This window comes from Rhodamnia argentea, chromosome 8 (genome assembly GCF_020921035.1).
Source record: "Rhodamnia argentea isolate NSW1041297 chromosome 8, ASM2092103v1, whole genome shotgun sequence".
Lineage (NCBI taxonomy): Eukaryota > Viridiplantae > Streptophyta > Magnoliopsida > Myrtales > Myrtaceae > Rhodamnia > Rhodamnia argentea.
Genome location: NC_063157.1, coordinates 21,116,905 through 21,225,444, shown reverse-complemented (window position 1 = coordinate 21,225,444; position 108,540 = coordinate 21,116,905). Strand labels below are relative to the sequence as shown.

General features: G+C 40.2%; 9 protein-coding genes, 1 long non-coding RNA gene and 1 pseudogene across 18 annotated transcripts; 2 read left to right on the top strand and 9 right to left on the bottom strand.

Moving 5' to 3' along the window:
• The first annotated feature begins 221 nt into the window (after positions 1-221).
• Positions 222-4,082, top strand: LOC115748192 (hydroxyacylglutathione hydrolase cytoplasmic). Its single transcript, XM_030684642.2, has 7 exons — positions 222-339; positions 452-574; positions 1,045-1,206; positions 1,831-1,909; positions 2,286-2,399; positions 3,430-3,606; positions 3,772-4,082. Exons 1-7 carry the CDS (start codon positions 293-295, stop codon positions 3,844-3,846), a joined length of 777 nt encoding a protein of 258 aa, XP_030540502.1. The 5' UTR covers positions 222-292; the 3' UTR covers positions 3,847-4,082.
• On the bottom strand, positions 1,969-2,279 carry LOC125316252. Its single transcript, XR_007199561.1, has 2 exons — positions 2,128-2,279; positions 1,969-2,085 (listed from the first exon to the last, which is right to left on the bottom strand). It is a non-coding gene; the product is annotated as an uncharacterized LOC125316252 (long non-coding RNA).
• Positions 4,083-16,898: 12,816 nt separating the features above from the next.
• On the top strand, positions 16,899-21,676 carry LOC115748210 (autophagy-related protein 18c). Of its 2 annotated transcripts, none has more exons than XM_030684666.2 (5): positions 16,899-17,066; positions 18,461-19,292; positions 19,598-19,856; positions 20,273-20,396; positions 21,500-21,676. In XM_030684666.2, exons 2-5 carry the CDS (start codon positions 18,513-18,515, stop codon positions 21,591-21,593), a joined length of 1,257 nt encoding a protein of 418 aa, XP_030540526.1. In that variant the 5' UTR covers positions 16,899-17,066; positions 18,461-18,512; the 3' UTR covers positions 21,594-21,676. The 2 variants fall into 2 exon arrangements, with proteins under 2 accessions (XP_030540526.1, XP_048140605.1); XM_048284648.1 differs by lacking the exon at positions 16,899-17,066 and adding an exon at positions 17,302-17,540.
• Positions 21,677-25,405: 3,729 nt separating this feature from the next.
• On the bottom strand, positions 25,406-27,613 carry LOC115748211. Its single transcript, XM_048284649.1, has 3 exons — positions 26,841-27,613; positions 26,183-26,239; positions 25,406-26,107 (listed from the first exon to the last, which is right to left on the bottom strand). The coding sequence occupies exons 1-3, from the start codon at positions 27,307-27,309 to the stop codon at positions 25,620-25,622; spliced, it is 1,014 nt and encodes a 337-aa protein (XP_048140606.1). The 5' UTR covers positions 27,310-27,613; the 3' UTR covers positions 25,406-25,619.
• A 749-nt stretch (positions 27,614-28,362) lies between these two features.
• LOC115748209 (cytochrome P450 714A1-like) lies at positions 28,363-33,046 on the bottom strand. Of its 2 annotated transcripts, XR_007199623.1 has the most exons (6): positions 32,560-33,046; positions 29,998-30,221; positions 29,656-29,906; positions 29,203-29,572; positions 28,536-29,069; positions 28,363-28,494 (listed from the first exon to the last, which is right to left on the bottom strand). XR_007199623.1 is itself a non-coding variant. In XM_030684665.2 (5 exons), the coding sequence occupies exons 1-5, from the start codon at positions 32,867-32,869 to the stop codon at positions 28,644-28,646; spliced, it is 1,581 nt and encodes a 526-aa protein (XP_030540525.1). In that variant the 5' UTR covers positions 32,870-33,046; the 3' UTR covers positions 28,363-28,643. The 2 variants fall into 2 exon arrangements, 1 of the variants encoding a protein (XP_030540525.1); XM_030684665.2 differs by having other exon boundaries at positions 28,363-29,069.
• Positions 33,047-37,342: 4,296 nt separating this feature from the next.
• On the bottom strand, positions 37,343-42,189 carry LOC115748208 (histone-lysine N-methyltransferase, H3 lysine-9 specific SUVH1-like). Of its 2 annotated transcripts, none has more exons than XM_030684662.2 (3): positions 41,874-42,189; positions 39,335-41,631; positions 37,343-37,697 (listed from the first exon to the last, which is right to left on the bottom strand). In XM_030684662.2, exon 2 carries the CDS (start codon positions 41,430-41,432, stop codon positions 39,390-39,392), a length of 2,043 nt encoding a protein of 680 aa, XP_030540522.1. In that variant the 5' UTR covers positions 41,433-41,631; positions 41,874-42,189; the 3' UTR covers positions 37,343-37,697; positions 39,335-39,389. The 2 variants fall into 2 exon arrangements, with proteins under 2 accessions (XP_030540522.1, XP_030540523.1); XM_030684663.2 differs by lacking the exon at positions 37,343-37,697 and adding an exon at positions 37,754-38,448.
• Positions 42,190-45,830: 3,641 nt separating this feature from the next.
• LOC115748213 lies at positions 45,831-46,482 on the bottom strand (annotated as a pseudogene).
• Positions 46,483-50,484: 4,002 nt separating this feature from the next.
• Positions 50,485-54,915, bottom strand: LOC115748100 (probable serine/threonine-protein kinase PBL5). Its single transcript, XM_048284335.1, has 11 exons — positions 54,765-54,915; positions 54,501-54,578; positions 54,331-54,398; positions 54,125-54,238; positions 53,943-54,040; positions 52,877-53,379; positions 52,615-52,763; positions 51,863-52,117; positions 51,463-51,612; positions 50,927-51,105; positions 50,485-50,644 (listed from the first exon to the last, which is right to left on the bottom strand). The coding sequence occupies exons 1-11, from the start codon at positions 54,913-54,915 to the stop codon at positions 50,485-50,487; spliced, it is 1,905 nt and encodes a 634-aa protein (XP_048140292.1).
• Positions 54,916-57,485: 2,570 nt separating this feature from the next.
• Positions 57,486-62,509, bottom strand: LOC115748101 (probable serine/threonine-protein kinase PBL5). The gene is made up of 8 exons (XM_030684501.2): positions 61,746-62,509; positions 61,437-61,579; positions 60,896-60,993; positions 59,745-60,364; positions 59,480-59,628; positions 58,828-59,046; positions 58,447-58,596; positions 57,486-57,893 (listed from the first exon to the last, which is right to left on the bottom strand). The coding sequence occupies exons 1-8, from the start codon at positions 61,894-61,896 to the stop codon at positions 57,675-57,677; spliced, it is 1,749 nt and encodes a 582-aa protein (XP_030540361.1). The 5' UTR covers positions 61,897-62,509; the 3' UTR covers positions 57,486-57,674.
• A 2,682-nt stretch (positions 62,510-65,191) lies between these two features.
• On the bottom strand, positions 65,192-68,995 carry LOC115748207 (pentatricopeptide repeat-containing protein At2g15630, mitochondrial). Its single transcript, XM_048284108.1, is given in 3 exon segments — positions 65,192-65,896; positions 66,980-67,103; positions 67,105-68,995. Coding segments are annotated over 2 exon segments (1,896 nt in total). The 5' UTR covers positions 68,971-68,995; the 3' UTR covers positions 65,192-65,896; positions 66,980-67,073.
• Positions 68,996-70,394: 1,399 nt separating this feature from the next.
• LOC115748206 (mediator of RNA polymerase II transcription subunit 15a) lies at positions 70,395-108,108 on the bottom strand. 6 transcript variants are annotated; one of them, XM_048284106.1, is made up of 12 exons: positions 107,752-108,108; positions 105,998-106,109; positions 105,508-105,616; positions 96,578-96,702; positions 77,115-78,336; positions 76,929-76,999; positions 74,579-74,653; positions 72,970-74,376; positions 72,508-72,852; positions 71,293-71,493; positions 71,119-71,207; positions 70,395-70,995 (listed from the first exon to the last, which is right to left on the bottom strand). In XM_048284106.1, exons 1-12 carry the CDS (start codon positions 107,883-107,885, stop codon positions 70,788-70,790), a joined length of 4,098 nt encoding a protein of 1,365 aa, XP_048140063.1. In that variant the 5' UTR covers positions 107,886-108,108; the 3' UTR covers positions 70,395-70,787. The 6 variants fall into 6 exon arrangements, with proteins under 6 accessions (XP_048140063.1, XP_048140062.1, XP_030540515.2 ...); XM_048284105.1 differs by lacking the exons at positions 96,578-96,702; positions 105,508-105,616; positions 105,998-106,109; positions 107,752-108,108 and adding exons at positions 79,623-79,731; positions 80,112-80,223; positions 81,880-82,324 and having other exon boundaries at positions 77,115-78,461; XM_030684655.2 differs by lacking the exons at positions 96,578-96,702; positions 105,508-105,616; positions 105,998-106,109; positions 107,752-108,108 and adding exons at positions 79,623-79,731; positions 80,112-80,223; positions 81,880-82,042 and having other exon boundaries at positions 72,970-74,370; positions 77,115-78,461.
• Between the last annotated feature and the right edge of the window lie 432 nt (positions 108,109-108,540).

Here is a 108,540-nt window from a genome sequence, read left to right as displayed (position 1 = left end):
TGTCTAAGAACTACTTTTAAGTTAAGAATTTTTTTTTAACTTTTTAAATTGGAAAAAAAATAACTTTAGAAGTGAAAATTTACTTTAAAAGTAAAAATTTCTTTTAGAAATAAAAGTTTTTATCGTATGAATTTTTTTTTCTCCCTTATCGTATGAATTTGAGAAATTACATTATCAAAAGAATTTATAATCTAAAAGTATTTTTAAAAGTATTTCTGAAGCATAAATTCATTTCCGTACGCGGAGGCACTACAACAAACAACCGATTTCGATCGAGAAGCACATCATCGCCATGAAGATCCACCACATACCTTGCTTGGACGACAACTACGCGTACCTGTAATCAACCCTCCCCCCCTCCCAATCGGATTTCCCTCACGGACGATTCTTTCCCTCCTAATTGCTCTTCGTCTTTCTTGTTTTCTGGTGGTTTCGCGGATTGAATCGACAGGATCATCGACGAGAGCACCCGAGAAGCGGCGGTCGTGGATCCCGCGGAGCCCGAGAAGGTCGTGAAAGCAGCTCGGGAACACGGCGTCGACTTGAAGCTCGTGCTCACCACTCACCATCACTGGTCGGTCGGTCGGTCGCGAGGTTTCGATTCTTCGGTTTTCGGATTTTGGATATTGCAGCGTAGACTGAAAACGAACTGAAATTCACTTCACTTGATGAGTTATCTTGCTTACGAAAGCATCAATTGCACTTCTTTTGTTTATGCTATTTTTTGCGGCCATAATTAGATTGGGTAGAAGGTTAATACACTGTCTATTTTACTTCGTCTCGTCCACAAGAAAGTCTTAGCTCAGTCCTTTTCGGTTTAGCACATCTCAGGAGAATCTCGCTTCTCAACGATTGTTCTTACTTGGACTGATATGGCAAAGATTAAGAATTCGCTGAGAGGATATTTTTGTGGACTCTGTGAAAACGATGTTTGCCTCGTTTTCGACTGTGACAGACTAGTTATGCGAAATGAAGGAGCAAGGTCCACTTCTTTAGCTGATTGCGTAAGTTAACGGGTCAACTTGCACATATTGATTCTGCTAGGGACCATGCTGGGGGAAATGAGAAGATAAAGCAGTTGATACCCGAGATCAAGGTGTATGGTGGATCGATCGACAATGTAAAGGCTTGCACTGATAAGGTGGAAAATGGTGATAAGCTGTCTCTTGGGAAGGATACCGACATACTATGTCTTCACACTGCTTGGTAATGCTTTTCAATTTCTTCGTGCCTAAATCATCACTCGCTATGCAAATGTATTGGCAGACTGATACCTCTGATAAATGGGGACATTGAAGTCTCTCTGCATTGTGAGAGAAAATGAGAGAATTTTTACCGCTCTCTGCATTTGAATAGCTTGTCTGGTATTCATTCCGTAAGCTCTGCATTTTGAAGTGTGTCTGACTGCTCCATCCACTAAGATGAGCTTTCGGTTCTCTTTTAATCTTGGAAGTTGAAGATTGTTGTGCTATTACATGTAGTAAGTTTTTATTTTAACTTGTGGGGTGTGATATATAGTCCGATGCATTTTGACTCATTGTCATGCACAGTAAAAGTAAGCCATTCCTTAGGATTTGGGTCTCTAATGATCTCATTATCATTCTTATCTCGGTGCCTTTTTCCCCTTAAAATAAGGAACATCTATATGTTGATGCTCATGGGAAGATTAGCTCGTTAGCTGGTCTTCCAACCATAATCTGACATATTATCCCATGTCAATTTCTTGTTGCGAATTAAATGACTTACCTATAAGAAAGGGAGATACAAACTTTGCGTTGGAGCTTGGTGCTATCGTCCCCATATCTTTAATTTCTCTTATGCTGTTGCCAGCCATACCAAAGGGCACATAAGTTACTATGTGACTGGGAAAGGGGACGAAGATCCTGCTGTTTTCACAGGCGACACACTGGTGAGTTGATGGTTTGTCTCATTACTGGCACCAGTGATAAATGATGCGGTCATTTTTTATCCACCAATTAGTCACGTAACTTGAAGAGCAAGATCTAGTATGTGTGAAATGCGTTTCTTGAAATTAGGAGTTAATTTTTAAAATTATTTGGACATGGTTGCTGCTTCAAGCAGAAACTTCATGTGTTAGACCCAAAAAAAAAAAAAAAAAGCAGAAACTTCGTGAGGGCTATATGCTTTGTTGACCTTATGTTTTAATGTGTCTACACTTTGGCATTATTGCGGCCCTCTGTTGTGGCTGGACCAAGGTCTGTTTATTAAAAGTTCGACAAGTTCTGTATTCATCTTTAATCAAATACGCTTATCTTCATATGCAGTTCGTTGCTGGGTGTGGAAAATTTTTCGAAGGCACAGCAGAGCAGATGTACCAATCGCTCTGTGTAACACTGGGGTCATTGCCAAAACCAACTCGAGTCTACTGCGGCCATGAGGTAAGATACAGATGTTGCTTACTCCTTCAGTTATTTCTGCTTTCAGCTTTATGGGAGTAGCCTGCATAGTTTCGCTGGATTAAATAAAGCTAAGTAGCCGTAGTTGCTCTACAGAGTATACCTAGGCTGATTATCTATTCAGATATTCTATGCACAAATTATAGATAGTGCTGACATGTGGTTTTTCTCCTTCCCTTGGCCAACTGTTGTGAGAGAGAATACGCACATTTTCCTTATGCTGTGTTATTCCTAACTATTTCCTTGTTAGATGGGTTAACTTGATTGCTAAAGAAAAACCTTAATTTTTTATTATTTTGGATGCAAGCAATATGGCTTTTATGTAGAGAAGAGAGATCGTATTGTATGAAGGAGTTTAACCGAATCTTCTTAGCAGTTTATTTGGACAAGCATGAGGCTTGAGTGAAAATAATATTGTAATTTAAACTTCGTTTGTTTTGCGGAAAATCAACAATTGGAAAATACATTCCTAACTTTAATCATTGTTGTCTCTTAAAAAAAATGAGTCGATGAAAAGTATCTTCATTATTAACAATAATTGACGCTTAAGTATCTTAGATGATAATAAAAACATTTTCCGTTACCTCTTTTCCTAAGAGATATATAAATGATTAAAATTAGCAAAATCTTTTCCAAATATTTGATTTTCCCGAAACAAACGGGGCTAAACAAATATTGCACTTTTGCATGGTCATTATCTATAGGATCAAGAGGTAAGGACATTCTCAACAATCATACACACCTCCCAAGCTTTTTGAATTGTAGATGTTCTTCGGCGTGTTGCTGCGCACTCTGGATATTGCACTATGTGAGATAAAATATGAGATAGAGAAGTGACAACGGCGACTGGCTCCTTAGCAACAGAAATATTCTAGTTTATACAGATTTTTCTTACATTCAAATACTCAATGTCAGAAAGCAAGCGTCATTTTCCTTTTATTGTTATGTGGTGTTTCTCACATTATTTCCCTTGCTAAAATGGTGAACAACGTTCCCAAATTGTATTTTCTAGTACACAGTGAAGAACTTGCTGTTTGCTCTCACCATTGAACAAGAGAACCTGAAGATAAAGCAAAAGCTATCATGGGCTCAGCAACAACGGGAAAAAGGCCTCCCAACCGTTCCATCCACCATTGAGGAAGAAATGGAGACCAACCCTTTTATGCGGGTTGATTTACCGGAGCTGCAGGTGAAGTTAATTCTTTATGAGAACCTCCTTTGCTATCAACTTCATGAATGCACAAACCGGAACTTGCATTGGGTGTTTAATTCCTCTTTTCTTAGCTCCTTTCTACCCAACAGAGTGATGCTCTAATGCTTCTTGTCTTGTGCAAATTCTTCTGCGACTTTACAGGAGATTGTAGGCTGCAACTCACCCGTCAAATGTCTGAGGGAGATCAGGCAGCGCAAAGACAAGTGGAGGGGTTGAACAATGGTGTTCTCAACCGAGCATTTCCAATCAAAGATGCAACCAAATCAAATTTCCACACATGTACCTTGAATAAGAATGCGTGCATTGCTTGGACCAGCGTGATCATGTCAAATTTTCAGTCACTGTTTGTAAAAGCTATGGTTCTTTCAAAAGGCGGGATTGTTGTAGATAGAACATGCTGTGTATGAGATCCAATGAATGAATGGCCAAATCAGGACATGTCTGCTTCTGCTCCCGGAGATGTTTTCTGGCCCTCTTTCTGTTGCTTTCAGGGGAGAATGAGTCATATTCACTATGAATTGATCAGAGGAAGATCTCCAGCTCAAATTTGCTATACCCAACTGCATTTGAGATCAAAATATTTGACCCATTCTGAAACATGGTAGTGGAAATAGGAAAAATTAACCAATTTATCCTGAATCTATTGTTAGGGGTGTCAACAGTTTGGGTCTTGAGTTTCCTCGTCTTTTTTTTTTTTAACCCGACTGAAAGATATGTACTCGTGTTCAAAACAAATGTTTGATATTAGGCGATAAAAGCGAACAAGGGGAAATCGCTCCTCATTCTCCTCAAGCTTCTACTTGGTTTGTTGACCAAGCAGTCCGACGATTTCTTCTTGAAAAGTAAACGGAGAACGAGGAAGACGAAACCAACGAGGTGATTCCCATGGCAAAGCGAGAGCTCTTGCTTGCCCTCTCTCGCGCACCGGTTCTTTTAACTGCTGTTTTGGGTGCCGTCCCCCACTGCCGTTGGTCATTTTGGAACCAAGCGCATGCTTCATTTGGAAAAAATTGCTAAAAAAGTCATAAATTTATTGTGTGGGAGTCAATTCAATTCTAAAATTTAGTCCTAAATTTTTTTATGATTTGCCAATTTAATCTTAAACCTTTTAATTGTGTCAGTTTAGTCCAAAACCTTCTGAAGTTTTACCAATTTAATCTTAAATCTTTTCAAGTTTTTTCAATTTAGTCATAAACCTATATTAGCAAAAAGGATAACATTGACAAATGGCAAATTATCAAATGATTTAGGACTAAATTCACACAATTGAAAAGTTTAGGAATGAATTAGTAAATTGTCAAAAGGTTTATGATTACATTGGCATAATTGAAAGGTATAGAATTGAATTGACCGCTGTACAATTGATTTTGGACTTTTTAGAACATTTATCCCCACCCATTTGTCCTAATGCAGTGCGTCTCTGTTCGGTTCTCCTGCGAGCCATGGGGACAATGACTGAGGGCCATCGATCATTTAGAGGCGGATCACGAGGCAGACGAAGCTTTGGTACGCGGTGGACAATGAGGTCGGGTTGGTCTAAGTGAGCAACTTCTCACGGTCGACGCCGATAAAAGAAGACAAAACAAATAATTAATAAAAGAGGAAACCCAAAACCCATCTCAAATCGTCAAACTACCCAAATCCTACACTTATTACCTCAATCGAGAAAATCCGGAATTTTCGATTCAGTTCGTATATTTTTGACACCTTGAATATCAATTCAGTTTTTTTAATTTTGCAAATTTTGGTCCTAAATGTTCGTTCAAAATTTCAATATAGTCATTTCAAATAATTTTCGTCGAAAATTGATGACAAGGCGGTCCAATCATCGCCGACTGTCTTATGTGTCAACGATTTTCAGCAAAAATTGTCCGGAAGGACTACATTGAAATTTCGTGCAAAAACTTAGGACTAAATTAATAAAAATAAAAAGTTTACGATGGAATTGTCATCGTACAATATATTTGGAATTACTTGGGCAATTTCTCCGGCAAAAACATGTCTATGCTTGTAAGGACAAAAGAAAATATGGAGCCAGTACACCGCACTAGAGGTCCTTTGTTCTTTTGTCGGAGAGAGAAACAACTTACTAGGGTTGAACACGTGATTGAACGAGGGTTCTAGGGTTTCATTGCAAAGACGAAGAACAACTTACTAGTCCCCAACAAGTGTCAACGGAGCAAACATACGGAAAGAGCACATTCAGCTGACCACTAGGGTTTCTCCTAAAACTCATCCCAAACCAACCTCGCCGTTGAAACGTGGTTAACATTTATAATATATGGAAAAAAAAAAAAAAAACAGGCTCATAACCCATTGCATGGAAGTTGATTCAATCCCGTCCCAAACCTTCGACGGCTTGCCAATTTAGTTAGTAGCTTTTTAATTGTGCCAGTTAAGTCCTAAACATTTTAATAATTCGCCTATTTAGTCATAAACCTTTTGACGATTTGCTAGTGTAGTCTTAGGGTCTGTATGGTAACGTTTATATTCTTGAGAACACATTTGGAATAGAAATATTTTTTTGTGTTTACGCTCATGGCTACGATTTTCAGAAATAGAAACGCGTTTGGCAAGTAAAAAAAAAAACATTTTTTTCACCAAAAGGAAGGATTTACAATCGGCGGTGGCCGGCGACCGCTTCAACTCCTCGCCGACGATGGTGAGCGGTGGTGGCTTGCACAAGCTCACACTCAAATTGTTTCCAAAAAGTGGTCCAAAACCCAGAAACAAGTTTTTGTTATTTCTCATTTTTGCTCCAAAAGTGTTTCCGGAACAATTTTGGAATAATTTTTTACCATACACATTTCTGTTCTTAAAGTATTCTGGGAACACTTTAGGAACAAAAACACTTTTTCTGGAGTGTTACCATACATATCCTTACCGGCCAAATATTCAAAAGGTTTAAAACTAAATTGACACAAAAAATGTTTATAGCTAAATTGACGAATCGTGAAAAATGTTTCAGGATTAAATTGGCATAATCGAAAGGTACGGGATTCAAATGGCTACCATATAATAAATTTACGACCTTTTCGACAATTATCCCATAGGATTCAACTTGGTAACATCGGATGTCAAATTTGATGAAACGATGTAGGAGTCCTAAATCATGTCCTGGCGTGGTCTCAATGACAAACCAAAAAGCAAGTCGTTTGGTCATGCCAAAACATAAAAATGGTGATCCTGCGTCATTGGCAATGTTATAGTTAAACAACTTAGGATATTGATTCCGCTAGACAGAACAAAAACCTGAAGGGTGGTGGCTCTTCTTAGAATTCCGGAAATACATGAGATTCTTAAGAGTTCGAAAACATAAAGAAAATCGATGAGTTTTAATTTCTATCATTTGCGAGGTGACGGATTATTCTCCACATTAAAAAAATCACATTTCTATAAACTTAATGGATATGTATTTTTTGGGCGAAAAGTGAATTTGAGCAGTCCAGAGATATAGGAAACTTATGGAGATAACAAAAACACAACATAATTTTCTGTAGATGTTCTTTTAGCTTCATCACTTTTGAAGGATGAGTAACAGTGACGAAGAGGAGGGCATTACTGGGAAATGGATTATTAATACACAAGGAGGATCCTTACCACTCTCAATCATTATTTTGCTGGATTTCTGAATATTTAGACATCACGGTTGGTCATTAAGACTGAAATATTCTCCTTCCAAGGTAAGATTTTGGGTACCCTTTTGTTTGTATCATGAAATTAAAATTGCTGACCTAATATTCTCGTCAAGCCTCGTTGGTATGTCCGAGTCAGAATCTCCAGTTGAATGTCTTCTTTTTCGGTAAGGAGGGTCGAAAGTCTTGTTAACAAGTAGGCGCACCAGCTCTTGTGCTTTGTATAAATGAATTCGAAGATGTTACAGGTGCCATCTTCAAACCTTATGGTAAGTACCAAATGGAATACTAAAGTATACCTTGGAATTACTTTGTTGTGTGTAGGAACAAACGTTCGTAAGATGAATACAAGGAAGTACATTGATTGTCAAATTTACGTTGTGTTAGTGTGAAAAAAGTCAATGAAGATCAAACTGTGTAGAAAAGTGCGAATATACTGTTGATTTTTTTTCCTTTCTTTTATTATTTTTGGCTAAAATTGTCAATTAGCATATCAATTTTCGTTGTTGTATTAAGAGATGATTTGAATCCAACACAAACTTGTTGAAAGAACTCCGAAATTAAATCTGACCCAATACGACATAATTCGACATACACGAAGTAATGAATTTTGCTCATTTTTAATTAGAATACTTTGTGGAGATTTTTTCTGGAATGACACAAATATGCTAGACAAACTCGAATTTAATAGTATATTGGGACTTTTCCATATCATTCAAAGAGTAAGAGACTGAAAAATTAAGTAATGATAACGAAGTATTCCCCATTTGAGATGAAACTTGATCCTTGATTCTAATCAGTATTATTCTTATTAGGAATAAGAGACTGAAAAATTAAGTAATGATAAGTCCTTCTCCAACTTTTGGTTAAATCAACTGCCCTATTTATTCTTATCAATTTAATCAGCTCAAAATAAGTTCAAAACTCCACCTGTTTTTGTCTGGTAACTGCTGTAAATAAACAACAGTTGATAAATAAAAAAGGGCAAAGAAAGACCATTCGAGACTGTCATTGAGATTAGCCAAGGACATGTCTAACTCAAAAGAAGGAGGAGGAGGAGGAGGAGGAGGAGGAAAGTCTGGGGTCTAGCTGTTCCTTTTGCCCAAGATTTATGCGTGTTTTTAGCTGGAATTTCCGAGAAGAAAATCTGAAGACCCCATCAAGCAACCAACAGTTCAATTGCAAAATCACAGGATGTAATGAAAAAGACCAGAAACTCTGGAATTCTGTCCAAAGATGTGGAGGATTTTCATACTGTTTTTTTTTTTTTTCAAATGCTCATCTCAAACTGAATCTTTCTTCTTCTTCTTTTTTTTCTTTCGGTGCTCGTGAATCATGATCACGATAATTCATCTAACTTTTTAGTTGGCAAGACTAATGATTCCCTGAACTGAACGCCCATTGTTTCTGCAAGACTTTCTTTCTCTTTTTCTAACAACTGCTATAATTTTATTTTGTCTGTGGAAAAAATTGAGTTTCTTTATGAGGGGATAAGTATTATTTTACGTCTGACTCGAGCTATCTTGTCCAAGAACTGTATGGCACAGCCTGGGTTATTCCGCATATTCAGGTTTGGTAGGAGAAAGCAAGAAAAGACTCTTTTGCCAGCATGACCAGTTCTAGGGTTACAGTGATGACCAGAGAGAGAGAGAGAGGTTTGATTCCTTTCTTTCTAGTCACAGGGCGCACACAACCTCTACCATTTCTCTTATAAGTCATGGTCTAGCATCATTCATTTTGATTCTTGGCTAAAGACAGACCTGTCTTTTTGCTTTTTGAAGCAAAAATGGAGTAGCGATGGCTTCATCATACTGTGACAGTCCCTTCAAACATTTCATTTCCTGTGTCTGCATTATCATATTCGACACTCAAGACGCTTCTGGGCGTGTCTGCAAAAGAAAAGCCTCTCTCTCTCTATCTCTTTCATAGTCATCTTAATCTCCAGTGTGTTGGATTTTCTGAGATCTTGTGTCACTTTCCTGTCTCTGACTCTCATGAGGACTAGGACCCATCATCATCTCTCTCTCCCTCTCTCATGAAGACTGTGACCCATCATCTTCCTTATTTTCTGCAAGTTCCTCTTTTATAGTCTCCCTCCTGTTGCCCTTCTTTTTCATACTCACTACCTCTCTATCTCTATGTCACAACTCACAATAGGCACACACACCGCTCCCACCACGACCACCCATACACCCCCCCCGATCTGCTTCTCTCATTATGCTTTCAGTAGTGTTCTTAGCTAGCTCTTGTGGTGATAGGATGCCGGCACATGCTATTCCAATATATGTGTTTGTGTGTGCGTATATAGGTCTGCAAAGGATGATCACACCAACCACTGGGATGAAGATTTTTATTAGGGTTTAATCAACAGCTGGAAACCAGCCACACACACGGACTGTGAACTTTACGAAGCATCAGTGGAGTTGACCCGTTCTGCTTTGAGCTGTGCTCTGTCAATTATTTTAATCTGATTTTTCTTCCCCTTTGGCCCTGAAATTCCTTTTTTTGTAGGATAATAGCTTCTTATTGCTAGTTATAGCTCTAGGTCTTCACTGCTTTGCACCTCACCTAGTCCACAATGTAAAGTTATTGATTAGGGCATTAGTCTCTGCAGATAAGTTTCTTTCTTCAAATTTATATTTTCAGCTCACTCCTTGCTTTTGCCTGGAGGGGAATAGAATGTGCTTAGTCATAAAGTTTGTACCCTCCGTCCAACCCTGCCCAAAGAAGCAAGTTCTTCATTGAGGCTCCCTTTTGGTGTTTCTCATATGTTGTGTGTATTTACGTCTGTTCAACCACAATCTGAGCTTGTGACTGGCGGTGGTTTTCGGCTTGCAAAGAGGTTTGTCGATTACCCATTTGTCTCTTGCTCATGATGCGATGATCTCTCCTTTTATCATTTTAGGGCTCACTCTTGTACTTGTTCTTTGCATCTACTCTTCTTGAGCCTGTAACCATATTGTAGCTAGGGTTTTCTTTGGTTAAAAGAGTTGGTACCAGAAGAGTTGGATGTAAGAGCACTGAAGATCATTAGGTTCACTTTTAATACCCTCTCGACTGTTATGTAGCTTCGTAGCAGTCGAGTTCAAATTGCTTAGCATCTGATGATTGATACTTGTAGGATAAGGTGAGATTAACGATGGTTCTTGATGTCACCGTTTTGCTAAAGTTCATTCCATTTTAATGTTGTCATTTATTTCCTCTGTTTGCTTGCACAACCGATTTTGGAAGCATGGTCTTCGAAGATTATGCTTATTATGGATGGGATCAACCAAAATAATACCCACAATTGTCTCTAATTCTCTTTTGCTTTAAGCATTATATGTGTTCCATAAAGATTCTGTTCATTTGGTTGTCACCATTGATGTCAAGTGGAGAAACTTTGAATCTTTCAATTCTGGCTGGTCGCGTGCACAATGCAGAAAGGAGCCTTTGAGAGAAAATTCTTCTGGTAAGCTTCAGTTGATTAACTCCCATTTGTATGAATCAGGAGAACTAGCTAGTAGAATTTGGTTGCAAATATATGTTCGTGAGATTGCTTTCATTTCACGTGCTGCAAAGTGACACTCTCGTTCCGCATTGTTTCCTGAAGAATTTGATCCTTTCTGAGTTCTATGCAATTTTGCATTGGAGAAATTGCGGGAGAGAGAGCTTCCTTCAGTCCACTCACGGAGGGATTGGGTTTGAATTGGCTGCCGACTCATTCATTTGATCAATCAGTAGAAATCACGCCGATCTACTGTTGACCGTGTGAATGATGCGGGAGATAATTTCGCTCTCCTCTTTGCCTTGCTTGGACTGAAGGGAGCTCCTTCACCCCTTTTTCTCGGCTCTCTTTCATCCTTTCCGATACACTTCATTGTCTCTTGGATGATTTCTATTCGATTGTTTTCAATCTGATATGCGAGCCTTAGCATATGCTAGTAACATTGAGTGTGCATCACGGTTTTGAAATGCATATGTTTAATGACCAAATAGTATCAGCTCTGCAACTTAGGGTGTTTGAGAGTTGCCTTGGCTCATAAACTACCGCCTTCCTCGTACAATCATCTTATGAGCAAGCTCTTTACTCCACTCGAGTCAAGCACAGAACTATATTCATTGAATAAGTGACGATCTGATGGTTCTGGAAGGGAAGGAAGTCTCTGAAATGTTGAAGAGGAATTCCTTACCTTGGGACTAAATTGGTCATTGGGCAGGGAGTATCCCCATTGATAGGTCCGAGATCAGGTTTGCATTTTTACCCAATATGGAAAGCAGAAAGTGGCATCTGTTGATAAATGGTTATACAACGGCGGTCCTTATGAGCTAATTGTTCTATGCTTCTTACTCGGTGTAGCTTGTTACATGGGTCGCGAGCAGGAAGAGTGAAAAGATGGCGGTCTGCTGTATCAACTACTGCTTCTCCTTTTCCGCCATAAGAACGCCTTTCAAATTTGGGCGGTGTGTAAGCCCTTCATCTGCAAAGAGGGAGTCTTCTTCCTGCAGCTGCGATAAGAGTGCTTGTTAAGACCACCATACTTAGCATCTGTTGCAGAGAAATGTGGCTGATTTCTTTGCAAATGCTTATTAAAGTACGTGTGACAATAACACACGACGATGACAATCTTGAATTCTTCTAATAACATATCAAAGTTAGACTGGTACGAATCACCCTTAATGTCCTCCTTTACTTTGAAGGAAATTTTTGATCGGATGTGCTGCGACATAAGCGTAGCTTTTGGATACACGGAGTCTGTAATTCGAAGGAAAGGGTTTCTCGTGAAAGACCCAATAGGAAATTCCTTTGGTTTTTTACCTTTGCCTTGAATCTCCATAACACCTGCATTGATTGCTCATTTTCCCATGCAACTCGCCAACTCTCCTCCAATACTCAGAAGAAAAACCAGCTTTTTATTTCTCTAGTGGGCCTATGATGTGTTGGAACTTGGAGCTAACTGGGGTAGGGATTTCATAGTTTGAAGCAAACGATAACTTCTTGGAAATTAAAGTAAATTAATCCCCCTCTAAAAAAAAAAAAAAAGTTGAAGAATTTATTGCTAATGCGTCAAGCACCATGCGGCCTCTCCTTCCACCTCGAAAGAGATGATGAATCTACAGGCGCATTAAAGCTTTTTTTTATTAGGGTTTCTGATGTGGAACTGGGTTTCTTTAATACTAGTTGCAGTCGCAAGTACGAGTCTTGTTTGTGCTTTTTCGTTTCGAAAATCCTCAGTTCGTTGAGTTCATCGATACAATGAAGTACAAATGTGTTTAATTTCTGCATTTCTTTAATAGATTCCCCATGAGGGACTGTGCCATGTGGTCTTTGGCGTTATCTTCTGCCAATGGTGTAGGGTTCTTGTTTCATTCTTGTAAATATTTGATGGCTCTTTTTAGCTTTCTCAACTCGAAATCGTTTATAATAAGTGGCGGTTGAATATAGAGATCTGTTCGAAAATAAACAATCTGAACTCCTCGTTCTCAGTTCTAGTTGAGGTAATATATTGTTGTTGCTTCACCTCACTTTTTGTTTTGTTTTTTCTTTTTATAGCTTTTTCCCTCCTGCAATTTGTTGAAGATTCTTTGTCATACTTATATGGCGTACAGGTGGTGTTGCGCAGATGGGTATTCTGCATTTCGGTGTTGCACTTGCAGCTGTGGGTTGTGCAGAGATTAGATAGCAGCTTTTGCTCTTGCCATTCTCATATCTCTCTCTCTCTCTCTCTCTCTCTCTCTCTCTCTCTCTCTCTCCTAGGGTTCTCTCTGTCTCTGTCTCTAGTTTTGCCCTAGCAGAAGAGAAGAAAGGTGAGAGGTGTTTCTTGAGATGGCAGAAAAATTATGTTAAAAGAACCACAAAAAGATGAAGGAAATAACTGCCGAATGGAAGAGAAAGAAAACTTTTAAGCCGATGTGGTGGCTAACTTGATATGCATTTCTGCCTTGTGAGCTGTGAGGCTAATGAAAATTATAGTCCTTAATGGGTGGGTTTTTAGCATGTCCTTAGAACATGGAAGTAATCATCTTTAGTTCGATCGGCCTGTAGGCGTGAAACCTGAAATTGATTCGATTGTGTAAGTGAAGTTACAATACACAGATTTAATTTCTTGCATCATCGAATGCGAATATCTAAGTTATCCGTTTGGGTTGTCTCGCATTTTAATTGATTTTGAGGCTGGCGGCGATTGTTCGGATCCATGGTTGTTTATCCAAATGTAAGCTTTTTCATTGTCAAATGAAAAAGACTAATGATTTGTAAGAACATATCATTGCTCATCTCTTAAAATAGGAGACGGTAAAGTTGTCACTTATATTATTTACTGTCGAGTCTCAAATGACAACAAAGAGATCCATGGTTACCCCGTCTAAGCATTCTTACAGTCTATACGACCTAGAGTCCAGACTGATGGATTCTTGATTCTTAAAAGGATCATAAGAACCATTTATACCCAAAGGACTCCATCTTTTTCTTGACCTATGTGGTCAAAATTGACGTTTCAATGCATCTTCAACATGGTATTTCAATAATCAATTCTTTTTTCGACTTCTATTTTGTGGTTGGTGTCGTTCATCTGGGGCTAACCCACTCTAACCACAAGAACAAACCTAGTATTGATCACACAATTTGTTCAACTATGATCATAACTACTCTTAACCACAAGAACTAACCTAGTATTGCTTCAATGTTGGACTTAAGCCGCTTCTGTATCATGCATTTTCCGACACATAGACCCCAATTAGGAGAAAGTTACATCTTCTCTGCGATGGAATGTCGTACAGTATCAGTGCATGCAAACTACTTTAGGTCGTGGTATCATCTGCTAAAGGCCGGAGGATTGGACTTACCAGTTCATGAGGCTTTTAGGGTGTTTCAAGAGCTTTTAGATAGTCGGATCTCCGTGCACGTGTGCTTGTGCTATAAATGAAGTGTCTGCCATGGGGAGTTTAGTTGTCGAATTAAGAGTGATGGAATGGTATGGATTTTAACCTAATTAGGTTAAAAAGAAGAAGAAATGGGCGGTTCTTTCACTCTATAACATACGGTGATATGCAATTTCAAGGTTTTCAGGGAGTCCATGCTTGGAATTGAATGAATGTTTGTGTTTGTCGAACTTGTACATATGTTGGAATCTGAATAATATTAAGTAAGATTGTTAGTGACATTGGGTTGAGTATAAATGGATTTTAAGTATGTAAAAAAACAAAAATTACTTTATGCCGCAACTTGCATATTTCCTTGATTGTTGAAATTCAGAGTCGGTCGGACATAGAAAATCAAATGAATACTTATTACACCAACAAATATATATATATATATATATATATATATATATATATATATATATATATATTTGAGAGAATCGCTGGCTAAATCTATATAGTTTTTTCAAATTTATCCAATTCCTTTCTATTTAGATTACAGTTTTGGTGCCGAAATGTACTTCAACTACATATGTTATCGGGAATCTGTCTACTAGAAAATGTAAACGAGAATGTTTTTTGTTCTAAAATATGAGACTTCGGTGATAGATTTCTCTCTATTTATCTGATTTAAAATCCGAGCGCATGGAAATGACTATGCATAGAAATTCAACTTATGAGTTTCTTTGTTTCTTTTTTTTTTGCGCGGGGCATTCGATTCAAGAAAAATAGGGCATATATGGCTGGTTTGAATAACATTTTACACGGCCGACCTTATCCATCAGTAATTTGAGGATTACGACTATCCGTTCTCTCAAATCAATAGTAGATAAGACTGCTCGTGCATTTTCTTTTTCACATTGTCGACACATACTATAATTGCTCATCAAATCAATAGTCAAAACCTTCAAAGTAGTGCAATGCCACCCTTCCATGCATTAATTTATTTTTATTGTTATTTTCGATTAGGCGTGCGCTGGTGGCACATTAGGCCTAAAGAACAACAATTAACATTAATTACCAATCTTTATTATTTCGGACGAGAGGGGCTAATTTGGCTGCGGCACCGTACTATGGATACTTTTAGTTTTATGTTTTGATTGGACACCATACTACTGGTGCTTTGTTACAATCTTGAATGAAGTGTAGACGAACACTTTAAAGTTGATGGATTTGTATTCGTGCTCAAGTTGGGTCCCCCAAGAATGCCTCGTGCATTTGTCCGTCCAAGAGGTTATTCTTCTTTTGTGTGTTTCTTGAATATGATTTAAATTAGAGGAGGTTTAGGGCATGTATGGTAGTCATTCTGTTTATGGAATTAATTTCTGACCAGAAATATTTCTTTTTCTAGCTTCTAAACGAATCAATCGATTGATTGATGGTGGCCAGTGATCGACGAGAGGGATGTGAGAGAGAGAGAGGGGGGGGGGAAGGAGGGATGAGAAGAACTCTTATTTCTCATTTATGTTCTAAAAACAGAAAAAGCTGAAAATTTTAACTTCTCATTTATGTTTCAAACCTATATCTGGAGCAAAATTTTGTTCCATAAATAGAAAGATGAAATCATTTTACCAAATAGATTTCTAATCCAAGCATGTTCTAGAAACAATTTTGGAATAGAAATAGAAAAACAAAATAGTTATCATTCGTGCCCTTCATGTATATGTACTCCGAGTTATTCTTTTGAGGGTTTCTCCTCTCAATCGATTTTGCCACATCGTGAAAATTTGGGGAAAAGTGTCCGAAATGTCTTAAATCTATTGTAGTGGTGTCAATTTAGTCATAAACCTTTTAATTGTATCGGTTTAAGATGCGGTTGCACCAATTGAAAAAGATTTAGGAGTCAATTGCATCGTATATTATTGTCAAGAACTCTGGTGCAATTTTTTTTATATCATAATCTTTAGTTAATATATGTGGTATGTATATTCTTCGAGGAGGTAATTAGAATAAATATATTAACCCTACCTTTTTTCTTTTCAAAAGTGAGTATATCAGAGCTTTGCATAAGATGATGAAAGCATGTCTTGTATCATGGTCTGGTAGATTGTTTAATTTTGAGGTAAATCGAGTGAATTTTGATTCGTGTTGCATTGCCCAACCCTAGACAAATACCAAGTCACAATTCACTGAAATGATAAGAAGTAGCACATTGTGTGGTTTGCAATATATAGATATATAGTGCTAGTGGAAATCAATTTAAATATGAGTAGAAAGCTTTTATCTACGCCGGAGCTCCTAAGTTTTCGGGCGTTAAATAAATAATTTTCCTTACAAGAAATCCGATAAAACATGCATCAAGTCATTGATGTATCATAAACTCATCTTACATTATACGGCTTTCGATAAATCGATCGTGATCTCACGAAACCGAAACTTCCGGAGCTCGTTTCAAGACCACTTGGTGCAGATTTTCTAATTTTTTTTTTTTTGGGTATCTCTCTCGACTTTAATAACTCAACATAGAATTCACATTTCAAGAAAAAAAAAAATGGCTTATCGTGAAGTACATGCGAAGCTTGACCTTGAACCGTATCACCACAGGACCTCACAAATAGCTTCCCAAAATGTACCGTCTTTTTTGGGCCGTGAAAGAGTATTGGGCCCGAAAGACTACGGCCCAAAAGAATAATAGGGGGAAAAAAGTTAAGAAAATATTTACTAAAAGGAAATATCGAGGAAAATCTTCACAAAATATATCTACGAAAAAACCTGAGGACAACCTGAAAAAGAAAAGCAATGATAGAATTGCCTGGACAACTATGAACTAACTCAAAACAATTGAAAAATAAGAAAATATCGTTGTTGTCTTTTACTTCATCGTCTCTGTCTCGCGATTCTGCCCGACCTGTTCTCTGCAAATCTCCGATCGGCAACGAGACAGATCACGATCCGGAAAGGGTAAACTCGATCTCCCCGGCGGCCAAATTTTTTTTTTTTTTTTTGCAATTGCTGTTTCTGAATTCGTGGGGCTTGTCTTGTTGTTTGTTCCTTCTTCTTCTTCCTCGTTGGCAAATTCGTCTTCAACGACGCATCTTCCGTACGTTGTTCTGTGTCCGCCAAAGATTCGATCCCCGTAAGCTGATTCATCGCGAATTATGTGCATTTTCCAGTTCGTGTACTATCTGGAGAGCTGAGCTCTGTTTTGTTGTTGTTGTTGCTGTTGTTGTTGATGATGTGATTGGAGTTGGTGTGTTTCGGAGTTTGGTTTGGAAATGGTCCGGAGTGTATCCCGTCGTTTGGAGTTCAAATTCGATCGATAAGAGCTGGTGTTTCGGGTCTATGGATTAACTTGCAGTGATGATGGCGTGGCTCTCGCTTTCTTATCTGCTTTCCTTCTTAACCCTCAACCAGAACTGACTCCCAAGAGCTTAGGTAGAGAGAGCGTGAAAATTTTTGTCACTGCTAAAGTTTTTCTTGTGTGACTGACGAATGAATTTTCACACGGTAACTCACCAAGCTTCCGCAACTGCTCTCGCTTTCAGTGGCATCACTCTTGTAAATTTTGGCTCGACTTTGAGGTCTCACCTTTGAAGTCTACCAGGAATCCTAATCTAGCATCTTTCCTGATGCGTTGGGAACTTTGTCGGCCTTTATCATCACAAAAGTCTCACTTATGAAGTCTACTGGTGATTTTGCTCTTGCCTGTGTGTAGCCTTTTCTTTGGTTGGCTGCATTGTATTGACACTGGCCTGGCATATGGTTCTCCAATTGGAAATCTATTGATGATCGAAACCTGCCTCCTTGCTAATCTTTTCTCAGGTGCCCCACTATCTGGGATCTAGATGAGAAGCACGGTTTTGGCTATGAGACTGATTGATTTGACACTTACAAGAATTTATTCCTAAAGCTAGCTATCAGGTGATAGAGCAATAGAGTTTCATCCATGACCAATGTGCCGCGTAATAGCGATTCTCTTTTGATATATAGTCTTCTTGTCCAATGCCAAATACTATTTTGCTTAGTTTATTTGAGAGATGCAGCCCTGACAGTGCTCTTGGTTTTTTCCATCCTCTGTTTCTTTCATGCTTTCTGCTTGATAATCATAATGCAGCAGTTTCAAAATGTTAGTAGATGAAGGTGTTGGGGTCTTAGAAATGCTTGCACTTATTTGTACTGTCACTTCACGTAAGTTCCATGGAGGTACCACACGTTTTTCTTAAGTTGCATCGACCTTTAAATGTTTGACTCTGTGTGCAGCATATTCCTATGTTTGATAATGGACAGTATCCTTAGTTATTTGCAAGGATGCTTGAGATAGTACAACTTATTGATATGATATTTTTTGATGGCAGAACCTTATCTGTGGTAGTCTTACTTCCCATATCCTTGCTAAATATACTATTGATGACTGTTCCCTCCTCCCCCATGAGCTCTACCACTTCAACGCCACATGGAATGTTGCCACCGGCAAGGCTTGGTAGTTATGATTCTCCTATTTCTGGGGCTTCCGGGTCATTTGCACAGCCTGAACAAGAATTTAATGACAGTGATGAAACGGAGCTACTATCTGTGTCTTGGAATCAGGACTATGGTTGCTTTGCTGCAGGCACGAACCGAGGCTTCCGTATCTATAATTGTGAGCCCTTTAAGGAGACTTTTAGGCGAGATTTGAAAAGCGGGGGATTTAAAATTGTTGAGATGCTCTTCCGTTGCAACATTCTAGCTCTCGTTGGTGGTGCTGCTAATTCCCAGTACCCGCCAAATAAAGTTCTAATCTGGGATGACCATCAAAGCCGGTGCATTGGTGAATTTGCATTTAGGTCAGAAGTACGTGGTGTGAAACTAAGACGGGATCGAATTGTTGTTGTCCTTGAGCACAAGATATATGTACACAATTTTATGGACTTGAAGCTGCTCCATCAAATTGAAACTGTGGCAAATCCTAGGGGACTCTGTTGCCTCTCTCAGAATGTGAATGCAATTGTTTTAGCTTGCCCTGGTCTTCGTCGAGGACAGATTCGGATCGAGCATTTTGGACTTCGTATGACGAAATTCATCACTGCACATGATTCTCAGGTGGCATGCTTTACCTTGACAATGGATGGGCTGCTTCTTGCAACAGCAAGTGCTAAGGGTACTTTGATAAGAATATTTAACACGATGGATGGAACTCGGTTGCAAGAGGTAATGGGCCATGTAAAAATTCACCTGCTAAGTTTATTCTCCTTCTTAAATTATTGCATTAAGATAGGCTGGTGGAGAAATCATTTTGTTTGCTAGGTAAATGAAGGAATCAAATGAAAAAGGCAAAGGCAGTTTTTTGACAACGTTACCACCTAGGTTATAAGGAGCCAAATTTTTGTTTTGGAGTCGATTACCATGTGAATGGAAAATGTATTACAGTGAATGATCATCTATTGGGTCTTGTTAGGTTTGGATTCACATTCAAACTAAGTGTTCTCTTATTCATTTCTCATGCTATTCAATAGGTACGTAGAGGAGTGGACAGAGCTGAAATTTACAGCATTGCCCTCTCGCCTAATGTTCAGTGGTTGGCTGTGTCTAGTGATAAAGGTACTGTCCATCTATTTAGTCTCAGAGTCAGAGTAGCAGGCGAGGACTCTCCTGCACATTCAGAAGTTTCTCAAAGTCCAGCACTAGCGTACCAGAATTCTTCAACTTCGCTTGATGCCCTCATTTCTACAAGCACCGGTGCCAATCCAGGTTCATCATTGTCTTTTATGAGAGGTACAGTTCGAAATATCTTCGAGTAGGAATAGTAGTAATGGAGCCAATATGCCTGATGGCCTCTTTTGATGTCCGATTGAATTTCTAGCCTAATTTGTAGGGAAACAATAGGATAACTTTACATGATCTGGTTTGATTTTTGAGAAAATAACTTAATGAGAGTATGGATGTTGCCAAATGCATTATGTCTGGAATAATCCAATGGGTTGGACATTTTTATCTGTAGCTTCTTGGAACTTAGATGAAACACGCATTTTGGACTTTTAAGAAATGCATCTGTTCGTTTCAGTCTCCTCATCAAAGCATCGGAATTTGATATGCTGGATAAATATCTATCTTGACTCTTGAGACAGAATTATCTACACTTTTTAGGAACTTTCTCTCTGATGTCTTTGTGATTCTGCCCTCTTTTCCAGGGGTTTTACCAAAATATTTTAGCTCAGAATGGTCATTTGCCCAGTTCCACTTACCTGAAGAGACTCAATTTGTTGCTGCTTTTGGATCCCAAAATACTGTAATAGTAGTTGGCATGGATGGGAGGTAAAGGTTTTCCTGGTGTTGTTATAGTTAGTTTTGTAGTTTTTCTTTTCCCTCTTTCAGGCCGCTTCTCCAAAGCTGACCTCTGGATCTTCTGTTTCATTCCTAAGCAATGAAACGGCTATATTATCTGAAACGATGCTGCCCCTCTAGCTATTTCTGTGATATAACATTTTTATTTGGCTTTTCTTTTTCTTTTTTTCCGCAAAATGCTAGCTGTCTTCTAACCGTCCTCATGTGTTTTTTTCCCTGTTGGTTTGGAAGAGAACCATATGATGGTGGTCTTTTCTCTTATCATCTTCTGATCAACTTTTTCTGATACTTGATTAAAGGAAGCAGTTGGTGTAGCCTATCACTTTTTCATTTTCTCAATTAAGAACTGGATATGAGCACTTGGGAGCTGGGATTTGGATGCGGGAATAGCTATGATATGAGTTTCCCTAGTTCAACGTCAATATAGAACTTGTGAGGGTTGAGGGAAAGCATTTTAAAGCAAGTCGTAGCACTGAATGGAAGTCCAAGGGTTTATCCAGACATGGCCTACTTTATAGATTTTCCAGATGAAACTGTGGAACTTTATTTGCACAACTGGGGAAGATGACTACACTGTCAGTGGATAATTACCACGAGTCACTGCTAAACCCATGGGAAATAGCAAGCTATTGCATGTGTTACCTCAAAGAAATAGTTGACGAGGGAAAAAATGGTGAAGGTTAAGAAATGCCTAATGGAAATAGCGGGCCGCTTCACTTCCTAGCAATCATCCCACTTACTCCTGAAAGTGATTTTAATACTTTGGTTCCATAACCTCTTTTCTTCTCACTGTTCACCCTTTTCCCGTCCTTCGAAAGGTGAAGACTCGATATGTGGTGATGTAACATTTGGATTTTAAAACATCCAGTTCCTTCACATTGTCAGGAAAACTTGTTCCTGATTTTTAAAAAGCATACTTGTTGTGCTTTTCGATTACAGTGGTGATGTTTTTCTTTTCCTTGACAACATAAGAGATTTGACTCTGATTGATCATTTTGAGAGATTTTACCCCTCTCTCTCTCTCTCTCTCTCTCTCTCTCTCTAACACATGTTTTTTCTCCATGTATTTTCAGTTTCTACAGGTGCAGTTTTGATCCAGTTAATGGAGGACAAATGGTGCAGCGGGAGTATAATCGTTTTCTTTCAAGTGATAGTAAGCCTAGATAGGTTTGTCAACAACATTTGAACACGCTCTCTCTATTTTTGAATTTTATGTCTACAATGTATAAAGTGTACATATATATATGCAAGCTGCCTTAATGATTGCCCTACTTATTTTGTATAAACATATTAAATGCATCTACTTGTGATCGCGGTGCATTAGTATTTATTGGCCATTGGCATATGTACATGAAGTAAAATCAGTGGAAAGTGTAACTTTAAATGGAAGTTGTTGAACTTGTAAATGTGGTTACTCTTTGGCTTTTGAGCATCATGTTTTGCCTACCATGTTTTGCCTATCATGACAGATCAATCTTTAAAGACTTCGTATTAGAACACAAAATCATGCTAGGATAGTATTAATGGCTGGTTCCTACTAGAAAAGTGAAGATTCGTGGCCACTCTCTTGTGGATTATCGCAAAGAGTATCAATGGCTTCAAGCAGTGGTGGACCGGGGAGACCTGGTGGTGACCCAACTGACCTGTTTAGTGGTCGATGAAACTTATATTAGATAGAATTACTATCTCCATCCCAATGATAGTTCCGATAACTTCTTCCCAAAACCTAAAATACTACCACCTCATTAGGTCACCCTATTGTCCAAGTGCATTGTGTGCAAAATTACCCCACTGTCATGAATCTTGCTCACTTCCCTGTGAATTGGGCTGCTTCAATTCGGGACCTGAATACCTCTTGCTGCAATGAGTTTTCTTCGGGCTAATTTGAACTATGGTCATGAACTCATCATCGTAGATGACCATAGTGGAGGTTCAATTTTACAGATTCCATGATAGTCATAGCCGGAATTTGATGTTAACTCATTGGTTGAAGAAGCTGAAAGCATTTTATCCCCAGAGAGGAAGAGAAAAGGAATGAGGAAAGAACACCACACGATGAAAACAAGAAACTGTAGCAGTGACTGCTGCAACAATCTTACTATATGCCAAGAAAACAATGTCTGAAAACCAAACGTGGTAGCTAGGTAACTCCTACTTGCATGTAGACGCCAATGCTGCCCACGGGTGCTTAACATCTGTTTGATGATAAAAGAGGATCCAGGGAGGCGGTGAGACTAGGATCCTGCATCCTGACAGGAACATCAAACCCCACGTAAAACCCTTGCTATACATTATGGCTGGATGTGAAAAATGCTTCTCTTTGTGGAGGTGGATTGAGAAATATACATTATGCAGGGGGGGAAACAAAACGTGATAGAAACAACAAAGTTCACCAGTGACTGCTGCAACAAACTTACTTTGTACTAGGAAATTATAGTATGAAAACAGAACTTGGTATCTTAGTCACTCCTACTTAAATGGTAGACACCCAAACAGCCTGCAGGAGCTTAATAACTGGTTGATTAGAAAGAGGATCCAAGGAGATGGTGAGACTAGGATCCTGCATCTTGACAGGAACGTCAACTCCCCACAAAAGACTGGCCATACATGACAGGCCCAGCTGTCGCCGCCGCTCTGCGATTCTAAAACCACGCCCTCCCAAGCTGCGTCCTATTGCTCCTCCAGAAGACGCCATGTATGTGTTACTCCCCTGGTTATAATATGTTCTCGCTAGGGAAGCTGGCAAATAAAGGGTCCGTTGAGGTGGGCCCAATGGAGGAGGATGAGGAGGAGGAATTTGGCCTCGATAACTCGGACTGCTTGCCAGTGTGTAGCTTGGTCCGATGTGGTGTCGGCATAGCAGATGGAAGAGGGGTGGGGTGAGTGTAGGGTTGTTCCGGTTTCTATCGGTTTTGCTGCTCGTGAGCAGCAAGGGGCAAGGGCGTTGGCCCTGTTGGGCAAGCTGGAGCCCGGAGCTAATGCATTCTCACTGGCCAAGTCTATAACATGTGGTGGTCGTTCTTGTCCATGAGCACTATCCTCCTTCATTACCTGCAAAAACCAATCATACCATTTAAATAACATAAAACTCGAATTTTGTTTTTTGGCAGATTGTTGTTGTCCATGAGCACTAAATCCAGATATGATCAATTGATCCAACCAATTGACCGATACATTCCACAAATGCATTGAAAGGATGGTTTAGTATTCTGTCATTTCAAGACATCTCAGCTATTCTGCATCAAGTACTTCTCTATTCTAGCACTATAATGTTTCACTTACGTAAAGATATATTAAGCAGCTAATGAAACATGAAAGAAGATGTGAGGAACCTGCATAAAAACTTGGTTCGTCTCCATCCTCGGACGGCATAAATTGAAACATCCACAATCCTCCCTTAGATGAGAGTCTTAGCTTCACTACATATCAGCAAAAGAATGGGAAAGATTCTACCCCAAGAAAGAGAAAAAAAAGAAGAGGAACAAGAAAAAGGGAAAGTACACAAGATGATGGAAAGGAGAAAGTTCAGCTCAGTTGGCGAGATCTTCCTCTGAGAATTGGGAGATGCGGGCTTCGATCCTCACTCCGTACTTTGCCTGACAGGTTGATATGCGGGTGATGGTGCTGCTTCGATCCCACCTTTGGGTGCCTAGTTCGAACCCATCCTTGTGTTCTCACCTCGGGCTTACCCAGGTGCAGTGGTCGGGGCCCTGCTGCACCCCCATGGCAGAGTCTTACGTGCCTCAACTGGCATAAGCAAGGACGGGGCAGATTTGCCTGACGGTCATTAAAGAAAACCTTACCATATACAAAGAAACCACCGTATCTAGGTAACTCCTGCTTGCACAACAGATACAAATACAACCTCCAGGAGCTTAATAACTGGTTGATAAAGCAAAAAGGATCCAGGCAAATGGTGAGACTAGGATCCTGCATCCCAGCAGGAACATCGAATCCCCGAGATGTACAAGAAAGCTGGATGTTAAGAATGTTTTTCTACGTGGAGAGCTGGATTGAGACATATACATGGAGCAAGCAAGAGGTTCCAGAGTAGGTCACATCCAGGTTTTGGTGCAAGCAGTGTAAAGCTTTGTCTGCATTGAAGCTGGCTCCAGGAGCATGGTATGGCAAGATTTGAGAGTTCCTTGCGCAAAACAGATGTTAGGTAAGGAGCCTAAACTACCTACATTAGCCAAACCTGACTTGTGCTATGCTGTTGGGAGTTGCTAGTAGATTCATGCAAAATCCGAAGTAGTCGCACTTGGAAGCTATCCACAGAATATTGAGATACATACGGAAAATGATCAATTTTGGCATTTGATATGAGGAGCGAACGATGTGAGTTGGTTGGCTATTACAATGCCGATTATGCTGGCATGTTCTGTGTGTATAACTCAACCGGGTGCAATATCATCATGTAGCAAGAGCCAACCAAAAGCTTCGCGACTTAACAACTGAAGCTGAATAAAAGACCAAACACTCGGACAACCTTTGTTCCCGTCTGTAGCATAGGTTCTTGCTCAGGCAACACTGAACAATAACATGCGTGAAATCATTCGCTTCAAGTGATTGCCCCAGCTTCAAAATCTCACCTTGGATGCGTATTCAACAACCTAGGAGCTTGCCCCTTTCTTCAAACTCACCTTGTATGCGAATAACCAGAAACCAAAAGACTTGACAGAACTAAGACTCTTTTCTACACATGTTCCATACGCGTGCTTGCCCATACCCGCCAAGCAATCGAATGGCCGAATCATTTACATTACCAGGAACCCATTGGATACCATGGTATCCTTGTGGCACTTTATTGGCTCAGGCTCAGCCGGAGAGTCTACTGCCAAGAGCAATTTGAGATTTTCAGAAAAGGAAAAACAGGGTACGGGCCCTTTGAGGATCACATGATAGGGCATTGGAAGGAGAGCTTGGAGAGGCCACACAAGGTATTGTTTCTCAAGTATGAGGACTTGAATAAGGTGATGTCGAGTCTAACCCTTACCTCTTTATGTACCAAGAACAGAAGAAGCAGCTGTTGGTACCTCTAATGTGGAAACAAGAAACTTCAGCGGTAACTGCCGCAACAACCTTACTATATACAAACAAATCAATCTAAGAAAACAAAACTTGGTATGCAGGCAACTCCTACTACCAGGGTAAATACAGATACAGCCCACAGGAGCTTAATTTACTGGTTGATCAGAAAAGAGGATCCAGGGAGATGGCGAGGCTGGGATCCTGCATCCCCACAGGGACATCGAGTCCTGAGAAAAGACTGTCACCATACATGATGGCCCCACCTGCTGCCGCCGCTCCAGCTCCTATTCCCAGTCCAAAACCGCGTCCAACCCCGCCACGCCCTATCGCTCCTCCAGAAGATGGCATGTTTATGTAGCTCCCTGAGTTATAATCCGGTCTTGCAAGGGTGGCAGGCAAATAACCAGCCCTTTGAGGTGCGCCCAATGCAGGAGGATGAGGAGTTAGAAAAGGGCCTCGATAGCTCGGGCCACTTGCCGGAGTGTAGCTTGGCCCTCCAACGCGGTGGTCAGCATAGTTCATGGGGAAAGGAGTGGGGTGCGTGTACGGTTGTTCCGGTTTCTGTCGGTTTTGTTGCTTGTGAGCGGCAAGAGGCAACGGTGTTGGCCCAGTTGGGAAAGCTGGAGCTAATGCATTCTCACTGCCCAAGTCTATAAGGTGGTTGTGAGCAGCAAGAGGCAACGGTGTTGGCCCAGTTGGGAAAGCTGGAGCTAATGCATTCTCACTGCCCAAGTCTATAAGGTGGTTGTTATTGCCCATGAGCACTATTCCTCCTTCATTACCTGCAAACCCCAACCATATGAAACTACTCAAATAATATGAGCTTGAGTCTTGATTTTCTGAGATTGTTGCGTACGACAGAACAATTGATCACCGCATCATTTAAAGACCAAGGAACTTCGGCATAGATAGAGGGTCTGTTTATACACTTTTTTTTATTTCTGCCGATTGAATACAGTGATCAATACAACTCAAAATAATCAAGTGGAATGAGATGGATTCTAATGCAATGACAGAATTTTCAATTGAAAAGTGAATACATAATTGGGAGGAAAGATACAAAATCAATAAGAGAAAATTTTCATTTCCATTCCCACAAAAATAAACTCTATGATTCCTATTTCAAACAAGCATCCATCAACATCGACAGAATAACTTCCATCTTAAAAGCTCTCTGGTTGCAGAGCATATTGTCACTGTCCATGAACAGAATATCCAAGTAACCCCCGACACAAAATCCATAGAGGGAATTAATGGATCTTCTGACATTCTCCTACTTAAAGACTTCCCAGGTATTTTGCATCAAGTATTTCTCTATTCCAGCACAACAAAGTTTCACTTATATAATAATATGAAAAACAGCTAAAGAAGAATGTAAGGAACCTGTATAAAAACTGGGTTCATCTCCTTCCTTGGACACACGAATGGAAACATCCACAAATCCCCAGGGCTTGCCTGAACTTTTCTTCCTCAACTGATAACTCCCCACTTCACCATTCACTGACCTTGAAGCTTCACTCTTTCTGTGAAACGTCACCAGAAACTCTCTCAAAGCGATATTAGCTGTCCCCTGAAGCTTCTCTGTCAAGAAAACGGGGTCTCTGCTGTAAACTTCAACCTGCAATACCAGATCTTGAAGAGCTGGCGTTTGCGAGCTGTTGTCACTGCCAAGTAAAGTCGAGAACTTGGTCTTCCAAACTGGGTTTGAAGTCCCTGAAGTGTCTATCTTCGTGCAGTACTTGTTTTTCGGATCTGTCCATCCCACGGCAAACCAATGGCGGTTCCACAAGATTGTGGACTGCTTTAGCCCGCGAGCTGAAATCAGGCAAACTTCAAGGCAGATCTTTCCCATTCTGGGTTGGTGAAAGAAAAATCTTTTCTTGCTAAACCCCAGTGAAAGAAACTTGATCCGGGATGGTGAGAGCTTGTTCTTCTTTCTGCTTTTACATGGATGAAGATGATGCAGAGCCAGAAAGGAGAGAGAAAAGAAGGGTTTTGTTACTGTACTGAGCTACTTTACTAATTGCTAGAACTAATATCAAAATGATTTAGATATAATCATATATCATATTTTATAACGTCCACGCTCGTATTAAGCTTGAGGTTACCTTAGCCATTTCACTAAAGAAGCATAATCTAGTACTTGTGAGTAGGGTAATTAGCGCCTCATTGAGATTGATTAAGCCGAAAAAATTTAGATAAAGGTACGGGAAAAGGATCCGGAGGGGATGGTGTCTACCTTTCATACAACAAACTTCACTACAGTCCAATGTTTCTTGGCCACCGATGTTTATGTGTGAAGTTGGAATCAGTAAGGCCTACAATCTAACAAGATCATTTGACCAGCGTTTTGAGCGGAATGGCTTTATTAAGTATATTCATTGTTGTCAGTCATATAAAAACATAATATTTAAGCTAATTATTAAAAAGTACATTTCACTTTTAAATATTCACACACACACACACTAGTGAAAATAAAATTAAAAAAAGAAGAATTAACCGATATTCACCTCAAGGCTATTGTGAATTGAGCATCTACAATTTTATGGCGTGATTTTTATGAAATGACAGTTTTACGATTACGCTTTAATGAGAATAGAATCTTAAGACAATTATAAAATAAGTACCAAGAAAAAAAAATACTACAATTCTTAAGTGGTTCAGGACTGCCAATCCGAAGATCAAGTTGCTTGATCTTGATGGTCCTAGCATCAAATATTTGGAACTACTTTCTTGGACTATTTAGATTGCATAATGCGAGCGTTTATATTGTAGTTGGAATGGGACGCGATGCGATTTATTGTGTCGACGTTCAGAATGAATGGCGCAAAAAGAAGCTCCTAATTCAAGAGTTTGTGCTAATCAAGGAGTTTCAAAAGTAATAAGCCTGGTATATGCCATTGACCAGGACATTAGTATTTCATTTCTTCAAGGAGCTTATACTAATCAGGGTTTGGCTACATACATTCATTTTTGTGGGATGGCGACTATATCTGGACTTAGAGCTCTCACATTCATCAAGCCACGTTCTAGAAATAGGCGTGGGCGAGACTGCGAACCAGATTTGACGATCTTTCGCGACTCAGAAGCCGATTTCAAGTGGACGAGTCAGGCGACTCGTTAAGAAGAAGAATCAGATCAACATGCTTGAGCTGATTTTGTTAGTTATAGACTGCTAGGACTCGGTCAGATCTTCTGAATCGTGATGCGTACGCCGTGTTTGGGTGCCACGATCATTTGATAAGTCGGAGAATGCTGGTACTTGGGAGAGAGGGAGAAATTATATCTCGACACGATGAGCGAGAGGACGATCTTCAGCTGAACCATTGCAAAGTTCTTGCCCAAGCAGAGCCGTGGCCCGAGGCCAAACGGGAGATACGCTTGGGGATAGTTGCAAGCTTTGGATATGCCGTCTGCGAATCTCTGCGGCTTGAACTCGTTGGCGTCTGCCCCCCAGATCTCGGGATCACGGTGTAGTGTCGGGATCAGAGTCCATATGCATACGTTTTTCGGGACGTTCACATTCCCGATTTTCGTGTCTTCCAGTGCCTCCCTGGAGACGAATGCTGCCGGTGGGTATAGACGGAGTGTTTCCTGGATGACCATAGTCACCTGTTCATAGAACGGAATTAGTCTGACGGCACACGGATAAGAAATCAAATCCAGGGTAGGAGCTCCTTTGTCGCTCAGAAGTTCGGTTTGTTACGACGAAAAGAAAACTAGACAGTCGCAATGCATTGCTTACCGCCTTCGATTGTAGGAGCGCATCGGCATTGACCGTGTTACCATCACAGACTTGAGCCACCTCTTCTCGTATCTGCGACTGCCACTTGGGATGCAGGGCGAGCAGCATCAAGCACCAGGACGCAGCGACTGCAGTAGTTTCATGGCCGGCGAAGTATATGTTCTTGCAGTTATCGACGATGAACTGCTTCGACGATTCCTTGTCGAGATTGTGATCATTGATTGCCCCTTCCAGGATCAGTTGCATTAAATCCTTCCCTGAAGTCCTCTCGGCGCATTCTCTTCGGCGTTCTTGTATCGCCTTCCATATCAGCAACTCTATTTCCTTTTCTAGATTCCTCACTTCCTTCCCGTCCTTCGACGGAAGAAACCTGCGAAAAAAACGTTGACTTCTGATTGGCATTGAAGGTGTCGAAAGATTTAATAAATCGTCGGTCCGTTGGTTGGCACATACCCGAAGAGGCTGTTTCCGAACAGGAAGCTTTGCTTGGACATGATATTTTGGAGGCTCCTGAGCTTGGAGAACACCTCTTTGCCCTTGACGTAGGAGCTTCCAAAGCAAGCCCTTGAGATCACATCTGCCGACAGGCTCCTCAAGTCCTCATCCACTGTGATATCTGCCGTCTTACCACCTTCAGCTTCAATCCTGCCGTCCCATGTCCCCAGCAGAGTTTGCACCGACTCGACCATCAGCCCCACCATTCCCTGCAAATTCAAATCACATTTCTCAGTATTCATCCTGACTCGAGGGTCTAATCGAAGGCTAGCCAAAGATTTGATTGAGGGTCATGTAGACCTTGACTTTGTCCATGAAGAACTCAGGGGCAATGATCTTTCTCTGCTGAGTCCAGCAATGGCCATTGGACCTGATGATGCCATTGCCAAGCATGGGTTTGAGTCTCTTGGAGACGTAAGAAGGCTTGCCCAGCAAAGTCACACACTGGTTCATCTCCTTCACTAGCTCTGCTTGATTGATGTACAAGTGTTGCCTCAGTCCATTTGAGTAAGTGTACATCAGCCCTGCATTTTCCAGGCTCAAAACACATTAATAACAACTCTTGCCAAATCAAGAGACAAGTGTTGCCACCAACATTTTCCTGGTCGCTTTGACCCTACAATAAATGTCAGAACTTGCGAACACGGGTCGTTTTAATGGGCCACGTAACTTCCATTTCTTTTGGTAATGGAGAAAGTGGAGCCAACTTATCTTTTCGGCCCAACCCACATCTGCCTCTAGCCCTAGCTCACTCAATAATGCCTATTATCAAGACAAAAGACTGAACTTCTGTTCTCACCTTTTGTTTCCACCAACTTTTTCCATTGTAGTCTATGTTATCCTTTGCTTGAAGAGGATAAACTAGAGTAGCTATGACATAGGTAAGAAGACTCAACTCTCTTTCGATAAGAGGGAAATCAAGTGCTCATGGGAACGACAACCTTTTCCGTTCTCACCATCCGAATGTGAAAGCAGGGAATGATACTTGAATGTGCGTATTAAACTTAAAGAACTCTTTGTGGGAAAAATTGGAAAAAAAAAAATGACGCTTGTGTATTGGGTATATGGAATTAGCCCTCAGCAAACTTCAAGGCCAAGAGAAAAGTTAAAAAGGGAGGGGAAAAAAAACAGTAAAGGAGCTGAAAGGAACTCTTTCATGATCAAAACCCACCAAGATAAGTAGCAATCAAGCAATTAAAATAATATTGGCATTGAATCCCACATCAAATATACCCATATCACAGGCCCCAATCATTCATAGATCTTGTGTGCACAGCTAAGGAACAACCTTATTCTTTAAATGCAGATGATGTGTGTACAGTCACTGTCAACACCATCCAATATTAAAATAAGACGGAGGGGGACATTATTATGCTAATATGAATGGACAAATCTAATGCAAATTGCCAACTTGGATCCTTTTCTTTTTGGCTGTGGGGGACTGCAAAAAGCCTACTTTTAATACAGTTGAAGTCATTGCAGTGGATTGATCTTATTGCACTTATGATTAGTCAAAATCAAGAAGCAATCAAAACCCACTTCCTAATTAATGTTTGTTTAGGCCTTGATTGGTCCGGATTGCGAGGTACCAAATAGATAAATGTGGAAGCTTTAGTTGACTTCTATGCGAAACCCTAGTCCAGACACCACTTTCACAAAAAAAAAAAAAAAAAAAGAGAAGAAAAGAAAAAAGAGGTCAATAAATCATAATAAAAAGCATATGAGCTGTTATTAATTGATTTATTTTTGTTGTTCAAATATTATTTTTTTGTAATCAAATTATGTGAACTTTTCCTGCATCAGAGGAAGGCATTTGGTGACTTCCAACATCATTAAAGAACAAATTCTTAGTACAGTTGTCTTCATAGCATAGGCCTGATGATGGACAAAAGCAGTGATGTTGCAGCAGCAAATAATTTCATGCTTTTCTTTTCTTTTCTTTTGCTGAACTCACTGAGCTCATTTTAATTTTTCATCAGACGTACTTTTTGTCAATTTCTTCACATGATTCACACTTATGACATCTGAAAAATTAAATAAGTGTGAAATTAAAAATGACATTAGAGAGATAGATAGTGCGTTAGACCTTGTTGTTTTTTGGTCGAAGTTAGACATTATCTTTGAAAACAAGTGATCATGATATTTTCAAAGATGTAATAAGGTATTCGTGACGAACGAACGACAGATAAAATAGTCACACCGATCTCATTTACATATATTTTTAGAACATCAATAAATTCATCACATGAAATTTGACATTTGTCCGATTGCCTTGAGCACGTACGGTGAGATATGTTTTCCTAAATATTAAATACTTGTGATGGTTTTGGAGATATGAGCCTTTTGGTGGCAATTGAAGGACAGATGCTTCTGACCAAAAAAAGGACAGATGCAGCAGTGATATTTCATCAATTATAAACTAATGTCCTCATGACATTGGTCTGATTTCATTCATATAAAGAAAAAAGGTTCAAAAATGAGAATATAACCTCGGAAAACTTTGAACATCTTGTATTTAAAAACTCTTAACAGTTCTTATCTAGTAAAAGCAATCCTAAAGGCCAACAAATTACAGCGGGCACCCTTGGAGAAATGCACCAGGTGCCGTAGCTAATCTTTCGCAAATTGTTGACATTAACTATCGATAACTAACCACCTGTATTCATTTTTTTTTTTACGCTTACAACTTATTAATGCACCGATCGATGAACAAAGTCGTATGAAATAGTGTAACTGCTAAGTTTTACATGCACAAATGTGCATATGCAAATCAAATCAAATCAAATCAAATCAGCTCCCTAGACTGTTAATTCCTTAAAAAACAAATTTCTAGGAAAACCGAAAAATTAAGAGGTACCATACCATATTCTTTCCTCCACTGCTCAAAGTATGGGAAGACAGATGAAGTGTAGTCATGGGCAATGAACTCTCCATGAGGAAGAGCTGCTCCATCGATGGCCGCTTTTGCCTTCATCTGTATCCTCTGCATCTCAGGAAGGTTGCCATACAAGAAGGAAGGCGCTGGCCCTCTTATGCCTTGCCTTCTCAGCTTCTTCCTCAGCCTCTCGCACTTCAACCACGTCGTGGCGTACAGACGAACCGCATAGCTCGCCATGGCGGCAACGGCTAGCGAACCAATCACTCTTATCAGTGTGAACACTGAAACCTCCATGGCTCTCTCTTCTCTCCTTCTTCTATGCTTTCTCAGAAATGCCGGCTTTCACAAGACCAACTCGGTCTCTTCCTCTTATATATACCACCCTTGGATCTCTCTTGAGCCACTTGCCAGTCAATATCAAACAACGTTTTGTAAAGAAAGACCCATTTAACAGACATGTCAACAAAGTCACGAATTTTTTACCGAAGGAACCGCAAACGAATGAGGTCAGATTTAGGTGAAAACCCATATCGACGTGCAACGGTCGCCGTCTCTATTTTATTTTGCGGATATATATCTGATACCTTTTCACTGTCCCCATACGAAATAACATGGTCCAATTATATGTGGGGGAGGGCAGAACCTTAACTGATTGCGACGCAGATGCGAATAATTGAAATGAAGGTAGATAGTAATCTTCGAATAAGAAGCCGCATGACGCGATGCACTAATTGCGATTAACTTTCAAAGATTTTTTTCTTTTCTCCTCTTTGTTTTGTCTTGTTGTGCTTGTGTGCATCAGATGCTGAGATGATTGGACATAATGGACGGACCTTGTCTTACGATACCTTAAGGTGTTCGTTCATCGGTAGATAGGAGGTGGGAGATAGAGATTACAACTAATTACTATTTATTGGGTGCTCCATCAAGAGCATCTTTCCTTAAAAAATTTTGGATTTGGATTTGGATTTTACTTTTGTTAACCCTATGATCTTCGGAACTATCGACATTGTACACTTGTCGGCACCCAAAAAAAAGAAAAAAAGAAATAGACTCGCTGTTACTTTATTCTGATTAGACCGTGTCCTGTATTTGAAAACCCTTGTCCACATTATGCTTCCATCATGGGGTTCTTATTACATTGTAGAACATAATTGGTGGTATACTATAATTCCATTTTCTCTCTCTCCATGCCTATCAATTTGTTGCCCCGCTATTTCTTACTTTATATTTTGTCTTGTGAGATGGTCCATCGCAAATTATTTAAATCAGACGTCAAGTCCCTCACATCAATTGGTATGCTGAAACGATGTGATGATAATGAGTCCGATCGTAAACTCCTGGTGATCATTCGTACGCACAGGTCGAGCCGTGGCATCATCACAACATAAATTGAACTATCCTACATTGGATTGTCGATTTTCACATTGAACACAAAGAGCGAGCACGATGATCACGTGTCGAACACGAAGCGGACGGATTCTTTTTTATCTGCTAAGCGACTTTGTTATTTTGTTTCGGCATGTGCTTATGCGGAAGAGTGGAGGTTGCACCACATTTTGATGCTGAGGTAACTAGGGATGGAGTTAGGTGCATGAAATAATATTGCCTTTTATAATATAGTTACGCATGCAACATTTCTACTTCTGACAAGGAGGGAAGGAAAAAAAAAAAATCTTTGGCCCATTCTTCTTAGCAACTTCGACATCACACAGATTTAACCCTAGCTAGTTGTTGTAACACGATGAATGATCAATGACTTAATAAAAAAAATGTATTGTTCCCACAAGTTGCACTATACAATGACTTCACTCGATGGAGTCCACCCCCAACACGTGAAATCTTGGACTCTACATCGTGTCGTTTTCAGATTTGAAAATGCTTGGTGGGTTTTATTTCGAATACTTAGAATTCTAAGTTTGGATGTTGTGCTTCCCGGAAAGATGATTATCGATGCGTCACGAATATATCTACTCGCGACAGTACAAAAGCGGATCCATCTCATCTCAAGAGATTAAATGAGTAACGCAACTTTACTCCCCACAAAAAAGCACGAGATTAGGACACAAGGAAGTAGTTTTTTCGGCGACTTGTGCTGATCCGGACATGAATAACCTCAATCGACCCCTAATCGAGGATGTGGATTCACTTAGGAATGCTGATCCGATTCGCGAAAAACCTGACTTGAAACAAAAAGGAGTGAAAGCATCTAGTCAAGAAGGGGAAAAATTGGGATGATACCCATCTTGTAAGAAGAAAAATAACTAGGGCCCAGAGAAGGACTTGGAAGCCAGTGAAGAGGAAGTACATTGAACGTGAATGACGAGCACGAACTCAACAATCACTTCCCACTCACATGGCGCCGATGATTTGATGCCGACAAATTTGGGTCCATGTGGTTGACAGTGTCAGCTCCAAGAACTCAGCCACCTCCGCGTGTGTGCGTTCCTGTTCCTGCTTCTGCTTCTTCTTAGGGTTTCGGGTGATGGGGTCGCCATTTAATTTTTGCTGGGGGAAATTTTGGTGGCCCTGATTCCTGGAGCAACGAATAATGGTTTGGTTGAGGAATTAACAAGAGGGTTTAGATCTTCAAGAAGAGCTGCTTGAGGGGTGGCTGATCTCAATGGAGGACCACGTAAAGAGAATACTTCTGCGTCATATCTTAAAGTTTTGATGCGATTGTTGCTGAAGTCTGTAAGGACCACCTCGTCGTGAATCATCAGTCTTCAAATGTCAGGGATGATCACATGCTGGTTTGGCCCCAGTCGTCGGGGCTTTTGCTTTTCTTTGCCTACATTGCCTTGGTCATGAGAGTTGTTGATCAAAGACGACTCATTCAAACCGGCCACATTACACGCGTTAAGGAGGGAAACAGATAAGCCAGTGATGAAAGAACCGGGACGACGTCATTTGTGCATCGAATGCACCGTTGGATCTACTCCACCGTCTAGAAATTGATTATACCTTCTCGTAAATTGAGGTATCCGGTTTCGACCAAATTGGTAGAATAAATTTCAATTTGATGCGTCCGAGATCGTTGATTTGGTTTTTTTTCTTTTCTTTTCTTTTCCTTTCTTTCTTAGCAGATCCTCAAAGTTGGATGCACTAGGAGGCTCAGCGGAAGGGAAGTTGATGGTGGACAAGAGATGGTTTCTTATGCTTTGTGAATGATGTGTTGAAGTTGGCAAATACTTCGAGAATCCTTATTTCTCATACCGGACACGCACATGTGAGCTTAGAGCAATCGAAATATAAACCGACGACATGTGACTCCTGCGCACGAAATCTCGGGGGTCCCGCCGCTCGAATTGTTGGCGGGGGCTTGGGAGCAGCGTCCCTAAAACAATATCGGGTTTTAGGCTTGTGTTTTAAGTTGGCCCGTTTGTTGTGGAATCAAAAGGATTCGGATAGGCTTGGGTTTTGAATCCATTTTAAGTCTTATTTATTGTATTCGTATGAGAGATCATTGTAACGAGTTGTTGCGGTTGTAAACCTAAATATCATAGTTGAATCCCTTTGCAGGATGTAGCTCTATTTCTAAAGTGAATCTGGGCAAACTCGTGTATCATCTATTTTTTTATTTTCTGTATGATTATTTTGATTCGGTTTATGAAATAACCTATCATGGTGAACCCTCCTCCCTTTTGTCCTCCCTTCAAACTTAGGACAGCCACGTGGCAGTGGGCTGCTTTAATAATCCATCCTCCTATAAAGCTTCCTGTTGGACTGAGGGATCATCTGAAGGATATACACTGCACCTTCTACCATTAGACGTCCTCTGGATATATTGGCACGATTCCGAGTAGCATTCAGCATGTGCTAATGTCAGAACAGTGACCGGTGAGGATGTCGATACGTCAAATGACGTAAACGTTACATAACATGCACTTGAAAATGCTCAAGAGCGGGACAAATTGCGAGATAATTGAGTAGGGTACGGAAAAGTCGGATCGAAACACAAGCATCACACAAGCCAAAGGAAATAGAGAAGCATAGGACACACCACTTAGACAAGGAAATGCTTTTGGGTCCCCATTTTCTAATCTCGGGGTTTGATTCAATTGAATCTAGTCACGATAGAACTGCGCTATCTGGTGTCGATCCTTGGTTTCGTCCAGCATATTTCTTAGGAGCAATGAGAATTTTCATGGTGGGGGGGAGACGAAAGTCAATAAAAGGTATGAAAGCTGGGGACTCATGGAGGGTTGCGTGGCAGCCGCGCATGCATCTTGAGGGTCGGACAATGGTGAGTTGGTGTCAATAATTTTCCCTTCTCTTTTCACGGCACAATCATTGGTCCTTCAATTTCACCACTTAGTGGTCTTCATGGTAATGCTCTCGCTCGAGGCGGCAAACTAAAACAGTTCGGACGTGACTCGAAGCGTTTAGGTTGCTTCCTTAGTTAGGCAGGTCATCGTTCACTAGGCGAAACCTTCTCTTAGTTTGCTTCCTCACCAGACTTATTCCCTCTGTTTCTTTTCTAAAGCAGAGAGCAACGGGATTAGTTTGATATAGACGACCCCCTTCTCCAAATACCATAGTGCATTTCAAAATATTCGGATAATTCGAATAAGGCGAAATTTCGTGAGCATCATGGGTTTTCGAATAGCGAGCTATCATCGCCATTGCTTGTTACCTTTCAATCATTCACCTACTTGGTTCGCTGGAGGTATCTCAGTGACTTGTCACTCCGGATTGGACGTCAAAGGCACGCACGCTACACCACGATGGAATTGGTATAGTGTTAAGCCTTCTTGGAACGTTATCTGATGCTATTCAAAAGCTTTTAATCCAACCACAACAGAGAACAAAGCGAAAGCAAGTAAACTAATTTGTCATTGGGAATGTGCTACCCAAAAAGGAAGGAAAAGGAAATTTGATGAGCAAATGTGCATTAGTGATCCTAAAACTGAAGGTGCCAACCAATTAAGTCCTACTAACATACTGGATCCACTTATTTACTAAGATCGCCAAAGCTGGAAAGAGCAACAGACCAGGCATTGAAGCTGCTTCCGCATCTGACCTGGCCTTAGATTTAGATTGACCACAACAGCTTGCCTTACCCAGCTAAGCTTCATCAAACCATGCGGACTTTCCAAGGTCGCGTATCAGAAGAACAACCCTGCAGCCATATGCAATTTCTTCTTTTTAATTTTAGCATGGATGATGGTGTATTGGCCACAGGAAAAATATGCCATATAAAGTGAAGGATGATGAATTTTGGAGTTTTGAAGCACGTAAAAGCTACAAAAAATAATACAACAAGTCAAACCAAGTTTACATTCTCAGATTGCACAGCGGCGAACTCTATTGTGCAAAGAATATTAAAAGGAGAAAGACAGCTTTCTGATAGCTTTATAAAAGGCAGTCCTGCTCCATTAGTTTTGGCCAACCCTATGGCACTTCATCATCCAAAATGATCAAAGAAATCTGATTTTAGACGTTCTTGTCTAAAGCCCACATCCACGACAATTTATCATCCAACTAGAATTATGAGGCCACTCATCATATCTCCAATAGGAACTCTCACCAGATTATCGGGGAATAATCATGGTAAATGTCTACAGGTTGCTGAGTATTACTTGCCTGCACGTACTTCTCTCCGAGATATGAAAATGTTATTTGTACTTGCGCCCCTCTACCTAGACCAACTAACTCGTGAGATTCCACCTTCCCATGCCATCAGCATCCGCTAATCCCAGCAATCTCACCTCCCACATAACCAATCCTTCACCCATGGGCACAGCTCCATCAGCATCTATCTTTCCATCTACTTATCACACGATAACTTCTCCTGATTACATTGAAAGCATTAAAGCCAACAGCTACCGTGCAATTTCCACTTTCTTCCTACTTCCGCAGAGTGCCCCTCATTGCAGATGAATAAATTTCAGCTTAGACGAACATAGATACACCATGGATCGTACATCCCACAGATTATGAAATTAATCCCATCTTCAAACAATCCTATATAAATTTATGTTCAGTGCTTGTGAGTTGTGATGCACCACATCTAGAACTCTTTATCCTAACCAATCTTGTTCCACAGTTGTTCAGCTCTCTCGACTTAAATCGACACACAAATAGTCAATCTCAACTGTCTTACAAGCCAAAACAAATATCTGTGCCACAATATCTCGGATGAAGACACCAAGACACCATCATAATAGATTTTCCAGTTTGTCAAAGTCAAAACTACTGAGATACTACAGGAGAAAGAACTTGAAGGCCATAGCCAAGTGTTAGTCTCATATGAATAACAAAAAGTTTTAGACTAGCTGTAAACCCATTATGTGCAATTTTAATAACTATTAATGGAGATACTGTGGAGACTAGCTGTAAACCCATTATGTGCAATTTTAATAACTATTAATGGAGATACTGTTCCACCTTAAGTATTCAACTTATGCCTACAAAAACAGTGCTAACTCATCAGCCATGGCCAACTGAAACAGTAAATCAAAGATACATCTAAGCATCGTTTTAGATGACTCTGGCCACTGGCTTTTACCTGTCCAAAATAGATACAGCAAGAAAGCTACTTGAAAGTCCTGAAAAAACTAGTCGAGCATGAAAGCCAGAAATTGATTGGAGGATTTACTCCCTTAAAGTCCAAGAACATATTAAAGAGATGTTCCAACTTCCAATAACACGTAATGGTGCAGAAAAAAAAATGACATACGAAACTAAGAGTTGAACATACTATGGGTATAAAACAGCAGGGATTAAGCAAGAGATAGGCAAGAAGAATTTCCTAACCTTCTAAGTCCACGATTTACCACCCCTATGCTTCTCTCCCATTTCGCACATCACACTACAAGCCAAAATAACCCCGGCACTCTGAAGTTCCACATAAGCATTGCTTCTTCCTATACCTTGTGGTGTAAATATCACGATCATCAGGCAGAAACCCATAGTCATAAGTTAACTCTGTCATTGGAGGAACGTGCCTTTTGGCGTAAAAGGCAATACGGATATAGCACTCTTTATTGTGCTGATAAAAGACTGGTTGCCAGAAGACATTTGGATAACAACTATGGTTCATAAATCGGGCCACATTTCCAAAGTTCTTAGCACTAATAATCAAGGGGTGTGGCATACTGTACTCCTCTGAAGAGTCATTTGAACGTTCTTCTCCCAACAATCCAGATTCATAATTCCATTTGAATGACTCGTAAACACGGCTTGTGTCGAAAACATGTTCATCACTTTCACCTTGCTCTAATTTATGCTTCAGTCTAGTTCCGTCTATGACATCACCTGCATAGTGACATATAAAACTTCCGGCTCGAATAGGATCCCAAGATCGGAGGCCCCAACCCCGATCCTTTGTCCTGAACACCTCTAGGTGGAGTTTCAGACCACTTTGTGAGACTCGGTTTTTGCAGTTCGGAGAGCACCGGCAAGATGGACCACATTCATGTATAAGTGGCTTCCGACTTACGAGAACCCCAGTTCCAGTATACGGAAACTCACCCCCATTTTTCTGAATGCAGGAGCAGTTGAGATCACCAGGTTTACATGCATCGCTGCAGTTGCAGCCATGAGAAGTATCAGATAAGTTGTAAGGTTTGAAGTATCTTAGGTCATAGAAGTAATTAAAATAAGCAGGTCCTCTCTCATTGTCAACTTCATTCACAAGGGAAACGGGCACGTGCTCAGACCCAGAAGTCAAATCAGAAAGTATCAGTCCGGGGCGAGTAGAGATAACTTCCTTACACCTTTCAATCGATTTCCAAACAGCAAATGCATCTGGTTGCCCAGGAATCCTCATCAACTTGTATTTGAAAATGCTAGCACCAGATTTACCCTTGTCCATCCACGATTCTTGTACTCTGTAAAGCCCATCATATACATACACCTTGCTATTGGGACTTGTAACATCTTTCATTCCGCGAATGACTCTAACCTCGTTGGCACGACGCAAGCTTCTCTCAAGAGCAAGATTACCCCGCTCAAGCTTCTGATCGGAAACTTCCTTATCTTTCTTGGTAGATGCCCCACCCTGCCCACTATAAATCAAAACATCCTTGTCACCTACATCATCTTCATAGGACCCAGAGGAAACAATGCTTAATGCTACTGATTCTTCTTGATGATCACTTTTTACATTCAAGTAATCAATCCCAGCCATCGATGGAGCATGTAGTCCCACGACACACATTTCCATCCGGAAAAAGAAAATGTCACCAACTTTAACACCAGGGATGGCCCCAATTCTCCTCCTCATATTGGTCCTAAACCCTTTGCTCATCAACATATTCCCAGCTTTCAGATCAGCACGCTTGATCCCTCCAGTCTGCCCTTCCTTTGAGTCTTCTAATTGGCTAAGCCTCCTCCGAATCCCATCAAATGTCATGAGCACGTAGTCAACCACATTCCCGTCACCATCCTCGCGTTGGATCGAATTGATAGGAACGACATAATTAGGTGCACCATTACCTTCGCCGTCTGCTACCCAAAACTCCGACTCTTTGCTCTTCTTCCCTGTCTTTCGGGAAGATCTCGAACGACGCAGATCGAAATTGCCATAATTTGGACTATCACCAGCCCCGTCTTCTCTCGGCTCCTCGCCATTTATCCTAGGTCCGGGAGTCCTGAATGACCTGAGCGGAATCGGAGCAACTGGAGCTTGCCTTTGGGGGTTTTGCTGTGAGGTCTGAAATTCTTGCGGAACACTGAATGGGTAAGTTGGCAATGTTCCAGTGCCGCCGGGAGGGATGGAGAAAGAGGGAGGGTTTTCATTGGAAGCGGTAAAGAAAGGTTTCAGAACCCGGAGAGGCTTCACATCCAATACCCTTGTTTTGTCAAATGATGCGGCTTCAGGAAACGAGTGACTACCTCCCCCTCCTTGCATTTCTTAAACCCTCTAAAGGCAAAAGCTCACTGCCGATCTGTTTCCCTCGCCACACAATGGGAAAATGCCCGTGCGCGTAACCACTTCCTATCTCCTTTTCGCCACCGGAGTGCTTTTCTTGTGTAAAAAGCTACCAACTTCCCCACAAAGCAACACAGCTACGACTACAGAACTTTCAAAACACAGAGATATAGCGAACCTGTCTATCCAAGCAAAAATAGGAATAAAGAACTCGAAAAACCATCGGTCGACGCCAAAAGATTGAATGAAAACTGAAGTTGGCTGGTTCAGGAAATGAAGAACTCCATAACAGACCTAAACCGACTTCTAGTTCAAATTGAACGGTTCGGAAAATCGAAGCTCAAAACTACGAGCACCAATCAAAGATGCTCACTCCGCGCTCAACAATTAACACAAGAACCGCAAAGGATCGGGCGGTACCTTAACCTTCAGAGCGTTCCCGAGATGAAGCAAATGGAAGCGAGGAGAGAGAAAGGGAGAGAGAAGTGACCAGTGAAAAGTGCAAGTGATGATGTAAATTGTAAATGAACTCTCTCTCTCTCTCTCTCTCTCTCTCTCTCTCTCAACTAAAAGCTTTTGCAGTGACTTTCTGACTGATTTTTGGCGATATGCATTCGCATTTTGCTCCGTCTTCGGGCGGTGGACTGACGGGTTGAAATCACGCGCCGCCGCTTATGCCACTGCACTACGCGGCGGTGACTCGGTTGAGTTGGACTCATCTCGATATGTATAAAAAAGTTTGAGGTCGCTCCCTACGCATAAACTCGTTCATTTTGTTTATATAGTAACTAGCATTGGTGGTTGAATTTTGTTACGTGACAATTTTAAGTGCAATCGAATCCTCTAACTCACTCGATCTGAATTAGGGAACAAATCTAAGTAAGGCTTTATTTTTGCTATAGAAATTTGTAAATTGTAACAAATGCTCTTAACAAAGATAGACAATTAACGTAATGAATACATTAATAAATTATCAATTAATGTTATAGCATGTACTACCGGGTCCCCTAACGGTCCTTGAGAAAGCTATCAACTCATGAGGATAAGTGTACTTATAATCCTAAAACTTGATCACAAAAATACAATTGAACTCTAAAACTTACAAAATGTACGATCAAGTAATAAAATTTATTAGATTGGTACAACCGAGCTCTTCTGTTAACTCTATCTAACCCGATGAAAAATGTTGACATTTTTTTTAATATGTAAACTTGATTTTTAATGCAAATTTAATTTAATTTAAATTAAAAATAATCTTTTTTATACAAAAAGGTGAGTAACCAAGCGAATGACTGTCGCCGCCGCATCGTCATCGAAAAGGGCCAATGAGGGTGATGGATGATCGCCTGAGGGTCATTGGGTCCCAACCAATGGCCGACAACCCTCTCTCAAATCTGACCCGATTTAACTTTATTTTTTATTTTAATTTAAATATAATTTTTGTTAGAAATCGGGTTTAGACTAAAATAATATCCTTTCAGCCACATCATTGTCGGATAGGATATAGAAAATAATTAAAAAAATCACGTCAACATTTTTCGTCAATCAAGTTTAATGAAGTTAATGGAAGGACTTAATTGTACTAATTTAATAAGTTTTATGACTTGATTGCACTTTCGTGATAAGTTTTAGGATTTCCGATACACTTATGCGGCAATGCTTAACTCATGAGTTAAACATCTTTGATACATTCAGAAGTATCGGGAGCATGTTTATGTGAATTTATCATATGTAAGGAAATTAACTACATGGAAGCTATTAAAGATCATCGGTAATCGAATCTATCAAATACTTATTGCTAACATGGATGGATAAAATTCAGTAAAATAATAATAATTTTCCTTTTCAGTGTTTCCATTTCATATTGTTGAAATCTCGTTGTGATGGCTTGTAGAACACAGGCCAAAAGGGTGGTGGGAGTTTCAAATTTGGGTACAGCAGCAACTGAGCATGAAGCAAGAAATGCGACCTCTACTGACCAAGTGTTTTTGGGGAAACAAGGCGATTGATCAGTCTTGCCTTTACTGCCTTTGCTTGGGGAAATAGCAATCTTTCTCGTGAGTGATCCAATCGATTTCTATGTATTCTCTATTGGGAGACACGTAACATGCATAAGCAGATTAAAACATAAAACGCAGCGATAATAAAAATCCATACATGTATCTGCAAATACGTTGTTCATGCGTTTCAATCAAAAATCAAGTTAAACAAAGAGGGTTAAATAGGTTGCCGCTTGTAGCGTGTTTGAAACCAGTCGGTTCGGATGTTCTTCAGTTCAAGCCTCACAAACGTCGGATCTCTAGTTTAGACACACCACAAATCGCACGTCTAACCGAAGAAAGAACTCGCGGAAATCACCGCCTTAATTGTGCTAGCAATCTCGTGGCGATAACTATCCGCTATTAATCTTTTGGTCACAAGAGCAAGGTCAAAGAAAATAATTTTATGCTCTCTTGCTCACAAAATGCACGCACTTCAGAGAGAACCTTTCTTCTTAAGTATGCAAAAATAGCACACACTACCCTTGCACTAGCAATTTCTACGTTGCTTCTTCACCAAGCTTCCACATTGCTTCTTCACTAAGATAAGAAGATTGCTTCTTCACTAAGCTAAGGAGTTTGCTTTTGCCCAAGATAATGAATTGGGTTCTTACCCTATATATATATCAGCGTGTGCATTATATGCCCGTGCGCCCATAACAAAAAATAATAACTAAATTAAATCTCATTTAATTTAATTTCAATCCGACCGGTTCTATAGTCGTGATTGCAAACATATTTGCAGTATTGTCTTTGACGTTCAACGTCATCATGTATTAGTTAAGGTGCGTGATATCTCTATGTTCATCATTGAGCTGTTAGTAAGACATGTACTAAGAGAAGTGATCGTCCCGATCAATCTCCAGCTCCTACAAGCGATGAGTAACATCTAGTAATATGTCATGACTACTCAAATAGTGTGAATGGTTTAAGAATATAATAAACATGTCGGCTTTGGCTACATTGTAATTCAATCTCTCTACTTACTATGTCTAAATCAAACAAAGATCATGGAATATTTGTAAAGCCACTAATTCGATCATATGTACAAATCTTTTTTTTTTTTTGGTCAACACAAATCGAATTGACATTCATTTTATACGAGTCATAAATATTTCATTCTCGATTACAACCCCGACAGAGGATTTCAATGTAGTGTTACGATTAGATCGCATTAGACATAATTATTGTACCTTGCATGTAACAAGGAGACAGATTCCATTTTGCACACAAGTGTAATTTTGTATGTGAACAAACTATGACCATTAAGTACAGAGACGGATCAACGAATTGGCAATACGTGTACTCATGAACTATAACTATCCAACACACAAGTCATGACTATACCTTAGATCTAAGGATTATTTACACAAGACCAGAGCATGAACATTATACATTGACAATGCTAAAAGCTTTTATGTTGTTAATCGTTCAATGCGTGTCACGTTTAGTGAACTTTTTTGGTACAAGCATCTATGACTCGTCATTCCCTTAAGTATCTAATACTAAATGATGAAGTTAAGAATACATCGGTCTTAACAGGATCATTACTATCCACTCAATGATTCATTGACCCAGGAACAATTTAAAAATTCAGTCTAATTGTGAACCCATCACAATATTATTGACATCTCAAGAATAGATTAAGACACAACCGATCTTACAAAATCATTCACATATATAAATAATTGGACAAATGAATGAACACGCCTTTACTATTAATTAAATAAAAAATTAAAAATACAACTGAAATCCCTAATATGCAACTATTACATAGTTGCATTAATGCATACATCTAACATTCTCTTCGTGCCGCTCGCCATGGCACTCTTATTCCTCATCTCAAAACATCACCGAAGCACGATCCACATGCAAGAATATGCTTATCTGTCTCTTCCTCATCGTATCAATGGCAATCACACTGCTCATTCTCCAAAAGAGAGGAGAAGAAGAAGCATTTGATCTCATCAATCCAACTGAAATATTTACAAAACTCGAGCATCAAGACTATTGTATACCATGTAGACATCTATGACTGTAAAATGTGTTGGTTCCAATCAAGCTCCAGGAGCAGCAGTTCTTTATTCTGTCACCAGCAATTACCAATGGTCTCGGAAGACTTCTACAACATGTTAAAGCCAAAACTCACGTAGATCTGAAAGATACGAGTTACCCTACCATAGAGCCAGTTCCAGCAAAGTATTCAGATGAATGCAACTTGAATGCCATCTGGCATTTCTGAGTTCCAACGTACGGCTGTAATTTGTCAGGAACATCTCAACAAAGTCGAAAGCTCATTCATGCGAGTTATTTTATCCATATAGCTCTCGATTGCTATTCCGGGTTGGAGCTCTCATTCCATCACTGCAACTCCTCCACAAGCCTGTAGTTTCTCTATTATGTCATTTGCCTCTTCCTTGGTGACACCCAGTTTAAGCAAAACAGGGACCTTCTCGACAAGGTCCTTAGCCTCCAACCCCAAATTGGTGAATGCCCTGACTTCTTTAATCACTTTAATCTTTGCAGCCAAGTTGAATTTCTCCAACTTCACATTGAATGCTGTTTTCTCTGCCTTCTTTTCCTCAGCCTTGTCGGATCCTGCTTTTCCTTGTGGGCCTAGATCCATGCCTTATTTGGCAGAGATAGACTGCATCTTGGGATGCCTTAGTCTGTCTCGAAGAGCAAGTCCAATTTGAGAGCGTTCTTCAGGTGGCATTCCTGCTATATGTTCAGCAGGCTGAATGATTTTAAACGAGGGTGGAGGTCTTGGGCCATATGGATCATAAAAAGCTGGGTATTTGTACCTCTTAGGCTTGGCTTTGGGATCTCTGGGGATAAAATCATGTTGGAGTGAGCGGGATTGCAATGGTCCTGTAATTCCCATGAGATAAAGCCGAATATATGCAGATCTGAGAAGTGAATGAAGCTTCATCCTTTGCAGTCTTAGTGAAGATGACAATTCATGTGAACACAGCTGAAGAGAAAGCAGTTCGCTATCGTGAATTCCAGCCTTATGGTAATACTATTCTCAATTTGGTATACATTTTTCGCCTCTGCCGGATATAATTTTTGCCTCTGATGCTCTCCTCAGATATAGGAGATAACATGCATGCAAAACAAGCTAAGTGGACACCGACATTTAATAGTCAAATGCTTGAAAATGAAAATCTGGATCAAATAACAGAATTAAGTGAATCCACAATCATTCTTCAAAATTTCTGTCTACCAAAACCAACATACTCACCGAGTTAAGGAGATCACCACTATCCAACTACATTTTCTGGCTACCAGCATTTTATGGATAATACCGATTTCAGAGTGGGTAGGTTCCAAACCAAGAACCTGCAACCTACCCTATCAGAGCCGATTCCCAATTTTTGGAATAGGAGCCAAACCGGTGGACCCCGGACCCAGGAACTGGCCTACATTTTTGTTTTTTTTTTTCCAAAAAATTTCATACTTACCTTTTTAGGAAGACAATATACGGATGTTTCATCCTTCACAAGAGACCCAAGTATTCCCTCTAGAAAAATCCCATGCGTCCAGTACGGTTTAGAATGCTTAGAATGCTGTAGACTATTGTTCTCTCCAGCTATCAATTTATCTAAAAAATCCCAAGATATCATGATAATTCCATTTGCCTCAAGTAGCGGATCATTCAACGATTTCAAAAAACATAGATCCAAAACACATAGGCTGAAGGATTCTAAAAAGTCATTAAATGCACTTGTATAAGTACAAGAATAAGTTCCTTGAACGTCATATCACAACTTCAAGTATAGGGAATAGCATTCAAGATTCCAAACTGTTCATACCCGGAGCGAAAGAACAAAAAACAACATTTCCTTCTGCTTTGCATATCCCACTTGATGCTGATTGCAAAGAGAAACCTCTGTGAAGTTTATTTTGGCCAAAAAAAGAAGAAGACACTATTAGCTGTAACAGCCAAAGAACAACACATCCAACTCACAATCATTGTCAAAACACTACCAAGTTCCATATATACCACATTGTTTCCACTTTTGGTGGATCACAGATCTAAATTTCACAAAACCACTCCAAATTAGCATCCTCTACCAACACTAACACACAGGCTCAGATTCTCAATACTCACAGAAGCAAGCCTTCAGTAAAATGACACCAAATCCCAATTTGCTCACCCCTACTGGTGACCCACCTCACATAAAAAATGTAGAAAAGACAAAGAAAAGAGAGAGAAACGAGAGGTAAGAAAAGCAAATTTTCACTACTCAAAAGTCAATTCTCTCGAAAAGCCAGTGTCCAAGTGGCAAGAGTTCTTCAGATTAAATACTGCAGTCCAAAAAACCTTTCGACATATGACATGAACCCTATCGGAACAAAATCTTGACCTTACCCCTCCGCGTTAGTGCATCAGTTCCAGGGTTGTAGGCTCCAGACCAGGAACTTGAATCTACCTTGTTAGAGCTGATTTCCAGTTTTTGATGCCGGGAACTGCACTGCGGACTCTAGAACTGGCTTGAATCGAACCTGCTAATTACGAGGTAAAAATGAGAAGCAGCCAACGCTTTTTTTTTTTCTGATACATTTTTTTATTTAATTGATCCAAGACCTTTAGACTCTGAAGTAGCAATTTTTCATCTTGGGTAGGTTTCGGGTTCCAAAATATGAAAAACCTGTTTCGATGGGTAGGTTCTAGGTAGAACCTGTATGGAACCCGGGAACCACTCACCCCTAGTAGCAAACTTTAAATATAATACATCATAGCTAAGCATGACACATCTGCGCCTTAGCCTTAATAGATTTACAACCAATCAATCTAAGTCGATAATCAGCCACAACATCGGGAAAAAGGATGTTGACGTCAGGAATGAAACCAGCTTCATGCAATCTCCTTTTCCTAGCTTTCCACAAGTGAGAAATACTGCACACCAGTTGAGGACTTTATCTAGGAAAAATGAGAAGCAACAGCAGATCACCCAGCAACCGAGCACCAACATCATCGCTAAACCACAAGAGAACTATGAAGACTAGGAGACTAACCAACAGTTGAAGTTGGCAAATTAACCAAAGAATACAAAGAGCATTACTTGATCTAGTTCTTAAGAATACAAAGAGAACGCAAAATGGCTTGATCAGAGGGCTAAGCTTGTAAACACTGAAATGAATCCACTTCTCATGCTTCGAAAGCAGAACCAATTAAGGGCCCTTTTGACTTGAATGAAAATTGTCTCCAGGAAATCGTTTTCCGACCTTCCGGTGTTTAAATGATGGAAACAAACCGATTTAAGGAAAACGTTTTACATTGACTGAAAACAACGAGCTTAAATTGGGGGAAAACGACTTCCCCTTTTCGTTCCCCTTTTGGCTAGAAAGAAATCACTTTCTCTAAACCACCAAACCAACGAACCATTTTCCTTAAAAATAATTTCTATGAAATATTTTCCTTTATCATGAAGTTTTCAGTGAAACAAATGAGCCTACAGACTTCACTTGATGCCAACTGAAAAGAGATACCTCTGTAAAGTTTATTAAGGGCAAAAAAAGAGAGGAAAAAGAAAAACACCATTACCGAAATAGCCAAAGAACAACACATCCAACTGACAATTATGGTCAAAACACCATAGACCACATTATTTCCACTGTAGATAGATCAAATTTCACACCAGAAAACCAGAAAGAATCAGATTTCTGGCAAACCCATGCATTTTGAAGGATTGACGGCATTGTAAAGTTTATACGTGGTTGCATAGCATGTCATTGAAGTGATATTAATTCCATATTATCGAGTACTCACAGTTAAAATCAAACTGAACTTCCATTCACGCAAGGCACAAATTCTAAACTAAACAAAGATTTTGTTAATGGAGAAAAGTGGAACAGACAGATAAAAACTGGAGAGATTCCTCACCAACACAGGGAGAATGGCGAATCGCGAAAGAAGTAGAGATCGAATCGCCCGAGGAGGCGCAATCGCACGCCGTCAGAGATTCAAAGAAGACCTGACCGAATCTGAGAAGTGGAATCGGTTCACTGCATTTTTTTTTTGTTTGGTCAAACGGTTCACTGCTTCAAAAATCAAAAGAATCAAAACAGGCTCTATTCTAGAGCCGGCCTCGTAAGGCCGGTGTCCGAATCGAACCGATCAGTTCACGGCAAAATATCGAAAGTGAACCGGTCAGGCCGATTCCTTTTTTATTTGGAAACCGCATTGGTTTTCTATTTTTTTTTTTTTTCGAAAAAGAGATTTCATTCATTAATTACGATAACATTCAAGAGGTACATAGAATACAAGCAAATAACAGAAAATAAACAACAAAGCATACTCTGCAACTAAAAGCATACCCTTATCTTTCAAGAATATATGTGCTATCACAACCGTTGCTCCCCTATTAATAATTATTGTATTTGGATTGAAAAAACTCCCTCATTCGTAAACGAGTAATGCTATAACATAAGGGGGAATTTTTTCATTATGATGAACTTTAGCGATCCAATTTGTAGTTTTTTTTTTTTATCAAAAGTAATATTTCATTTTATTTACTTTCTCGGGATACAAGAGAGAAATATCGTAATTTAACCGCAAACCAAAATACATTCCGGACAACTTCAAAATAAAACAAGTTTCAAATAACAAGAGAAATCATCAGAACAAGATTATTGGTTATACGCTCAAAGTGCATATCTATGACTTCTTCACACCATAATCGACGGTTGATCACCGAATCCGTCTTCGATAATGAGCACATATTAAGAACTCCATCTGTTGATATAGCTTTATCTTTTGGTGATGCGTGCATAAGTTTGACATCCTCTAACACTATCGCTAAGTAGATTAAAAATGCCTTTTTTTATTTATTAAAAGTTAAAAAGGTTGAACAAGCATGGATCCTAGTACTCTTCGGTTGTACCACGTAAGGCTCATGGGCTTTCGGATTGGCCCGTGATAAACTCCACAGGTGGAGAAAATATTGGGTGCTCTTGTTTTGCCATGTCAGCAACGAGACATCCCATTAGGGGGTCGACACGTGTCCATCGGTCAGCATATTTTCAAGCTCCCTCCCTCCTCCCACCAGATCATAACCTGATAAGCTGCCAGTGGCGCCATCAGTGCGCAGATCAGTTCCTTCTGACAGAGTAACAAGCACAAGCACGCGCCTCTCACAGCTAGGGCTTCAGCGAACGGAGCAGAAGGAGCGTGAACACCTTTCGCTAATCCGGCCACCACAGTACCGCTCGAATGGCGACAACTTCCAGCAACCGATCCTTCCGAAGCTCCGCCGAGCCACGAGCCGTCGGTGGCCGGATTAGCCCAGAGAGTTCCTCGTCTCATTGGACGACCGGCTTCCGGGTCGATTGAAGGCTTGAATTTCCTTGCAGCGGTGTCGTGGGTGTCACGCGCAAAGATGTATTGCCGATGTTCGTGTAGCGAAGAAATTATCATCAGAGAGAAACCCGGAGGAGGAGGAGGAGGAGGAGGAGGAGGAGGAGAAGTCCTGAATGCCACTTCGAGAATCTGATTGTGCCGGCGAGAAGCTCCTCATAACAGGCCCGGTGTTGCCGTCTACTATTCGATTCAACGCTTTAACCACCTGTAATTCACTTCCGTTGATTAGTACCACTGACTCTTTTGACTGAAAATGCAGAGAGAAAGTGAAGTTGCCTCCCAATCACGGAAGACGTTCCTGACGAATAGAAGCAGCCGAAATGTAAAAAGCCCGCCGGCAGGAAGCTTTGTATCGCGCCACAAGAGCACGGATCTCCACATTTCGATTAAATGTAAAGGAGGGTGCATATTATTTGCGAAATTGCAGAAATGGTGAGTTTCTTGACACTTCAGAAGTAGCTTCTCTATTTGCTAAGATGATTTACAACAAATAAGATAATGTCGAAGACTGCCTGTAGGACACTTGTTTATCATACTCAATGTGGAGTAAACCAATTTCCAGGCGGTGATTATACAGAATATGAGAAAATTTAGCCACACTGACCTGGTCCATGGACATCCTCCTGCAAGGATTCTTGCTCAGGCATTTTTCTGCCACTTGAATCAGCCCAGAGAGTTGGTCGAAATCATAAGAGTCAACCATGCTGTGTTCGATCAATTTGCTGTAGTTCTTTTCTTTTAACAATGGTTTTGCCTGCAAAACTGCAAGCTCTCAAAAAGAGAAGAAGAGCAATCTAATAAGTGCTAAAGTTTTCCCATCTTGACCTGAGTTCCTTGCAGTGTGGTCAATAAAGCAATCTTTCACAGAATAAATCATGCAGAGCATCTTTACTGGGTTCCCTTTTTTGTCCTTCATTAAATGGTAAAAGAGGAAAAATTCGAATGACGTGCATTTTTAGCGAAATGTTTCAGGCCTAGTTTGATCAGTAGAAGTCGCACCATACAGGCAGAGACTGTATAAGAAGCGTTGAGGCGGTTACCCATTCTACAATAGTTTGGTCTTCAAGTAACGGGTCTGTACTTCCTAGTCCTGTGATCAGATGTAGAAGTATGACCCCAAAGGAATAGCAGTCGCTCTTTTGACCCACTTCGCCGGAATCTTCGTATTCTGGAGCCAAGTATGGCAAAGTTCCGATCTTTGTCTCAGAAGAGATATCAGAGTCTTCATACAGAGTCATTTCAAGGCCAAAATCTCCTAGCTGTTACACAAGTGATACAGCATATCAGATGATTTGATGCTGCAAATTGCTTTGGTGGTCAAATTGCAATCTCTACATGGAACGAGTGATCTTTACTTATTTTGATCGGCTTTGCACTTGTCATTACTCTCTACTAAGTTATTCCCCTGCTAGAGCTAATGAAACCAGTGACTCCTTTTCATCTATTATTTGCTGCCACAAGGATGAAATGAATTTTTTGGGGTATATGTCTTCTCAGTTTTCTGAACATGTCTATTCACGTGTTCACTAAACTTGTAATGAGGACTCTAAATTATACATTCGCTTGTGTTGAAATATACAAAAGATCATATGAAGTAAATGAAATGTCCAATTGGTATTATGCTATGACTATACGCAAAATATGCTGCATAAATTTTGGAGCAAAAAGAGATCAACTGTTTCGTCCACAAACCAATTATGTAACAAGTTTCATTGCTTTCATAAGAGTCATTACGAAAATTATGAGGCGCACTTACCAGCGGTTCGTAATCATGAGTTAAGAGGATGTTGTCAGGCCTCAAATTTCGGTGGATGATGTTGTTTACATGGAGATATTCCAAGCCTCTAGCAGCTCCTAAGGCGATTTTCATCCTTTGATCCAACCTCAGAAGTCTACCCGGATTTCCTGCATTATTAAGACATACATCGTACTCATTAGACTCTACATTCCATTGTGCGCACGGATGACAAATTTGTGCATGACATCAAAAGGTACGTGGTATTAACTTCTTTCTTTACTGGACAGATGATTGTCCAGCGAACCATTGCAGACATATTCAGAAACAAGCAGCCTGTGATTTCCTTCTGAACATGAACCTAGCAGCATGGCCAGATTTTCATGTCTCACTTCACTGAGCTTGGGAACTTTGGATTGGAAGCATGCGTTGTTGTGCTGCTTAACAGTAATTTTCAGTCCATTAAGCTCGCCCCTGCAGGCTACTCCAGAGTCCAAAGCGATTTTCTGAGAAATACCCTTAATAGCAGCCATAATCTCTGCAAAAGCGAAGTCTCTCTTCCATCCCATACTTGGACGTCTGTTGTGGCAAACGGAACAAATGTAGTGCCTGCTCATTGGATCTGGTTCATCACTTCCTGTTGAGTTGCTAGAGTTGCGTCTATGTTGCATCTGCAGATTCCACGCACTTGGCTGTCTCAGCTCTTGAATGGTATGATCGCGTTTTACTATTGAAATTCCACATGAGAGTCTTTCCATGAGATAATCCTTGTCTTTTTCCATTTTCCTGTTGCAAGGGTACTTCCAGAATGTCATAAAAATGAGAACTAGGGCATGCTCATGTCGGAAAATTTTAGTAGCTTTCGGGTCTATTTGATAGGTTACCAGCTCAAAAACGGCAGTTAAGTGATGAAAACGTGTCATTTACCCTGACCTTTGAAGCTACTTATTTCAAAATCACCGTTTAAATCGCCCTGTAATGCAGAGTGTTCAATCTATCATCCAATCAGAATAGGTGATGGACTTTGTTAGCTTTACATGTGATCATTGCCAGTCAATTTATTCCATTTAGCTCCTATTGCCTTAAAGCTGTTGTGGACTGTTAAGGATGATCTAAAATCTCTTTCCCGCTTTTGTTAACAGTGAGATATGTATCTGCTCAACGCATTCACTAATTCATTTGGGTTGGAAAGTATCTTGGTCTGCGAATTTTCTGGTAAGTTATAGACTATTTAGTGTACTCTGAAACGAAGTATAAGGTATACATGGAAAGATAACTCTAGCAGTAGATACACCAATTAATACTCAAAGCAACATGCGTTGGTCTCATGACCGAAAAGTTTGACTAACCTGTCGAGTATTATCCATGTTGCCCTAAAAGTCTCAGCAGCTTTTAGGATTTCTTCTTTTGGAGAAGCTCCTCCTTGTACATCTATATCCAGAGCAATCTGCAGTTTGACGAGCAAAGAGCCATTTAACTAACAGTCACATTGGGGCACATCACTCCTACAATAGAACATTTTGCGGCATACAGTTGTGGACTTGCGCAAATTCTGGAACTGAGCTTGAATATTAGCAGCTAAACCGGGCAGTCTCCTCATGCTAGAAGGATGCACGTACTTATAACGTAGACACAGTTCTGTTGACTGGTTAGATCAGTAACTTTAGATTGACGGCAGTCGTCGAACATAGAATGACAATTTAGTATTCAGATATTGGACAGCGTAAAGCTTTTTACCACACGTCTACAATATATCTTTCCATCTACTTGCTCAATTGGATGTTTCACTTCAACTGAAAATTTACCTATTTACAATTACTGAAGACTATAATGCAGAAAGGCATTGCCTGACCTTCATAGAGTTGCATTGCCGTGAAACCTTTAAAACTTCACTGTTGTTGATGTACTCTTCTCGCTTCCATGCAACTTGTTCCCTGACAATATCCTGGCGTAGTCCGGGCCAGGAACTTGAACCCATCTTGATCCTGTAACCCACTAGGAAAAAGTGATAAGGGCAAGTCAAAAGAGTGGAGTTCACAGAAAAAAGTCGTAGAGCGAGATCAATATCGCTGTATTTTTCTTCCATTCCCTTCTATGAGTTCTAACATGCGGGTGCATTAACTCATTATCATGTTCTCACAAGAGTTCATGCATCTTCCTCGCTTACTTACGTGGGTGTCTAAAGTCGCGGAGAACTCCCAGGAGCTTCAGCTTGTCTCCAGGAAAAATCCTAGAGCCATGTAAGACGTATTTGATAGCGTTCGGGCTGTTTCCTGGTGAAGCGTCTTCAATCACCAATACCCTCTGAGCTTCTGCAGACATGATTGCTTATCAAGTCAAAGTGTCGAAGGCTAGGGAGCATGGCAAGTGGGAAAAGTTCTCAAACTCAGTTTTTATGGTAGAATATGCAATGAGTTTTAATTGGCCAAGGCAAATAGACCTTGGCGAGTCCATTCACCATTGTCCGGGCATGTTTTGCCTTGTAATTTCTTTGGGATCCCATTGATCCAGCGGAATAAACTGCTAGGGCTGGGGCCCGCGAGGTTTTAAGTAAGGTAAATTCGTTGTTCTTCGCCGGAAAAGACAAAAAGTGAACAATGATTGGATTGATGATGACATAGAATTCAAGGTCGCGAACACTGAAGGGTCCGACAAAGAGAGGGGCAAAATTGAAGTTAGCCGTTTATGCGATATGAATGGTTTAAACTTTTCTATGTAGCTACTTTTATTTGTCGAACTCTCATCCATCAAATATGGGTCCAAACACCTTGAAAAAAATTTGTGGGGGAATAACAAGGATCGTCATCCAACTTATCTAGTAAGACATAGTTTCTCACCATAACATGACCATTCGATGCGTAATTCTTGTACGAACTTGGTTTAAAAAGTTCATAAATATTAAATCGGAGCTTCGTATGACAACTTAAGCTTTTAGAATGGGACCACTTGAATTGGACATCAGTATCACCATCATGCCTGTTTTGGAGCTCCGGTTGTAGCAAGAATAAAGTCAGCATCTTTACAATGAAGAAGTGCCGCCCTCATACCCATCAAGTTACGAACCCCAAGCTCATCCAAAAGGGTCACGTTTTTAACAAAGAGAAATTCCTGTACGATAGATGGAGAATTGCGCCAAGAGTGGTACTAGTACTACTCAGGTTCAACACCTAGTTGACGTGTTTGCCTTAGGAAATTAGAACAGCTAAGAAATTCCGGGATCCAACCGGTACACCTACTTGGAAGCAATAGTACTGCCGAAAATCATTAAATTCCCGTAAATAGTTGGTGAGTATAATAAGAAGCAAAAATACGGGCTCGAATGCGCTAATGACCACGTAGATTACGGAGACACAATGGTTCGCTTCAGAGCCATGTTGATTCAAGCAAAGCACTAGTGATCAACCTCAATTTGTAATCTGCGAGAGACTAGATAAAAATAAGATGCTGAAGCTTCATAAAACAAGATCCAGTTTTTAAACATTCCCCGGCATGCATACAATATATTCTTGCCGAGATGTTGGTTTCATGCAGATACTTTAAGCCTCAGGCAGCTCCTTCAGAATTTCAACGGTTCATAAAGTTGAATGCACCAAATTATGGTGATGCTGTTGTCAATCTACTGTTTTTTCTTCCTTCCTTGTGGTCAACTTCTTCACCAATGATTTCCTGGTTTGCTATCCAAACAAGAGTATTTGGACCTTTGGAATTTGGAGTGGGAATATCCCATTGTGTTCCTAGGATTGCTTCTTTGGAGGACGAAGTTAATTTGGCTTTACAGGACCGCGCTGTTACTTCCTAAGCTTAATTTCTTGTTCCATTAGCGCATTTGCTGAACAACAGACCTTGGCATGGCAGGATAAGTTCCTCTCATCGAACCAAACCTCGTAAAAAATGTTTTTCTTGTTTAATTTATCGACTTAAAGGTGTCATAAACCAACAAAGATCAACCGTGGAAGATCAGATTTATGTGGTGAATAATATGCGTCTTCTGTCGTGGGTGTTTTACCTGCAATAAACCTGGAAATGGATCAAAGAGCTAAGAAGAGTGTCATAAATGTTGAAGTTTGTTTGTTAAAACAAAAAGCTGCCTTTTCAATCCCACATAGGATAAAAAGAAGAGTGCAAGTCTTTTTATTAGTTAGAAGGCCACAATAATCTTTTAGAATAAAGAAATGGGCAAGTGGGCTAGACCCCACTATACCCATGTGCAGGTGCGCGATTATTAGACGCACTTAGCACGCTTGCGCGCCGCGGACGGAAATAAACCTTAATTATTATTTTTTTTTTTTCTTTTTCGAAATCAATTCTTTTTTATATTTATATTCTATATTAGTAATTATGACCGTTCATACATGAACAGTTGCGTCCGAATGGTGATTGTCACTTACGAACCGTTGTGTCCGAATGATTGTTATCACTCACGAACAGTCATGTCCGAATTGTAATGTTTCGGACATGAATTGGTGCGATATTTCGGACATGAATAAGTGCGATGTTTCGAACATGAATAGGTGCATTCGTACATGGGCGGTTTGGACACCAAGGTGTGTTCTATAAGTCTTACATAAATGACAATTCTGTTCAATTTCTGCAGTCAACTTTTATTCTTTCGTTTTCCTTCAAAAGAGAGACAGCCAATCTTCATTATTTCGTAGAGAGTTTTATGAGATTTACTGGAATTGCTATCCAATAGTCTCGTCGCGACTTTGTTGTATCCTGAAGGGAATTTGCCAGAAACCTATAGCAACTTTATGGGGCAAATTGATCCTAAAAGAGAGTGACTACACATCTCAAAATCCGACCATATTGTTACTCCATTCCATTAATTTTTTCCAACAATAAAAACAGCAAAGATCAAAGAAAATGGTCAAAATCTCCTTTCTTTCAAATCACTTCATCATTGTTCGTTGTACAGATTTTGTTTTCGTCGGGGACGATTGCTTTTATGTGTGGACGTGGAAAACGTCATTGGAGCTGATCTTTGGGAAGCAATAGTAAAGCAATGTATCATCAAAACAATTTCTGGTAAGGACGTACTCTTATTTTGAGTATCTCAACAGCTGAGAATCTCTAAGGTACAATTAAATGGCAATTGTGGTCCTGTAGTATTCTTTTGCAGTAATTGATGGTACCAATCCTGTTGTCAGATCATCCATTCCACCTGGGGATGATGGTTGTTGCATGAAGCTTTCATAGTTGTGCGGTGAAACAGCGGAGGGCTCATTTGGTTCCGGTCGGGGTCGCTCCCTCATAACTGGAAGAGTTTTTCCTTCTACTATGTAACTTAATGCATGAATTACCTGCGTTTAAGTCGAATAACAATCAGACTGCCAACATCTGGGTAGAAGAAAATTTGAACCAGTGGAAGGCTTGGAAGATATAAAGCTCTAGGTGACATGTGAGCATGTTGTTCGCGCTAATGTGAAAGTAGTGGCATTTGAGGAAATGAGAACAGTCACTCGATACTTATTAGTTTCACGATTCACTATGCAAATATTAAAAAATCAAAGGTTTAGAAGTCGAATGCGGAGATATTGGTCAAGAACGGTTCGACAAAAACAATATGATAGTGTTTCACAACCGGTCGTAAGCTCCAACTGCATTAAAAGAGGTGCTTCACAACCGGTCGTAAGCATTGGATAATCCTTCACAGAGTACGAGAAAAACAAAATGACTTTTATTTATTCTGATAACAAGAGAGAACCATGCCTGGTGTGATATCAGATTGCTGATGAATGGACTATTAAGTAGTGTTTCTGCACTTCAATCATGGAAGATAAGCATAAAAAGGAGAGGAGAATGCATCCGTGCACAGTTAGTATATTAACGGCACTTATGACTGGCGACTCTGACCTGGTCCATAGATATTCTCCTGTTGGGGTCCTTTTTCAGGCACTTAACTGCAACTCGAATCACCCAAGCGAGTTGGTGGACATCGTAAGAGTCGGTCAGGCTGTGTTCAATCAATTCTGGGTAGTTTTTTTCTCTTAGCAATTGCCTTGCCTGTAACATTTCTAGCAGAGCAATGTAAGTACTAGAGCTTTCAGACCCGAAACTAAAGCACTCAGTTCACAAAGTGAAGCATGCAACATATCTCATTCGATAGTAATATCCTACTTACACCGCTAAATGTAAAATTAACGGGAAGCACTAATCATTAATTGTGTCTTTCTTTGCTAGATCAATAGAATCACTCATGCAAGCAGACTAGGTATGAAGCATTGAGACATTTACCCATCCTACAATGCTACGATTGCCAAATGATGGATCTGTGCTCCTCAATCCAGTTATCAGCTGTAACAGTATAACACCAAAGGAATAACAGTCGGTCTTTTGAGACACTTCACCAGAATCTGCATATTCTGGAGCCAAGTATGGTATAGTTGCAATTCTCGTCTCAGATGAGAGATCAGAGTCTTCACGTAGAGTCATTTCCAGCCCAAAATCTCCAAGCTGTTACATAAGAAGTACAGCATGTCATATGATTCGTGATTATCATAAATAAAGTGGTGATCAGATCAGGATTAATTCACGAGTGCGTAGTCTTCACTTCGCTTGACCTACTAGTTTCTTACCTAGGTTGTTAGTCCATCAAGAGTATAAACCTTCTGAAAATTGTTCTGATCTTATTCTTTCAGGTATTGATTTGAACAGAAATGAATTTTCCATTTGCTGATGTTGAGATGTCAAAGATCTTAGTGCGCTCACGACTAGCATTTTCTTTTCAATTGCCAATAGATAAAAATAATATATGCCCATTTTGTATATAGTTTTGCATTCCCTTGGCTATAAAAATGCTTTCACTAATATGCTAAGGGGTCACAAAACAACTGTAGTCCGCATCTTTCATATAGAATCATAAAGAAACGTATTACGTAACTCTTACCAGAGGTTTGTAATCATGAGTTAAGAGGATGTTGTTGGATCTCAAATTTCGGTGAACAATGTTGTTGTCATGCAGATACTTTAAGCCCTTGGCAGCTCCCATGGCAATTTTTATCCTTTGATCCCATGTGAGCATTTTACCAGGAACTCCTGCATTAGTTAAACCAAATATCTCATTGATTAGGTTCATGCTCTGAATGTATACACGAGGCAAAATTTCAACAAGCAAGCTTATTGAGAGACGTTAACAGTTATGAGCTCTTAACTGTGGTTTTTACTTGACAGATGTTGGTCCAACGAACCGTTGCACACAAATTCATAAACAAGCAACCTGTGGTTTCCGTCTGAACAGGAACCCAATAAGGTGACCAAATGTTCGTGTCTAACTTCACTGAGCATGTGAACTGCGGATTGGAATTCCTTATCATCTCCCTGAAAGCTCGCACTTTTCTGCTGCTTAACAGTAATCTTCAGTCCATTCATCTCTCCCCTGAAGACTACTTCGAACCAATTTTCTGATTGGTAGTTGTTAGTGGAAAATCCATCAGTAGCAGCATGAAGCTCTGCATGAGTGAACTCTCTCTTCCATCCGTTCTTTGGACGTCTGTTACTGCAGATTGAACAAATGTAATTTCTTATCTCTGGCTCCTGTTCGATGCCGCCGGGCAAATCACTCGAGTCGTGTGTTTGTTGTTTCTGAGGACTCTGTTTTTCTGTCTGTTTAACTTCATCTCCTCCTATCAAGTCGCCTGAAATGTTTATGTGCCGTTTCTGAGGATTTTGAGTTTTTGGCGCTCTCAACTTTCCCAAGGTGTTGTTTTGTTTCACTATCGAAACCCCGCATGAGAGTCCTGCAATGAGATAGTCCGTGTCTTTTTTCATTTTCCTGCAAAAGGATACTTTAGAATTACAATATACGATCTCCTAGCGTGCTCATGTTGGATACCTTTATACTCTCCCTCGTGTTCGCTCTCTGAAAAGGTAACAAACTATATGAAATTATGACCTCAGACAGATATCCTTGTATAAATTGTTACCATGCAATCATTCTAGTCATCTTTTACTACAGCAATCTTAACCTCACACACAGTTTGTGTTTTGCTCTTACTGTGAGTCCAGAAGCATAGATAACCAAATTGTTCCCTATTCGCTCGTCACCTTAAAACTGTACAGTCGAGTAAGAATAGATGCACCGTCTCTTTTCTGATTGGTTCAATCATAAGGGATGAATCTCCCGGATTTATTATCTTGTTGTATTTCATTTTAGTCTGTGATTTTATTTGGTAAGTTTTAGACACCGTAGTGTCATATAGGATGCAATCTAAGATTAGATACAAGAACTATCCTTACATTAGAAAACACTAACCAGCACTCAAAACATCATGAAATGGTCTCATGACCAAAAGGTTGGACTAACCCGTCTAGTATCACCCATGTTGGCTTAAAAGTTCCAGCAGCTTTTAGGACAGCTTCCTTTAGGGAGACTTCTCCACGGACATCTATGTCCAACTCAATCTGAAATTAGACAAACAGGAGACTTGTATCAGCCATTTAATGAACAGAATCGAATAGGGGCACATCTCGGCTAGGACGGAATATTCTCTTGAATACCGTTGCGGCATTGGCATAGTTGCTGAAATATTAACAGCCAAACAAGGAAAAATCATAGAATCTTACATTGTAGAAGAAAACAAATCAAGAACCCTGCTTTCTGTAGTTCTGCGCTTCATGTACAAGAAGGAAGCATGGATATCAGCTCTTGACCGTTAAGACATGGCATTGTTACTGAACACAGAGTTGGGACTAGGTAAACTTCCTATTGCTACATCCTTAGCATGTACTTTCCAGGTATCTATCAGATGGATCTTTCACTTCAACAGAAAACTTATCTACTTACAACTACTGAAGTACATGATGCAGAAAAATATCGACGACATTGGACATGATTCGTAATTGACCTTCATAGACTCGCATTGCTTGGAAACTTCCATAGCCTCATCAGCATGAGTGTATTCTTCCTTCCTCCGTTCCACTTGTTTCTGAACAAATTTCTGGCTCGATCCCATCCATGCACTTGAATCCGCTTTGATCTGGTAACCCACTGGAAGCAAAGAAACGGACATGCAGTGAGATCAACTAATGATATTTTCTGCTACTTCCCTCGCATGCGGATACGATTCTAAATTGTGCGCGCATTTGTGCACTATCATGTTCTTTTGGACCCAAAATGTCTTGCAACTCTGGTGCATGTTGCTTGCTCTACTTACATGGGTGGTAAACTTTTCGGAGAACCGCTAGGAGCAAAATCTTATCTCCAGGGTGAAGCGGAAATCTCTGAAGACTGCATTTGATCGCACCCAGGCTAATCCTGCACCAGGCATCTTCGACCACCAACACCCTTTGAGACTCCGACGACATCGCTTTCTCTTCACGAGTCCAAAGGACAGACAAGAAGAGCTCTCAAAAACAGCTTCCTAACATTTATACTGCGCGGACCGGAACCGCCAAGGCAGGTGGACTTAGGATGACAAGATTAAGAAATATCGGGACACAAACTATAGGTTGAATTCGGATAACTCATGCCGAGCTCAGAGGATACTTCATTGCTTAGTCGAATATTGGCATCAGGACAGGAGGGTGGTTTTTGTCTTCCTAGGAATAATTGCCTCGAGATGTCTGTCTTCTTGTCCGGTCTACTAGATGAGTTTCGGGTTTTGGACGTGGCTTAGAACCAAATGGAACTAAACAGAAGAATATAGTGAAAAGGCCGATGAACATAGGGATTGCTGTGCTCCTTCTTGTCATTTTTCAGGTTGTTTTGGCTGCGCAACGATGAACCTGAAAACATTGCTTTGGTTTTGTAAAAGGTATTTGCTCAGCATCCGGACAGCCGAATAGGTGATTAATTAGGCAATTGCAAGTGCTCTTCCCTAAAGATAATTTAAACAGGAGTGGGACTGCTTTTGCCAAAGCGCGCCATGTCGTTTTCATAGCTTCTCAACTGCGAGGCAATTGCGCTTAGTTCGCAAATGGCCGGTGAAATTGGCAAAATTATGCTTAGCTTCTCTTCTCCGAACTTGTGATGTCGCCTCACCACTGGTGTCATAACTGTTTATGGCGCTCACTTAGAGCTATAAATGCTTCTTTTGTGCATCGTTTGAGTGCCACGACTTTTAAAAATGGGTTTACTTGAATGTCATAACTTTCAATAGCTTATGATTGATCACTTAAGTGCCATAAGTTTTGAAAAAGATCACCATAAGTTACATGCCACGTCGGATTTATGGCACTTGTGATGAATAGTTATGACACTAAGGTAAATTTAATTTTCCTAGAATCATGGCACTCAAGTAATAAAAAAAAATATAATACTCAAGGGAACGTTTTTAATTATCATGGCACTCAAGTGATCGAAAAAGAAAATTATGACGCTCAAGTGAGCATTGTCCTTATAAAAAAGTTAGCTCCTCCAACATTACTCTGTACATTGCCTTCTAAGCTCTCCTTGATGGTAACGCACACGTATAACCTGTCACTTTACAACATTATCCATCACCACGCAAATATATTTGCCGTAAAGCATTTTCGTTCTGACGAGGCTTAGATCTCATCCATCTTCAAATTCTTCTCGGCTTAAGTTTTGTTTGTTTAGCGAAAAATGAATATTTTAAAAAATACTTTCCTAAATATCATTGCTTGTATCGCTTACAAAAATAAATAAAGTTGTCGATAATGAAGTTATTTTCTATTGACTAGCTATTACAAGCAACTATTTTTTAAAAAAAATATATATTTCAAATCATTTATTTTCCGCAAAACAAACGAAACATAAAAATTTGTTTGCTTGTTGGACGACCTTTGCTTCATGCTGGGTTTTCATGTTCCAAAACCACAAGAGATAAATTTAACACCGATCGGGAATAGTTCGTGGTACGCATACTTAGCTCCAGGAAATAACTAGAGGCATCCGTTATTTAACTAAATTTCACATACCAAAAAATTTCTAAACATATTGTATTGATACTAATCCAATCCTAAACCTTTTTATATTAGTATCAATTGAGTCCTTCCGGTCAATTTTGACTAGAAATCACTCATAAGAATGTCGATCTTCCTATGTGGCACATTCAAGATCGATGTAGACATTTTAATATTATTTTAATGTCTTAAATTTTTAATACTTTTTTCTTTTCTGAACTTTTTTTTTGTGTTGGCCGGCAAGGGCCGCAGGTCGACCCTTGCCGACCATGAGCGGCCATCAAGGCGAGGACCGCAAATCCCACACCCCCGATTTGAGCGTTGTAGCCTCGCCCAAACCAAGCGATGGCCACAATGCCCTCGACGAGTTTGGGCAAGGGGCCGTGTGAGCCCTCGCCCTAGTGGCCAGCAAGTGCTTTGCAGCCCTCACCGGCCCTTGCGGGTGGCCAACGAGGGTTGGCCGGTGGCCTTGTCGACCAATAACAAAACCCTCACCAGCCAATTATAAAAAGAAGAAGTGAAGCCCAGAAAAGGGGGGTAAAAAAAACCAAACAAATATGAAAGATTTCAAAATATTATTAAAATGCTATTAAAATTTGTCCATATCGGCGTCGGCCATGCCACGTCGAACGCCGATGTCCGAACATGGCCATGGGCCGGTTTGGGCTCGGAACTAGCCCGTAGAATAACCGAAACCGGCCTATTGACCGGAACCGCCAGTTTCGAACCGGAATCGGCCCGGCCCCTAAGGGGCCAGTTATAGTTTTAAAAAGTTCGAAACTTGCCTAGAACCGGCTGTTCTAAACTGATTCCAAACAGCCAAAAAAAAAAAAAAACAAACAAAAGGGGAAAAGAGCCGTTGGGCCTAACTCGAACCGGCCCGAAATCGAGACTGCCCCTTCAAGGGCTGGTTCTGATTCAAGCATGGCCACGAACCGGAATCGGCGGTTCACGGCCCGTGGCCGTGTCTATCGGTGTTTATGTTAGCAATTTCCAATCAAAATTGATTAGATGGACTCAATTATTATCAATATAAAAAGGTTTATGACTAAATTGATCCAATTAAAAAGCTTGTAACTAAATTAGTGAATTGGTACCAACGCAACAGACTTATGATTTTTATTTTTATTTTTATTTGTAATTTTCCCTTCAGTTTCGCTATATGTCCAGGAAGATCACACGTGACGTATACAATGACTATGTAAGAGGGCCTCGGGTGGATGTTTCTGCATGTCAGATTATGTCCTTTCGTTCGTGTTTCGAAGACAAAATCAGTAAATCATTTGTTGGGCAGAGGTGAGCTGTATCATTGCTGCTCCTAACAATGTAGATTTGACCCTCCAAAAGCCTGGAAAATTGACTTGTTTCTTGACAAGCAGCATATCTTGCAGGACATAAAAAGCTTTAGTAGTCAGCAATGACCATCAAACTTTCAACAGTTCCTTCGTCAAGAACATGGCCCGTCTTCTTCTTATGAATGCTTTCTTCTCTTCCGTTCTCCTCAGTATTCTATAGATATCTTCTAGACTAGTGCCAAGGCAAGAAGATGACGTGCCCAATCGTTCTCTTCTTCCTAGGTTTGTCCACATGGTCGGCGTATGGTCACGAGATACAGCTTGCTTAGAAAATTATGCCCTTCTGCAGCTGGAGTTCTCACCGCCTTCTCGAACTGTAGCAAAGAAGTATAAAAACGTTCAGTTCCTCATTTGGAGAATTCTCATCACTAGTGGATCAAAACATCTTTTGAAGAAGGAGCCTTGTTTGGGGATATAACTTGTTCATCATCAAACTCATCTATTTAGGCATACATTTCTCTCTTTAACATGACAAATGCTCGAATGATTCTTCTTTGGACTTATGTGGTCTCCATATCACCGTCTGTGCCTGTTTTGCAGCTGCTCTTATAGCAAGAAGAAGGGCAGCAGAAACTTGTGGTTGCGGTCGTATATAAAGGAAGAAGTGCTGCCCATTGATAATCTCTCCTGAATGGGATCCGTCACACATTTTAAAAGAGAAATACCCCATGGGTAGCAAGGAGAATAACCACGAAATCAACAAGCAACATTCCTTAAGTTCAACAACCCATTACCTAATCTATGCAGAGTATGTTCTCTGTTCGGCTATACAAGATGCCATAGCACAACTTGTTGCAGTATTTCCCATACGCTGGGTCCGTGTTCCCAAATGCTACTCTTAGCACTCCCATGTTGGAAGTAAGATGTATAACCAGTCCATGAGTTATGAAAGTCTGAAAAAGCTATATTGCTATTTCCCCTGGTGATCCAGATCATGTAATGGAAGGGAGTGTCCTACGAAATGGCAGAATGACTCGAATTGTTGACCCATTTGTCAAGCAAAGTCTCACCCTCTTTGCCTTAATTACATCCGGAAATAACTTGTAAACCCCATCATGACTATCCCTCACTGGTTGAGGAATTTCCAGTAGCAAAGAAATTCAACCTCCAATCAGTTAACCTAATTAGCACCACAATCCACCCAACGAGGCCATCACAAATGATTCGTGCGACAGCGGCGGAGGCAGGTTCGGGATAATCCATTCAATCTTCTTTTTTTCTTTCTCTTTTCTCTCTTTTTTTGAATTTTCCTCTTCCCATGGAAATCCTTGTTGAAACATTTCCAGAAACTCAAGTCTTATTTTCTCTTCTTCTTTCGGTGGAGCTTCCTCTCGTTGTTCTTCCTGCAGCCAACTCCCTTTTATTCAAAATTATTCTTCCCTTAGGATCGCCTCTGGAAGCCGGAACGTAGGGGTCATGATGATCCGGATCTTACTCACAAAGAAGGAATGATGTTTCTGAAAATCAATATATTTGTAGTGAATGTATGTAAAGGGAAGCAGCAAGCAAGAAATGTATTAAACGCAATAACAAATAAACGGATGCTAAAGCAACAAGGATCCATTTAGGTGCATTAGTGCCAAGAGCCTTGTCCCCTAAACAGAACAATGACAAATAAGATCAGACGATGGAGGTACACGAAAATACCATCTTTTTGTACACAGTTCACCACAGGCATATATCCTTACCAAAGTGAATGGCATGCACAGATTGCTGGATGAAGTAATTAGTTGCATGGTAAACCAATTGCAGCAAAGTGGTGCACTCCACTCTTGAGATGACAATTTTATAACCCTTTGCACTATAGACAATTTCGGAGAGCAAAACAGAAATTGCAAAATGGTCCACACTACTCTGCCAGTGGATGAAGCATTCGTTCTGTACTTGTGCGCCTGGAAGCAGTTTGTTCTGCGCCATGGACCTAGTTAAAATTTCAGAGGAAAAACAGAAGCACCTAATTACAGTTTATACATATCAGATCAGCCACATGATTCGGCATGAACTATTCGAACAATTCATACAATTTTGGAGAATCACTATGGTATAAACATGAATTAACTGAGTGACAAGTATTATTTTCTGGAAAACCATCTTCCATGTGCATAATTTTTCGACAGATATTTATATGATCTGTCATTTACACTTACAGAAGTGGATTGATGAATAACCTTTCCCCGACACCTGGTGGCAAAAAGAGCACTCTCAACCAGACTTCTTCCCAAACACCTCTCTGCTATCACCAGATAGGATAATTTCTTGTGCTCAGTACTCAAGAGTCACCATTTCCTTCAGATCTATGAACTTCCCCCATTCCCTCAATCAGGGAAATATAAGTGCCATCATCTGGAGTGATGCCTTTATTAACCATTTCCTTGAGGAGTTCTTCTGCATAATCTCCTTCCTTATTCTTGCATAAACCTTGAATAAGGGCATTGTAAGTGAGACGTGTGGGATTGAATCCAACACTCAACATCTCATCCCGTGTCCTAAAAGCATCATTCATGTCGCCACGTCTACTATAACCACTGATCAGAGTATTGTAACTGATGTGATCAGGCTTTATCCCTCTTCTTTTCATCACGCCTAGAAGCTCACGTGCTTGTTCAACTTTACCCTCCTTGCAAAGTCCTTGCATTAGCGTATTGTAGGTGACTTCATCAGGACTAATCTTGAATCGATCCATTTTCTCCAAAAGTGAAAACGCAAGCTCCATGCTCCCATTAGTACAGTGTCCATCGATCATTGCATTAAACATCACAACATCTGGACTAATACGCTCACCTATTATTTTCTCAAATAAATCATCTGCTTCTTTCATTCTGTTCCGTCTACCCAGAACATAAATAAGTGAGGTATAAGTTACTTGGGTGGGCTGGATCCCTTTAACCAACATCTCGTCACGAAGAGAAAAGGCCTTTTTAGCATCGCCACACTGGCAATACCCATTAATGAGTATATTGTAAGTGAAGGCATCGGGAGCCATCCCTTTTTCACCCATTTCTCTCATCATGTTATCAACTTCAAGAGTGTTTCCTTCCATTAACATAACATGAATAAGCAAATTAAATGTCGAAATAGTGGGCTGCACACCCCTCCTAACCATCTCATCTCTATAACTAAGAGCTGTCTGTAAATCCCCTTTGCTGCAGTACCCATCAATCAAAGCATTATACACCACAGCACTGGGGACTAACCCAATTTCCAACATTTTACCCAGAAATTTGGATGCCTCATCAAGTCTCCCCTCCTTACACATCCCATTAATGATTGGTCCATAGGAATAGGAATCCGGTTCGATGCCTTTAGCTTTCATTTCATTACAAATCATTAGAGCACCTTGAACCCTCCCTTTCGAGCAATACCCATGCACTAATGTGTTGTATGTGACCACATTAGGCTTTATACCCAAACCCTCCATCCAACCAACAAACTCCTTTGCCTTCTTCAACTTTCCCTCCTTGCACAACAAATTAATCATTATGTTGTAAGTGTGGACGCTCGATTTTATCCTCAACTTGAACATCTCAGCATACAAAACCCAAGCAGTCTCCCTCCTGTCCAACTTCAGTAACAAACTCAACATGCTATTACAAGTCTCGGTCTTTGGCAAGATGCCCTTCTCTTTCATCATGTCAAAGCACTCCAATGCCTCATGACACATCTTCATTTCACAACAAGCCCTTATCAAGAAATCAAATGCAATGCTACTTTTCGTGCCCAATTGGCGGCGTAAGCTGACCAGTTCATCAAAGGCCTCTTTTACAGTGGCATCAACGCTGCCAATGATCTTCTTCACGAGTTGCAACGCGGGCTTCGGATCCGGGAGACGCGAAACGATGGCAAGCGCGAGACAGGAGGTTCTCGTATCTAAGCACCTAGTGTCGATGCGGGTCACGAACTCAAGAGCAAGTTCGGGCCTTTTCTCGAGAGCTGAGAGAGTGGTCGAGATTAGGGAGGGAGTGAGGCGGTCGGAGACCTGTTTGACGAAATGCCACTGCGAAGACTGGACCGAACTCAGCAGCATCTGCGGGGTGATTGCAAGTTGGGATTGGTCGCAGGCGCTTTGCAGAGCAGATGAAGAGAAGCGAAGGGAGAAGAGAGCGTTGACGGTAGAAGGAAGAGCGTCGAGGCATTGGTGTTTGAGGTTGCGGGATTTCATTTTTGCCAAAGATCTTCTCTGGGTCGGTCGGTCAATCAAGCACCGGAGAGTGAATACTACGAACTCGTCGCCTCGGATGGGGCTGGAAGAATTTGTAAATTGAGTGGGCTTAGGCAAGCATTACAACACGGCGTTTCTCGAGCCCGCTCGGGTGCGCTCCGTTCCGACCAAACTTCTACGAAGTGTCCGATCTTTTCTGAATCGCAAATGTAAATGGCTCTAGAATGGCATTTTCAAATGGAAGATTTCAAGCACGAGCCTTAAATGCATTCATTTTCGCAAATAAAAATAAATAAATTTTATTTCAAATAAGGATCTGCAATAGCCATGATAATTTCAAATAAAGGCCTAACCTTGCCGATCTGCTAAATATTTCATCCAATTAAGAATATTTTCGTCCAAAAAAATTAACTTAAATTTTAGTTAAATTAAATTAAAAATTAAGAAAATTACAAGAAAAAAGCACATGCGAGAAGATCGGTCCTACGTATGGCCAACCGCCCATCGTTGGTGGAGTGTCGGCCATGGCCGATGCCGGCCCTTGTCAACCAGAGGTGAGGGCCAATAGACCCTCACAAGAACCGGGAGAGGGCGGCAACCCTCTCCCCGACCGGGGCAAGTGTTGGGGCGAGCTCTCCCCCACTTTTGGCAGGGGCTAATGGCCCTCGCAGAAGTGCCGACGACCCTAGTGGCTATTGTCGACACCCCACTAGCAATGGGGTGGAGGGCCTGAATTTTTTTCTGTTTTTGTGTTTTCTTTAGGCCTTTTATTCTCTCTTTTGAGTTCAGTTAATATGGAATTATTTTTTTTTTTGCTTTCTTTAACCTAATTTAATTTAGATTTTGTGTAAAAATTAGGATTTGGGATCGAAACCACGTCTAAGCACGGCCGGCCCTCTCTGGGCATCGTCGGTAACCAGAAAAGGAAAAGAAAAAAGCCAAAAAAATAAAAAGACGAAAATGCCCTTGACAAATCGGTAAAGTCACGTCTTTCTTTGAAATTGACATGGCTACTTCAAATCCTTATTCGAAAAAATAAGAACACTTCAATCCTTTATTTAAAATAAAATACACTTCATGCTTGTATTTTGAAATTTTTTTCCGTAGCTCTCTGAGATGGCAGTTTGCTCCTGCAAGCCGATTAACCAATTTTCCCTCCACAATCACCAAAACTTCTTCTGAGCACTTCATTCAAAAGTTGGCAACTTCAATTTTAAGGGTCGAGACCTAAAAAGGTTTGAACTTGAATTTACGTTTTCTCGTGCAACCCCATTCCTGGTAATGTGAATGCACGGGTTCGTACCTACATGTTCTTTTATAAGTACTGTTGAGATGTTCCAAGCACTATTTGAACTCTAATACCTTTTCTTACACCATGGAAAGAAACGAGCGTGGGAGGATCAGACGGAACCAATTTCTAGCCCCAAAGGCAAAAGGAGAATTTACAGATTAAGAAGGAAGGATCTAAAACTAACATCACAAATATGTGTGAGAGGAAGAACAGCATACAATAGACATAAAACCACAGCAGCGAGTGTTCAAATACGACATACATGCAGCAACAAATTCATACTTTCGCTTAAACAACATGCATAATATACATAATCCCGGCTGCCAAATGTTACAATCTAGCACACATCCCGATGGCCCCTGAAGAAATTTTGAAAATGCAGGCTCTGTTTCCGTACCTTCCAAGCTATATAATCCGTCTTAAAACAGCTTCATGTTGACGACACCCTCCACCAGCAAGATATTTTTTTCTGCTAAGAACTCCCAAAGCAGCTATCCCTCAATATTTCCACAGGTGGCAAAAAGAATCACGCAGCGCTCAAACAGTTCTCCCAAGTCCCATACTTCGAGCTGAAGCTGCCTCCCCCTCTCTGCTGAGCATATTCCAAGATAACTGCACGGGCACAATCATCCCAAGTTCTTGCTATCTCCCTAAGCGACATCGGTTGTGAAAGGCTTCGGAGGGATATGCTGAACCTTGACTTCGCCTTCACCGAAAGATCTTCAAATTCTTTACTGAGAAGTCATAGCAGATGTAAGTCTCTCTAAGAGAGAGTATTTGATGTTCACATACCTCCCATACTTGATAATGATTTTAACTGGGGTGCAAAAGGAAAAGGACAATGCCCCTTGCCTTACCTCACTTCAACGGGAAATTTGTCCAATAGCACAGGGGAGCAACTGGGGTAATTTGTGGGTACAAGCAACCGTAAAGGTTGAATCGGTGACTGTTACAAAAATAGAACAGAATTGGTCAGCACCATGAGCATCTCATTCACAATGAAATCAAACTGTACAGGGTACAAAACCTACCATTTGCGCTGAAGCATACTGTGACTTTAAATTTGGGCTCAGAGCAACAGCATTGAAAGAGCACTTAACAATGACTCCCTCCCCTCCCTCCGCGACAGAAACTATTGCACTTGGATTAACATCTTCATCACTAATATCTACCACAGTATCTATAAGACGCTGATTTATTTCTCTTATTTCTTCCAGCAGGACGTGATTTGCCTGAAAAACGTAAAAAAAATAAATAAATATTCCATGTCCAATCAATTTTGATAACTGAATTTGAGAAGGAAAACCAAAACGCAACTCAATGGACAAGGAGAAGGGTGAAAGAATATCATTGGTCATCGTGCAATGTCAAGAAGGCACAAGATATCACTCTAAATGTTAGATCATTCTTGCAATTTTACCCAAGACAACTCTAGTGTTTGTGCTTTACTCTGAAGTCAAAACAATATAGATTAGTATATCTCGTGTCCCTTTGCTTATTTTATTCGTGATCCAATTGCACAAACACGAGGCCTTTGGGTTTCTTCAGTAAAATGCTAATGCAGCCTCTAGTGTAGAGAACCCCCAACAGGAAGCACGATCATAGGACATATTGTATCTAACTATATGCTCATATGTACCTAGAGATAATTTCTTTCGCTTGAAAAGACATTTTTGATCCATCATGTTCTCTTTCTAAATGAAGTTGTGTGAATTTAACTACCACATTTCTGTTGAAAAGCATGATGCAATTCTAAATTTTGAATGTCAACAATTAAAAGCAACTACTCTGAAACAAAAGACATTTAGCATACTGCCAGATATATTTTTCTTTGCTTAAGACTCCACCGTGACCATTCACTTGCACTTCGAATGCCCTAGGCAACAACTGTTCTGCAGTTACTCTTCAGTCCAATCTATGCTCTAACATAATTGGACACCTTGGCCATCAAGGAATCTTACTCATACCCTTGTATTGCTGTCCAGATCTAGTTCTTGTGAAATTGTCTTGTCTTACGCACCAAACAAATACTGTGCATACTGCTGAGTTAAAGGCATCTACAGACCCGCAGAAAGATTAAGCATTCAAGTAACCAACTCAACCCGCAGAAAGATTAAGCATTCAAGTAACCAAGTCAAGCATGGAAGCAGGATGGGTATTTCATTCTCACAGGAACTTTCAGCGCTCAAGTACAAAACTGCAGATAAAAGGCCCAATAGAGAGAGAGGAGAGAGAGAGATGGATACCTCAATCCTTGGCCTCTTGATACTGGATGTTGCAGTTGACTCCAAATCAGAAGACTCTGCACCTGTGAACTGCTTAAAACTGTCGTTTACACTACCAGCTGATGATACAACATTCAAAGGCATTGCACTTGTGTAACGCCTCATTTTCCTATTTCCAGTTGTCCCATCTTGTGTCATGTAATTTCTGGCTTGCAAGCGACATTTAGTCATAGCAACTAGATCCTCACCAACAGCAGCCCTAGATCCATTTCCAGGAGCTGATCCAGCTATCCTATCAACCATGCTAACGACTGAACCAATGTCATTGACTGCAGCATTCAATGCTTGGGGTGACATTGATTTAACCTGAAATGAATAAAAACAGTGTTACCACACCCAAATGTTTTAAAGCTTATGCAAACGGAGGCAATAAGCAACGTGAATTGATAGTGAGGGCAGGGGTGATGATCTTGCTTGACTAACCGCTTTGGTTAATCGTTCAATAGGCTGCTCAGTCACGGTTGACCTGCTAGAGACAACAGCAGATGCATTGCCATGAGCACCATCTGGACCAAACTCAGCAAGCAGGGGTGAAGCTGATATACCAGGAGTGCCAATGGCAAGGGAAGGGGCTGGTGCCGGGGCAGAACTCGGTTGCTGATTTCCAACGTTTCCAGAATTAGAAAGGGAGGAGACGCCAGATATAGGTTTCTCAGACTCCCCTGCCAGGGGTGATGGAGCCAAGGGAGTAGCTGGAGATGGAACAACAAAAGGTGAATTTGCAGATTGCAAAGGAGTTCCAGCTTTAGTTAGAGAAGAAAGCAGATTCTGCTGATCAATCTGTGGAGATGAGTTCTGTGGAATTTGAGGGGATGCAGCCTGGAGAAGCTGAGGGGAAGAGGTAGGAAACGAAGCTCCTGGTTTCAGTTGTTGATGCGGAAAAGAGGAGCGCTGTGTCGCTGAGTGATGTTGCTGAAAGACTCCTTGCTTCACCCCCATGCCTGATCTTATTTTTACATCACTTCCATCATTCATCTGATGAAGTTGTGTTATTTGATGAGTCTGCAGTTGCGAAGGAAGCTGCTGTTTAGCCTGCTGTAGCTGCTGCTGATGTTGCTGCTGCTGCTGTTGCTGTTGTTGGTGCTGCTGCTGCAGGAGTTGCTGCTGTATTTGACGTTGCTGCAACTGTTGCTTAATCTGCTGTGTCTGTAGTATCTGTTGTTCCTGTTGCTGTTTGAGATGCTGATGTTGAAGCATACTGGAATTAGACTGATGGGTGCTAACATTTGGTTGTAACATGCTTAACCCACCCTGTTGTGGCATGGTGCTCATGTTCACCTGTTGTGGTGCACTAACAGGATTCTGCTGCATAGATCCCATGCCAACCTGCTGCATTGTACTCAAGGTATTACCTTGTACAGAGTCCATACTGGAATTCTGCGGTAGTGAATTAATCATGGTTTGCTGTGCATTTGAAACCCCAGACAAAGAAGACACGGAATTATGATGCAAATTTCCCATATTATTCTGGTGCATTGATGCTACAGAACCTTGCAGATTCATTGATTGTAACTGAGGGTTCATTTGATTTTCATGTGACTGCACTTGAGTAATTTGAGGTTGCGATTGCTGCTGCTGCGGTGGCTGCAATGAGTGCATATGAGAGGGGGGAGGTTGCCCTTGCTGCATAGCTACTTTCCTGGGCCTACTTGTGTTTATGAAGTTTATTATCTGTTTCTCATAATGAACCAGCTTCTCTTTGAAACTAGGCATTATGTCAGCTTTGTTAACTTGCAAAACAGCAATTACACGTTCCAGCATCACTTTAAAAGCTTTCAATTTTTCAAGCTGCTCTGACTTTGGCTGTTGTGGAAGAGATTCGTGCTGGCAATGTATAAGAATAACAGGCGATAAGAAAGAGATAGAACAGGACGATACATCATTTAAAGACTAAAAAAACAATTATATAGACTGCCTTTCTCAGGAAATGTTTACTCCATGTAACATCATTAGGAAAGAATCAAAATTAAGCAATAACTTCCTCAACGACGCTTAATCAAAATGTTCTCAATAACAGACTTTCTTTCCATACCTGCTGTAACTTCATAGAGATTTTCTGGTACATCTCATTCAATTCAGGTAAATATGCTTCCCTCATGGATTTCATCTGCAACAAAAATAAGTAGCGTATTGATCAATCTGAACTCCTCCTGGGTCGTTTTGTTCTACAAATCAAATTACATATACCTTTCAATACTTATTTGAAAAAAATAGCTACCGACACTCACATCACCAGCAGACAACAGAAAGGAAGTTCCACTTATAGTACTCCCCATGGCTCATTATCATATGGTCTACAAATATTCAACTATAACCGTCTTCCAAGATCAAAGAAACATGAAATAAGGAACAGGAAGAAGAATGAAGGAGACGACAAAATGACTTAAGCATTTACAAATTACTGGAAACAGATAGTCACATGTTAATACTCACAATGGATAAATAAAGCAACTCTTATATAAGACTAGACCGCATCAGTGTTGTTTATACAAGAAGCCATGAAGAATAAAAAAGATTCGCAACTTGCATAAACTATTGTTTCATCAGAACCCCACTGCCAACTTAAGCATTTACAAATTACTGGAAACAGATAGTCACATGTTAATACTCACAATGGATAAACAAAGCAACTCTTATATAAGACTAGACCGCATCAGTGTCATTTATACAAGAAGCCATGAAGAATTAAAAAGAATAGCAACTTGCATAAGCTATTGTTTCATCAGAACCCCACCGCCAGCTGGATAGCTTTAAAAATAGCAAGTAAAACTGGAAAAGGAAATTAACTAACACAGACAAAATTATGGTACCTACATTGAAACATATCAATGGTTTCATCCTTTACTGATCCTTGATAAAGAAACAGCAATCTTAACACAACGCAGAAACATTCTTCAGTATAAGTGATTCATTAGTTAAATGACTTCTCTTTCCATTGCACACAACTACTCTTTTTCCCTCTTAACAATATCATGCAAAAAACAGAAAAGCTCATCAGAAAGCACTCTTTGGAAGCTTCTCATGCTTATTTTTGTGAGGATCAGATATAGATAATGATGCTATTAATATGTAAGTTTTTTAACATGTTAATGCGAATGGCCTGGAGTCACTACATAATTAGAAATTCATCTTTGGTAGAGGGATTCCTAGGTTTAGAAACCATAAGCACCTGTCCATACTACACTATGTAAGGAATTTGCTAACCAAATTTCACTCAAGGGCTTTCAAATTTCCCTGAGAAAAAGTCCCGTCACCAAAATGTAGGCCGAATTCCAACAAAAAAAAAAAACTTTAGGTCTAGTCCCACTTCTACCCCGAACTTTTTTTTGTGTCAGAAAAAATCCCAAACTTTCGGTCCAATCCCAAATCTATCCCAAACATTTTTTTGTCTAAGAGAAAAATCACCAATTTGTACTATAATCTCAAATCTTCCCTTGTTAACCCTTTGTCCAAAAATCACGGTCGATCGTCCCCAATTTTCATATCTTAAGACGGTTTCATTTTGGAGAATTTCAATAATTTTAATTGGGGTGTATTTGTTATCCATCCGGAAATGCCATGTCGGTCCGTACCTATCACCCCATTATTTTGCTGATGTGGATTTTTTATCAATATGTGGAAATGCCATGTCAAGTTGGGACTAGACCACGGCATAGATTTGAGAATAGATTGAAAATTTGTGATTTTTTTTAGACAAAACAAAATTCGGGGCAGTTTTGGGACTGGACCTAAAGTTTCGGGTTTTTTCCGAGACAAAAAAAAGTTCGGGGCAGATTTGGAACTGGACTTAAAGTTGGGGATTTTTTCCGAGACAAAAAAAGTTGGGGTAGAATTGGGACTGGACCTAAAGTTGGAGGATTTATAGGGAATTTGGCCCCCAAAATGTATGATGTACTACAACTTCTAGAAATGGAATTGGCTCCTGTTCGGCAGTTGTTATTGTCATAATGGTTACTGCACAAGGCTATACTACTATCCCCAAAATATGGTTCATTATGGAACTTCCCCACATTCTGATATTTTGGACAGAAGATTACACTATCAAAAGTTTGTTGCTGACTCTGATTTAAAAAAAAAAAAAAACAGTTCGTTGCTGACTACCCATTTCTGTCTCACAGTTATATTTGTTATCAAGTCAGTTTCCAAACCAATATCTCATGTGAATGAATTCCTTTCCCTGGCTTGACCGTATAATAAGGAATACTCTCATCTGTGCTTTTGTACTTTTGCACCCTACTAAGCCATATAACTAAAGTCCAATAGCAAATATCAGTCACCAACAAACTATTAACACCCGTAATAAACTATGAGAAGTCTCACGCATAATACATGCATTGCATAAAGCTCAATGAACAAAACAAAACAAAACTGTGGCACAAAACCTTTTGGTAAGCCTCCTCTTGCCAATCCCCCCCGCCCGAATGCCCTGCCTGGGCAGAGCTATCAATAGACACTACAAAAGTAGAAGAATAACTCTTCATCTATAATTAAGATTTAAATGTTCTTTTGTTTGGCAGAGAACATAGCAAGAAAGACACAAAACTAGGACAGTTACCAGACAGACTTACTTGCCGATGTCTCCGAAAGGGCGGCTCTTTGTGATGGGTACAACTGCTTTTGCTGATCAATCACATTCTGCTGTTGAACCAATGATCCTTGAAGTCTCTGATGCATATCTCGCTGCAATAAATTAGCCTGTTGTTGCAGGCCCACTTGCTGCTGCAATTGTGCAGGTTGTTGTTGAATCTGTGACATCAACTGTTGCTGCATTGGCGGCGCTTGTGATTGTTGTCCTTGAGAGGCTAGTAAATTTGATGTCCCACCTTGCAATTGTTGCTGTACAGGAACTTTGGACTGTTGAAGTACATGGACTGGGTGCTGACCAACCTGCATGCTAGAGTTACCAGACTGAGACCCAACCAATTGTTGCTGCTGATTCAACCCAGAAACATTAGTTTGAGGTGCCATTTGCTGAGGATGCATATTTGCGAGGTTGTTTTGTTGTGGCATCAACTGCTGCTGCTGGACGTTTTGCAGATTATTCTGCTGGTTAAGCAATCTCTGCTGCTGCTGCTGTTGCTGCTGCTGCTGCTGCATATCTCCCATGTTATTTTGTTGACCCGCCAACTGGTTCTGCGGCATCATCTGTTGACTTGAAAGGTGATGCTGCTGTTGCTGCTGTGAAGTCAACATTGGCTTCTGTGACAAAGATGCTTGCTGTTGATGAACAGCCTGCTGAGACTGCTGTTGCCTCAGACCAAGCATGGACTGTGTTGACTGTTGAACTGAAGACTGTTGATTTTGTTGGAGACCAGTTAGAGGAGCTGGTTGCATTGATGACTGCTGCATGACAGAAGATGTTTGTAGGACAGACTGCTGAGGAGCCTGCAGCTGAGTCGGTTGTAGCATATTTTGTTGCTGCTGTTGCTGCTGCTGCTGCTGCTGCGGTTGGAATTGAGATGACACGAGCGAGTGTGCGATATTTCCCTGATGAAGCTTCTGCCTCATAATCTGCTGCTGCTGATGATATTGCTGCTGGTAAATATACTGCTGAGGATTCTGAGACTGTTGTTGTTGCTGTTGGGAAACCATCTGTTGCCTAGCTTGAATTTGCCTCTGAGAATTTACAAACATGTTGCTATTGAGACCTTGGCCCATTGAGTTGCCAAGTGAGTTCTGAGAAACACTAGGCATATTTTGCATGTTGTTGTTTTGCCCAATATTATTCGGGAGGGAAGATTGGTTCAAGCCAGAGACAGATTGCAATGTAGATGATAGACTGGCAGAAGCCTGAACTCCAGATGGAACATTATTCTGAATATTCTGAACCAATAACTGTTGACGTGCTTGAGGCTGATTCACAGCTAAGGAATTAGGAATTGGTTGGCTTTGACTTTGAATCTGTGACTGCATAACTAGAGATGACATAAAGTTTATACAAGTTATGTTAGTCACCCAAGAAATGGACCTTCGAACAAAAAAATAAAAAAAAAAAAAAAACCGACCAATTCATGCATAGCAGCATTAACTGCAAATAGCACAAAGAGACAAGGAATGAGGGATAGATGCACTACAAGTACAACCTCTACAGCACTATGTATTCCAACTTGAAACTTTCTCAGCAAGTGATACTGGATGGATAATGGACATGCAAACACAGACAAACAATGACCACTCATTTTCTTTTCAAAAAGTACTAAATATAAATCTTTGTGAAGTTCATGTACTTGAATTGATCTTGAAATCTGCATAAAAAGAATAAATAAATAAAGGAGAAAGATGAATCCCCGCTTCAAGCATGAATCTTCCGATGCCATAAGAGAGTGTCACTTTAACAAAGATAAAATTTGAGGCAAAAAAAAGTGGGAGCGAGTTACAAAAGATGCAAGCATTCAGCCCTTTCTAGTAAAACTTAAGTCTTGCTGCCACTCTTTGAAAAACTTGCTCTTCACAATGCAGAGCTAATTCTACTGACGAAAAAAACCGAGATCTTTTAGTTTTTTAATCCATATGTTCAAAAATGTACAAGAGAAATTCAAATGCGCCACTGCCCCATGGTATAAATGTGCATTTGAGGTTAAAAATGAGCTAGATTGGAAAAAAGAAATTATCTTCAGGTTACTACAACGAAAATCCGTAAGCATCATGGCTCTAGTGAGTATATAAATGTGTACTATGTAAAGCCCAGGTAAGGACAACTACAGGCAAGTCCTAAAATTTGTTTCGCTAATGCCCTTTTTTTTGTTTTTTAATCCTCAGTGGCCTTTAATATAACAAATATGCCACCTAGAATTTATATCCACTAAAGCATAACAGGCCAACAGAGCTAACGGAAGAGTTAAAGTACATGACTGTCACAAGTTTTAGGACTTAAGTGCACAAAATAAAAGTTTAAGGACTCAAGTGTCTCTATCATCACAAGTTTTAAGACTCCTGTTGTAATGTCACCCAAAAGGCAATGTACAAGAAAAAATAGTACAAATACACAAATGAACATACACTATACAAGGGGATAACAATACAGAAATTATCGTTCCTACATCAACGGTATCAAATAACAGGAACGTAAGCCATACCCGAGTCCTTACTGCTATTCCCAGCAGAGTTAGATGGCAAAGCATTAGGTATGGCACTCTTTGTCTCCATTGTCAACATCTTCAAAGATATCTTCCTTAAATAATCGGACTAAAAGGGAAACGAAGCAGAAATCACTAAATCACTTCATAACTAACTCAAATTAGAAAGAAAATGAGGCAGATATAAAACCTTCACGCAATATCACAGCACTGAGCAAACCTGATTTCACCGGTGCAAAGCTATATGTAAATATTTAAACAGTTCCAGTTACTATATAGATGTGCCAATGATAAAAATTCTGAACATATCATGTGAATAAAAGAACACTTCTCTAATTTTTACGCACAAGCCTATCCAGTTTGTTTATGCATCCTCTATCCAGAATTCTTCTCCAATTTTTATGCACAAGCCTATCCAGTTTGTTTATGCATCCTCTATCCACATAGAAACTCGATACCAAATAATCACAAAAGGCATGGACATCATACCTGGCTTGTTGCAGCGGTGTAAATTTTTTCCTCGAACCTCACGGCAATTTTCCTGAGTTCTTGCAAACCCTCTGGACCAGAAACAGGAAGGTGTCTCTTCAAAGTCTCCATTCTGCATATCAAAAGAGATTTGCACTTGAGCCAAAATTTTTCTAGCCAATAATTTTATTTACCCTCTACACGTTTTATTAAGAAGATACCAAAGGGGTACCACCCCTAACAAAACAGCTTTAGGTACAAGCCACCCATAAAAAAAATTATGGACAAAAGACTGTTTCTAACATTTCCAACAAACTAGATGTATGAAATTGGACTTTCATCCTACCAAAAGTGAAGAGTGTACAACTAATTATCCAACTAATTATCCCTAAAAGAATCCCACAAGGATTCCTCTCTCTCCAAAGGAGCCAAAATAAAGGAGAAAAATCATCTTAGTAATCTGTTTCTTTCTGACACACAAACTGAAACTCCCTCTCCAAGCCCAAAGTTCATGTCGCACTGTTCACTCCTAATATTGCAAAAGCTGCAGCCAAAATCTTTCTGGTCCATTTACGATATAAAAATGAGTGATTCGTGCTCTTTTCTTCAGTCTTGCACAAAAAAAACCTATTAGCCGGTGTTTTCCTCTCTTCTGAACATTATCCAAAGTAAGAATACATCCCCATGCAAATGAAGAAACCTTCAATGGGACCTTGACTTTCCAAATGGATGTCCATGGGAAAAGCGTGCTCTGTTGTAATGGCATCTGAGTAGAAAGTAAGTCAGACAGAAAAAGTTCCAGAGCTACAACACCAAAGCCTATCGTCCTCCCATCTATGATCACAAGATAGGACAACTCAAAAAAATTCAAGAAAGCTTCGTGCTCCTGATCTTGAGCACTATGTAAGATATCAATCTCCCTCATCGTTTCTCCATTGTTAGACTTCCAACAATCAGCCACCCTAGCTCTCTTGTTTCATGCTAGTGCATACACATTCAGGAATAAGTGTTTGAAAGCAGTGTCTCCACAGCATATGTCATCCCACAACATAGTATTCCTACCATTCCCCACTCTTAACAGAAAGTCTGTATCCGAAAGCATTCCATCCTTGCATAATGTGCTTCCAAAGCCCGAGTCCATGTGCTCCTCAACTAGATTTAGTCATCCACTCTGAATCTTCGAAACCAAGTACCCCTTCTCCAGGTCTAGTTTTCTCCCCATTAAATCAACACAACCATTTTCCAAGCGAAGCTTTATATTCAAGAACCAACAACTTTACACCCAACCCCCCCAATTAGCAACTGATTGCCCACGTACCTCTTCCAGCAACAGCTTATACGGACCAGTAAGTTTGAGATTAATCGAAAATAGTACCACGCACAAGCAATAAGATGCTTACAAAACCTCAGGTTCAGGTTACAAGCATAACAGGAAATCATACTGTGACTGATTTCCTGCCAAAAAGCCACACGGCCTTACCTCTACACTTCAGAAAGAATGACATCCAAATTACGACGTGACCTAAGCACCTGCTAAATCCGACACTGAGACAAACTAAAACTAAAACTAAAACTATCCAACGAGAAAAATTTTACAGGGAAAGATTCCTCAGAGTTCATGTTGCGCCTCGACCAAATAACATGACCATATTTGCAAAACCACTACTTCCTCTAACATATTAAACTCTTGGAAATCACTCCTAAGCAACGATCCTTCATAGACTCCACACTTGTCCCTGCGAAATGATAAAAAATATGAAAAACCCAAGCGAAGGAAGGAGGCACTCACATCTTGTTGACGATCCTCTCCCGCGATTCGGGCGGCAATTGGGCCCTCCAATCGCCCCCGTCAAGCGCAGCTTCAGTGACCCCGCCTCCCACCCCACCAGGCGGCGTCGGCCTCCAGTTGTTGTTATCCATCATTATCACTCCTCAGAAACCTCAACAAACAAGCGCAGATTCGAATCGCAAGACCAACACAATCAACTCCGATTCAGGAACGGAAAAACCCACAAATCCTCCTCCCGCGTTCTCAACAAAGCCCTAGAAAACCAACAGTATAGGCCGAAATGCGATGGAGAGAGAGAGAGACGCAAGTTGAGATGATTGGACAAGAGAACACAAATGGAGGAGAGGGTCGCCTTGTTCTTTTCCTTATTCTCTTCGCCTGAAGAGGGTGGATTTGATTTGGACTTTCGTTGTAATATTTGAGAGCTGACGAGGTCGTTCATATATAAAGCAAAGCGAAAGAAGAAGAAAAGGAACAGAAGATTCGCCGTCATCGATGTGGCCACCTGTCTCTTCGCCTTTGTCTTGTCGTTAGCAGTGGTCTTACTTGCCTTGCCTCGGACCTTCCCCCGAAAACGGGTCGGGCCGGGTCACAACAAGAGCTTGAACGTTCATCTACGGGTTGGGAGTAGCCCGACCCAGAAAACCACCAGCTCCGGCCGTTGCCAACGCCAGCAGCCACATCTTCCCCGGCGAGCTCCTCGGCTACTTTAAGCACATTACCCGGACGACGAGACTGATGAGAAGGTTAGTACGCCCTCAGCGACAGCACCGTGGCGCGGGTTCACCTTCTTTAGCATCAGCCGCAAGTTGCAATTGGCTCCACCCATGATAGCCGGCGGCATGGGTAGGAAATAGACGCCCATGCAAATCGGAGCTCCAATTTAGGAAAGAACGTGCCTTACAACATTTTGGACAAAATTGCCCATAATCTAGCTGCCAAAATAAGGACATCCGTGAAGATTTGACTTGCAGTGACCTTAGTTTTCTTATTTGAAACTAAGTTGACTAATTTATGCTCTTATTTAAAATAAGATTTACTATTGGTATAATTTTGAGAAAATTGCTTCATTTCAGTCATAATTGTGAATTTGAAAATTTCCCCTTAATTGTGAATTTAAGCTTGAGCATTGATTCTTTTCGAGCATAACGTGGTTCTCGGCCTTTGGTTCCAACTAAAGTTTTTCTAGTCACTCGAAATGGAGTAAACTTATTGTATGAATATTAATTCGATTCTAAACTTTTCGATTTTGCCAATGTAATCATAAATTATTGCACAATATTTCAATATAATCATGCCTACCAATTTTCACTGAAATTACTAACGTGGCGGTGTGATTCGTAAGAGGGCTTGCAATGATTGGATCGCAACCTCAGCGATTTTCGGACGAAAATTGACCGAAAATTCTATATTGAAGTTTCACGACAAAGGTGTAGTACTAAATTGGCAAAATTGTAAAGTTTAGGACTGAATTGACGCCCGTACGGTAACTTTAGGACTGATTTGATAATTTTACCTTTTTGAGAGTACTAAAGGAGCACTAGCTTCGAGCACAGACAAGCCCAAGTAAAATGCTACTTGACTTGTGCAGCGCATACGAAATTTCAAACTTGGTGGCTAACCTAAAATGACCATAGTGTGATCCTTGAAATATTAAAATTAAGCCGGCAATAGTTGTTCATGCTCAAGAACATAAAAAAAATAAAACAAATTTATCGTTCTACTTGTCATTGCTCATGTAGCCGACTGGCAAGTTTGATCACGTCCTTCTTTAGATTAAAAAAAAAAAAAGTCACTGGGACAATTGATTAGGGATGGGTGATTTCGGGTAGGGGTGAGCAAAAACACTATAATCCATCCAAACCGGACCGGACCATACCCAAATGGTTGATTTTGTATGGAACCGACGAGTAACGGTCCAGTTCTCAATTTCAATATTCTGGAACCGGCAGATATCGAATCTATTCCCGATTATCCGATCGGCCCAATCGGACCGGTCGTTTTATACATTATATATGTATATTCTTCTAACTGAAACATCTCCCTCAAAGGCCCAAATCCAAACCCATCCGTCCAAAGAAAAAGAGTTCAGGCCTAGCTCATCTCCCCCACCCAGACACCATGTAGGCTCAGCGACCGCACGACCAAAAAGAAAAAAAACCCTAGCAAAGTGCAAGCCATTACTATGTAAAATATCATCCAAGTGTCACATTATAAGAGAAGAAAAAAGAACAGGTATATGGGGGCAATACAAATTTTGCACTTTGAGCAATGTGGGCTTCAATCCTTTCATTCTAATTGAAAACTTGCTATTCTAGTAGAAAACTTCAAGTGTCTAAAATGTAAGCTTAATACGGTTTATCATTCTTCGATTTGAAGCATTACGCCGAACCCTCCTATCAAGGACGCAAAGGTTCAATCCATGGCCAATTTCTTTAAAACTGGTTTCCTTTTCTTTTTTAATTGATGTTGATGCTCGATAGGACCGTAACCGTGATTCAACCGGGGAACCGGATCGGACCGGACCGATGGTTCGATTCTCGAATGGATCCATGGAACGAGCGGGTGGTTCACGATTCACATTTTGCGGAATCGGCCCCTAGCATATGGTTCTAGGTTCTAGGATGGGAACCACCCATCATGAAACCGATCACCACTAGTTTCGGGTTTTGTACATGTTCCACGTGGAACCGGAAACCTACCATTCGAATCTAGTTACTCAATTTTTGGAACTTGAAATTTGCCATGCATACCTTGAAACCTAAAACAGGACAGGTTCTTGTTCTTCACCGGTTAGGTTTTAGGTTCCAAGTTCTACTTTGGAACCATACTCACTCCTACGATTGATCATCAAATCTTCTTAATCTTATCAAGAAAAAGAAGGCGCGCTTGAGATCTAGTTGTTATTTAGTTTCCTTTAAATAGTTGTCATAATCCAATATGAAACAATTATCGAACACCAATTACGGTACAAAACTCTCCTTTCCAATCTTATCATATTGCATGAGGGTAGGATTTGATTTAGGATTATGCTTTTCTGTCTTACAAAAGCCTCTTCGTTCTAAATTTCGATAAACGAAAAGTATTTATATAATGACCACAAATGTATGATATTCATATATTCGGAAAGATTATAGGTATTCACGTTAGATAAAAGTCAAATTAAATTTTGAAAAACCTACGTGTGATTAGAGATTTTTGACTTTTATTTCTTCTTCTTCCTTTTCCTTTTGTAGCTTTTTACATTTGATTTTTTTTTCTAATCACATACATTGAACCTTTTAGCAAAAAAAGGGAACAAACATTGGACCGGCCGGCCAAACTCTGGAATGATATTATTCTTATAGTGGCGGAAAATTCAAAAGGGACTTCCTTGGCTGATTCAAAATCAAAAGCATGCTTCATACTTCTTCCCCAGGAAAAAGACAAATAAGAAAAAAAAAAAAAAAGGAAGAAAGAAGAGCAACCCTGCTTGCTTGTGTAACAAGAAGAACTAAAAGCTCCATTTCAATCTCGTTGGACTTTCAAGCTTCAAGTCGTGCATGGGTCGATCCTTTACACTGGAATGCTTCTACTGGTAGCGGTAGGTGACACCTGGCATGAACCGAAAGAGTTGCGAAACCTGAACACTTAGAACGAGATTTGCCGAGCACCCCGATAGATATTCGAAATAACAAAGCAGGTGCAATCGGAATCCAGGACGTCGGGTTATCACAAAAAGACATCCATCCTCCATCAGAAATGAACTGTTCAGGCAACAACAAAGACATGCAGAAGTTGCAGCTGAAGTTACTGGGCACTGAACCGGCCTCGAACACTCTCGGAACATCCGCACCGGAACACAGCAATATTCGATACTCCTATGCGGCCCTTGGGCTTTGCCTGCCCCTTCTATTCTAATCAAGTAGAGAAATCATCAGCGATAAAGTCATGACTAATAGCTCGAAAACTTACTTAGAATCTTGCTGCGCTGCACTTGTCGACGCAAAGCAAACATGGAGGCTAGGATTAGGACCGCCCGGTACTCGCAGAAAATCATGTGCTTTGTGCAGCTCCCTCCTATATATTGTGTTATTCATTTCGTTCCGAACTTTTACTTTGCACGTGATTTCTTCATATTTATGGAGATTACATTAAGATACACGTCCGTATCGATTTCTTAATCCAATTATTCATGCACCCGGAACTTGCACCTGCATGGATTGCGGTACATTTAAAGCAAAGCCGCAACACACACACACTCTCTCTCTCTTCTTTTTTTAAAACTGAGAAAATGACGCAAATGGTCCATGAATTTTGTCCCAATATATAATGTAGTCTCTGAACTTTTAATTGTTCAATTTGATCCCTGAGCTTTAGTCCAATATTTAAATTGATCCCTAGACCGAGTTTTCTCTCTTTCTTTAAGTTCAAAATTTATGTGGGGCGAGTTGAGCAACGCACCCGCGATCTGCACCCTTTTTGACTTGCGAAATATTTTGAAAGTAACGTAAACTAGGAAAGAAGATAAAGTTCAATACAGCAGATGATAACTACGAATAACAGCAGAGCCCGAGCTGCATTCCAGAGTTGGAAGTTGGAAACCCTTTGGGCTATTTCTCGAAGAGCAACTCTATTTCGGTATGTTCCTGCTTCTAGAGGCAAGTCAAATGCTCTAAATGGTGCCTTTTTTTCTTTGGAAGCAAAATCGATTTTCTTATAAAAAAAGGAAAGACAAATTTTTACTCGTTCTTCGCCGGTCTTAGTAAGCAAGAAATCGAAGGCCTCTTGTGCGGTTGAAATACGGTATGTTTCGAGTAAGTATTCTCAAGCTACTTCCATAAACATCAGTCAAAATTCTGTTGGATTTGCCAAGTAAATAAAGTATGATGAGATGGATTCAGACATGTATCTTAATATGAGTAGACTTCAGGAATTTGCCTGAAATGGCCTAACCATATTTGCTCTTCTACCGTCCTCATTCCTTTGCTGACAGATACAGATACATGAACTTTATCTCTGAGTTAGAACTGCTCCCTCCTCTTGCTATGGTCGAAAATTTAACTTCGTCGTCCCTTCTAAAGTTTGCTTCCTCCATGTAGAGTAAGTTCTTTTGATTGATTAGGCAATGACACATGGTTTTAGTAGAAACTAATCTAATGCGCCCGATCCGCCTTTCAATTTTTGGGCAGGTTCCTTTCACGATGAAGTCAAGGAATCACGCAATAACGGGGAAACCACAATGACTAGCGGTTAACGGATTGTTGGTAAATACCACCGGAGATTGGGTTTAGTGGTTATGGAAAAGAGCAAATTGAGCTGGAGTCTGACTGTTGAAGATCAATCATCATTTTCATCGTTTCGATTGGAAATAAGAACCGATATACACCACAAACGCAACGTAACATCAAAGTATTGGAGTTTAGAGCCTCCCGATAATCAATCAACTTTTAACTATTCGAAAGAAAAAGATTAAGAAATTAGCATAACAATGATTTATTCCATTCATGAACACATTAAACTTATGCACGATGATGCATTTCACAACAATCGCCATACATCAGAGACAAAAAAAACATTGAACCTACAATAATATTAAATGAATTCAGAGATGAGCTTTCAATATGTGCAAATAAAATGAATTGACTTGCTGATGAACTTATAGCTTGAGAGTTAAGTCTAGTTCTCCATGGTCGGTCTTTGGCTGATCATCCCTCTTCCTCAGTAGGACATGAGGATCGCTGCTGCTGCCGCCACCCCCACCACTGCTGCCGCCACCGCCACCGCTGCTGCTGCCCCACCCATTACCAACCGTACTCATTCGCACATTCGGGCTGAGAATGCTTGGAGGACTTCGAAAGCTGTGCATCATTGCACCACCACCTCGTTGAGAATGATTAAATCCTGGAGGAGGAGGAGGAGGAGACCCTAAATTGAAGCAAAAATCCTGCATTATTGAAATAATTGGAAGAGTTAGCAGGAGCATAAGGCGTGCCCTCAATCCTTGGCAGTGCTGATGCCATCATGTGTGGATGCCCGGGCCACGGCCCGTTTTGCGCAACCCCCAGTCTCGGCTGTTTCCAGGGTGGTTGGAGCCTGTGGACCATGGGCTGATCCATCCGGATGCCAGGCAAGGGCAGTCGGTTGACCGGTCCGAGAGCAGGGAATCGAGGGACCACTGAATAGGGCGCATTGAAACTACCATAGCCATAGATCAGAGTCGAAGGCGGCCCGTACCCGATCATGGCAGCCATTTCTTGCTCCCTTTTGGTGATCGAACGCTCATGCCTGTGCGCGTTCTGGTGCCCGCCGAGCGCCTGCGACGTCGCAAAGGTTTTGTTGCAATAGTTGCATGTGTAAACCCTATCAGCAGGGGGTGGTTCGTCAGGTGCACCATCATACAATGCCGTGACGACCGCCGCTTGGTTGGAGCTCGGGGTTTTGTCCGAGCCGGATGTCTTGAGGGTCAGATCGAGCAAGAGACGGGCCTCGCCAACTTCCTCGTCCGGTTCCATTTTGCTCTCGGCAGCTTCAGGAGCAAGGGTGAGTTGTTTGGATGCAGTGTGACCGTGGTCGGCGGCTGATGGGACATTGCTCGAGGAATCAGACGGAGGGGAAGACTCCACTGTGGTCACTGGAGCTTTTCCCATGGCCTTTTCCATCTCTTTTCCTCTCTCTTTTTTCCTTGTTTGGCTGGGGTGTCTTTTTTTCCCAATGATGGGGAAAACCGTGATGAGAATGTGCTCTATTTATAAGTGGCGAAGAAACGCAAATTATTCAAGCATGGAAAGAAATCCCAACTGTATAGTCATTTTATGGCAAACGATGACGGCCTGAGGGCGGATGTAAATCACACCACCGACAGTGACTTGCCAAGGAAAGTGGTGTGCCCCAAGATCGTGGAGTTCGAACACATCTTTCCATGGCGAGACATCCCTAGAGAGACAAGGTCGTGATCTCGTGGCCATCGGACGTGTCGTTACCCCGTTTCTCTTTCCAATCAGGAATCCTATTCTTATCGTGAACATGTTATGAAATTTGAACCGCCCTCAGATGTTCCTGTTGCCGTCATTTCGAATTCGATGGAAAGTTGGTGCGGTATAAAGTCTGCCGGATGCAATGTTTCTTATATTCTTGGCATGTTAGTGTTGTTTAAGGAAAATGAGATAGCTATGTGAGGGATCCTCAAAACTTGCTTAGAAACGACCATGTAAATGAGCACTTGGCCACATAGTACTTGCGAGTTGCGACGGCAGCGAGGTTGCTGTTTTTTTCTTTTTTTTTCCGGTCAAAGTATGACTAGAGCATGAGTCGAAATAGTCAAGTTGTTACCATATACAATAAGATGTAAGTGAGGTGGCAAATCAGCTTCTTTGGGCAATTGTTTGCAGGAATAAGGTTGGATATCTCGGTTGTTGCGGATGAACAAGTCATCAACTTAGTTGCTGCAATGGGTACATGGGGTGCCACGCAATAATCCGACATGGAGGGAATTTAATCTTGTATTAGGAAATGATAATCCCAGATAGGATGTCACTCAACATATATACCTGTTTTTTCTGTCGGGAGACAGGGTTGTCATATGATCGATTCTGGAAGCAAAGTGATGCGAGGTATGAACAGATTTACTTGCTTGTTTAAAGGTCTTGAAAAGTCTACGTTCGAGCTATGGAGAGCACGCCGACCCTGGCGTCTAGATATAATCGATTGGTTTAAGGAAACAAATCTAAAATCATGTTCAGGTTGCCAGATGGAAATCAGAAATCCTTAATCTGTTGAACGGTTGCCAATTTAATTCTAAATTTTCGAATTATGCCAATTTAGTTCTTTATATTTCGACAATTCGCCAATTTAGTCGTTCCCGTCAATTTTGGTCAGAAATAGCTTAAGTGGACGCCAACCTTCCTATGTGATATGGCCGGCACAAGTGTGAACAATTTTTTTAAATTTTCTGGAATTCTTTATTATTTAATTTTTTTTCTTGTATTTTTTGTTTTCTTTTCCTTCTTTACAAAAAGAGAAAAAAGAAAAGAAAAGAAGAGAAGAGAAGAAGAAACTAATAATAGTAATAGAACAATAAATTTAGAAAACTCAAAAAAAAAAAAATTGTAAGTCCACATTAGATTTAGTCATCCGTGTCACGAAGATCGGCCGATGTCCACATTACTAGTTTCCTGTCAAAATTGATAGGTATGATTACATTGGCAAATCATAAAAAAGCTTAGGATCAAATTGAAACAACTAAAATGTTTATAATTAAATTAGCCTTTTATACAATATATTTAATGAATTTCTGTATAATTATTTCCATTTCTATTTTTTGATAAGCGACGTAAACTTTCATATGGGTCTTTTATATCGCCTCACTACACATGAAATTTTCCTTCAAGCTCGCATCTTTGCTGTCAAAATCAAATTCTACATCCATCGTTATTTCTTGTTTTGCGGAACTCGCGTTTACTCAAGCCGAACTCAATAACGAGAGCTCGTGACCCGACTGGGCGCACCAAGGTGGTGGGACAAGGGCTCGGATCCATCGCGCCGGATCTGCTGCAGCTGCTCGTTGCCCCGCCCATTCCAAGCCGAGAGTTGGTCCATGTGGTTCGGGCGAAGGGTCGGGCCACGTGGATCCTGGAGCAGAGGGGGCCCCGCATAGAGCCGCGAAAACCTCTAGCTCCCGACAGTAGAAGGATAATGTGACACAAAAAAAATACCCTATAACGACTCGGTTCGACAAGGACAGGAAGTGATCATCTAGGTTAAAGGATCTAGATAAATAGCGGCTCCCGAAAAGCTTCTAAGATGGCAAAGGGAGCAAAAAAAAAATCGAATTGTGCACCGAATAAGAAGAGAACAATTAGGGAATATATATGTCAAATCTAGAATTAACCGATGGAAGCGCCTCTTGACATAATGACAATGCTTATCATTGGAACTCTAACTTAAGCGCGCTCATATAGGAACACTACTAGGATAAGTGACCTCCTGAGAAAGTGCATGCATGCACGCCAAAGAATAAAACCGTGAGGCTTGGTATGGGACAAACCAAAAGGAAAAATACATAAGTGAGTTAATCTAGGGATGTCGCAATATGGAATCGGAGCGGGACCTCTAGTAGGAGTGTGGTTCCCTAGGCAGAAACTAGTAGGCCTGCAACGATCGGGTCCAACAAGAGCGAGTAGTGGACGCATGGGTCGAGGGGCTTGGACAAGTAGCAGGCTTCCGGGATGGCAAATGGGGCAAGAAAGAACAAAATTGTTGCACCGATCGGAAGAAGGACAAAACTAATGCTTAATTTTGGAATTTCAAAGTTAAGCATGCTCGGTTGGGAGCATTACCACAATGAGTGACATTCTAAGAAATTGCTTGCTTGTACACCAAAGGACAAAATCATGAGGCTCGGAATAGAACTAGTCAAAGCGGATAATACATCAAGTGAGTTAATTCAGGGATGTCACAATTCATGAATCGATCCATTGCATGCTTGCAACATCGAATAAGTACGAATGGAATATCCATTTTCATGAATTGAATGAAGGTACCGATTTGGGGTAGCAAGCATGCTCGGATAATTTCCCAACCTTGAAAGGAAAAGGATAGATGGAAGGTTTACTTCGAGAAACCTAGAGCTCACTCTCGTTTTAATAGGGGTGATTGGATTTAGGGTCGGTAAATCGAGATGCCGTAACACATTTCTCTTTCTAATTTGGATCATCATTTCTTTTAGATACTTTGCGCTCAGCTTCTTGTTACTTAAACCCGACAATATCTTAGTTCAATGCTATATCTGGATAATTATCAAGACACCGTTCTAAGATGTTGTCATTTGGCAGGTGGAATATCCGATGCATCCACGTTTAGTTTCCAATAGGATCCCGTCGGTGGGTTCCATTTGAGAGGTAAGGACGATCGATCCGGCTTAAAGCTTCGATCTTTAGGACTCCATTTTTCGTAGCTTTCCAGTATAGTCTTCGCTTCATGGATTTGGTTGTCTGCGCAAGGCTTTTGACCTCCGAATACGTAATTATTTCTTGACTTCCAAATTAGTCACGGCCGGTTCGGTGGAACCGCCGGTTCCGGTTCCACGAAAAGGTGGAACCGGAACCGGCCGTGAAAAATGGCGGTTCCGGTTCCGGGCGGTTCCCGGGCCGGTTCCGGTTCATTCCGATTCATTTTTAATAATAATTTTTAAAATAATAAATAATAAAATAAATATAATAAATTATAAATTATAAAATACAATTAAATTGTACATTGTAATAAAATATGGGAAAAAAAAAAAAAGAAGGAATGGGCTTGAACTTAATGAATTATCATTAAGCGGCCTACATATCTTCTTGGGGATAGAAGAATCAAAGCCAATGTAGTTCTTTTTACCTTTGAGAACCCCAACTTACCTCATCGTCAATCGTCGCTACCCGTTGTGGTACCCGTGGCGGTGGTATCTCCAACATCATCGCTAAAAAATTCGTGTTCACGATCTAACTCTTGGTGTCGATATTTCGCCCTCGTCCAATCGCCGACACAAGCTTGAGCTTCCACGAGAATCCGGGCTTAATCTTGAACGGCGAGAGTCCAAAATTAATCCTCCGAACTAAATGCTTGTTCAACCGCAACCGTTGAAGAAGGGGTTGCTAATATTTGACGAGCGATGAGGGCGAGAACTGGATACTCGATTTGGTGACTCTTCCACCACTTCAGGATTTCGAAATCTGTACTATGTTCTGCATCACGAAACTCAAATTGAGTGGTTAAATATTTTTCTAATTCAGAAATATTACCTGTTGCCCCTTTTGTTTTTTTTTTGCCTACTCTTAAGCATATTATACCCTCTACTAAGTGAACTACCACCTTCGCTACGTGAGGCGTGAGATTGTAAAGATCCGTAATCACTTAAACCATATCTACTACAAAATTCTCCATATAATGCTACTATAGATTCTTTAACATGTCCTAATATATTTGAAATATCTATTGAATCATCCAAATGTAAACAATCATGATAATACACATTCAAATAATCTTGTAAACCGTCTAATTTAATACGTGGATCAAAAACAATACCAACTAAATAGACAAGAGGAATTTGCCAATAATAATGCAACCATTTTTCTCGCATTACTAAAATAGTTTGACCTAATTCGGTATCTTTTTCATATTCACTAAAAACACTACTAATATTAACACACTCTATTAAAAATAAATGCGTTGTAGGATAATAAATACCAGATAAAGTCTTAGTAGCATCATTAAAAATTTTCAAAATATCTAAAATTTTCTTGCAAACGTCCCAATGTTGAGGAAGTAAAGTAATTTCGGGAATATTTTGTGAAATAAACATACATAATAAATCTTTATATTCAAAAGTTTGCCGAAGCAACTCGTACGTAGAATTCCAACGAGTCGGAATATCTTTTGGAAATCTTCTTGGCCTTCTCCCATTTTGTTTACAAAATTTTCCCCATGATTTCATACATTGGGGACGACTCCATAAAAATTTAATTGCACTTTTTATTGGGGCGAGAGAAGTGTCAAGAGTTCGTAAACCATTTTGTACACATAAATTTAAAACATGACAAGCACATCTAATGTGAAAAAATTGTCCGCCAAAAGTGGGTTTGCAAATATTTTCTAATTCGGGAATAGAAGCGGTATTTGCGGCGGCATTATCAAAACCAATTGAAAATACTTTATTTATTAAATTACATTCTTCTAAAACTTGCCTAATTATTCTATAAATATTATGAGCCGAATGGCTTTCATCAAAAACTCGAAATGCAATAAGTCTTTTTTGAATCATCCAATTGTCATCTATCCAATGACACGTGACACCCATATAAGAATGAATTTGCCAAGGATCACTCCAAATATCGCTACCTATATGCACACGTCCATTGAATTCCGCAAAAAATTTTCCTAAAGATTTTTTTCCTTTTTTATAAAGATGAAAAACTTCGCGTTTAAGAGTATTTTTTGGAATAGTTGGCGCTATGGAACCAACGCAAGTATTTATCAAATATTTCATATTAAAATTTTCACCAAAGTATTAAACGGAGCATGATCAAGGGCAACATATTCACCTAATGTTTGTTTATAAAGTGCTTCAAGTGAAACGAAATAAAGGATGAGGCTTAGAAGTGGCGTACCCGGAAATTTGTTGTTGCGTATTGTCGATCCCCGCTTGCGTTGGATGTTTTTTCGTCAAATGTCGACGGAATGTTCCGTAGCCGTCTCCTTTCGTGAATTTATAAGTTTGCGAACAATATTTACATTTTACATTATACTTACCTTCGACTTCATCACGTACCTTGTCGAAGTGTAGCCACAAGTCCGATGTATTATCTCGGCCCTTCCGTTCCGGCTCATTTGCCGTTGACGTTTCTTCGACACCGGTGGGAGGATAAAGACTTTCTTGTGTTGAGATGTGCTCGACGTTCGGAATCGGGACATAGTTGATATTATCGTCGTCGTCTTCCCAACTTGCATACTCACGAGGATCGTATTCATGAAAGGGATACTCGGAATCTCCTATAGCCATCTTGCCCTTGTCGGCATTTCGCTTCCACTTGCCATTTTTGAGAGAATTGATCGGAAATCCGATTGAGAGAATTGAGTCGGGATTGAGAGAATTGGGAGAATTTGAGCGATTTGAGAGGATTTCGGAGAGAATTCGAGAGATTGTTCAGAGAATTTGTGACAAAAATGAAAGGGGAAGCATATGCATTTATAGGCAAGAATCATTTTTTTTTATAAAAAATTGGAAAGCAACGGCCCAAAGCCGCGGGGGGAGGGGGGCCCGGGGCAGAGAGCCCAACGGCTCTCTGCCCCGGGCCCACTTTTATTTTATTTTTTTATTTTTTGGCGGTTCGGAACCGTGGGCCCGGTCAACGGGCCGGTCAACGGGCCGGTTCCGGGCCCACGGGCCCAAATGGCCCCCTCTATTCCAAATGCACTAAAGAAGGCACGCGGTCAGGTCGAAGGATGGAAGGGAGATTGGGTCTTCTATTCTTGCTTGAAGCCAAGCATCCATCTGCAGGTAAGGGGCTTGCTGAAGATGCGTGTATTGTTGCTCCCAGATCTGTTGTGTCCAAGGGCAGAAAAGCAGAATATGTTCTGTTGTCTCTGCGTGTTGGTTGCAAATAGGACATAGGGGGTGGGAGATCATGTTTCACCGGAAGAGATTCTCTCTTGAGGGCAGGGCGTTCTGACCTATACTCTGTAGGAATATTCGCAATATGGATTTACTCGCTTGTTTAAAGGTCTTGAAAAGTCTATGTTTGAATTATAGAGAGCATACCGACCCTAGTATTTGAATGGAGAAAATTACCAAAAAAAGTCCTAAATCTATTGCAATTATGTCAAATTAATTTTTTTAAACTTTTCAATTGTGTTAATTTAGTCATTTCTGCCAATTTTGATCGAAAATCGCTCAGCGTGAATCACGACCTTCTTACGTGTTATGGACACCACTAATGTGGACAATTCTTGTTTAAATTTTCTATTAATTTTTTTTCTAATATTTTTTCTTTTCCTTTCCTCTTTAAAAGGGGAAAAGAAAAGACGAAAAATAATAATAATAATAATAATAATAATAATAATAATAATAATAATAATAACAACAACAAAAATTAGAAAATTAAAAAAAATTGCAATTATTGCAAAAAAATATCCATACTAGCGTTGATCGTCCATGCCGCGTTGATCGTCCATGCCACATTGAACGGCCGGCATCCACGTAAATAATTTCCAATCAAAATAACCCGATAAGATTGCATTAGCAAATTGTTAAAAATTTTACAACTAAATTGGCACAATTGAAAAGTTTAGGATTGAATTGATAGTTGTACAATATGTTTGTTAGTTTTTGTGGGGAAAATTGTCCAAAAGTCTTAAACCTATTGCAAATTTGCTAACCGAGTCCTCATCCTTTTAATTTTACCAATTGAGTTCTACACATTTTCATATTTTGCGGGACGGCCAGCATCTATGTCAACAATTTTCGAGCAAAATTGATCGAATTGACTCAATGGCAAAATATGACAATGTTTAGGACTCAATTAGCAAAAGATGAAAATGTTTAGGACTCAGTTGATAAAATTAAGAAGTTTCTGACTCAATTGGCAAAAATACAATACATTTTGGACATTTTGAACGGTTTTCTCTTCTTCTTTTTTACAGTTATTTCCATCTCAATTGGTATTTTGAGATGAGCGATGTAAATTTTCAAATTGATTCTTTACATCGCCTCACTTCATATGAAAATTTCCTACAAGTTCGCGTGTTTTGCAGCATAAGAAAGTCTACCTTTTAACGCAATTTCATTTTTTTTTAAAAATAAGATAGTGCCAACTGCCAACATTTGCTCGCCACTTCATTTCACGGAGCAGTGTCGAATCAAATTCTACATCCATCGCTATTTCTCGTTTTGAGGAACTCGTGTCTACACAAGCCGGAGCAGTAGCTACAACATTTAAATCTCACAACTAGTAGTATGTTCACAAATCAACCCATTGTATGCTTGCGACATTGAATAAGGTACGAACGTGATAACCATTTTCTTGACTTGAGATGACACGAGCGAGTGCGGGATATTTCCCTGATGAAGCTTCTGCCTCATAATCTGCTGCTGATGATATTTGCTGCTGGTAAATATACTGCTGAGAGAAGATTGGTTCAAGCCAGAGACAGATTGCAATGTAGACGATAGACTGGCACAAGCCTGAACTCCAGATGGAACATTATTCTGAATATTCTGAACCAATAACTGTTGACGTGCTTGAGGCTGATTCACAGCTAAGGAATTAGGAATTGGTTGGCTTTGACCTTGAATTTGTGACTGCATAACTAGAGATGAAAAAGAGACAAGGAACCGACCAATTCATGCATAGCAGCATTAACTGCGAATAGCACAAAGAGACAAGGAATGAGGGATAGATGCACCACAAGTACAACCTCTAGAGCACTATGTATTCCAACTTGAAACTTTCTCAGCAAGTGATACTGGATGGATAATGGACATGTAAACACGGACAAACAATGACCACTCATTTTCTTTTCAAAAAGTACTAAATATAAATCTTTGTGAAGTTCATGTACTTGAATTGATCTTGAAATCTGCATAAAAAGAATAAATAAATAAAGGAGGAAGATGAATCGCCGTTTCAAGCATGCATCTTCCGATGCCATAAGAGAGTCTCACTTTAACAAAGATAAAATTCGAGGCAAAAAAAAGTGGGAGCAAGTTACAAAAGATGCAAGCATTCAGCCCTTTCTAGTAAAACTTAAGTCTTGCTGCCACTCTTTCAAAAACTTGCTCCTCACAATGCAAAGCTAATTCTACTGATGAAAAAAACCGAGATCTTTTAGTTCTTTAATCTATATGTTCAAAATGTACAAGAGAAATTCAAATGTGCCGCTGCCCCATGGTATAAATGTGCATTTGAGGTTACAAATGAGCGAGATTGGAAAAAAGAAATTATCTTCAGGTTACTACAACGAAAATCCGTAAGCATCATGGCTCTAGTGAGTATATAAATGCGTACTATGTAAAGCCCGGGTAAGGACACCTACAGGGCAAGTCCTAAAATTTGTTTCGCTAATGCCCTTTTTTTTGTTTTTTAATCCTCAGTGCCCTTTAATATAACAAATATGCCACCTAGAATTTATATCCACTAAAGCATAACAGGCCAACAGAGCTAACGGAAGAGTTAAAGTACATGACTGTCACAAGTTTTAGGACTCAAGTGCACAAAATAAAAGTTTGAGGACTCAAGTGTCTCTATCATAACAAGTTTTAAGACTCCTGTTGTAACGTCACCCAAAAAAGCAATGTATAAGAAAAAATAGTACAAATACACAAATGAACATATACTATACAAGGGGATAACAATACAGAAATTATCGTTCCTACATCAATGGTATCAAATAACAGGAACTTAAGTCATACCCGAGTCCTCACTGCTATTCCCAGCAGAGTTAGATGGCAAAGCATTAGGTATGGTACTCTTCGTCTCCATCGTCAACATCTTCAAAGATATCTTCCATAAATAATCGTACTAAAAGGGAAACGAAGCAGAAATCACTAAATCACTTCATAACTAACTCAAATTAGAAAGAAAATGAGGCAGATATAAAACCTTCACGCAATATCACAGCACTGAGCAAACCCGATTTCACCGGTACAAAGCTATATGTAAATATTTAAACAGTTCCAGTTACTATATAGATGTGCCAATGATAAAAATTCTGAACATATCATGTGAATAAAAGAACGCTTCTCTAATTTTTACGCACAAGCCTATCCAGTTTGTTTATGCATCCTCTATCCAAGAACGCTTCTCTAATTTTTATGCACAAGCCTATCCAGTTTGTTTATGCATCCTCTATCCACATAGAAACTCGACACCAAACACTCACAAAAGGCATGGACATCATACCTGGCTTGTTGCAGCGGTGTAAATTCTTTCCTCGAACCTCACGGCAATTTTCCTGAGTTCTTGCAAACCCTCCGGACCAGAAACAGGAAGGTGTCTCTTCAAAGTCTCCATTCTGCATATCAAAAGAGATTTGCACTTGAGCCGAAATTTTTCTAGCCAATAATTTTATTTACCCTCAACACGTTTTATTAAGAAGGTACCAAAGGGGTACCACCCCTAACAGAACGGCTTTAGGTACAAGCCACCCATAAAAAAATTATGGACAAAAGACTGTTTCTAACATTTCCAACAAACTAGATGTATGAAATTGGACTTTCATCCTACCAAAAGTGAAGAGTGTACAACTAATTATCCAACTAATTATCCCTAAAAGAATCCCACAAGGATTCCTCTCTCTCTCCAAAGGAGCCAAAATAAAGGAGAAAAATCATCTTAGTAATCTGTTTCTTTCTGACACACAAACTGAAAGTCCCTCTCCAAGCCCAAAGTTCATGTCGCACTGTTCGCTCCTAATATTGAAAAAGCTGCAGCCAAAATCTTTCTGGTCCATTTACGATATAAAAATGAGTGATTCGTGCTCTTTTCTTCAGTCTTGCACAAAAAAAACCTATTAGCCGGTGTTTTCCTCTCTTCTGAACATTATCCAAAGTAAGAATACATCCCCAAGCAAATGAAGAAACCTTCAATGGGACCTTGACTTTCCAAATGGATGTCCATGGGAAAAGCGTGCTCTGTTGTAATGGCATCTGAGTAGAAAGTAAGTCGGACAGAAAAAGTTCCAGAGTTACAACACCATAGCCTATCGTCCTCACATCTATGATCACAAGATAGGACAACTCAAAAAAATTCGAGAAAGCTTCGAGCTCCCGATCTTGAGCACTATGTAAGATATCAATCTCCCACATCGCTTCTCCATTGTTAGGCTTCCAACAATCAGCCACCCTAGCTCTCTTGTTTCATGCTAGTGCATACACATCCAGGAATAAGTGTTTGAAAGCAGTGTCCCCACAGCATATGTCATCCCACAACATAGTATTCCTACCATTCCCCACTCTAACAGAAAGTCTGTATCCGAAAGCATCCCATCCTCGCATAATGTGCTTCCAAAGCCCGAGTCCATGTGCTCCTCAACTAGATTTAGTCATCCACTCTGTATCTTCGAAACCAAGTACCCCTTCTCCAGGTCTAGTTTTCTCCCCATTAAATCAACACAACCATTTTCCAAGCGAAGCTTTATATTCAAGAACCAACGACTTTACCCCCAACCCCCCAATTAGCAACTGATTGCCCACGTACCTCTTCCAGCAACAGCTTATACGGGCCAGAAAGTTTGAGATTAATCGAAAATAGTACCACGTACAAGCAATAACACGCTCACAAAACCTCAGGTTCAGGTTACAAGCATAACAGGAAATCATACTGTGACTGATTTCCTGCCAAAAAGCCACACGGCCTTACCTGTACACTTCAGAAAGAATTACATCCAAATTACGACGTGACCTAAGCACCTGCTAAATCCGACACTGAGACAAACTAAAACTATCCAACGAGAAAAAATTCACAGGGAAAGATTCCTCAGAGTTCATGTTGCGCCTCGACCAAATAACATGACCATATTTGCAAAACCACTACTTCCTCTAACATACTAAACTCTGGGAAATCACTCCCAAGCAACGATCCTTCATAGACTCCACACTTGTCCCCGCGAAATGACAAAAAATATTAAAAACCCAAGCGAAGGAAGGAGGCACTCACATCTTGTTGACGATCCTCTCCCGCGATTCCGGCGGCAATTGGGCCCTCCAATCGCCCCCGTCAAGCGCAGCTTCAGTGACCCCGCCTCCCACCCCACCAGGCGGCGTCGGATTCCAGTTGTTGTTATCCATCATTATCACTCCTCGAAAACCTCAACAAACAAGCGCAGATTCGAATCGCATAACCAACACAATCAACTCCGATTCAGGAACGGAAAAACCCACAAATCCTCCTCCCGCGTTCTCAACAAAGCCCTAGAATACCAACAGTATAGGCCGAAATGCGATGCAGAGAAGAGAGAGAGAGAGAGAGAGACGCAAGTTGAGATGACTGGACAAGAGAACACGAATGGAGGAGAGGGTCGCCTTGTTCGTTTCCTTATTCTCTTCGCCTGAATATTTGGACTTTCGTTGTAATATTTGAGAGGTGACGACGTCGTTCCTATACAAAGCAAAGCGAAAGAAGAAGAAAAGATTTGACCTGCGGTGAGCTTAGTTTTTCTTACTTGAAACTAAGTTGACTAATTTATGCTCTTATTTAAAATAAGATTTACTATTGATATAATTTTGAGAAAATTGCTTCATTTCAGTCCTAAATGTGAATTTGAAAATTTCCCCTTAATTGTGAATTTAAGCTTGAGCATTGATTCTTTTCGAGCATAACGTGGCTCTTGATCTTTGGTTCCAACTAAAGTTTTTCTAGTCACCCGAGCTAGAGTAAACTTATTGTATGAATATTAATTCGATCCTAAACTTTTCGATTTTGCCAATGTGATCACAAATTATTGCACAATATTTCAATATAATCTTGCCGACCAATCTTCACCGAAATTACTAACGTGGCGGTGTGCTTCATAATACGGCTTGCAATGATTGGATCGCAACCTCAACGATTTTCGGTCGAAAATTGACTGAAAATTCTATATTGAAATTTCATGCAAAGTTGTAGGGCTAAATTGGCGAAATTGAAAAATTTAGAACTGAATTGACGTCCATACGGTAACTTTAGAACCGATTTGATAATTTTACCTTTTTGAGAGTACCAAAGGAGCTGTAGCTTCGAGCATAGACAAGCCCAAGTAAAATGCTACTTGACTTGTGCAGCGCATACCAAATTCCAAACTTGGTGGCTAACCTAAAATGACCATAGTGATCCTTGAAATATTAAAATTAGGCCGGCAATAGTTGTTCTTGCTCAAGTACATAAAAAAATAAAACAACAATTATCGTTCCACTTGTCATTGCTCATGTAGCCGACTAGCAAGTTTGATCACATCCTTCTTTGGATTTTTAAAAAAAAGGAAGTCACTGGGACAATTGATTAGGGATGATTGATTTCGGGTAGGGGTGAGCAAAAAAACCATGATCCATCCGAACCGGACCGGACCGTACCCAAACGGTTGATTTTGGATGGAACCGACGGGTAACGGTCCGGTTCTCGATTTCAATTTTTTGGAACTAGTAGGTATCGAATCTATTCCCGATTTCAAGTAGGAACCGTTCAACCGGCCCAACCGGACCGGTCCTTTTATACATTATATATGTATATTCTTCTAACTGAAACATCTCCCTCAAAGGCCCAAATCCAAACCCATCCGTCCAAAGAAAAAGAGTTCAGACCTAGCTCATCTCACCCACCCAGACGCCCATGCAGGCTGCAGCGACCGCACGACCAAAAAAAAAAAACACCTAGCAAAGTGCAAGCCGTTACTATGTAAAACATCATCCAAGTGTCACATTATAAGAGAAGAAAAATGAACAGGGACACGGGGGCAATACAAATTTTGCACTTTAAGCAATGTGGGCTCAGTGAACATGAAATGTCAGTAGAACGTAGATGACCTTCGATCCTTTCATTCTAATTGAAAACTTGCTATTCTAGTAGAAAACTTCACGTGACCAAAGTGTAAGCTTGATAAAGTTTGCCATTCTTCCATTTGTAGCATTACGCTGAACATTCCCATCAAAGATGCAAAGGTTCAATCCATGGCCAATTTCTCCAAAACTGGTATCATTTTCTTTTTCAATTGATGTTGATGCTCGATAGGAGTAGAACCGGGATCCAATCGGGAAGCGAACCGGACCGGAGGTTCAATTCTCGGATGGATCCATGGAACGAGCAGGTGGTTCACGATTCACATTTTACGTAATCAGCCCCTAGCGGGCGGTTCTAGGTTCTAGGATGGTAACCACCCATCATGAAACCGATCACCACTAGTTTCGGGTTTTGTACATGTTCTACCTGGTATTATTTAATTTTTTTTCTTGTATTTTTTGTTTTCTTTTCCTTCTTTACAAAAAGAGAAAAAAAAAAAAAAACAAGAGAAGAAAGGAAGAAACTAATAATAGTAATAGAACAATAAATTTGGAAAACTCACAAGAAAAATTGTAAGTCCATGTTAGATTTAACCGTCCGTGTCACGTAGATCGCTCGAAAGTCACGGAGGCGCCTTTTGATGTAATGGCAATACTTAGCTTTAGAACTTTAAAGTTAACCGTGCTCAGTAGAAAGCATATGAGAAAGTGTATGCTCGTATGTCAAAGGACAAAACCAATGCTTAATTTTGGAATTTCAAAGTTAAGCATGCTCAGCTGGGAGCATTATCACAATGGGTGATCTCCTAGGAAATTATTGCTTGTACGCTAAAGGACAAAATCACGAGGCTTAGAATAGAATGATTCAAAGAGGACAATACATCAAGTGAGTTAATTGAGGGATGTCGCAATTCATGAATCGATCCATTGCATGCTTGCAACGTGGAATAAGTACGAATGGAATAACTATTTTCATGAATTGAATGAAGATACCGATTTGGGGTAGCAAGCATGCTCGGATAATTTCCCAACCTTGAAAGGAAAAGGATAGATAGAAGGTTTACTTTCGAAAAACTCGGAGCTCACTCTCGTTTCAATAGGGGTGATCGGATTTAGGGTCGATAAATCGAGATGTTGTAACATGTTTCTCTTTCTAATTTGGATCATCATTTCTTTTTTGATACTTGGAGCTTAGCTCCATGTTGCTTAAACCCAGACAATATCTTAGTTCAATGCTATATCTGCATAATTATCAAGACACCGTTCTAAGATGTTGTCATTTAGGACTTTTTGAACAGTTTTCTCTTCTTCTTTTTTACAATTATTTCCATCTCAATTGATATTTTGAGATGAGCGATGTAAATTTTCGTATTGATTCTTTATATCGCCTCACTTCATATGAAAATTTCCTACAAGTTCGCGTGTTTTGCAGCATAAGAAAGTCTACCTTCTAACGCAATTTCATTTTTTTTTTAAAGTTAAGATAGTGCCAACTGCCAACATTTGCTCACCACGTCATTTCACGGAGCAGTGTCGAATCAAATTCTACATCCATCGCTATTTCTCGTTTTGAGGAACTCGTGTCTACACAAGCCGGAGCAGTAGCTACAACATTTAAATCTCACAACTAGTAGTATGTTTACAAATCAACCCATCGTATGCTTGCGACATTGAATAAGGTACGAACGCGATAACCATTTTCATGACTTGAAAGGAGGCACCGATTTTGGGTCAGTGAGCATGCTCAATTAGTTTCTAAGCTTGAGAGGCAAAGGACGGATGGGAAGTTTACATCAACGACATTGTTCTTGACCCGAAGATCCCACCGAGGCCGGGTTCCCAAACTCCAGTCTACATGATTATGTGTGTTTTGCTGGAGAATCGACGACAAATCGTAAAGCAAACTTGAGAAAGGAGAAAATTTACAACAAGCCCTAGTCAAAATTCAATTTGGGGAATTGCCAATTTGGGACAAAGCTACGTTGCTGTAGCCTTCAGAACAAACTAGCCGTGAAAGATTTAGCCGACCGACAAATCAAACTCTTATGTGAGATTAACTTTGGCACTTTAATCCCTAATTGAGACAAAGTCCAATCTAAGTCATCTTTCGAGAAAGAAAAAATTTGAAAACAAAGAGCCTGTAACGATTATGGTCAGAAAATAACAGCATTACTTTTCGCAACAGAGCAGTAAGAGTGAAAACGAGCTAATGTTTATCAGTCACAAGAGACTACACGTCAGTTTTTTTTCGGTTCACAGGAGAACTCGGAACATACAAAGACACACTAGGTAGTTCATGCAGAGAGGAGTTCGTATTGGAAACCAAAGTGATATAAAACATCACACCTCAGGGTTGCTCAGGCACCATCTGATTCAGCTGTAGGATTCCCTCATGGTTCTTGTGCACTTCAACTTTAAACTTCTCTTCTTTGTCGCCTCTGTTGACCTTGAGAAGCATGTCGAATTTGACCAAGTTTTCTTTTCTTGTATTTTTTGTTTTCTTTTCCTTCTTTACAAAAAGAGAAAAAAGAAAAGTTAAAAAGAGAAGAAAAGAAGAAACTAATAATAGTAATAGAACAATAAATTTGGAAAACTCAAAAAAAAAAAAAAAATCGTAAGGAATGAGGGATAGATGCACCACAAGTACAACCTCTACAGCACTTTGTATTCCAACTTGAAACTTTCCCAGCAAGTGATACTGGATGGATAATGGACATGTAAACACAGACAAACAATGACCACTCATTTTCTTTCCAAAAAGTACCAAATATAAATCTTTGTGAAGTTCATGAACTTGAATTGATCTTGAAATCTGCATAAAAAGAATAAATAAATAAAGGAGAAAGATGAATCGCCGTTTCAAGCATGCATCTTCCGATGCCATAAGAGAGTCTCACTTTAACAAAGATAAAATTTGAGGCAATAAAAAGTGGGAGCAAGTTACAAAAGATGCAAGCATTCAGCCCTTTCTAGTAAAACTTAAGTCTTGCTGCCACTCTTTCAAAAACTTGCTCTTCACAATGCAAAGCTAATTCTACTGATGAAGAAAAACGAGATCTTTTAGTTCTTCAATCTATATGTTCAAAATGAACAAGAGAAATTCAAATGTGCCGCTGCCCCATGGTATAAATGTGCATTTGAGGTTACAAATGAGCTAGATTGGAAAAAAGAAATTATCTTCAGGTTACTACAATGAAAATCCGTAAGCATCATGGCTCTAGTGAGTATATAAAATGCGTACTATGTAAAGCCCAGGTAAGGACAACTACGGGGCAAGTCCTAAAATTTGTTTCGCTAATGCCCTTTTTTTTGTTTTTTAATCCTCAGTGCCCTTTAATATAACAAATATGCCACCTAGAATTTATATCCACTAAAGCATAACAGGTCAACAGAGCTAACGGAAGAGTTAAAGTACATGACTGTCACAAGTTTTAGGACTTAAGTGCACAAAATAAAAGTTTAAGGACTCAAGTGTCTCTATCATAACAAGTTTTAAGACTCCTGTTGTAATGTCACCCAAAAGGTAATGTACAAGAAAAAATAGTACAAATACACAAATGAACATATACTATACAAGGGGATAACAATACAGAAATTATCGTTCCTACATCAATGGTATCAAATAACAGGAACGTAAGTCATACCCGAGTCCTTACTGCTATTCCCAGCAGAGTTAGATGGCAAAGCATTAGGTATGGCACTCTTCGTCTCCATTGTCAACATCTTCAAAGATATCTTCCATAAATAATCGGACTAAAAGGGAAACGAAGCAGAAATCACTATATTACTTCATAACTAACTCAAATTAGAAAGAAAATAAGGCAGATATAAAACCTTCACGCAATATCACAGCACTGAGCAAACCTGATTTCACTGGTGCAAAGCTATATGTAAATATTTAAACAGTTCCAGTTACTATATAGATGTGCCAATGATAAAAATTCTGAACATATCATGTGAATAAAAGAACGCTTCTCTAATTTTTACGCACAAGCCTATCCAGTTTGTTTATGCATCCTCTATCCAAGAACGCTTCTCTAATTTTTATGCACAAGCCTATCCAGTTTGTTTATGCATCCTCTATCCACATAGAAACTCGATACCAAATAATCACAAAAGGCATGGACATCATACCTGGCTTGTTGCAGTGGTGTAAATTTTTTCCTCGAACCTCACGGCAATTTTCCTGAGTTCTTGCGAACCATCTGGAACAGAAACAGGAAGGGCTCTCTTCAAAGTCTCCATTCTGCATATCAAAAGAGATTTGCACTTGAGCCGAAATTTTTCTAGCCAATAATTTTATTTTCTCTCAACACATTTTATTAATAAGGTACCAAAGGGGTACCACCCCTAACAGAACGACTTTAGGTACAAGCCACCCATAAAAAAAATTATGGACAAAAGACTCTTTCTAACATTTCCAACAAACTAGATGTATGAAATTGGACTTTCATCCTACCAAAAGTGAAGAGTGTACAACTAATTATCCCTAAAAGAATCCCACAAGGATTCCTCTATCTCCAAATGAGCCAAAATAAAGGAGAAAAATCATTTTAGTAATCTGTTTCTTTCTGACACACGAACTGAAAGTCCCTCTCCAAGCCCAAAGTTCATGTCGCACTGTTCACTTCTAATATTGAAAAAGCTGCAGCCAAAATCTTTCTGGTCCATTTACGATATAAAAATGAGTGATTCGTGCTCTTTTCTTCAGTCTTGCACAAAAAAAACCTATTAGCCGGTATTTTCCTCTCTTCTGAACATTATCCAAAGTAAGAATACATCCCCAAGCAAATGAAGAAACCTTCAATGGGAACTCGACTTTCCAAATGGATGTCCATGGGAAAAGCGTGCTCTGTTGTAATGGCATCTGAGTAGAAAGTAAGTCGGACAGAAAAAGTTCCAGAGTTACAACACCATAGCCTATCGTCCTCACATCTATGATCGCAAGATAGGACAACTCAAAAAAATTCAAGAAAGCTTCGTGCTCCTGATCTTGAGCACTATGTAAGATATCAATCTCCCACATTGTTTCTCCATTGTTAGACTTCCAACAATCAGCCACCCTAGCTATCTTGTTTCATGCTAGTGCATACACATTCAGGAATAAGTGTTTGAAAGCAGTGTCTCCACAGCATATGTCATCCCACAACATAGTATTCCTACCATTCCCCACTCTAACAGAAAGTCTGTATCCGAAAGCATCCCATCCTTGCATAATGTGCTTCCAAAGCCCGAGTCCATGTGCTCCTCAACTAGATTTAGTCATCCACTCTGTATCTTCGAAACCAAGTACCCCTTCTCCAGGTCTAGTTTTCTCCCCATTAAATCAACACAACCATTTTCCAAGCGAAGCTTTATATTCAAGAACCAACGACTTTACCCCCGACCCCCCAATTAGCAACTGATTGCCCACGTACCTCTTCCAGCAACAGCTTATACGGACCAGTAAGTTTGAGATTAATCGAAAATAGTACCACGTACAAGCAATAAGACGCTTACAAAACCTCAGGTTCAGGTTACAAGCGTAACAGGAAATCATACTGTGACTGATTTCCTGCCAAAAAGCCACACGGCCTTACCTCTACACTTCACAAAGAATTACATCCAAATTACGACGTGACCTAAGCACCTGCTAAATCCGACACTGAGACAAACTAAAACTAAAACTAAAACTATCCAACGAGAAAAAATTTACAGGGAAAGATTCCTCAGAGTTCATGTTGCGCCTCGACCAAATAACATGACCATATTTGCAAAACCACTACTTCCTCTAACATACTAAACTCTTGGAAATCACTCCCAAGCAACGATCCTTCATAGACTCCACACTTGTCCCTGCGAAATGATAAAAAATATTAAAAACCCAAGCGAAGGAAGGAGGTACTCACATGTTGTTGACGATCCTCTCCCGCGATGCCGGCGGCAATTGGGCCCTCCAATCGCCCCCGTCAAGCGCAGCTTCAGTGACCCCGCCTCCCAACCCACCAGGCGGCGTCGGCCTCCAGTTGTTGTTATCCATCATTATCACTCCTCAAAAACCTCAACAAACAAGCGCAGATTCGAATCGCACAACCAACACAATCAACTCCGATTCAGGAACGGAAAAAACCCACAAATCCTCCTCCCGCGTTCTCAACAAAGCCCTAGAAAACCAACAGCATAGGCCGAAATGCGATGGAGAGAGAGAGAGAGAGAAGAAGTTGAGATGATTGGACAAGAGAACACAAATGGAGGAGAGGGTCGCCTTGTTCTTTTCCTTATTCTCTTCGCCTGAAGAGGGTGGATTTGATTTGGACTTTCGTTGTAATTCTTGAGAGCTGACGACGTCGTTCATATATAAAGCAAAGCGAAAGAAGAAGAAAAGGAACAGAAGATTCGCCGTCATCGATGTCGTGCCGTGTCGTTAGCAGTGGTCTTGCTCGCCTCGCCTCGGACCTTCGCCCGAAAACGGGTCGGGCCGGGTCACAACAAGAGCTTAGGGTGCGCATGAAAACACTTCTCCACCTAGGAATGACTTCTGGCAAGAAGTTAGTTTTTCTGCTTTTGCTTTTGAGTAGAAGTTGATTTTTCAATTTCTACTTCAGAAGTTGATTTCTGGTGGAGAAATGCGTTTAATAACTGAAATAAATTTGAGCTTCCGAAGTAGAAATTCGTTTGATAATGGCTTGAAATTTCAA

Excerpts from the sequence above, each read along its gene's own strand:
- LOC115748192 (XM_030684642.2), top strand. The coding sequence starts at position 293 with ATGAAGATCCACCACATACCTTGCTTGGACGACAACTACGCGTACCT. Across the intron at positions 1,910-2,285 it reads TTTTCACAGGCGACACACTG|TTCGTTGCTGGGTGTGGAAA; the intron begins GTGAGTTGATGG and ends CTTCATATGCAG. Across the intron at positions 3,607-3,771 it reads TTGATTTACCGGAGCTGCAG|GAGATTGTAGGCTGCAACTC; the intron begins GTGAAGTTAATT and ends GCGACTTTACAG.
- LOC115748210 (XM_030684666.2), top strand. The coding sequence starts at position 18,513 with ATGACTGTTCCCTCCTCCCCCATGAGCTCTACCACTTCAACGCCACAT. Across the intron at positions 19,293-19,597 it reads ATGGAACTCGGTTGCAAGAG|GTACGTAGAGGAGTGGACAG; the intron begins GTAATGGGCCAT and ends GCTATTCAATAG. Across the intron at positions 19,857-20,272 it reads ATCATTGTCTTTTATGAGAG|GGGTTTTACCAAAATATTTT; the intron begins GTACAGTTCGAA and ends CCTCTTTTCCAG.
- LOC115748211 (XM_048284649.1), bottom strand. The coding sequence starts at position 27,309 with ATGGGAAAGATCTGCCTTGAAGTTTGCCTGATTTCAGCTCGCGGGCTA. Across the intron at positions 26,240-26,840 it reads TGAACCCAGTTTTTATACAG|GTAATGAAGGAGGAATAGTG; the intron begins GTTCCTTACATT and ends TGGGGTTTGCAG. Across the intron at positions 26,108-26,182 it reads CCACCTTATAGACTTGGGCA|ACTTGGGCAGTGAGAATGCA; the intron begins GTGAGAATGCAT and ends ACCACCTTATAG.
- LOC115748209 (XM_030684665.2), bottom strand. The coding sequence starts at position 32,869 with ATGGAGGTTTCAGTGTTCACACTGATAAGAGTGATTGGTTCGCTAGCC. Across the intron at positions 30,222-32,559 it reads GCAGTGGAGGAAAGAATATG|GGCTGATGTACACTTACTCA; the intron begins GTATGGTACCTC and ends TGGAAAATGCAG. Across the intron at positions 29,573-29,655 it reads TTCGGAAACAGCCTCTTCGG|GTTTCTTCCGTCGAAGGACG; the intron begins GTATGTGCCAAC and ends TTTTTTTCGCAG.
- LOC115748208 (XM_030684662.2), bottom strand. The coding sequence starts at position 41,432 with ATGCAAGGAGGGGGAGGTAGTCACTCGTTTCCTGAAGCCGCATCATTT.
- LOC115748100 (XM_048284335.1), bottom strand. The coding sequence starts at position 54,915 with ATGTCTGCAGAAGCTCAGAGGGTATTGGTGATTGAAGACGCTTCACCA. Across the intron at positions 54,399-54,500 it reads GTTGCATGGAAGCGAGAAGA|GTAAATTTTCAGTTGAAGTG; the intron begins GTACATCAACAA and ends AATTGTAAATAG. Across the intron at positions 52,118-52,614 it reads CTCATGATTACGAACCGCTG|CTAGGAGATTTTGGCCTTGA; the intron begins GTAAGTGCGCCT and ends CTTGTGTAACAG.
- LOC115748101 (XM_030684501.2), bottom strand. The coding sequence starts at position 61,896 with ATGTCGTCGGAGTCTCAAAGGGTGTTGGTGGTCGAAGATGCCTGGTGC. Across the intron at positions 60,994-61,436 it reads AGCAATGCGAGTCTATGAAG|ATTGAGTTGGACATAGATGT; the intron begins GTCAATTACGAA and ends GTCTAATTTCAG. Across the intron at positions 58,597-58,827 it reads ATCGTAGCATTGTAGGATGG|GCAAGGCAATTGCTAAGAGA; the intron begins GTAAATGTCTCA and ends GAAATGTTACAG.
- LOC115748206 (XM_048284106.1), bottom strand. The coding sequence starts at position 107,885 with ATGATGGATAACAACAACTGGAGGCCGACGCCGCCTGGTGGGTTGGGA. Across the intron at positions 96,703-105,507 it reads GAATAGCAGTAAGGACTCGG|TTATGCAGTCACAAATTCAA; the intron begins GTATGACTTACG and ends TTTCATCTCTAG. Across the intron at positions 71,208-71,292 it reads AGTATGCTTCAGCGCAAATG|TCACCGATTCAACCTTTACG; the intron begins GTAGGTTTTGTA and ends TTTTTGTAACAG.